The 109,927-nt window shown below is 44.1% G+C and overlaps 5 protein-coding genes across 5 annotated transcripts; 3 read left to right on the top strand and 2 right to left on the bottom strand.

Moving 5' to 3' along the window:
* Nucleotides 1–1,774: 1,774 nt before the first annotated feature.
* On the bottom strand, nucleotides 1,775–14,077 carry LOC118828085 (cytochrome P450 1A2-like). Its single transcript, XM_036734492.1, has 6 exons — nucleotides 13,981–14,077; nucleotides 7,507–7,630; nucleotides 6,074–6,163; nucleotides 4,986–5,109; nucleotides 2,632–2,718; nucleotides 1,775–2,206 (listed from the first exon to the last, which is right to left on the bottom strand). The coding sequence occupies exons 1-6, from the start codon at nucleotides 14,020–14,022 to the stop codon at nucleotides 1,909–1,911; spliced, it is 765 nt and encodes a 254-aa protein (XP_036590387.1). The 5' UTR covers nucleotides 14,023–14,077; the 3' UTR covers nucleotides 1,775–1,908.
* Nucleotides 14,078–20,767: 6,690 nt separating this feature from the next.
* LOC118828075 (cytochrome P450 1A1-like) lies at nucleotides 20,768–29,716 on the top strand. Its single transcript, XM_036734479.1, has 7 exons — nucleotides 20,768–20,883; nucleotides 23,517–24,378; nucleotides 26,382–26,508; nucleotides 27,684–27,773; nucleotides 27,904–28,027; nucleotides 28,385–28,471; nucleotides 28,782–29,716. Exons 2-7 carry the CDS (start codon nucleotides 23,545–23,547, stop codon nucleotides 29,065–29,067), a joined length of 1,548 nt encoding a protein of 515 aa, XP_036590374.1. The 5' UTR covers nucleotides 20,768–20,883; nucleotides 23,517–23,544; the 3' UTR covers nucleotides 29,068–29,716.
* Nucleotides 29,717–55,479: 25,763 nt separating this feature from the next.
* Nucleotides 55,480–64,072, bottom strand: LOC118828084 (cytochrome P450 1A2-like). The gene is made up of 7 exons (XM_036734491.1): nucleotides 63,980–64,072; nucleotides 62,155–62,991; nucleotides 61,492–61,615; nucleotides 60,059–60,148; nucleotides 58,886–59,009; nucleotides 56,565–56,651; nucleotides 55,480–56,139 (listed from the first exon to the last, which is right to left on the bottom strand). The coding sequence occupies exons 2-7, from the start codon at nucleotides 62,980–62,982 to the stop codon at nucleotides 55,842–55,844; spliced, it is 1,551 nt and encodes a 516-aa protein (XP_036590386.1). The 5' UTR covers nucleotides 62,983–62,991; nucleotides 63,980–64,072; the 3' UTR covers nucleotides 55,480–55,841.
* Nucleotides 64,073–68,066: 3,994 nt separating this feature from the next.
* LOC118828093 (40S ribosomal protein S13-like) lies at nucleotides 68,067–68,372 on the top strand. Its single transcript, XM_036734500.1, has one exon. It carries the CDS (start codon nucleotides 68,067–68,069, stop codon nucleotides 68,370–68,372), a length of 306 nt encoding a protein of 101 aa, XP_036590395.1.
* Nucleotides 68,373–86,579: 18,207 nt separating this feature from the next.
* On the top strand, nucleotides 86,580–95,391 carry LOC118828076 (cytochrome P450 1A1-like). Its single transcript, XM_036734480.1, has 7 exons — nucleotides 86,580–86,687; nucleotides 89,399–90,260; nucleotides 92,003–92,129; nucleotides 93,368–93,457; nucleotides 93,588–93,711; nucleotides 94,068–94,154; nucleotides 94,465–95,391. Exons 2-7 carry the CDS (start codon nucleotides 89,427–89,429, stop codon nucleotides 94,748–94,750), a joined length of 1,548 nt encoding a protein of 515 aa, XP_036590375.1. The 5' UTR covers nucleotides 86,580–86,687; nucleotides 89,399–89,426; the 3' UTR covers nucleotides 94,751–95,391.
* Nucleotides 95,392–109,927: the final 14,536 nt, after the last annotated feature.

The following is a 109,927-nucleotide window of genomic DNA, read 5'->3' as shown; positions in this document are numbered from 1 at the left end:
AAATGAGAAAGCATTTCTTAAGCGCCTACTACATGAAAAGCATTGGTGATACAGAAAGAAAATCAGGACAGCCCCTTCTCTCAAGGAGCTGACATTCTGTAGCAGGAGATAGGATATATAGGATGTTTCAGCACAAGGCAGATGGAAAGCTCCTATGATCATTTTCACTAACAGAATCGAATCTGCTTCTGGTGTTGTACCATTTGACCATGCCAGGGACTTTGTTGCTGCTGGGTCTCCAGTAGTTGTGGTTGCTGAGAAGAGAGAGGCTGTAGCGTTGGTTCTCTAGATGACAGATTCAGGGGTTGCGGCAGTGGGGGGAGTGTCTGTGAGGAGGGGGGGCGGTGCTGCTGTTGCCCTGGTTTACATGACAGTTGGTGGCAGCTGGTCTGCAATACATGTTAGTAGTGGTGAGACTGGGGAGGATGGTAGGCCCCTTCTCCATGGGTATCCTTCCATGGTATCATGGGGACCAGGCTAGACTCAGAGCCAGTGATCTAGAAAAACACTATTATTCCCAAGGATCTTCAGTTCAGTGTCCTTGGCTGTCTCCATTGGGGTCTGAGAGGAGGTGGGGTGGGGTTTGACGTGATTAGCATATATACATACATATATATATATAAATATGTATTCTTCTGTCTCTCCCTTGAGGTTCCTCACTCTGTTCACCACCCCTCATTCAATACATTATCTATTTTATTTTTATTTATAGCTAATTCTCCATTATTTATACCAATGAAAAGGAACAAGGCCCTAAATAATATAAAACAGTGAATAATAAAAAAATTTGACTTGGCTCCAAAAGCCAAATCTATATGATGACTTTAAAAAACAGCAGCCTGACTTTTTGATAGGGTTTCTAACCTGAAATATCAAAGGAATTTCTGTAGGTAATTTTTGCCTAGATTTTTTAGTAAATAATTTGATAAAGTTTTCATACTATTTTTTAAAGATGGAGAAATGTAGGATTCATGCAGGGCTGTGCTGGAGCCAAATGTACTGGCAAGAGCTTACGTAAAACTTTCAGTGGGAGAATTTACAATGTGGAAATTATCATATACCACAAACCAGGGCTTGATTTGTTGTTTTGCTGATTGTTAGACTTAACTAAGTGATAGAGAGAATGGTGATAATGCAGATTAGACCTAGAAGTGTATCATGCATACATTCCCCCTCCCCCCCACCCAAGAATTGGTTGTTAAACACTTACCAGCTCAACCCTGGCTAGATGGTAGTATAATTGGGTGGATTGGGCTGGGCCCAAAGAACAGTCATTAATGGTTCCATGGCATCTTGGAAGGAGGTCTCCAGCAGAGTGTACCATGGATCTATGCATGGCCTTGTGTTATTTAACATTTTATCTCAGTGCCTTGGATGAAGGCTTATCAAATCTTCAGGTGCACAAAGTTGGGAAGGAGCAGCTAACACAACTGATGATGGACAAGAACATGAGGCCAAACTGAACAAGATGAAATTTAATAGAGATGAATGCTAAGTCTTACCCTTGGATTCAAAACCAGATTCACAAGTACAAGGCTGGGGAGGCATGGCAAGAAAGTAGCTTGTGTGCAAACAATCTGGGTGGTCTCAGTGAATTACCAACTTAGAATAAGTTAACATTTGATCCCATAGCCAAACTGGAGATCTTCTTGCAAAGATTTGGTGACTATTTGTCAGGTATGTTATGGAGGTTTGGGGGCAAAGTCTGTACCCCATGCCCTTCCCTTTCCTTTCAAGAAGTAGGATTGAATGATAGAAGAAATGAAAATGAGCTAAAGAAGATATATATATATATATATATATATATATATGTATACCTGCCAGGGACATGACTCCTTGGCCTAGCCCCAAGAAGTATGTTGAAGGGGAGGAGGAAGGAGCCTGTACCCAGCCCTGGCCAATGGCTGCTTAGCCACTCCTGGGGAAGCGCAGCTGGGCCTGGAACTGCTCACAGCGGGGATGCTTCATGGTCAATCCATAGATTGGGGTCAAGTCCACCTTCACTCCAAAGGGGACACTGAACTCCATCTGCTGCAGCAGGATGGCCAGGAAGAGGAAGACTTCCCACCAGCCAATCATCTCTCCAACGCATCGCCTCTTCCCAAGGCCAAATAAAATCACCTTCTCACTCAGGGCCTTATCGATAGTGCCATCTGCACTGAGGAATCGCTCTGGCCAGAACACTGATGGGTCCCTCCATATTTTCCTGTCACAGGAAGAGAAACAGGATTTGAGGAGATAGGGCAGGGCCTCCAAATACCTGTCAAAGTCCCAGATCCAGACTGAGGGTTGGGGAGTGGGGAGCAAGGGCAATGGGATATGTGTTTATGAGTGGGCTCTCTGCTCTGGAGACCCTTTCGATTTCCCCAGGAGGTCAGCCCAACAGGGCCTTCAGCTCCAAGGTCCATCCTACTGAGGTCAGACCAGTTGGCTCTAGACAGATGTATCTTCCACGTGACCAAAGCAGGCCCCAAATTTCCCACATGGTGGACAGAAACCAGAAAGGGCTTCTTCAAGCAGGTCTCATGCTTAGATGGTCCCTCAGCTACACTCATTCTAGACTTGGCTGATGGACATAGACAAACCAAAGCCTCCATGCCTAGACCCCACCCAGTCCCAGGGAAGACTCACTGGTCATGGTTAACCTGCCACTGGTTCACCAAAACGCAGATCCCCTTGGGGATGTAGAAATCATTTAGGGTTGTTGCTCTCGTTGTGCTAAAAGGGACAAGAAACCTCCATCAGACAAGAAGACAGTGGGGCAGGGTTGGACTGGGGCATGCCCCTTTCCTCTACCCTTCCCTTAGCCCTTTGTTTGCCACTGTTCCTCAGCCTCTGTCGTGAAAAGAGAGGGTGCTGATGTTAGCTTTCTCTCCACCTCCTTTTCCAGTCATATCCTGGACTTCAACAAATACCTTTCCTGCAGGCCTAGCTCTTGGCCACAAAACACTATCATCTCTGCCCCCAGGGAACTCTCTATCTGGTGGGGAAGAAAAGACACTTGCTCTCTCTCTCTCCCCCCATCTCTCTCCTCCCTCTCTCCCCCCCATCTCTCTCCTCCCTTTCTCTCCTCCCTGCCTCCCCCTCTCTCTTCTTTCTCTCTCTCTCCTCTCTCTCTTCACCTCTCTCTCTCTTCCTCCTCGGCCTCTCTCTGTGTCTCTTTTCTCTGTCTGTCTCTCTCTCCTTCTCTCTGTCTCTGTTTCCTCTCTCTTCCCCTCCCTCCCTCTTTCTCCTCTCTCTGTCTCTGTCTCTCTTCCTCTCCCTTCCTCCTCTCTCTCCCTTCTCCCCTTTCTTCATCCTTCTTCCCTCCCTCTTTCCCTCCTTCCTCCACTCTCCCATCACACATACACAAAGACAACACATGCACACAGGCCAGCAAGAGAATGATCAGTGGCAGTATACAGACAGTGGCTAGATTACCTGGTTTAGACAGTGAGGCAAAGCTGGAGAGGCAGGCCAGGAAGAAAAAGAGAGAGAGAGAGAGAGAGAGAGAGAGAGAGAGAGAGAGAGAGAGAGAGAGAGAGAGAGATCAGCACAGCCTGGAGGAGTCAGGGAAAGATTCTTTGGGGAGGAGAGGCTTGGGCTGGATCAAGTGGATCATGTGTGAGTCATTGAAGCAGAAGATGGCAAGTATATTCTAAGCAGAAGGAGCCATCAGACGAAGGACTGGAGCTGTATGTGGGGGAGGCTGTGAAGAGACCTCCATGGCAACAGCTAAAGGCTGGTGTAAGGAGTGGTGGGAGGTGAGGGGACAAAGCCGGGGAGGTCACTGGGGGCAAGAGTGTAGATTGTTGGGCTGAACAGGCTGAACTTTGTCCTGTAAAACCTATAAGGGCAATAAATATTTATCAGTATCCTGAGCTGGATGTAGATCACTGGCCTAGACTAGAGCAGGTATAGAGTTTAGATAAGCCATGGTCCCTCCCCTCACAAGGCACACAGTCTAACAGTACAGGCACTTGTTAGCTGCGTGACCCTGGGCAAATCACTTCACCCTGTTTGCCTCAGTTTCTTCATCTGTAAAGTAAGCTAAAGAAGGAAATGGCAAACCACTTCAGTATCTCTGCCAAGAAAACCCCAAATGGGGTCAAGAAGAGTTGGACTGAAACGATCCAGCAATGGGCTATTGTAATTCTTAGCATTACGAAGTGTGTCAGTTACAAAACGAAGATGCCAGCACCTCCCCCTTTCAGATTCCCTGCCATCGATCTACTCTGCATCTACTCAGCTTATATTTATCTAGTTATTTCCATGTCATTTTCACCAATACAATGTAAGCTTCTTGAGGGCAGAGATTATTTTTTTCTTTTGTATCCCCAATGCTTAAGGTACGGGGTCTGGTACGTAGTAAGCGCTTTAAAGAAAATGCTTGTTGACTGACTAAGTGTGATCTTAGTGGGAAGGTCATTGCCAACTGTGGACGTTGATAGATAGATAGATAGATAGTCAAGTCAACATGCATTTATTAAGAGTTCGTTCTCTGCCAGGCACTGTGCTAAGCACTAGGGATGCCACATATCCTCTGACCTCAAGGAGCTTATATCCTAATGGGGGAGGGAAGAAAACCTAATGGGGATGGGGAGGTTTGCATACCCAGGCAGGGTTGGAGATATCTGGGAAGTTGAGGTGGAGGCCTGGAATCCAGCCAAACAAGGCCAAAATTGGCCTCTCAAAGCTGAGTGGTCACCGGGGACAGAACCTCATTCTCAGGCAAGGAGGTAGTGGAGATGATGGCCCACGTGGTGTGTAGACTGCACGGCCATGGTATGAAGGTGGGAAGCAGAGAGTGAAGGTGGGAAGATCTATCCTAGTCTAGGGAAGTGGCAGTGAGGGCAGAGATGAGAACTTAAGAAGATCTTGGTCAGGACCTTAATCAGAGAAGGTGGAAGAGACACAGCCAGAGGGGATGAGGTTGGTGGCAGTGGAGGCAGGGAGGAGGAGATGGATGACCTAGGGATTTTGAAAGAAGACTTCATGGGCCTTACCTGTGGGGGATGGTAAAAGGGAGAAAGGAGGTATGCCTGAAGATCTCCAAGATAAAGGCCTCCAAGTAAGGCAGCTGAGGTCTGTCTGAGAGCAGGGGCCTTCGTTCTCTGCCAATCACAGTGTCTATAGAAAGGAGGAGAGTCAGAGGGAGCAGGAAGCTGCCCTGCTCTTCCCCCTGTAGGGTTTGTCCTCCCCTCCCCCTTTAGTGAGTCATGAAGAGAGAGAGGTGGTGGGGTTTGGGAAAATACATCTTGGATGTGCATTCTAGACAGACCTAGGTTCAACTTATACCTTTGACATTTATTGTGTGACTACATAGCCTCATTTCCTCATACTTAGACAGTAGCCTGCTGGTTGGTCTCTCTGCCTCTCTGTTCCAGTCCATCCTCCCCTCAGCGGTTAAATGGATCTGCCTAACTCGAAATTCTGACCATGTCATCCCCCTATTTAGTTAGCTCCACTGGCTTCCTGTTGCCTCCTGGATCAAATGAAACATTTTCTGCCTTGTAAAGTCTTTCATAACCTGGCCCCTTCTTATCTTTCCAATCTTCTCACACCTTTCACATCTTTCAGGTCCCAGCTAAAATCTTACCTTCGGCAAGAAGCCCTTCCTAAGCCCCCTTGGTGCTAGTGCATTTTTAATTTATCATTCTCTCCCTCTCCCTCCCTCCCTCCCTCCCTCCTTCTCTCTCTCTCTCTCTCTCTCTCTCTCTCTCTCTCTCTCTCTCTCTCTCTGTGTCTTTCTCTCTCTCTCTCTTCTATCTATCTATCTATCCTTTGTTTCTATGCATTTATTTACATGTTATCTTCCCCATTAGAAGGGAAGGTACTTGAAGGCAGGGACTGTTCTGCCTTCTTTGTGGATATGCTGTGGATCTCCCAATGCATAGTGCACAGTGCCTGCCACATAAAAGCCACTTAGGTGTTGTTCACTTGACCTCTCCAAAACTTCCTATCTATAAAAGAGAGACAATAACCACAGTACTCCCCTCACAGGTTCATTGGGACAACCATATAAGAGGACAAATGTAAAACACTTTGCAAACTTTGAGGTGCTACGTATACTGTCCAGTATGTATTCACTTTCCCAGCTCCTCCTGGATCTTCTTCTGGATCTCAGGCTTAGTCACAAGGTACATGAGGCTCCAGGAAACGGCTGTGGTGACTGTGTCAAAGCCTGGACAGAGTGGATCAGCAGGGAGAGAATGATTAGAGGATGAAGATCTGTGCATATAGCACATGGCCTTAGGACTTCTTCTGTCCTCCTGTGGGATCTATAGGGAGAAAACATCCCATTTTCTGATTCTGTCCCTTCAGTGGGGCTCAGATCTTGGTGAACATCATCTGCCCATATGATTCTCTTTTTTTTCTTTTCTTTTCTTTTTTTTTTTTGGTGGGGGGAAGGCAGGGCAATAGGGGTTAAGTGACTTGCCCAAGGTCACACAGCTAGTAAGTGTGTCAAGTGTCTGAGGCCGGATTTGAACTCAGGTCCTCCTGACTCCAGGGCTGGTGCTCTACTCACTGCACCACCTAGCTGCCCCTGTCCTTATAATTCTCATATGTTATGGGAGTCCAATAATAATGAGAGAAATGCAGATTAAAGGAGCTTTAAGAGGTTATCTTTTACCCATTAGACTGGCAAAGAAGGCAAAAACAGAAAATGAGAAATTTGGAGGGGCTATGAAAAAACAGGTACACTAGGGCATAAGAGAGCTGTGAAATGGTTCGGCCTTTCTGGAAAGCAGTTGGAGTTATTCCTCCAAAGTTATGAAATGGTATATCCCCTTTGACCAAACTCTACCACTGGTAAGCCTACGCCGTAAGGAGGTCAAAGAAAGAAGAAAAAGAGCTTTAAGTACAAAACTATTCAGAGCATCTCTTTCTGTAGTATTCCAAAAATTGAAAACTAAAGGTCTGTCTTCCTATTGGAGAATGGCTAAACAAATTATAGTATATGAGATATTATTGTGTCATGAAAAATGATGAAATGGTCAGTTTCAGAAAAAATTGATACAGATTGAAGTGGGCAGGAATAGGAGGACAATTTATAAAATGACAACAACTTTGGAGAGAAAAACAACTTTGAAAAACTTTAGAATTCTCATCAATACCATGAAAACTCTAAGTCCCAAAGGTTCACCTTCTAACAGAGACATGATAAACTTATAATTGCAGAGAGAGAAATGTATGTCCAGGCATGACCAATGTAGGAAATTGTTTTCCTGGAATATGCATTTTTATGAGGAGGGTTTTGTCTTTCAGGTTTTTGTTGTTGTTGTTCAATGGGGGATATTAAGAGGGATAGATTATAAATCCATATAAAAAATTTTTTTAAGTAAACACTTCAGTAGTAGCTTATAAGCTATGATTTTTGAGTGGATGTGAGACACACAGAGTACCATGAATCTGGGGCAATCTTGTCTGGGAGACCCACATTGCAGGTTGAGGTACCACACTATGAAAATGCTATGATCCTAGACAGGGATATCAGGTAATAGGGAAGGGAAAGCTGACTCTTACCAGCTCCAAAGATGTCATTGACAAGATTGGTGATCAGCTTCTCTGGTACATTGGTGTGGGTGCTCCCCCGAGCCTTGTCCTGGCTGTGTTTGAACAAAGCACCAGTGATATCTTGAATATTATTCTGAAAGAAAGGACAGGTAATGAGACCATATTATAATCACTTTCTCATCCAGCAAGCCCATGGATGGTGGTTGCCATTTGTCTTTCCCGGGGATTCTGGAGCCAGAGCCAGTTTTGGGAACCCTGAGTCCTACTAGTAATGCATCCTATAGGAGACAATCCCCAAGGACAGGCCCATTCATGGTCACAGGGCAGCTCACACTAAGTCAGGTGAAGGAACTATATGTGTGGTCTGGAAATCCATTGGCATTTCTTTCTGGAATATACCTTAGTGTACTCATCATTCAACAGGGATTCTGTTTCAACTCCAAGAAAAGGTTGTTGGGAACATAGATGAAAACTAACACTGACACTAACATTTCCTCCTCTGCTTTCCAAAGAAGACAATTAGCCTTTTGGATATAGAGTTTCAGTGGGTAAACAATGACCACTCACAATCACCCCTGATAGGAACAAAGCAGTACATACTTCAAAGCACTTTCACCTTCCTCATCTCATTTAATTCTCAAAAGTCTCCTATAAGGTAGACAGGGCAGGAGTTAGTAACTTCATTTCATAGCTAATAAAACTGAGGCCAGAGATGAGAAGTGAGTTACTCTAGGTCACAGAGCTAGTCAGTGGGAGACATAGCAGGGTGCTGTGAAAAGAGTGCTGGAAGGCACATATGAAAGAGTAATCATAAGGGACTCAATAAAGATAAACTGTTTACATTGCTATATGGGAAGATGATACATGTAACACCTAAGAACTTTATCATTGTTAGGGCAGGGAAAAGGATTTTACATAGACAGAGGGCATGGATGTGAGTTGATTATATTGGAATGATCTCCCCCCAAAAAATGAAAGGGGGAGAAAGAGGGATGTACTAGGAAGAGCGGGAAGGGGGAGAAGAATGGGGAAAATTTTCTCAAATAAAAGAGTATTTCATGAATGAACTTTTACAATGTAGGGGAAAATGGGAAGGGGGTGGCATGCAATAATTGAATCTCACTCTCATGGGAATTCATTCAAAGAGGGAAGAATATACATACACACTCAGGTGTGTACAGAAATATAACTTACCCAATAGGGAAATAGGAGGGGAAGGTAATAAGAGAAGGGCAGGATGATAAAAAGGAGGGTGGTTTAAGGGAAATAATGGTTAGAAGCAAAATAGATTTTGAGGCGGGAAGGAGGAAGGGAGGGAGGGAGAGACAGAGAGACAGAGACAGAGAGAGACAGACAGAAATGTGGGGGAGGGGGAGAGAGAGAGACAGAGAGAGAAACTGAGAGAGAGGGAGGGAGGGAGAAACAGAAGGAAATGGGGTGGGGGGAAATGTATAGCAATCATAGCTGTGAATGTGAATGGGATGAGCTCACCCATAAAACAGAAGCAAATAGCAGAATAGATTAAAAACCAGAATCCATCAATATATTGTTTACAAGAGACACATTGAAACAGAAAGACACACACAGCATTAAAATAAAAGACTGTGGCAGAATCTAATATGCTTCAGCTGAACTGAAAAGGAGGTACCAATCATTGTCTCAGACCAAGCAAAAGCAAAGATAGACCTAATTAAAACTGATAATCAGGGAAGCTACATTTTGCTAAAAGAGACCATAGGCAATGAAGCAATATCGAAATATTTTACAGCAATTTCTCTGATAAAGACCTCATTTCTCAAATCTATGTGAGCATAGAACTTAGATTCATAAAAATAAGAGCCATTCCCCAATTGATAAATAGTCAAAGGATATAAACAGGCAGCTTTCAGAAGAAGAAATCAAAACTCTCTATGGTCATATAAAAATGCTCCAAATCATTATTGATTAGAGAAATTCAAATTTCTGTGAGGTATCACATCAAACCTCTCAGAGGTAATAAATGCTGGAGGGGAGGAGGGAAAACTAAGTACGCTAACAAATTATTGGTGGAGTTGTGAACTGCTCCAAATATTCTGGAAAACAATTTGGAACTAGATCCAAAGGGCTATAAAACTGTGCATAGCCTTTATCCTAGCAATACAACAGCTAGGTCTATATCCTGAAAAGATCAAAGAAAAAGCAAAAGGACATATACGTACAAAAATATTGACAGCAGCAATTATCAGTTGGGGAGTGGCTGAACAAGTTGTGGCATATGATTGTGATGGCATAATGTTGTGCTTTAAGAAATGACAAGGGGGGTGGTTTCAGAAAAACATAGCAAGGCATATATGAATTGCTGCAAAGTCAAGGGAGAAGAACCAGGAGATTATTGTGTACAGTAACAGGAGTGTAGTAATGATGATCAGTTGTGAAAAAGGTAGCTACTCTGATCAGTAATGTGAGAAACGTGGTTTTGGGGATCACTGGACTTCCCCAAATTGTGAGAAAACATGACTTTGGGGATCACTGGACTTCCTAAGTCCTGAGGAAGAACCCTGTGATAATCCCTAAGGAAGGCTGTGCAGACCACAGGACTCCCAGAGGAAGGCTAAGTGGTAGCCCCCTTAATCAGTGGGGATCACAGGGCTCCTAGGGGTCAGACCCCAAGGAGGACCCAAGTGATGGCCCCTTAGAATGGTTGTGGGGAATCACAGGACCTCCTAGGGTTGGACCCTGGGAAAGAGCCCCGTGATGACCCTTAGGGTAGGCTATGCAGACCACAGGACTCCCAGAGGAAGACAAAGTGGTAGCCCCCCCTTAATCTGTGGGAATTAAAGGGCCTCCTAGGGGTCAGACCCTAAGGAGGACCCAAGTGATGGCCCCTTAGAACGGCGGTAAGATCACAAGGCTCCCGAGACAGGGCCGGAAGTCCCAAGTAATGTCCCCTTAAGAAGGCTGTGCAGACCACAGGGTTCCCTAAGGGAATCCCAGGTGGTAGCCCTCTTAACACTGCAGTGGGGAATCACAGCACACCCCAAGGCAAGGTCCAGAAGTAAGCCTGAGACCAGCTTCTGCTGCTCATTGATTCCCTTCCCCTAACCTTAGGAAGATCCATGATTTGCCCATTCTCACCCAAAGAACTCAGGACCAGAGTGGGCAAAGGAAGGCTTTTATTATGCTCCTCGAGAGAGCAGGTGTAGTGCTTACTGGAACACACACTGATACAGCTCCAGGAGCAGGGGTAACCGTTCCTTCCACTCCTGCCAGAGTTTTATTTTTTACAAAGTTTTCCTAGGTTACACAGTTTATATAGGTGGGATAATAAGGATACAGAAGCAAAAGTGAAGTTAATTAGATTTTCGTTGTCTTAGTTTAGGATTAAACTATATTCTTTTACTTCCCTTACTTTCCCTCTTTAACATATGCAAATTATGCAAATCAGTAGGCCTGGATTCTTGACCAAGACCAGACCCTAGATGCTATTAATGAAAAGACATGCTAGAGATGGTGGCTTAGCCACACCAGATATTAAACTGTACTACACAGCAGCAGTCATCAAAACTGCCTGGTACTGGTTAAGAAACAGGGGTGTGGATCCGTGGAATAGGATAGGTACACAAGTAGGTGAAATCAACAAGTTTAGCAATCTACTCTTTGATAAACCCAAAGAGGCCAGTTTCTGGGCTAATAATTCACTATTTCACAAAAACTGTTGGGGAAATTGGAAAATGGTAGGGCAAAAACTGGGCATAGACCAATATCTTACACCATATACCAAAATAAAGTCAAAATGGGTTCATGATTTAGGAGTAAAAGTTGATACTCTAAGTAATTTGGGAAAGCAAGGAATAGTTTACTTATCAGATTTGTGGAAAAGTAAAGAATTCATGACCCAACAAGAGATAGAGAGCATTACAAAATGCAAAATGGATAATTTTGATTATGTCAAATTGAAATGTTTTTGTACAAAAAAAGCCAATGCAACAAGAATTAGGAGGGAAGCAGAAAATTGGGAGAAAATCTTTGCAACTAGTATCTCTGATAAAGGCCTCATCTCTAAAATATACAGGGAGCTGAGCCAAATATATAGGAATACAAGCCATTCCCCAATTGAGAAATGGTCAAAGGATATGAACAGGCAGTTTTCAGAGGAAGAAATTAAAGCTATCTACAGGCATATGGAAAAATGCTCTGGATCACTACTGATTAGAGAAATGCAAATCAAAACAACTCTTAGATACCACATCTCTCCTGTCAGATTGGCTAAAATAACAAATCAGGAGAATGATAAATGCTGGAAAGGATGTGGGGAAATTGGAACATTGTTGCATTGCTGGTGGAGTTGTGAGCTGATCCAGCCATTTTGGAGAGCAGTTTGAAACTATGCCCAAAGGGCTATAGAAATGTTCATACCCTTTGACCCAGCAATACCACTTCTAGGGTTGTATCCCAAAGAAATCACGCAAGCGGGAAAAGGACCCATATGTACAAGAATATTTATAGCAGCTCTCTTTGTGGTAGCCAAGAATTGGAAATCAGAGGGATGCCCATCAATTGGGGAATGGCTGAACAAGCTGTGGTATATGAAGGTGATGGAATACTATTGTGCCATAAGAAATGGGGATGATGCAGACTTCATAACAACCTGGAAAAACCTACACGACATAATGCTGAGTGAGCGGAGCAGAGCCAGGAGAACGTTGTGCACAGCCACAGATATATGGATTCCGTGAGGACCAACCCTGACATACTGTGCTTTTCTCAGCAACCTAAGGGGCAAGGACAACTCCAGGGGACTCACGATGGAGAATGCTATCTTCATCGAGACAGAGAACTGCGAAGTTTGAATATAGACTGAGGCACACTACATGCTCGCCTTTTCTGCTTCTCTTTTGTTTTTGTTTTTGGGTTTTTTTTTTTTGGTTCTGTTTCTTCTTTCTCATGATTCATTCCATTGGTCAAAATTCTTCTCCACGACTTGACTAGTGCATAAATTAATTCAATGCGAAGTTATACATGACAGTTATATGAGACTTCATGCCGTCTTGGGGAGGGAGGGGGGAGGGAGGGGAGAAAAACTGGAACTCAAAACTATGTAGAACCGTGTGTGGTAAACTAAAAATAAATAAAGAAATTTATAAAAAAAAAACATATGCAAATTATGCAAATCAGTAGGCCTGGATTCTTGACCAAGACCAGACCCTAGATGAGCTTGAACTGGTTCAATGAATTTGGCCTCTCTAATTCCCCTGACTGCCTGCTCAAAAAGCATGCGCATGCATACAAGCCTCTGACCTGTCACCTGACCAACCTTGAGGCCTGGTTTCTGCTAAAGCTGGGGGGGAGGGGGGGAAGTACACCTTTAGTTCTGTGGAAATGAAACTCCTCCTCCCATTTCTTACAGTAAAATGATTCATGATGAAAAATGCTGTCCACCTCCGCCGAGTACTGATGAACTTGTGTGCAAATTGAAGTAGAATTTTCTTACCTTATTTTTCTTGCTTTTTTTTGGAAATATGGTTAATATAGAAATATGTTTTACATGATTTCACGTGTACAATTGATATCACATTGCTTGCCTTCCCAGTGGGTGGGGGAGGGGTAAGAGGGAGGGAGAAAATTTGGAACTCAACATTTAAAAAGAAAAGAATGTTAAAAAATATAATTTTTTTAAAAAGGGCACTGGACCAGGGACCAGGACACTAACAAGCTGTGTGACCTTTGGTAAGTCCATTTCCTTTCTCTAAGCCTCAGTTTCCCCTTCTGTAAAAGTGAGGACTTTAGACTACATGATTTCAAAATACCCTTCTATCCCAGAGGACTTATGATGAAACATGTTATCCACCTCTGACAGAGAGCTGATGGACTTGGAGAGCAGATTGACACATTCTTTTTTTTTAGACATAGCCTGTACAGGAATTTGTTTTACTCAGAGCTTTGCTTCTGTCCCCATGCTAATAAAGTTTTCTGGGATGTAAGAGGAAAATCCTTCTATTTGGAGTCAGAGGACCTCGGTTGGAATCTGAGCTCTGCTTCTTATTATTTGTGCGACCAGGGCAAGTCACCTGGATTCTTTTAACTCAACTTTCTCTCTTGTAAAAAAGAGATAATTATATCTCCATCACAGGGTTGTGAAGGTCAATTAGGAAAATCCATAATGGTCAGTTATTCTTTACTTGGACAAAAGAAATCGCCAGTGAAGACTCATAATAATAATAATAATGAGTAATTAGTATTTGTATAGCCCTTTTAGGTTTGCAAAGAGCTTTATAGATGTTATCTCAAGTGATCCTCACAATAGCACTGGGAGGTAGGTGCTGTTTTTATTCCCATTTTCCCAGTTGCACAGGTAGGTACTCTCCAAGGTCAGATTTGAACTCAGGTCTTCCTGACTCCACGCCCAGTGTTCATACCCACTGGGCCACCTAGGCTAGAGGTGAGAAGGCCAATACCGAAAGCCTCCAGGGAGGGTGAGGGACCCTACCTCACAGCTGCATTTACCTGATCAAAGTCTCTGTAGTGTTCCTGGACAGTTTTCTGCATGAATTTCAAGAACCTCTGGTTGAAAGCCTTGAACTTCTACAATTTGGAGTTTGGGAAGTAGCGGAAGATGGGGATGAAGTCAACTGGGTTGGCTGAGGAGGCACTCAGAAAACTCATGGGAGTTGTTAATGATTCTCAACATTTCTTGGTTCTCATGGGCCTGGCATTGGCCAAAACAAATGGCCCCTATGATGTTGGCCACAGATACCACCACATGACTGTAGGGGTCAAAGCATCCTACCCCATCCATCAGCTCCTGGAACTTCTGGATCAAGCATTCAGCCTCCTTCTTCACATGCTCTTCCAGGTAGCAGGAGGAAGAGGTTGGGGAGGCAGACATGGAGAAGGTATTGAGAGCATTCTGGGCCAGCTTCCTTCTAGCTGCCCATACTTCCCCTGAGTCAGGGCTGAAGGTTATGCTATAGCCATCTGTGACAAGGGAGGAGCTGTAGAGGTCAGGTCAGCCCTTGAAGACATTCCCCTGCTTCACCAGTGCCTGTCTGACTGTTTCCAGGCCACTTAACACAAGCACTGGGGTGGAGCCGATCTGAATCTGCATCACATCCCCATACTTCTCCCTCAGCTGGTCCAGGGCCAAATGGGGATTCTTCCCCAAAGTCAATATGTTGCCAATCAGAGGCCAAGCCCAGGGTCCCGGTGGACACCAAAGACAACAGAGAAGGTTAGTGGGAAAAGCTTCAGGGGACAGAGTTCCAGGTTTGGCCATGGCCCCAGGGGCAGCGGGGGAGTTACAGCTACAGAACAACAGCTGCAGTTGCTTCTGGCCCTAGGCCCACCTGGTGGGAGGAATTAAGTGGTGGATCAGAGCAGGAGTGCAGCGCCTGCTTAAGATTTGTGTCAGGTCTGGGTTGGTGGTTCTTGAGGAAGGAGGAGTGCTGGTGTCACAGAGCTGGCTGTATAGAAAGACCTCTGAAATCAACAGCGCATCCCCTCAAGCTTGGAACAAGGTACTCTTTGCTCTACAAGCAGTCATACCCCGATGAAAAACTCAAGGGTCAAGTAAGTTGGTTGGGAACATGGCCAGCCAGTGAAAACACACTCAGATTCAGTCTCAGACTTTGGAACCTTTCTTTGGTGACAAAGAAGACCAAAACATACAGCCAGAAGAAGTCAACAAAGTCAAAGAGCCTACATCAAAAGCCTCCAAGAAAAACATAAACTGGTCTCAGGCCATGGAAGAGCTCAAAAAGGAGTTGGAAAAGCAAGTTAGAGAAGTAGAGGAAAAACTGAGAAGAGCAGTGAGAGTGATGTGAGAGAACCATGAAAAAAAAGTCAATGATTTGCTAAAGGAGACCCAAAAAAATACTGAAAAAAAATACTGAAGAGAACAACACTTTAAAAAATACACTAACTCAAATGGCAAAAGAGCTCCAAAAAGCCAATGAGGAGAAGAATGTCTTGAAAGGCAAAATTACCCAAATGGAAAAGGAGGTCCAAAAGACCACTGAAGAAATACTACCTTAAAAATTAGATTGGAGCAAGTGGAAGCTAGTGACTTTATGAGAAATCAAGATATTATAAAACAGAACCAAAGGAATGAAAAAGTGAAAGACAATGTGAAATATCTCATTGGAAAAACCACTGACCTGGAAAATAGATCCAGGAGAGATAAATTTAAAATTATTGGACTACCTGAAAGCCATGATCAAAAAAAGAGCCTAGATATCATCTTTCAAGAAATTATCAAGGAGAACTGCCCTGATATTCTAGAGCCCGAGGGTAAAATAGAAACTGAAAGAATCCACAGATGGCCTCTTCAAAAAGATCCCAAAAAGAAAACTCCTAGGAACATTGTTGCCAAATTCCAAAGCTCCCAGGTCAAGGAGAAAATACTGCAAGCAGCCAGAAAGAAACAATTTGAGGATTGTGGAAAAATAATCAGGATAACACAGGATCTAGCAGCTTCCACATTAAGGAACCGAAGGGCTTGGAGTATGATATTCCAGAGGTCAATGGAGCTAGGATTAAAACCCAGAATCACCTACCCACCAAAACTGAGTATCATGCTCCAAGGCAAAATATGGATTTTAAATAAAATAGAGGACTTTCAAGCTTTCTCAGTGAAAAGACCGGAGCTGAATAGAAAATTTGACTTTCAAATACAAGAATCAAGAGAAGCACGAAAAGGTAAACAAGAAAGAGAAATCATCACCATTTTTATTTATAGGTTAGCTGTATCAAACTTTAAAAAAATTAATATCTAAGCTTAACAAATTATTCTCAATAATTGAGAAAGTACTTTATTATACTCTTTTTTGAGACAAATATTATTTTAATATTTAAACCAGGTGGGATAAAATAGAGAAAGGGGACTATAGATTAAAGTAAAAGAATATTACTGCGCTATAAGAAACATTGAGTATGATGAATACAGAGAAACATGGGAGATTTCCATGAATTGGTGCAAACTGAAGTAGTCAGGAAAATTGTGTACATGATAACCATAAATGGGAAGAACTCTAAACAGAAAGTACAATATTGACAACAAAATAATTGAGAGAATTCTGTGACATTATAATGAATAAGCTTGGCTCCAAAGAAGAAGCATAAGGAGGCACCTCCCTACCTTCTTCACAGAAGCATGAGACTGTGACTGGAACGCGGCAGATGATGTCAGGTTTGAGCTTTTTACAACATTATTTAGTGTTTCTGAATTGTGTTTCTCTTTTTTATTCTTTGTTATAAGAGATGACTTTTTGGGAGGGAAAGGAGAGAAAGATCCATCGGAAAATGTACGTTATGTAAAAAACAAAAAAATCAATAAAAATGTACTTGAAAAATACAGATTCCTATGTTTGACATTTAAAACCCTTCCTGACCTGGCTCCAGCCTCCTTTTCCAAGCTTATTACAAATTATCCATGCACATGCTCTAAGGTCCAGCCAAACTGGCCTTGTTCTTCCTCCCACACTAGTCTACTTAGCACATGCATGCCTAGATTGCACTCACCTCCACCTCTTACAAACCTTCAAAGCACAGTTTGTGCACCATCTCCTACATGAGACCTTGCTGGATAGAGAAATAAAGCATTTATTAAGCCTTTACCATATGCCAGATACTGTGCTAAGATCTTCGGATGCAAAGGCTGATCCCCCAACTGCTAATCCCTTCCCACCAATAAACATCCTTACATTTATTTTGCATATGGCCTAAAAGTCAGGAGAGATGTGGGTTCATATATTGATTGTATGACTCTGGGTAAGTTATAACCTCTCAGTGATTTTAACGTGCACATGCTAAGACTTTAAGATGCTGACCTGCATCGACAGAGGAAGTTCCTTACTTACCGGGAGCTCCCAATGCCAATGAAATCTTGAAGATGTAGATAAGTATATATTACATATGTGTGTATTGTATGTTTATATGTATATACACACATATAGTCAACAAGTATTTATTAAGCACTTACTATGTGCCAGGCACTGTTTCAGTAAGTGTACATAGTCTCATTCCAAGTTGGATTCTTGAGGGGAAGGAAGGACAGTGTCATTTCTTTGTATCCCCTGGGCCTAGCACATAGTAGGAATAGGGACTGGACCTCTGATTTCACTGAGGTAGGGAATTGCTAAAGAGCTGCTGAGAGCAGAGAGACATTGAGTGATTTGCCCAGGCCCTGGGCCTCAGAATCACACAGCCTCTGTGGGGGACTGTGGGTGGAGATGTGAAGGCAGGTGTTCCTGGCTCCTTCTGAGGCCAGCTCAAAGACCCACTAGCTATTAGATCTTCCCATTATGCCCCTGGTACTTAAGTCAAGATGTGGTCTTAATAAATTCAACCAATTGGTCAATAGACATATTGAATTCAGTCCTATGTTGGGCACTTCTGGGGAAGGAGGATTGGCATGACCAATTATTGAAGTTTCTGTCCTTCAGAACTGAGTGACAGGACCCATCTGGGCTAGTAAGTGCTTTGAGTACATCCCAATTTGGATTTCGACTGCTGGCCAAGGAAGTTTGGGAGACCTAGTTTCTGAATTCTCTCAATTCTGTCCTTTTCCATCTGGCTTGGTGTGTCCCAGGGAGGAGAGATTCGTGAGAGCCCCCAGTCCAATATGCTAAATGAATAAAACCACCCGCAGCTGGGGAACTTGGTTTGGGCCTCTCTGGTCTCCCAGGTGGCCATCTGCCTTTCCTAATCAGAGGTACCACTGGCACGCCAGCTCCTTGGGCTGGTACCGATCCAGGGCCCCTATCCCCGGTTAGTTCTCTTTAGGGATGGCGGGAGTACGGTGCTGAGGAGCCAGCGCTTTTGCCCCAAGACTTCAAGAAGCTGGATTTGCTGCCCCCAGGGACCACAAGGTCCCAGGTTCCTCCACGCAAGGCTGCCAGCTGTGTTAGCTGCCGAGCAGGGAGTGGGGGGAAGCGAGGACGCTTTCGGGAAATGCGTGCCAAGGTATCCGAGGCTCATGCCAAGAGTGCTGGCGCTTTCTGGCCACGGCTGGGCTAGGCACGCACCCCGGGCCTCTGCGCTGCAGCTACAGCGGCTACACCCTCCTCCCCAGGCAGCCCCCAGTCTTTACCGCTTCGGGAGGCCAGTCCCATAATTCCTGGAATTCCTTTGCGTGGTTGCTGACTTGGCCCTTTGAGAGCCGCCTTCCCGCCTCTTCTCCTCCTCCTTATTCTCCTCCACCCCTTTTCCCTTCTCCTCCCCCCTCCCGTTGCGTGACTAGGTGACCTGCACGAGGCGGTCAGACTGCTGGGGAACTCTGCGCCCGCCCTCACGATCCCTTCTCACGCAGCTCTGCCTCGCGCTTGCCAGAGGTCGTACCCGGTGACCCGGCGCGGGGAGGGGAGCAGGGTCGGTTGCGCCAAGGTGATCAGATCAGATCAGCAGCAGACTCGCCGCCGAAGCCGCTCGCGCGAGTGCAGACGAGAAAGGCATCAACCCTGGAGCTCTGACCTTAGCGCTTGGAGATTGGTGCCGGGAGATCTCGCTGAACCCAGCTCCCTCCGCCCGCAGCCTGTGATGCTGGAGACCGGGTCGCACCCGTTTAAAAAATATCTTTTTAAAAATTATACACATACATACGCACACAAATGTGTTTCCAACCCTCCCTCCTACAGCCCTCCTCAATTGAACGGAAAAAAAAAAAACCTGCCCATAAATAACGTGCATAGTTGAGCGTCTCTAATTCCCCTTGTAGCCGGGCTCGAAAGTCTAAGTCTCATTCTGCATTTTAAGTACATAGCCTCTGCGGCACGGAGTAGGTGACAGGTTGCACCCATTTTGTTCAAAGGTCGGGCTGACTGAGGCCGGGGGTCTGTATGGCCTGGAAGGACGACGAGGTGTTACAGGTGGGCTCTAAGGAATAGGTAGGGAGGACAAGGGAGTAGGGGAATGGGAGGACACGGAAGACGAGAGGGGTCTTTGGTCCTTCCTGGGATTCCCTCTACTCCCACCCGCGCCAGCCCTTCCGGCCTTGAGCTAATTCACCACTCTGTGAGCAAGCTTACTTAGTGTTTTCTCCGCACTCCGTTCTTAAAGTTCTGTTTGTCGCGCAAACACATATAAATCAAAGCATTTTTAAAAAACGTGTTTTGAACAATTCTATTTGGAAAATGAGAGACCCGCCTTGTCTATAACCAAAAGGTGTTGAAAAACGCTTCGGGGTCGCACCATTCTAAAAGGATGGGTATGCGACGCCCTGGTAGAGTTTGATAGACTGGCGGTGAGTGCCCACCTTAAAAGTGAGGACTCTTGGGTGAAGAGCCACCTGGGAACTCCGCCTGCGAGGGCAGCCTGCAGTTGGGTCCGAAGGAGCGGGCACCTTTGCCCTCTTTCTCGCCTCCCTTCTGTGTCCCCCCTCCCCCTCCTCCCTACGCTCCTCCGGCCCCGCCAGTTGCCCTCCCTCCTGGCTGGCCACTATCCCCTTCCCGGTGATATCTGACCCTGGGTCGAGGGCCAGGGGTCGAGATAAATCTCTCACGCGAACCTGGACACTGTGTAACCTTAGCCAAGCCACCTACCGCTCCTGGGGGGCGGGGACCCAGATGGATCAGCAACCCCCCCCACCCCCACCCCGGCCACCTCTACCCCCAGCTGCCCTTACACTGAAGGCTAAGTGGAAGGGAATAAACACGTTATTAAGCGCCTACTATGTGCCGGGCACTGAGCTAAGCGCTTTTAGAAATATTTCACTGCATTGATAGCCCGCGGTGAGCTTTTGTGTGTATGCGAGGGGGATCGGGGTGGTAGTGGACAGGGACAGAGATGTTTAGCATGGATCGCTGGAGAAAGCATCCCCAGAAATCAGCACCGCCTCCGACTTTGCAGTCAGTAATTGCCCTAAAACTCTCGAGAAGTGTGAAGGTGATGGTCCTTCTACCCAACCTCAGGTTGGACTGACCACCTGCGCCGTCCGAAAATTCAGGATCACCTTAGATTTGGAAGTCTGCCTACACTTGAGGGTTCGCTCCTTAGTAAGGCTGTCCAAGAGAGAAGAGTCTGAAGAGCGCCAGACCCCTGCCCCCTCCAATAATATACCCTGGGTCCAGGGAGCCCCCTAGTAAGTTAGAATTCCATCCCGCCTGATCTCCTGCACCCCTGCCAATAATTAGACACCCACATTCCCCTTCTCCGACTCGGGGTACAACCTCCTCTAAGTCCCAGTTGACCTTTACCAACTCGTCCCGCCCCACTAGAGGGCGTATCTGAGACATTGCCAATCACCTCAACCAATAAGGATGAGGCAGGTTGTATATAAAGGTTTGCAGAAAGCTCCCTTCTCCACATCTTCTAAAGAGGTGATTACTTCTTGGCATCTTTCAGCTAATATTGAGCAAGCCCTAGGTTTTACACTTCTCCGATTCTCAGTCCAAGCTGACCCCCTGTCAGACACAGGTAAGTGCTGGGTTCTTCTCCACTTTCCCTTCAACAATTAAGGAAAACAGCTCTCTGACTCCTGATCTTTCCAGGACATCCAAGACTGGGAATCATCAGATTGTAGAGCAGGAAGGGCCCTGAGAGATCAGGAAAGAAAGGCAAGCCTTCACACAGGTCAAGTGACTTATCCAAGGTCATTCAGTTAGTCCAAGTGGACTAGGGTTGAAGATCAGCTGTCCTCCTGACTCCCAACCACATTCTCCTTCTGTAACCCTACGAGATCAGGATTCTGCAGTCAACTCTACAGCTAATGTAGTGGAAAGAAAAATAGATTTAAATCTATGGCACTGGGAATTGAATCCTGGTTCTGCCTCTCACCAGCTAGTGTGATCCTGGGCAAGGGCATCACTTAATTTCTCATAGCCTCAGTTTTCTTACCTGTAAAATAGGGTGATAATTCTTGCACTACTTATCTCACAGGGTTCTTGTGAGAAATACATTTCCATGAAACTTTGTGTATCTACAGGATAGATTGTTGCTGTTCGGTCATTTCAGTCACGTCCAATTCTTTGTGACCCCCTTTGGGGTTTTCTTGGCAGATACTGGAGTATTTGCCATTTCCTTCTCCAGCTCAATTTACAGATGAGGAAACTAAGGCAAGTAGAGTTAAGTGACTTGCCCAGGATCACACAGCTAGTAAGTTTCTGAGGGCAGATTTGAACTCAGAAAGATGAGTCCTCCTGATTCCAGGCCTGGCACTCTATCCACCTGACCATCTAGCAGCCCCCCAGGATAGATAAAGTAGGATATTTTGTGTTCCCACCACCTGGATCCCTAAGTTCCCACTGTCTCAATATCCTAGCAGGACCAGTTTTTGGGTCCTTGTTTGCAGGCTGGGGTGGAGAGTAGGAAGGGACTTGGCCTCTTGTCTTTCCTAAGACAGTGTAAGGATAAGGCAAAGTGCTTCCTTCTTAACCCCTAGGCTATTTCCAAGAGGGCAGACCACTGGGGCAAATATCCAGGCTCTGATGTGAGACCCTGGACATGACCTCACACCTAGGAAAAGTTTGAAGGGAAGAATCTCTTGCATGTTACCCTCCTTCTCCCCAGTTCCTATTATCCTCCTAGACTATAGCATCTATCTTGATATCATCTCTCAACTGCATTTGAGTGACCAATGCTGGTTGATTTCAGTTCTGGGTCCCTGAATTGCAAAATCCTCAGGGCCTTGAGTCCCGTAAACTTGGTAAAACCCTTCTATCGGCGCAGCTCTGTGCCAACTGTGCTACCAAAAAGACAGGAGGGGAAGGGGGAGGGCAAGGAGGGGGAGAAGGAGGAAGGGGAAGAAGTAGAAGAAGGGCAGAGGGAGGAGGAAGAAGAAGTAGAGGGGGAGGAGGAGGAGAAAGGGAGAAAGAGAAATGTAAGGAAGAAGAGAAAGAGGAAGAGCAGGGCAGAAGAGGAGGAGGAGGGGGAGAAAAGAACACAGTCTCTGGATCTGAAGGATTCAGGGTCTGGTTAGAGAGAGAAAGACCCACACATGGAAAAATGAGGGGGGAAAAGGTATGAGACAGTCCCAGCTCAGTGGTCGGTTGCTTCAGGAGCCCTGGGTTCCAAGCTTGTTTCTGCTCTTAATTTCTATGGGACTTGACACCAGTCAGGCCCTTCTAGGACTTAGGTTCCTCCTCCATAGGGAGATTGGACCAATGATTCCCAAGGTCCTTCCATTTCTGCCATTCAGTGGCTCTAAGTGCTGAAATAAATGATGCTCTAGTCAATCAGGAAGGGACTAGATCTCCCTAGGTAGGCATAATCAGGGACACTGAGGGATTTAAATTGGGTTGAATTTGGATTAGGCAGAAAGGAGTGAGAATATTTGGAGAAAGGAAGAGCATGAGCAAAGGAAGGCAGTGTGGGCCAGTAGGCAGAGCACAGCCTTCTATTCAGAAGACCTGGGTTCAAGTCCCAGCTTTGCCACTAACTCAGTGTATAACCTTTAACCTTTCTGGCTTCAGTTTCTTTATCTGTACACGAAAGGATTGGGCCAGATGAACTCTACCTTGCCTTCCAGCTGTAAAATTCTGCATTCCAAGATTCCTGTGTGGTGGAGGGAGAGGGTAGAAGGAGCATAGTTTACGTAGAGGAACCCTTAATTACAAGGTATCTAAGAGGTTGAGCCCCTGGGCCTCCTTGGAATACAGAGGCCACTGGGGCAAGTTTTTATCATCTAAGGGAACACCCTCGCTGGTCACAGGCTGCTTTGGCATTCTGAGGACCTCTTACTGTTTCTGGTCTAATCTCTGCTTCCATTTTTCGGTGGGGGACGCTCAGCAGTAGAAAAGCGTTAGGAAGAAGGATGCACCAAGGATTGAGGGGGCTACAGAGATCAAAAGACTTGCCAAGTTCACCATTGCTTCCCTTTGGTACCATCAAGGGATAGCCCTCAACCTCCCTTCCTCCTTGTTCCATGTTAGCAGACATTTTTTGTCTGAAGGGATGGCAAGTCAGTATTACCCCCTCCCTCCTACTTAGCCCCATCTTCCCATCACTGCTCCTTGTTGAGCTCATAGGACCATTAGATACCTCTGGAGCCCTTCTCCAGTTTCCCATTCCCATGGTCTTATTGGTGTTTCCTCTTGCCTTTGTGTCAACAGCTACAATTTTTGCTAACTACCAAAAATCATGACAAGTGTGTTTTCCATGTTGGCATTCCTCGAAACCTTCACTGTCACCGAGCTCCTTGTGGCCTTTGTGGTCTTCTGCCTGGTCTTCTGGGTCATTAAATCTTACCCTCAAAGGGTCCCCAAGGGACTCAAAAACCCACCCGGACCCTGGGCTTGGCCTCTGATTGGCAACATATTGACTCTGGGGAAGAATCCCCATCTGGCCCTGGCCCAGCTGAGGGAGAAGTATGGGGATGTGATGCAGATTCAGATCGGCTCCACCCCAGTGCTCGTGTTGAGTGGCCTGGAAACCATCAGACAAGCTCTGGTGAAGCAGGGGGATGACTTCAAGGGCCGACCTGACTTCTACAGCTTCTCCTTAATCTCAGATGGTGACTCCTTTACTTTTAGTCCTGATTCAGGGGAAGCATGGGCAGCTCGAAGGAAGCTGGCCCAGAATGCTCTGAAGACCTTCTCCCTATCTGCCTCCCCATCCTCTTCCTCCTGCTACCTGGAGGAGCATGTGAAGAAGGAGGCTGAATGCTTGATCCAGAAGTTCCTGGAGCAGAAGGGGCACTTTGACCCCTTCAGGTACCTGGTGATGTCCGTGGCCAATGTCATCTGTGCCATTTGCTTTGGAAAGCGCTATGACCATGAACATCAAGAACTACTTAGTATCGTCACTTTGAATGCTAAATTTGGTGATGTTATTGCCTCTGGGAATCCAGCTGATTTCATTCCTGTGCTGCGATACCTGCCCAGTAGCAAGATGGCAGCCTTCAGGGACCTGAACGAGAAAGCCGCCAACTTTACTCAAAAGTTGGTGAAAGAACATTACAAGAGGTTTGAAAAGGTAATGAAGGGGAGCTGTGTTTACTTCAAGCCTAGCTGGGAGGAACGAGGAATAAGGGGTCTTACTAAGTGTGTATAGGAAGAAAGAGGAGGTGGAGGAGGAGAGGGTGGCAGTAAGGAAGCAGTAGAGCACCTGAGAGGCAAACTGGGCTAGGAGAATTAACATGTATACAATAGGTACAGGCCAGAAAGAAGTCAGGGGGCAGGTCAATGAGGCAGCATAGGTCTGAGCAAGAAGGCTCCAGAGTCTATAGCAGCTAGAATTTAGATAGGGCTTTAGGGTTGGTTACATATATTATCTCCCTTGGTCCTCTCAACATCCCTGGGAGATAGACATTACTATTAACCCCATTTTACAGATGAGAAAACTTTAGCTGAGAGAAGTTATATAATTTGCTTGGGGGGTCACAGAGCTAAGAAGGGTCTGAAGAGAATTTGAATTCAAGTCTTTCTGAATCTAAGTCAGACACTCTATCCATTACAGCACCTAGCTGTTTGAAGAATTCTAGAAAGTCAGAGTTAGCATCTATGTGGCAGAAATCTAGAAAGTGAGAGCTGATCCAAAGGCAGAGCTTGAATTGCTTTCTGTCCGTTTTTATCTTTAATGCTGTACTGCTGTAGTAGGAGGGCCAGCAGGAGAGTCAGGTCAGGGTTTCCAGAGCTGAGCTTCTGCCCAAGGCCAGATGCATGACCTCCACCAAGGATTCATTCTCCTCGGAAGTGTTTCTATGGGTGTTGAAGTATTCATATGTGCATGAATGTGCGTGCGCGCGCGTGTGTGTGTGTGTGTGTGTGTGTGATGTAGGAATCTTGTTTGCTAGCCCTCTAGCAGCATCTAAAGGTGTGGCCCTAGAATAGGTATGGTTCCTGCCCTCCAGAGGTTTACAATCCATCCACCAAGGTGCTGTACTTTCACATGGTCTGCTAATCTCACCAAGCTTTCCTGACTTTCCAAGGATATAGTAGTATATCAAAGAAATTTCAGCATGCACAGTGTCTCCACGGAAGCTGTAGAGTATAAACACATTTCAACAGTGATGCTTCTGCCCACTAAAGTTTTCTGTGACCTATTCATACAATGTCTGGGCTAGAAGATAGCTCAGAGATCAACTGGTCCAATGTTCCCCCTTCCCAGAGAAACAGACTGAAGCCCAGAGAGGGAAGTTGACTTACTCAAAGCCACACAGAAAATCCAAGGCAGATCTGGGGCTTAGTCCCAGGGCTTTTGACTTTTCAGGACTTCAGGGAAAAGGCATCTTTTCACTCTATCAAGGCACCTCTCTTACTTACCTTATATCTCTACTTCCAGTCCTCTGATTCAACCCAAGAAGTGTTGATCTTCTCCCCTATGGGAGAGAACAGTACTAGGGAAGTAGCCTTCCCTATTTCAAGTCCTGAGCACCTGACTAGCATTACCAAGGAGCAGTAATTAGGCTGCCTCTCTTATTGGCCTTTCTTCTTTCATTGGGAGCCTGAGGGTTGGGTCAGCCAGCTGAGCCAAGCAGACAATAAATGTCTATTGAGTATGTTCGATATTCAGGCACCTTGGGGGAATTTGGGAGGTGGGAGCCTCAGTCCTTGCTATGTAAGAGCTTACAGTCTGGTTGCAGAGAAGAAGGACCTAAGCTCAAAGGTGGCCTCAGACACTTAATAAGCTGTGTGACCCTGGGCAAGTCTCTCAATCCGGATTGCCTCTTTTTAAAAAATCAGATATTTTTATATAGGAAGAGCCATATGAGTGGGTCCTAGAAGAGTTTAGAAAAGGGCAAGACTACTGAATGCTCAGAGAGATCAGAGAAAGTTTCCTAGAAGAAGTAGGCATATCCTTGGATCTGGCAGGATGGGTAGGATTTAGCTAGGAAAGGCCCAGCCATTCCAGGGAAGGAGGATAGCTTGAGAAAAGGTGCAGAGATGGGAAGAAATGGGGTTTGAAGAGGATGAGGAGAGCTGCAGTTTGGTGCTTGGCATCCTTTTTGCCCTAACCCTCTAGCCTTGCCCCTCCAGGGCTGCATCCGGGACATCACAGACAGCCTAATTGAACATTGCCAGGAAAACCAGTTGGATGAGAATGCTAATGTCCTGCTGTCAGAAAAGAAGACTGTGAACACTGTCCTGGATATCTTTGGAGCAGGTAAGAGCTGCCTTCCATCCCACCCTCCAAGGAGGCTGACCAGGATTTCCTTTGGTCCCTCTTCTCCCCTAAGGTTCCTTCCAGCATTCTAGAGCCAGGCACTGCCCTCCACAGCTACCCATGATTCCTTTCTCCCATACCTCTTTCTACCCTCATCTCTACCAAAACATACGTGTATTTTGCATCTTTCCTAGAAAATATCGGGTAGACTTAGGCACCCAAAGATGCTCATGTCTGATAAATGCTTGACTTGTTACCCCCTCCCAGAAGTATGTACTTGCATTTAACCCGGAGGAGTAAAGCCCTAATGGTGGAATGCCAGGCACTATGGTAGGCCAGGGATGGAGATATTTCAGGGATAAAGCAGGTCTTTCTGGTATCCTTCAAAGCTCATTACATTGGCAGCCCACTCTGTCTATGGATAAGGCTGGTCTTTCCCAGGGCCCCTAGGACCTTCCTGCCTATTTTCAAGCCTGCCCCATCTGAATTCAGGGGAAAACCAGCCATCTTCATCTCAGATTCAGGAAATTCCTATACCCATCAAGACACCCTTATTTAGGGACAGTTCTTCCCTAGTAAAATCCCTGGGGTAGTTTTGTCCCTCAGAGATCATGGAGTAAAATTTTCCCCAAAAAGTCTTGTTGAGATCTTACCCGTTGGCACTGTTCAAAGATCTGTTCAACCCAAAAGAAATGGCTAGGATCTAAAGATGGCTGGCTTCTCCTGGCACATGTCACAGAGGCCCTTTTACACATTAAAAAAAGCATAGACTGCCTGGGCTCTAGGCCCAGCTCTACCAGTGACATACTGGAGCGACCCAAGGCAAGTCCCTTAGCCTCTGTGGGACTCGATTTTCTCATCTATAAAATGGAAATAGTAATCACTACTCTCCTATGTCACAGGAGCATAGTAACGACCTAAGGGCCTAACACTGGTGAGAACATTTGGAAGATTCATAGAACTGGGTGTCTGGAGCACCGGACTTGGGGTCAGGAGACATCTGAGTTCAAACCTTTTCTTAGGCGCTTAATCATCTAATCTCTAATCTGTGAAATGGGGATAATAGTAGCACCTCCCTCATAAGGTTGTCTAAGGCACAATGAGATAATACGTGTAAAACCTGAAAGCTCTACAGATGGTGGCTCTAATTATTGCTGCTGTTCTGTCCTGTCCAGGCTTTGACACCATCACCACGGCCATTTCCTGGAGTCTCATGTACCTTGTGGCAAAGCCTGAGATCCAGAAGAAGATCCAGGAGGAGCTGGGTAAGTGGAGTGAGTTGTGAGACCTTCCTTGACTCTTTGCAGGGCTGGGGTGGGCAGTGGGGAGCCCCTTAGGACCCAAAGGCAGGGCTGGCTTTGAGCCTGCTCCCTTTGACTCGCCTTTGTCCTGCAGACACGGTGATTGGCAGAGAGCGGTGGCCCCAGCTCTCAGACAAACCTCAGCTCCCCTACATGGAGGCCTTCATCCTGGAAACCTTCAGGCACTCTTCCTTCCTCCCCTTTACCATCCCCCACAGGTGAGACCTTGTAAGCAAGAGGATGGGGTATCCACACCTAAGCTTCACGATCTACTTAGTACCCAGAAGTCACCAGGAACAAGACAGAATGAGGCCATTGTGGGAAGAGGGAGATTATGGAGAGGAGAATCATTCCCCATCCACAAGTCCAAATATCTCTGGGACAGAATGAGGGAGGTCAGGGAAGTGTTTGTCAGTCTCTCATGATCTCTGTTCCCCCAGTCATTGCTGAAGGAAGAGAACAGAGGTAGTGGCAGCCAGGGGTGTCTGCAAAGAGAGAAAGCAGGGAACCATGGGGGATACACCCATCCCCCCCAATTCCTTCTGAGCCTGACAGAGGTTTCTTGTCCCACTCAGCACAACCAGAGCCACGACCTTGAACAATTTCTACATTCCCAAGGGACGATGTGTCTTTGTGAACCAATGGCAAATTAACCATGACCAGTAAGTCAACCCTGGGGACCCAACAGGGGTCTTGGGGGAGAGCTTTGGGTGTGTCTAATGATGATTGTCAGCCAGGTGGAAAGCTAGGGACCTCCTAAGTGCAAAGCCTTCTGGGCCATCCTTAGCTGGCTAGGCCTTGGGCTTGAGGTCTAGACTGGGCCAGTCCCCTGGGGAAAGGGCTTACAGGGCAGGGTACCCACTCACATGCTACTTACATTGCCCTAGCCCCAGCTCTCAGTCGAGATCTAGGGCTCTGACCCCTGCCTTCTCTCCCAAACTTTCATCTCCTCTGTTGTTCCTCCTGTGACAGGAATATATGGGGGGACCCTTCGGTGTTCCGGCCAGAGCGATTCCTCAGGGCAGATGGAACCATCAACAAGGCCCTGAGTGAACAGGTGATTATGTTTGGCCTGGGGAAAAGGAAGTGTATTGGGGAGACTATTGGCCGGTGGGAAGTCTTCCTCTTCCTGGCCATCCTGCTGCATCAGGTGGAGTTCAGTGTCCCCTCTGGAGTGAAGGTGGACTTGACCCCAATCTATGGATTGACCATGAAACATGCCAGCTGTGAGCACTTCCAGGTTAAGCTACGCTCTTAGGAGGACTAAAAGCTCCAGGATGGGATGCTGTTGTTTTCCCTGGCCTGCTGCAAAGGACTGGAGGGAGGCTTCAGGCTGAAGTTGATGAACATGTGCTCAGTTCTGGTGCTCTGACTTCCTGCTGTTATCCACTAGAGAGGGGCTGCTTCACTCTCCAATCCCTGCCATTCTTCCTGGCTCCCAGGAGACTACTCCCTCTTGACGCAAGTACTTGGCTCCCCACTAATTGAATGCTTTTATGCTGTTCTATGGTTTAAGAGGCCTGGCTGGGGACAAGGGAGTCCCTGGGCCTCTGAAAACTTCAGGCAAAGTCTTTGAGAGAAGAGAGAAGACATGGGACCAGCCATGAGAATTGGACCATTCTATCAGGGTATGAGCAGATTTGTTCCACTTTGCAAAAAAGAAGGAAATTGTGAGTCCTTTTCCAGGCCAATCAAGGTGGGTTCAGGGAAGAGACTTGCCAGGTGGGAACTCAGTAGACAGACCACACCTACATAGTCAACACTGGGCCAATCCCAGCTTCAGAAAAATGCTCCGTATCAACACAAGAGTGAGCAAGTCTTGGAGCAGCACCTTTCTTATAGTAGCATGGGTCCAAAACGGGAAAAAAAAAAACCCACAATAAAGAATGAAGTTAGTGAAAGAATAATCTTTGATCTGCCTTCAGTTTTTTATCTGGACGTGGATAGCAGTTTCCTTCCTGAGTCATTGTAATTGTCTTGGATCATTGTGTTGCTGAAAAGAACTGAGTCATTCATAGTTGATCATCACACAATGTTGCTGATGCTGTGTACAATGTTTTTCTGGTTCTTCTCATTTCAATTTGCATCAGTTCATGCAAGTCTTTTGCAGGTTTTTCTGAAATCAGCCTGCTCATCATTTCTTATTACACAATAATATCCCATTACATTCATACACTGCAGCTTGTTTGGCCATTTCCCAATTGATGGACATCCCCTCAGTTTCCAGTATTTTACTACCACAAAAATGGCTGCTATAAGTATTTTTGTATATGTGGGTCCTTTTCCCTTTTTTATGATCTCTTCAGGATGCAGATCTAGTAGTGGTATTTCTGTATGAAAGGGTATGCAGAGTTTGGCTGACCTTTGCGCACAATTCCAAATTGCTCTCCAGAAGGGTTGGGTCAATTTGCAACTCTGCCAACAATGCGTTAGTATCTTACTTTTCCCACCTCTTCTCCAGCATGTATCATTTTCCTTTTTTGTCATATTAGCCTGTCTAATAGATATGAGGTGGTACCTCAGAGTTGCTTCAATTTCCATTTCTTTAAAAAAAACTTTTTTCTTGCTATTTTTAAAAAACATAACTTTTCCTATGATAATTTTACAATATTTTTAAAAGGTATCCAAATATATAAAGGGTAAATTGATAACATATCTCTAATACATATGCATATGTGCATATATAGATAGATATAAGTATTTGATATTTTCCTGTATATGAACAAATAGAAGGAAAAAAATCTTAAAGTAGAAAAATCAGTGAAATGCTACCTAGAATTAATATTTTTTTAAAAATTAACCAAAATGGGCATGTTATTGAATCACATCATTTTTGGGGAGTAATTATTTTGAAGTACCTTAGCAATGCCTTGGTTGGACTTTCCTGATATATCATTTTTGGCAGGTCAGCAGGGAAGCATAAATTTGTAGCAACTGTTCCCTGAGGGTAACTGGCTATTACTTGCATTTCTTTAATCAAAAGTAATTTAGAGCACTTCTTCATATGCCTATAGATGGATTTGATTTCTTTATCTGAAAACTGCCAGTTCATATCCTTTGACCATTTATCAATTGGGAAATGGCTTGTATTCTTGTAAATTTGACTCAGTTATGAGCATTTGTCTTCTGATGCCTCTTTTTAGACATTTCTGGATGTCTGGTGACTGAGTGGTACCTAATAGGAGGTTGGAGGAGTGGAAAAAGAGGGTCCAGGGCCCTGTGGTCACATGACAGAAAATGGAGTAAATCACATGAAATGTTGCCCTCCTTTCTTTGACCTATCCCCTAAGCCTTCTTGTTCTTCTGCTTGGATCAAGCCCTCAGTATATTAGTGTTTAGTGTATTCCATATTGTTTGGAAAAGGACAACTGGTGCAATGAGAGGATTTGACTTTTTCTGCTTGGCCCCAGAATGGAAGTTACAGGGAGGTGAATTTCAATTTAGTATAAGGAAGAGCTTCCTAACGATCAAGAATAGCCCAAAGTGGAAATATTCTGCCTTAGGCAATAGAGAGCACCCCATCACTGATGGTCTTCAGTTGTTAGAAATGTTGAAGTGGGGATTCCTGCTCAAGTATGAATTGGACTGGATGACCTCTGAGCTCTCTTCCAGCCCTGGGAGTCTATGGTGGAGAGAAGAGTAATTCAAGGATCTGAAACATTTATGTAAACTATCCATGAAATAATAAAGATGTATCCCAGAAACCCTGAAGCAGATGTTTGTGAACCTCAACCTTGAACACATTGTTCTTTGTGCCAATCATTGTGATTCAGTTACTATACTGGCAGAGTTTGAAATAAGAAGTGAATTCTCAGGCCCTATCCTCAGGGAACTTGCATTCTTTACAGTGGACACAAGATATAAGCACGTGAAACCGTTAAGGCAAGAGTCCTATATTTGGCTGCATGGTACACAAAGTCTGATAGAGAGAACAATGCAAGAGAATATGATATGTTGCCACCTCATAAACAATGATGCTAAAGATCCAAACTATAGCAACAACAACCAACATTTCATGGTTTGCAAAGCACTCTCCCCACAATTCTTTAAAGTAGGTCATGTGATGAAGAACCCCAAGCTCTGTCTTGCCTGTGATCCTGCAGCTAAGGAGTTTCTAAGGCAGGATTCAAACCCAGCTCTTCTGATGCCTAGTCCAGTGCTTTATCTCACTCTACAACACTGCCTCGTGGAAGACATTTTTTCCATAGAAACAATCTGAAATATGGTAGTTAGGTACCCGGCCTTCACCAAAATGATTTAGCCTATAACCTGATGTATAATTGTAATCTGACCTAGTGAGGACTTTGAGTCCAACTCTGTCATTTTACAGATGACAAAACAGGCCTGGGGTGGGGGGCGGGGGTAGGGAGAACCACTTGTTCACAGTCACACAAAGTTAGTAGCAGAAGCTAACTCTCCCATGTGTAACCAAGTATTCCCACTTGTTCGGGGGAAACACATAAAATTAATCAATAATTAAATTGATATGAGTAATAATTTAATTAATTAAGTAATAATTAAATTGATAGTATCCTTAAATTCATTAATTTAATTAAGTAATAATTCAGTTCATAATAATAGTTACATTAATAAGCCCATGCTTATTTGTTATAAAGAAGGGCTCTATTGGGGGAGGGGAGTTATTAAAGATCATAGTAACATTACAAAAAAAAAGGAAAGTATCAATAACATATTTTTATAAAAGGAAACTCATGCAGAATTCCAACATGGGCTCCCAGCACCCTTCCTATTTTTACAGCAGTAGAACTGGGGAGCTCTCAACTCTGTCTCTAGTGGTGGCCCTGTGGTGCAGGAAAGTGGAGGACCAAGGAGAGGGTAAAGGGAGAGAGGGAAGGAATGAAGAGGAAGGGAGAAGGGACTTGGGGGAGGGGGACAGAGAGAAACAACCTTAAACATTTCAATCTGTTCTTCATTCTCTTTGCCCCTGCTACTTCCCCAGTCTTGGCACTGGTCTCATTGGCACTATCCCCAATCCCATCCCATTCTGTCTCCTCTTTGTTCTACCCTCCTCCCACAACTGCAGCTCCTAGAACGGAAAGCTCAAACTACTAGCCTGAGTGTATTTTCCCTCTTGAATGTTGGCAAATCATATTTCCGTTCTTTGTCTACTCCGTGAGTCAGCATTAACCCTATTTATAACTTCCCCTTCTCCTTTCCCTTTCCCTTTCCTTTGAGTGTTGAAGTGAAAGGGATGAAGACATAAGAGAAAACCTTTTAACTTTTTCATTCCTTTCATTTTATAGATTCAGGTATCATAGATTTAGAAATAGAAAGGACACCTAGTCCAATCCCTTCATTTCACAGATGAAGAAACCGATGCTTACATAGGTGAAGTGACTTGCCTAACATTGCCCAGGTCTTCTAAAACCAAATCTAGTACTTTTCTACCAATAATGAAATTTCTTTTCCTTCCGTCCTTTTCTTATTACTATTAGATCCCACCCTGGGGTAATGTGAAAAACTGATTGGGTTGGAGGCTGAGAAAGAGTTAAATGAAGCAGAAGATGAGGATGAAAGTCCCTACAGTCAGTGACCTGGTCAACTGGATTGGATGGCCATTCTAGGAAGAGATTCTTTGTAAGAGATGTTTGTAAGCTGGAGACTGTCCCATTGCCTTCTTTGATTGGGTTTCTATAGTTAAGGGCTAGCTTATATGGTTGGAAGCCTAAATACTCTTAGAACCCCAGGTTCAGAGATTTAGAACCAGAAGTGTCTTACAAGGTCATCAAGTACAATCTCTTTGTTTGTAGATGAGGCCCAGAGAAGTTAAATTTTTTCCCCAAGATAACCCAGTAGTAAATAGGTCTTCCTGAATTTAGTTCTATGGGATTACATGCACCCCTTATATCCCACCTTCATCCTACTGACCTTCCTCTGGAGATTCAGCTACCTGGGGATGAGTAATACTATGTGGCTTGCCAGCATCGCCTTGGATTTTTAGAGCTGAAAGGGATCATACATGTAATCTAGTACAACTTCTCACCAGCACCATTGTATAGATGAGTTAACCAGAGAGGCCCAACTTAACTCAAACCCGGGTCTTCTCACACCCAGCCTCTGCCATCACACTGGTAGAGCGGAATAGCAAGTCACCAAGCACTTACAGATTATGCATACTCCCCATAAAGAGAGAGACTCCCGGCATTAACTGGCTGAATTGGGAGGGGGGATAATTTGGAGGCCCGACCCCTGCCTTTGGCAGCTAGGTGGCACAACAGCTAGAGCATGAGGCATGGAGTCAGGAAGACCTGAGTCCAAATTCAAATTCAGACACTTAGTAGGTATGTGACCCTGGGCAAGTCGCTTAACCCCTGTTTACGTCAATCCCTCATCTGTAAAATGAGGACACATTGGAGAGAGAAATAGCAAGCCACTCCATTGTCTTTGAAAACCCCATGGAAAAAAGTCCAATGGGTCACAAAGAATCAGACACAACTGAAATAAATGAACAAAAAAGACGTTTGACCGTGGCAAGTCATATAACTTCTCTGTTTCATCATCTGTAAAATGAGGTTGAATTTGATGACTTGTAAGGCACCTTCCAATTCTAGCTCCAGGGTCCTTTTCTCCAGCCCTATATTTATAAGATTAAGACTTGTATCTCTGTGATGGTCTGCATGTAGTCCGATGTGGAGGCAGGAAGTTGAATGAGACGACTTCTCCGGGTCCCTTCCAGCCTCTTTAGCTCTGGCTTTAGGGTATGTCCCAGTCCCAACCCATTGGAAAGATCAAAGTGACCCATTGTCATTGTAGCTATGGCCTCCTCTGTCTGAACTTGGAAAAGTCCTGGCATCCAATCAACTCAGTCTTTCCAACATTTAGGAAGCTTCAAGGTGGTGAACAGTTGCTAAAATTGTAGAGCAGGAACCATAAAACATGATTTTGATGTTGGCCCTGCCCCAGGAACCAATGTGGAGCAAGCCACCCTTCCCATCAACATCTGGATTGCCTCATGGGTGGGGACAATGACCTGCCTACACAGCCAGAGGCTCAGCTGGCTAAGGGCACTGGAGCATCATGCATAGGAGCCAAGTTGGCCAAAGTGGGTTTTACTTCAGCCATTGTCAGACATTAGCCAAGATCATAGAGGTACAAGTCCCCCCACATGCCCTACCTGTTTCCCATTATTATGGTTTGGACATCTTAATAGTATTTCTAATCACATGGCTAAGAAAGCAAGAAAGGACGATCTAGGATCTCAAATTTATATGGGAAGTTTTACAAAATGGATTCCACCTAACAAGTCCATGAAATAGGCAGTTCAAGTATCATCATTGTTTCACTAAAAGGGAAATAAGCTCAGAGTGACTCACAGACATAACCACAGATAGCTATTGGAGGCAGGAATCAAAACAAAATGTTTTGACTCTAAGCCTAGTGTTTTCTTTTTTTGTTTTGTTTTTTTGTAAATGCATATCAATGTAAATTTAAAAATTTTTTTTGAAATTTATCTTTATTTTTAGTTTTCAACACTCACTTTTTTAAGATTTTTGCATTCTAATTTTTTGCCCATCTTCCCCTCCCCAAAATGGTGTGCAATCTGATATAGAACCTAGTGTTTTCTGCCATCACCAACATTAAACACTGGTCAACTATGCCCGATGGGCACATAAGCCCAACAGTCCCAGGAATACCAGTGCCTGCCAGACCACTGGTCTTACTTCCAGCCCAACCCTCAAAGTCTGGCAGGAGTTTCTATGGAGATACAAGGTGGTAGTTGCAGCCCTCACTTCTGCAGCAATCACAGCTACTGAAAGACCCAAAAAACAAAGCTCTCACTGTGATACCTGAGCAGAAGCTGGTGTCCCAGTGGTGACAATTCTGGGAGGCAGAAAGTTCAAGTCCATCTACCTCGCCCTTCCCCCACAACTTCAGAAGTTACTGAGCCTAGAGCAGTTTGCAGCTGCTGGGGACAGAGTGGGTGGAATGCATAGGACCTGGATGACATTTCCAACCTTTGCCAAAAGAATGGGCTACAAAGGCACCCAGGGAAACAAGACTGTCAGGATACTGTCAGTCTGCAAATTTCTGTCCTCCCCCTTTTGCCCGGTGGGGAAGGGTGATTTAAGTTTTCCCTACAGTTCTCCTGCATTCTCTTCTAATCTGATCTGGGAGGAGAGGAGTTTTTTTTAACTGCTTTAACTTTTACTGCAGCCCTGGCTTGGTCAGAGACAGGACAACAATGGTGAAAGATCTCAATGATTGTGATTCAAGCAAACTTCACCTTTTGCTTACTCCTTAAAAAACCCTTTGCACTTAAATCTTAAGGAAAAGATTCCCTCCTAACTTGGGGAGGGAGTGGATAAGTGATCAGGGACAAAAACAAACTGGAGAGTCCCACTGAAAACTTTAACCAGATTCCGTATTCATGGATAAACAGAGGTTTTTAGCCAGAAGGCATTCATTGGGAGGAGGTGTTTCAGCAAGAGTGAGCTCCTGGAGTGATTTTACAGTTTCAGGAGTTCTCTCTCCCAAAATCCAACTAACCAATTTCCAAACTTTTTAATGATGAAAACCCAGAATATGCTAAAAGTGTTAGCCCTGTTTCCATTGTAATTCCATGTTGACCAGACAAGGAACCACAAGGAAAAGAGTATTTGTTTCCCTAATTGCAGCCTAAAATCTCTGGCTGCCTGCATTTCAGATTTTTAACAAAACATAGACATTCTACATTTTTTAGACACAGACACACGGACACAGACAAATTTAAAACATACAGAACATAGAACAGAACCAAACAGTGTGCACAATTTTGACATAGACACATGGACACAGACAAATTCAAGACGTGCAGAACATAGAACAGAAGCAAACAGTGTGGGTCGAATTGAAAGCTAAACTGAGCCCCCTCAGAGGAAAGAAAAAATAAACCAGATTCCCTCTTTAGGGATAAAGGCCTCCAATCTTCCTCACACCCCAATGGTGAGAAGACAGCGTCCCATACTTCCCCCCCTTATCTGAACACGCATGTCCCTGTGTCGAGGTAGCATGTTAACAGAAACCAAATGGCCAGCCCAGAACAGAAACCTTACCTCTAGAGGTCTGAAACCAAAATTTCTCCATAGGCTGAAAAGGGACAAGTCAGCAAAGAGCCCATTCTCGGAGACCGTCACCCAACATCAGAGTCCTAGGAAAGGAAGTCCCAGGTGCCGGCCCTCTGAAGTGAGAGAAGGTGAATCGGGACAGAGACTCCCTGCTGAGGTCCAAAATCCTGTGTGTGTCTCCAGGGCAGTAACACGAAATACTGCCTCATCTTGCTGGGGCCTCCATTATGTTATACCAAGAGCGAGTGAGACACTCCACAGAGTATAAGTTTTAAATGGAGAATTTGTTAGCCGGCATCCACTCAGGGTTCAACCCAAATCAGAATGGCCAGGAGTAGAGCTGAAAAAGTTGTATTTATAGAAAATACAGGGTGCAGTGGTTAATTATCTCTTGAAACTTACATATGTTATTTTAGCAGGCTCAGCAAGCCTTTGTTATTTCACTTTAATGATCATGATACATGAAGAGGAACCTCCTGAATAGATTGTAAGTACAGCATATCAGACAGCTGACAAAGTGTCAACTGAATTACAACCCAGGATCTCTGCATCCAATTTGCCATTTAAATCCCACAACATAAGATAAGAATAAGAAACAGTCACTTAATTCAAGAGAATGTCTAGCGCTGAGGCCTTCATCCTTCAAGGCCATAGGCAGACCAAGGGATGCTCCAGCTGGATTTGGTGACACAAGATAGAGACATCTCTCAGCCTGCTCAGGAAACATAAAGAGATTGCTAGAGCATCAAGCCCCTCCCCTGGCCAACCAGTCCATACTCCCCAGAACAGTCAAGGGGCCCAAGAACACCCGCTGAATGCCAAATGGCAGGAACTAAGTCTGTCTTTCTTATGCAAACTGGGGATTTTTTAGTTAGGGGCTGGGGGCGGAGTTTTTTAGCAATAGCTGGCTGCACAGGTATCACATCACCACCAAAAGTCCTTGACATGCTATCAGGAAAAGATGTGATTTTTATCAATGGAATTGATGTTAAGGAAGATACATTACCATCGACTTTGCTACAACACCCTAAGGATTTTGAGACTTTTCCTTCTCACTTGCAGCTGAGATCTGTCGGTATTTTCTCCCCCATCAGAGGTAAGCTCTTTGAGAATAGAGACCATCCTGTAGCCTAAAGAAAAAATGAAAAAGGGAAAAGGACCCACATGTACAAAAATATTTATAGCAGCTCTTTTTATGGTGACAAAGAATTGGAAATTGAGGGGATGCCCATCATTTGGGGAATGGCTGAACAAGTTGTGGTATATGAATGTAATGGAATACTATTCTATAAGAAATGATGAGCAGGCAGATTTCAGAAAAACCTGGAAAGACTTATGTGAACTGATGCTGAGTGAAGTGAGCAGAACCAGGAAAACATTGCACATAGTAACAGCAACATTGCTCGAGGATCAACTTTGATAGATTTAGCTCTTCTCAGCAATACAATGATCTGAGACAATTCCAAAAGACTCATGATCAAAGGTTCCCAAACTTATTTGGCCTACCACTCCCCTAAAAAAAAAAAAATTACCAAGCCCACCCTCTCCTGGAAATCTACTTTCTTTAACCCTTTAACAGTTTTTTTTTTTTTGAAATTTACATCATTTCAAAAAATATATTTTTAAATGATGCATCTTAAATTTAATAATTTATTGTAAATTTATGGGTTTTTTCCTGCACTGAAATTTTGATGACTCAATATTACATCATGTAACCATATAGTATCACAATGTAACCAAGTCATTAGGAGCACATAGTCCTACAGATGCATTCTGGACTTCTTGACAATGCCAGTGCTTGCTTGTTAAGATCTGTCTGATGGACTTGACCACTGATCACTTTAATTTGCATTTTGTGTGTTTATTTGGAAAATAATGTGATCACTACGACTTTAACTCTATCACACAACAGATGAAACATGTATGAACAGTTTTTCCAAAATTCTCTTCTCTTCTTTCCTTATGTTTCCACTGCCCCCTTATTTTTATTCAATGCTCTCAGATTGCACCGGAGGCTACTGCTACCCCCTCCCCCACCCTGGATTGTTTCAGTGCCCCCCAGGGGGCGGTATCGCTTACTTTGGGAACCTCTGCTCATGATGGAAAATGCTATCCACATCCAGAGAAAGAATTATGGAGCGTGAATACAGATCAAAGCAGACTATTTTCTCTCTCTTTTTTTCTCTTTCTCGTGGTTTTTCCCTTTTGTTCTGAGTCTTCTTTCACAACATGACTAATGTGGAAATATGTTTAATATGATTGTACATGTATAGCCTGTATCACATTGCTTGCTGTCTTGGGAACGGGGGAGGGGGAAAAATTCGGAATTAAACATCTTATGTAAGTAAATGTTGAAAACTAAAAATAAATTTTTAAAAAAAGAGAAAGAAAAAAAAAGAGAATAGAGACCATCTTGCATTTCTTTTCTTATATCCCCAGCATTTAGCCAGTGCTTTTCACATATTGAGTACTTAATAGAAGATTTTCCTTTCTTCTGTTCACTACATTATCTCATCACTGCTCCCAAAGAGCAGTTGGCCCCTCCCATGCAATCTAGGAAAAAGCTCCCTCATGCAGAGCAAGAAGCCCGGGAATGTGAAATGAACATACACTGTCTGTAGGGCCCTGGGAGGAGAGGGAAGGTTGTGTGCCAGAACACTGGGACTGCTAGCCTGAAATTTAGCCTTTAGGAATCATGCTCCTATGAGTCCTAGAACCCAGGTGGAAGTGCTAGGTGTGAGCTCCCCCACCCCTCCCCACTCACTCTCTGCCCCCAGGCCAAGAACAGATAATAGCTAATGTTTATATGGGTATAGAGAGCTTTACACATACTATGTCATTCATTGCTTATGACAACACTATGAGGTAGGGGTTGCAGGATTATTATCTGCATTTTACAGATTAAGAAACTGAAACTCAGAGGAGTTAAATAAGACTTGGCCACAATCACTTGGCTTATTAGTATGTCCTCTGGGGCCTCAATTTACCCACCTCTAAAGTGAGGGGGTATGATTAAATTACCTCTAAGGTCCCTTTGAATGATAATACAATTATCCCTTCCACATCAAAGGGGTTAAGGATACAGTGCCCCTGCAATCTGGAAATCCACGTAAAAATTTTTGGCCCTCCCTTCATACCAGAGAAAAAATCTGAATTATTATGGTATTAAAAGATAAAATATGTTGTTATTATACAATACTATATATATTATGCATTTCTGAGTTTTTAAACTTTTTCTATGTCATCTGCTGACCTTCGTGTGTCATCTGCAGCTTCCACAAAAGTCCCCAAAAATTCCCATTTAATTTCTTATGCTGACCCATGATATATTAAAACCATGATGAGGAAAGTCATGATGTGGAAGGGATAACTGTATTCTATATTCCTATTAATTCAAACCAAACCTTTCTGATGCCATGCCCACTGGACTATGTTGTCTTGGAAAAAATTCTGGATTTGAAGTCAGAAAACCTTGGTTCAAACCCCCTTCTACTATTTGCTTTCTGGGTGCAAATTTTGCATTTGATGAATATGAGTTGGGTAACCTTGGTAAGTCATTTCACTTAGCTTCAATTTCATCACCTGTAAAATGAAGGGCTTGTGTTCCATAACCTCTGAGGTCCCTCCCAACTCTAAATCTATGATCCTCTAAATCATCTTCCTCACTTGTAAAAGGAAGGACTTGAATTAGATTTGCTAAGGTTTCTTGTTCTGAACAGGGCCTTGGTGTTGGTTTATCAATCAGTCAACAGCATTTATTAAGTATTTACTATGTGCCAGGTACTGGGGATATATATTGATAATCATTTAATATCAATTTGGTAACTTCAGTAAGGGTCAGAGCCTGACAGATTAACCAGAGGAAGAGCCTGAACTGATTAACCAGAAGAAGAGTCTGAACCTGAGCTTTTTTGTTTTCTGAGTAAACTCAGAGAATACCTCTTCCTATGTTAACAAGGACAGATTGGGCTGACTTAAGAGCATTCTTTCCTCTGTCTATTAGCCATTAAGGATGAGATGCTTAACCCAAAAAACTATCTTGCTTAATATTTTATGGGCATATACTATGTTGTGGAATGTTAATGGTAAATTAAACATAGAAACACTAGGTTGTAATTTCAATTGACATTTTGTCAACTCTCTTATCTTATTGTATTTACAACCTATTCAATTAAGAAAAGTCCTCTTCTTGTATCATGGCTAAACATACATGGGGATCATAAAATTAAAGTAATGCAGGCATGCTGAGTTGGGACTAAAAATGAATTTGAGTCTTCTCATTCCTTTGTTCAGGCAGTCAGAACTTAAGCTCTGGCTCCTTGTATGTACTAATAAGCTAGCTCTGCTAGCTTTAAGGGAACAAACATCATGAATTTACATATCACCTAGCCTGTTGCCTCCTTTAACCAAACTTTCAGGTCAACAATATATATATTTATAAAAAGACAAAAAACATGGTCTTCATCCCCAAGAAGCATTATTGGGGGAGGCAGCATTCAAATGACTATGTACCCACACAACATACATATGTACATATATGTATATATGTACACATACACATGTACATATATATTGTAAATGGGGAGGGGTAGTCTCGGGGGAAGGCACTACAAGTGGAGGGTGTGTGGTAGACAAAGTCTCCTATAGAATTGGGGACTTAAACTAAGTCTTTAGGGAAGCCAGGGAATCTAGGAGACAGTGGTGAAGAGAGTGAGCATTAGAGGCTTAGGGGACAACCAGCACAAGACGATGGAGTTGGAAGAAGTGTTCTGTGTAAGAAACTGCAAGCTGGGTCATAGAGTTCATGAGGTGGGTAAAGTATAATAAGATTGGGAAGGCAGAAAGAGACCAAGATGTGATGTGCTAAGCAGAGAATTTATCTTTGATCTTGGATGTTACTACTATTGCGAGCCTTTGGGGTTTACTGAATATCAGGGTGACTTTAGGAAATTTACTTTGGCAGCTGTGTGGAGTTTGGACTGGATTGGAGAGAAATTTGAGTCAGGGAAACCAATTAGAAGGCTATTGTCATGGTTCAGTTGAGAGATGATGATGGTCTGTCTGTCTTAGTGTGGCAGCATGTGGGTGAAGAGAATGGGACATATAGGAGAGATGTTGTGAAGGTAAAAATGAAAAGAGTTGACAAGAGATTGGATATGTAGATTAAGTACCAGTCAGGAATCAAGATTTATTCTGTGGTTGTGAGTCTGGATGATTAAAAGGATGATGGTGCCCTTGACAGTGATAGGAAATTTGGGAAGAGGAAAAAGGATAATATGTTCTGTTTTGGACATGTTGAGATACTTACAAGACATCTAAATCCAAAAGACAGTTGCTGATGGAGGACTCAAGCTCTTGAGAGAGATTAGGACTTGATATATTAATCTAGAATCCATCTATATAATAGATGATGATTGAACCCAGGGAAATTGATGAAATCTCCAAGCAAGATGACACAAAGAGAAACGAGAAGAGGGCCTAGGACAGAGTTTTAGGGGATATTCACTGTTAGTGAGCATGATCTGGATGAAAAAGCAGCGAAGGAGACTGAGAAGGAGCAGTTAGAAAGAAATAATGAGAACCAAGAGAGAGAGAGAGAGAGAGAGAGAGAGGGAGCACAACGTTATATGTTGCAGGAGCTAGCTTTCCCAAGGGGAATGGCCATCTCTTCATGTGAGTCACAGGTAAAGGAGGAAATAGTGGGGGAAGATGTCTGAGTGATGTGAGAACAGAAGGGGAGCTCTTGGCAATTGGCCCCAATTTTTTCAGTGAAATATGAACTGAGGTCCTAAAGTGAGAGGGTAGGGGGAAAGGGTGCTATGGAAGGGTAGAAGAGGAATGAAAAAGCTTGGAATAATCCCTATAGTTCAGGCCCTAGCCTAGGTCACCACATGATGAGAATCTCTTATTTTTCTCTTTCTACATTTCCATAAAAACCAGACAGACCCAGAGTTGAAGGGGGAAACAGACTAGTATTGACTACGGGAAGGGAAAGGAAAAAGAAATGAGGAAGAAGCATGGAGAAAGTAAAGGAGGGAAGGAAGAAAGTCTTCCTCCTCATTTTTTTCTTCTCATTCGGTGGCTTCTAAGTGTGTCCTGCTTGGCAAGCTTACTGACCTCCCTGGCCTTCATACTCTTCATCCTATTGCATGCCCTAAGTATAGAAGGAATGCAGAACCATATAAGCTTTTAGGGCACCAATGGGTCAACAAGTAGTGCCTGGGCGAACATCCAGTGAGACCCAGCAGTATGTGCTTCAACAGCAGGACAGGCTTGGGCAGTGGGTCAGGCAGGTCAGCCCTAACCAAGGGACCCAACTGGCCTATATTCAATAATGGCACCAGAAGTCCAAAGGTTTTGGGGGTGGGTGTTTGGATACTGAAGTTATAGGACAGAGAAGGGGAGCGTAAGTAACAGGAGGGTATGGTTGCAGAGCATTGGATTTGGAGTTCAGAGACTAGGTTTTGTCTTCCTGCTCCTTCACTTCTACTTTGTGACCTGGGGCAAGCTTCATGGGCCTCAATTTCCTCATCTATAAAATGAATGTTTTGGAGTAAATCACTTCTAAAGGACAGAACCAGCTTTTAAGTCTTCGATTCCTCCCTGCCCCCTGCTTTTCTGGGCCATGGCTTTTTAAGCTGAAATAAGTCCATGGTGACCTTGGTTCACCTCTCAAAAGGATGCTGGGAGGGAAAGGAAATAAGTTGCTTAGAAGCTTGGGGAAAAGATATAAATAGGCTCAAAGTGGCTATTATAGTCAATTTACAATGAACTATGTGTGGATTATTAATGCAACAGTTTTTCCAGTTTTTTCATCAAATAATGTTGAAAGGATGATAACATTTACCTAACCCAACCTCCTTGTGTTACAAATGGGGATGATGAGGCCCAGAAAGTCAGTGGTTTGCTCAAGATCCCATAGCTAGCAAGTGCTTGAACCAGGACTTGAATCCAGGTCTTCTGACTCCAACCAAACCCACCTCTCTTCTAAGGATGAAATGAGAAATGAAATGTCTATGTGTCTTTAATCATTGGTCAACATTTATTTAGATCATACCATATAAAATACATCACATCAAGCTCTGTCTCCCTGGAATGTCCTCTGTCCCAAGAGTCTCTGGAACCACAAGTGTCTCTCTCTCTCTCTCATTGGTATAAATTGGTATATATTGGTATACATTGTTGGCTCCTTTAGCCAGTCAGTCCAGCCAGGAGTCTACTATGAAAACACATGTAAAATACCCCTTCCCCCCTCGCTTTTTTGGAAGCTTGGTTACAGAGGTATGGAATATAGTCTAGAAATTCAAGGATAAGCAGACAGGATCAGGTAAGTAAGAATATGGGGGCGACAGGGATTAAAGATACCTAGTATATTAAGTGTGAGAAGCACCTTAGGAATCAGTTAGTCTAATAATCCCTCTGCTTAATGAATTAGGAGACAGAGGCCCCCAAATGATGGATGTCTAAAGACCATACACTAATTCACATTATTTTAAGTTATAATTATGTAAAATGTGGTGCTTGATTCCAGCCTGATGGAGAACAGGCAGTGTGAATTCAAATAATGTGACCATTTATAAGAGTCATTATTTGCACTAATCCTGACTTGGCTGGGCTTCCAGTTGGTGGCAGAGCCAGGACTAGACCTAGTGCTGTTCAGTTATTTTAGTCATGTCCAACTCTTTATGACACCAATTGGGGTTTTCTTGGCAAAGATACTGGAGTGGTTTGCCATTTCCTTTTCCAGCTCATTTGACAGGTGAGGAAACTGAAGCAAATAGAGTTAAATGACTTGCCCAGGGTCACAAAGCTAGTAAGTGTCTGAGACTAGATTTGAACTCATGAAGATGAGGCTTCCTGATTTCAAGCCCAGTGCTTTGTGCACCATGGCACCACCTAACTGCCCAGGGACTAGTAAAGTTAGAGATTTCTCACAGGGGAGTAAGGTAGAACTCAGGCACTCACAAATCGGCTTTTCTCAATGGTCTTTATTATGGTTTTTGTGAGGGTCTGGTCCATTAAATAATCAGGAGGTTAGGAAGAAAGATAGAGTGTAAATTCTTTTGAAAACTAAATAGGCTGTGTGTGTATGTGTGCGTGTGCGTGTGCATGTGCGTGTGCGTGTGTGTGTGTGTGTGTGTGTGTGTGTGTGTGTGTGTTTTAAAGTTAGGATGAAGATGGGGAGTGCTTTGTTGGAAACTGCACTTTTTCCACTTAGGGAAGAAGATACAGGAAGGGCAGATAAGTGGCAAAGTGAATGTTGGTGGCAAAGAGTGCTTGGATTTGAGTCAGGAAGACCTGAGTACAAATTCAACCTCAGACACTTACTAGCTGTGTGACCTGGGGCAAGTCATTTAACCCTGTTTGCTTCAGTTTCCTCATCTTCCTTCGTTTCTTCCTTCCTTCCTTCCTTCCTTCCTTCCTTCCTTCCTTCCTTCCTTCCTTCCTTCCTTTCTTCCTTCCTTCCTTCCTTCCTTCCTTCCTTCCTTCCTTCCTTCTTTCCTTCCTTTTTTTGCCAACTCTATGTCTCCTGTCACACTCATCTCCAAATTTAAAAAAAAAATGCCATGTAACAAATATTCATAGTCAGCAAAAAAGAAAAAAATCTTACATTGACCATGCCCTAAAATGCCTGCCTTATTTTTCATCTTGAGCCTATTCCCTCTCTGACAGGAGATGGGCAGCATGTTTAATCACCAGTCTTCTGACATTGTGGTTGCTTATTGCATTGCTTTTAACTCCTTTAAAGAAAATCCCTTCCACAGTTATGTTTCTTAGGACTTTGTCTTCTCAGCTGTCTCTCAACTTCCTTCTCAGAGCATGTGTCTTGCTTTTTAAAGACCACCATGGGCATGACTGATCATTTAAATCAACTATATCCATAACCTATAACTCCATGAAGAAGTTGATCAACAGATGTCTTCATTCCTCCTAAGGAAGGAAAGGACATAACTGCGTGTGACATTTTGTCAAAGGCTGCCTGCTCCTGTATCTATCGGAAACCAGAAAGAAGTAATAAGAGAATTCCAATCAAAAATTCCCAAACTAAAAAATTTCATAAAATATGTGGGAGTTAACCTATGTAATATATAGTGGGTTAAACTATATAACATATAAAATTTATATTAAAATACAACTGCAAAGCATTCTTTGCAGAAATAAACATATAATAGAGGCTCTATCAGAAGCTCCGTGGTCACTTGAGTTCCCCTATCTTATTTAATGCAATTACAGGATGTAGAGGGAAGGTGATAGAAACAGTGGTAGACTCTGTCTACTTTACATAAACGGGGCTGATTTCCATTTAAGGGGTCAGGGAGGCCATCCTGGGGGTTTGGTTGGCCCACTGTCCTAGGGAATGATTTATTCATTTGTTTTTCTTGCCCTCTGAGGCATAAAATGCCCAGTCTGTGGGGGTCCTGCAGGGGTCTTGGCAGAATCCCAATTGTCCTTCAGGGACAGCTTGCTGATTGCTGTGGTGAACAAAGAGTTGTAGAAGAGCAGTTTTTATTTGAGTTAATTAGGGATGGTATTTATTTTGAATTGTGTCACGAAGAAAATTGGTTTTATTGCATTTTATTGTCCATGAGTGCGTTACATTCTAATCCTGAGCCTGAATCATGGAACTGACTTGCCATTAGATCTGGTCCAGAATAGACATCATAAATTATTAAAGTTCTTCCCTTTCAGATGTCTGTAGATAGGCAGGTTGAAAGTGTGATGGAAGTGGCCCAATCATACCTAGTTAGAAGGCAATGTGAAGGTTTTATACTTCTTTCCCCCTTAAGGAGAAATGCGGGGGCCATCTCCAGTCATTCTGATTTATATCTCGCCACTGGACCCAGATGGGCTCTGGAGGAGAAAGTGAGGCTGGTGACTTAGTATAGCCTTCCCTCACTTAAATCCAACTCACTTGCAAGTCATGGCATCACCTTCCTGATGTCGTGGTCCTCTTCGAGAACAAAGGACAAACAACAACAACAGGAAAAATGAAGACATCTTTTGGTCAGCTTCTTGATGGAGTTATAGAGTGGCTTACTGAAGGATCAGCCATGCCCATAGTGGCCGTCAAAAAGCAAGACACACTCTCTACAGAGGTAGTCAAGAGGAAAGTTATCTCTCACAGCTGAGAAGAGAGCCAGCCATGGAGAAAGACCCTAGATCCCAAGAGTGAAGCACTCCTTGCAAATTCCCTCATGCCTTTTGTATTGGGTGGTAGAGTAAGGGAGCAGGAGATTCCTCTCTTTCCTCTCCCCACCCTTCCACTGGTAATGGCACGCTCAGCAGAGTGTAGGCTCTGAATGCCCAGTGGAACTCCACATCCAGCAGAGACACCTCACCCAGGTAGAGCAGTGTGGGGATGGCACAAGAAAGACATTGGGGCCATGCAGTGCCGCAGTTTATATCCTACGTGTGTGCCTCTCTGCTGGTGCTGTCTGTGTGTATGCCCACTCCTCCACTGACACTATTTGTGTTTGTAAGACCATGCCCCAAGTTTATGGGAAGAATGTTTTGTTACTCTACACTATGTGATTTCAGTAAATGCCTTTTCTTTGAGCTTATTCTGTCAACCGAGGACTCTCTGTTCATATCCATTTTATTGATACCTTTAACTTTTACATCATTTTCACTTCCCAATATATCCTTTCCCCTTCCCCCTCCTACACAACAACCCCTTAGAGGTAGCTGGTGGCACCACTAGTGGTAGAGTACTGGGCCTAGAGTCAGGAGAACCTGATTTCCAATCCCGTCTCCTATACTTACTAGCTGTGAGACCCTGGGCAAGTCAGTTCACCTTTATTTGCCTTCTTTTTCATAGCTGTTGAATGAGAATAACAGCAGCACCTATGTCGAAGGATTGTGGCGAAGATCAAGATAATATTTTTAAAGCATTTGGTACAGTGCCTGGCACACAAATACTCAGTGCGTTCTTGTCCTCAAAGAATAAGAAAGGGGGAGAAAAAAGTTCCGAGAAACTACCCAACATCTAAAGAGTCTGCAAGGAGTTGAGGGAGGTTGCTTCTTTTACCTCCTCTGAGGGGCCACCCTTAGGATAAATCTGTAGCACTTGGTTTTGGTCTTTGTCCTCATTTATATTATTGTATTATTTTATCTATGTGTACGTATATATATATATATATATATATATATATGTGTGTGTGTGTGTATATTATATATATATATACACCTAGATATATATATACACCTATATATATATATATGTATACTGTTCTATTGGTTCTGTTTACTTTATAACAGTTTACATAAGGCTTCCCATGCTTCTCAGGGGCAGCTAGGTAATACAGGGGATAGACTGCAGGGCCTGGAGTCAGGAAGACCCAAGTTCAAATCTGACCTGGGATACTTAACTAGCTCTCCGACCCTGGGCAAGTTACTTAACCTCTGTTTGCCTCAGTTTTCTAATCTGTAAAACGGTGACAATAATAACAGATGAGAACAATTTGTCCTGATGAACATGAAAGCAGCTGAAGCAGGCTCCATGGGGCACTTCGAGCTTGGTCAGACATAGAAGACGCCAGGGTCATCCGCTGCTTCCCTGGCCATCACCAGTCATCTTAACTTTTGTCCTACCCTGGTCTTCGATGACTCAGGAAGAGAGAGGGAGGCCTTTTGGAGGCTTTATGCAATGCTGCCTCACTTAGATCCAATTCACACACAAGTGAAGACATCACCTGTGATGTCACTGGTCATCTTCAAAATGAAAGACAGACAACAACAACCATGATCTCTGACACATGCTGTCTGCCTGATCCCGGGGAGTCACTTATATTTCCATTGGTTTGGGCTACTCTCAAAGACCGTAACTTGCTGCCTAGTCACTGACATGCATCAGTAGGAAGAATTTCTTCCCTAGGAGACGTTTAAAAGACATTGAAAAGAATTCATTTTCTCACCAACCTCCAGTCCTGATTCCTCCATCATGCCCCAGAAAACTTTGTCCTAGAAGATCATGCTAGCTGGGAATTTACACTTCAGAAGTGCTCTCTTCCAAGCCCCCTCTGCCCCTGGGCCCTTTCCTCTCACTGGATGGCTCCGCCAGAACCATCGATGAAGGATGGTACCCTGGCCAGCCATCTCCTCATTTCTTATCAGACTCCTCCACCATCCCCCGCTTTGAGGGCTACTTTCCCCCCACTCATTATTTTTATGATGTACTGTCTTTTCCCATTAGAATGTAATCACCTTGAAGGCAGGTACAATCTTTCTTTCTGCTTCTATTTGTACTCCCAGCTCTTAGCGCAGTGCCTGACACACAGGAAGTGATTAATAAATCCTTGTTAACTGAGTGACCTAGAGTCAGAATCCAAGATCTTAACAGGTCAGAACAATGTGCCTAATGAAATGAAATTTAATTGAATAGGGATGAATGGAAAGCCAGATGCTGAAATCAAATGAAAAAAATCACCTGTGTAAACACAGGGCACCCATTTGTGCTCAGGCCTCATCATGAGCTCTGTGCTCAGTTCTGAGGGCCATCTTTTGGGAAGAACAGGGACAAGCTGTAGCATGTTGGAAGTACATGCTGGGATGGGGAGGGGTGGAAAACTGAGCCATCCACGGATCAGCTGAAGGAACTAGGGACGTTTAGCCAGGCAAAGAGAAGCTTCAAGAGCCGAGCCCATAGCTGACTTCAAATGTTAGAAGGGCTGGCACTCAGAAGATGATTTGAATTTGATTTGTTCAGCCCCAGAGGGCAGAGCCAGGAGCACTGAGCAGAAGTTTGGATGATTGTAGATTTGGAGATAGAAGGGACTTAAGAGGTCATGGAGTCCAATTCCCTAACTTGGGGAAACTGAGGCATGGAGAGGCTGAGAACCTGGCTAGTTAAAATATTAAAGCATGGGGCATTTGGTGGAACTATTGAGTAGGTGTTTCACCTTTGTTTGTGCTCTGCATTGTCTGAACAACTCCCTCAAGTCTTCTGGGCAGCTAGGTCAGTGCTTGGGCTCATCCTCCTGCCCAGGGCCATCTCATCCAAGAACTACCATAGTAACTGCATGGGGGAACTCAGCTCTGCCTGTTCCCATCCTCAGTCCCACTGTGCAGCTTATGCTGACTGGAGTACCCAGGAGCTCCGGACATCTAGAACTCATAAGGTTACCTCTCAGCTGGGAAATGTCAATCTCGGTATTAGTCTCCCATGCTTAGGGAAACAGACATGAAGCTGAAGGGGCAGCCAACTAAGACCCCCTAGCCTGGCATCTGCTTTACCCACCATACCAACTAAGACCCACCTAGCCTGGCATCTGCTCTACCCACCATACCAACTAAGGCCCACCTAGCCTGGCATCTGCTCTAACCACCATAGTCAAGGAGCCAGCAGAGGTCCAGGGTAGGTGGGGAGACACCCCTCCCCTTCTCATCGAAGTTCCCAGGGAGAGTTCCATGCAATACATTCCAGAGAGAAGACAAGAGTGAAAGTCTGCTAAACAGATTAAAACTTTTTTGAGTGATGTGGCCAATGCAAGAATTTACTTTGTTTGACTAATTATGTTTGTGAGAGGGTTTCTCCACCCTCCCCCCAACATACACACACCTTGAGTGGAGGGGGTAGGAGAGAGAGGAGGTAGATTTTCATTTATTTAAAAAATAAAACGAGCCTTTTGTATGCAGGGCACAATGAGGACATCAGTCAGGTAGGGGTATGGGGAAGGAATGAGAAATGCAGCTGGAGGTATAGGTTAGGGCCAATTGTGGAGGGCCTTGAATGCCATGCTCAGGAATTTGGCCTTTATCCTGTAAGTAATGGGGAGCCACTGAAGAAAGCTCTTGAGCAGGTGAGGAGAAAGAGAAAAGTCCTTTATGAGAAAAATATGTCTCAAAGAAGGAGAAACTGATTAGGGTCAGTCACAGAGCTCTGTTGTGATCATGGGAAAAAGAAGGACCCTAATTTATGACTATCCACACTACCCATTCCATTCAGTGAATAACCTCGCCACGCTGGAAGGGTTTTCCTATTGGGGATTCGAGGAAAGAGTGGCTAGGTGGCCTCCCTGTGTTGACCCATTCAGAGTGTCACTCCCTGGGCAATATGCAGCAGCTTGGTGGAGTCAAGAAAACCTGAGTTCAAGTCCAGCCTCAGACACTTAGTAGCTGTGTGACCCTGAGCAAATCACTTAACCTCTGCTTGCCTCAGTTTCCTCGGTAATAAAAAGGGGATGATAGTAACACCTACCTTGAAGGGTCATTGTGAGGGTCAAATGAGATAATATTTGTAAAGTATTACGGCAGGCACTTAATAAATGTGCACTCCCTTCTTCTCTTCTACACTAGGCCTCAGAAACCATTACCTTTCTGTTCATGTGTTCCCGATCCACCCCCAGCCATCCTCAGACACATCCTACCCTGCCTGACCTTTCACCTCCACAGTCTTTAATCAGGGAATTAGTATTAACTATCACTAAATAATCCCTGGGGGATAGAGTGGGAGGGGAGAGTCAAGGAACTGAGAAAGGGAAAGGGGTTAAGGAACAGATTGAATGACATTATCCCTGAGAAACCAGAAAAACTTGTCTTGGACAGAGAGAGCCCCAGAGATGGGCTGTTGGAAGAAAAGTGACCATCTGCTTAGTGTGATATGTGTAGGAGGGAGGAGTAGGGGGACCCCGATGCCCACAACCATATTTCCCATTCTGTGGTCTGCCATGGTGCCCCAAATTCTCCCATGAAGCTCCAGCCCCTTGGGTTATGGCACTGATTACTAAGGACACTGATCAGCGAAGATTCCTTTTTAAAATGCAGGTGTCAATGGCCCTTTAGTCTAGAGAGCACAGGATGGGGCGGGGGGAGATGGGTTTACTGTAATTGGGGTAGGAGGGTATCTGGGACACAGCATATTGCCCAGGGAGTACCTGGGGAAAGATTAGGGCAGCTAGTTGGTGCAGTGGATAGAATGCCAGGCCTGGAGTCAGGAAGACCTGAATTTGAATCTGGCCTCAGACACTTAACAGCTATATGACCCTGGCCCAGTCACTTCACCCTGTTTGTCTCAGTTTCCTCATCTGTAAAATGATCTGGAGAAGGAAATGGCAAACCACCCCAGAGTCATTAATGACTGAAATGACTGAACAACAGCAAAATTATGTGTTATTTGACCCTCAGAATAACCCTGGGAGGTAGGTGCTGTTATCCTCATTTTGCAGTTGAGGAAGCTGAGGCAAACAGAGGTTAAGTGACTTGCCCAAGGTCATGCAGCTACTAAGTATCTGAGGCCAGGTTTGAACTTAGGTCTTCCTGACTGCAGACCAAGAGCTCTGACCACTACACCACTGGGAAAGCTTAGCTTTGTATATGTGTTTGTCGAGAAATTTGGTTGTGGAGAATCCACAGCCCAGGGGACTGAAATGGGCTAGGGAGGAGAAGATGCGCTGAGAAAGAGACCAGCTGGGTTATATTGCACAGTTTCCCTTGTGCCCCCTGACTTCCCACCTCCAAGGCTTCCTTCTGTCCCACCACTTCTTAGGACCCAGGGAGGAGACCAAAGTCCCAAGGACAGCGCCACAGCCACCCCTACCCCTCCTCTGGCTCTTGGCCTCAGGAGGAGGAGCCTTGTTAGTCTGGGTTAAAGATTGGCCAGGTATTCGTGAGAAGCTGGCTGGCTAGAAACCTGGTGTCTTCTGTACAAATAGATATGACGAGACAAAATACACACAACAGGCCAGGAGATAGCTGGGGAGGGAGGTGTCCTTGGAGCGGCTGAGTGATCCCTGGGCTGCTTTCGCCAAGGAGGAGTCAGGGAGCTCCTGAGGGCACAGTGCCCTGGCAATAGCCAGCCCTGTGTTTCACTTCTGCCAGTGGAACGTGCTTTGTTCGGGTTTCTTCTGATCCTGATTTCTCTAGAACAGGGCTATGTCTCTTCCAGCATCAGAGTGCAGTTACCTGTGGGTGGGAGCCTGTGTCTTCCTTCTCCCCCTAGCCCAAAACACCCAGGATTCCCTAAGGGTGTATCTATTTGTGCCTCTCCAGGTAAAACTTTCTAGGAGAGCCATGCCTTTCCCTCCCTGCTCCCCCAGCTGTGTTTCTCTCTCAGGGCAGAGCAGAAGCCCCTTGAGAAGGCAGCCTGCCTTGTCTCCTCCATCAGCATGGATGCTCCTGGGGCTGAGCTCTCCTTCCCATGTACACATAGGGCGCTTCACCTACAGGATTCACAAACAGATCCTGCCTTTTCTGGATTCCCCCATTTTCCCCTTATTCAGCTTGATTACTCATTCGATGGACCCTTTCCCAGGCCTCAGCCAGCTCCCAGCTCTCCATTTATCCTGGAAGTACCCACAGACCTGAGCACTTCTCAGGGCCTGTGAATTAGATTATTCCATCCAGCTCACCTCAGTCATTTTTCATCAGAGGCAGTTGGTGATAAAATGGATAGAACACTGTGCCTGGAGTTAGGAAGACCTGCATTCAAATCTAGCCTCAGACACTTACTAGCTGTATAACCCTGAACAAGTGACTTAGTTGCTGCCTGCCTCAGTTTCCTTGATTATAAAATGGGGATAATTATATCACTTCCCAGTCTTGTCGTGAAGATCAAATAAGATAATGTTTGTAAAGTACTTAATGAAGTGCCTGGTATATAGTAGGTGCATAATAAATGCTTGTTCCCTTCCCTCTTCTTCCCTTCCTTTCCTTCCCTTCCCTCCCCTCCTCTCCCCGTCCCTCTCCTCCCTTTTTCCCTTCCTCTCCTCTTCCCTCCCCTCCCTTTCCTTCCCTCCCCTCCCCTCACTTCCCTCTCCTCTACCCTTCCCTCACCTCCCTTCCCTTCCCTCTCCTCCTTTCCCCTTCCCTCTCCTCCCCTCCCCTTCCATCCTCTTCTGTCCCCTCTTGTCCTCTCTCATCCTCTCCTTTGTTTTTCTTTTAATAGAGGGTGCAGATGGGAGGAAGAGAAAATAAATGCTTATTAATTGAAAAACTATAGAATGTAGAATGTTAGTGTTGGGAGGACCTTACGGACCATTTAGTCTGACCTATTCACTTTTACAAAAGCAGAAACTGAGGCCCAGAGGAAAAGTGGCTTGTATAAGGTCATGCAGTGAATTCATACCAGAGCTGAGGATAGAACAGCTCATTAGATTTTTATTACCCTCAGTCTGTTCAACCAATGAATGGATGGATGGGTAGATGAAAGAACAAATGAATGAATAAATGAGAAAGCATTTCTTAAGCGCCTACTACATGAAAAGCATTGGTGATACAGAAAGAAAATCAGGACAGCCCCTTCTCTCAAGGAGCTGACATTCTGTAGCAGGAGATAGGATATATAGGATGTTTCAGCACAAGGCAGATGGAAAGCTCCTACGATCATTTTCACTAACAGAATCGAATCTGCTTCTGGTGTTGAATCATTTGACCATGCCAGGGACTTTGTTGCTGCTGGGTCTCCAGTAGTTGTGGTTGCTGAGAAGAGAGAGGCTGTAGCGTTGGTTCTCTAGATGACGGATTCAGGGGTTGCGGCAGTGGGGCGTGTGTCTGTGAGGAGGGGGGGGAGGTGCTACTGTTGCCCTGGTTTACATGACAGTTGGTGGCAGCTGGTCTGCAATACATGTTAGTAGTGGTGAGACTGGGGAGGATGGTAGGCCCCTTCTCCATGGGGGTTACTCCCCTGCATGGTATCATGAGGCTAGACTCAGAGCCAGTGATCTAGAAAAACACTATTATTCCCAAGGATCTTCAGTTCAGGGTCCTTGGCTGTCTCCATTGGGGTCTGAGAGGAGGTGGAATGGGGTTTGACGTGAGTAGCATATATACATATATGTTCTGTCTCTCCCTTGAGGTGCCTCACTCTGTTCACCACCCCTCATTCAATACATTATCCATTTTATTTTTTATTTATAGCTAATTCTCCATTATCTATACCAATGAAAAGGAACAAGGCCCTAAATAATACAAAACAGTGAATAATAAAAAAATTTGACTTGGCTCCAAAAGCCAATGTTGACTATATGATGACTTTAAAAAATAGTAGCCTGACTTTTTGACAGGGTTTCTAACCCGGAATATCAAGGGAATTTCTGTAGGTAATTTTTGCCTAGATTATTTAGCGAATAATTTGATAAAGTTTTCATGCTATTTTTTAAAGATGGAGAAATGTAGGATTCATGCAGGGCTGTGCTGGAGCCAAATGTACTGGCAAGAGCTTATGTAAAACTTTCAGTGGGAGAATTTACAACTCAGAAATTTTCATATACCACAAACCAGGGCTTGATTTGTTGTTTTGCTGATTGTTAGACTTAACTAAGTGATAGAGAGAATGGTGATAATGCAGATTAAACCTAGAAGTGTATCATGCATACATTCCCCCTCCCCCCCACCCAAGAGTTGGTTGTTAAACACTTACCAGCTCAACCCTGGCTAGATGGTAGTATAATTGGGTGGATTGGGCTGGGCCCAAAGAACAGTCATTAATGGTTCCATGGCATCTTGGAAGGAGGTCTCCAGCAGAGTGTACCATGGATCTATGCATGGCCTTGTGTTATTTAACATTTTATCTCAGTGCCTTGGATGAAGGCTTATCAAATCTTCAGGTGCACAAAGTTGGGAAGGAGCAGCTAACACAACTGATGATGGACAAGAACATGAGGCCAAACTGAACAAGATGAAATTTAATAGAGATGAATGCTAAGTCTTACCCTTGGATTCAAAACCAGATTCACAAGTACAAGACTGGGGAGGCATGGCAAGAAAGTAGCTTGTGTGCAGACAATCTGGGTGGTCTCAGTGAATTACCAGCTTAGAATAAGTCAACATTTGGTCCCGTAGCCAAACTGGAGATCTTCTGGCAAAGATTTGGTGACTATTAGTCAGGTATGTTATAGAGGTTTTGGGGCAAAGTCTGTACCCCACACCCTCCCCTTTCCTTTCAAGAATTAGTAGGATTGAATGATAGAAGAAATGAAAATGAGCTAAAGAAGATATATGGGCTGGTACCCCAGTCCTGGCCAATGGCTGCTCAGCCACTCTTGGGGAAGCGCAGCCGGGCCCGGAAGTGCTCACAGCGGGGATGCTTCATGGTCAATCCATAGATTGGGGTCAAGTCCACCTTCACTCCAGAGGGGACGCTGAACTCCATCTGCTGCAGCAGGATGGCCAGGAAGAGGAAGACTTCCCACCGGCCAATCGTCTCTCCAATGCATCGCCTCTTCCCAAGGCCAAATAAAATCATCTTCTCACTCAGGGCCTTATCGATAGTGCCATCTGCACTGAGGAATCGCTCTGGCCGGAACACTGATGGGTCCCCCCATATTTTCCTGTCACAGGAAGAGAAACAGGATTTGAGGAGATAGGGCAGGGCCTCCAAATAGCTGTCAAAGCCCCAGATCCAGACTGAGGGCTGGGGAGTGGGGAGCAAGGGCAATGAGGTATGTGTTTATGAGTGGGCTCTCTGCTCTGGAGACCCTTTCGATTTCCCCCGGAGGTCAGCCCAACAGGGCCTTCAGCTCCAAGTTCCATCCTACTGAGGTCAGACCAATTGGCTCTAGACAGATGTATCTTCCACGTGACCAAAGCAGGTCCCAAATTTCCCACATGGTGGACAGAAACCAGAAAGGGCTTCTTCAAGCAGGTCTCATGCTTAGATGGTCCCTCAGCTACACTCATTCTAGACTTGGCTGATGGACATAGACAAACCAAAGCCTCCATGCCTAGACCCCACCCAGTCCCAGGGAAGACTCACTGGTCATGGTTAACCTGCCACTGGTTCACCAAAATGCAGATCCCCTTGGGGATGTAGAAATCATTTAGGGTTGTCGCTCTCGTTGTGCTAAAAGGGACAAGAGACCCCCATCAGACAAGAAGACAGTGGGGCAGGGGTAGACTGGGGCATGCCCCCTTTCATCTACCCTTCCCTTAGTCCTTTGTTTGCCACTGTTGCCCAGCCTCTGTCCTGAAAAGAGAGGGTACTGATGTTAGCTTTCTCTCCACCTCCTTTTCCAGTCATATCCTGGACTTCAACAAGTACCTTTCCTGCAGGCCTAGCTCTTGGCCACAAAACACTATCATCTCTGCCCCCAGGGAACTCTCTATCTGGTGGGGAAGAAAAGACACTTGTGCTTTCTCTCCTGCTCTCTCTCTCTCTCTCTCTCTCTCTCTCTCTCTCTCTCTCACCCCCCCACTCCCCATCTCTCTCCTCCCTCTCTCCTCTCCCTCCCTCCCCCTCTCTCTTCTTTCTCTCTCTTTCTCCTTCTCTCTCTCTCTCCTCTCTCTTCCTCCTCTGCCTCTCTCTGTGTCTCTTCTCTCTGTCTGTCTCTCTCTTTCTCTCTGTCTCTATGTTTCCTCTCTCTTCCCCTCCCTCCCTCTTTCTCCTCCCTCTGTCTCTGTCTCTCTTCCTCTCCCTCCCTCCTCTTTCTCACTTCTCCCCTTTCTTCATCCTTCTTCCCTCCCTCTTTCCCTCCTTCCTCCACTCTCCCATCACACATACACAAACACACACATGCACACAGGCCAGCAAGAGAATGATCAGTGGCAGTATGCAGACAGTGGCTAGATTGCCTGGTTTATACAGTGAGGCAAAGCTGGAGAGGCAGGCAGGGAAGAGGAGAGAGAGAGAGAGAAAGAGATCAGTACAGCCTGGAGGAGTCAGGGAAAGATTCTTTGTGGGGGAGAGGCTTGCGCTGGATCCAGTGGATCATGTGTGAGTCATTGAAGCAAGTATATTCTAAGCAGAAGGAGCCATCAGATGAAGGACTGGAGCAGTATGTGGAGACCTCCATGGCAACAGCTAAAGGCTGGTGTAAGGAGTGGTGGGAGGTGAGGGGACAAAGCCGGGGAGGTCACTGGGGGCAAGACTGTAGATTGTTGGGCTGAACAGGCTGAACTTTGTCCTGTAAAACCTATAAGGGCAATAAATATTTATCAGTATCCTGAGCTGGATAGAGATCACTGGCCTAGACCAGAGCAGGTATAGAGTTTAGATAAGCCATGGTCCCTCCCCTCACAAGGCATACAGTCTAACAGTACAGGCACTCATTAGCTGCGTGACCCTGGGCAAATCACTTCACCCTGTTTGCCTCAGTTTCTTCATCTGTAAAGTAAGCTAAAGAAGGAAATGGCAAACCACTTCAGTATCTCTGCCAAGAAAACCCCAAATGGGGTCAAGAAGAGTTGGACTGAAACGATCCAGCAATGGGCTATTGTAATTCTTAGCATTAGGAAGTGTGTCAGAGTTACAAAACAAAGATGCCAGCACCTCCCCCTTTCAGATTCCCTTCCATCTATCTACTCTGCATCTACTCAGCTTATATTTATCTAGTTATTTCTATGTCATTTTCACCAATACAATGTAAGCTTCTTGAGGGCAGAGATTATTTTTTTCTTTTGTATCCCCAATGCTTAAGGTACGGGGTCTGGTACGTAGTAAGCGCTTTAAAGAAAATGCTTGTTGACTGACTAAGTGTGATCTTAGTGGGAAGGTCATTGCCAACTGTGGACGTAGATAGATAGATAGATAGATAGATAGTCAAGTCAACATGCATTTATTAAAAGTTCGCTCTCTGCCAGGCACTGTGCTGAGCAATAGGGATGCCACATATCCTCTGACCTCAAGGAGCTTATATCCTAATGGGGGAGGGAAGAAAACATAATGGGGATGGGGAGGTTTGCATACCCAGGCAGGGTTGGAGATGTCTGGGAAGTTCAGGTGGAGGCCTGGAATCCAGCCAGATAAGGCTAAAATTGGCCTCTCAAAGCTGAGTGGTCACCGGGGACAGAACCTCATTCTCAGGCAAGGAGGTAGTGGAGATGATGGCCCACGTGGTGTGTAGACTGCACGGCCATGGTATGAAGGTGGGAAGCAGAGAGTGAAGGTGGGAAGATCTATCCTAGTCTAGGGAAGTGGCAGTGAGGGCAGAGATGAGAACTTAAGAAGATCTTGGTCAGGACCTTAATCAGAGAAGGTGGAAGAGACACAGCCAGAGGGGATGAGGTTGGTGGCAGTGGAGGCACGGAGGAGGAGATGGATGACCTAGGGATTTTGAAAGAAGACTTCATGGGCCTTACCTGTGCGGGATGGTAAAAGGGAGAAAGGAGGTATGCCTGAAGATCTCCAGGATAAAGCCCTCCAAGTAAGGCAGCTGAGGTCTGTCTGAGAGCAGGGGCCTTCGTTCTCTGCCAATCACAGTGTCTATAGAAAGGAGGAGAGTCAGAGGGAGCAGGAAGCTGCCCTGCTCTTCCCCCTGTAGGGTTTGTCCTCCCCTCCCCCTTTAGTGAGTCATGAAGAGAGAGAGGTGGTGGGGTTTGGGAAAATACATCTTGGATGTGCATTCTAGACAGACCTAGGTTCAACTTATACCTTTGACATTTATTGTGTGACTACACAGCCTCATTTCATCATACTTAGACAGTAGCCTGCTGGTTGGTCTCCCTGCCTCTCTGTTCTAGTCCGCCCTCCCCTCAGCGGTCAAGCGGATCTACCTAGCTCGAAATTCTGACCATGTCATCCCCCCATTCGGTAAACTCCACTGGCTTCCTGTTGCCTCCTGGATCAAATGAAACATTTTCTGCCTTGTAAAGCCTTTCATAACCTGGCCCCTTCTTATCTTTCCAATCTTCTCACACCTTACTCCCCTCCACATACCCTGTGATCCAGTGACACTGACCTCCTTTCTCCCTAGCTTCCTCCCAACTAGGTCTAGAATTTCTAGAATTCTCTTGTACCTCATATCCATCTCCTGTTTCCCTGGCTTCCTTCAGGTCCCAGCTAAAATCTTACCTTCAGCAAGAAGCCCTTCCTAAGCCCCCTTGGTGCTAGTGCATTTTTAATTTATCATTCTCTCTCTCTCTGTCTGTCTGTCTTTCTCTCTCTCTCTCTCCTATCTATCTATCTATCTATCTATCTATCTATCTATCTATCTATCTATCCTTTGTTTCTATGCATTTATTTACATGTTATCTTCCCCGTTAGAAGGGAAGCTACTTGATGGCAGGGACCGTTTTGCCTTCTTTGTGGCTATGCTGTGGATCTCCCAATGCATAGTGCACAGTGCCTGCCACATAATAGCCACTTAGGTGTTGTTCACTTGACCTCTCTAAAACTTCCTGTCTATAAAGGAGAGACAATAACCATAGTACTCCCCTCACAGGCTCGTTAGGACAACAATATGAGAGGACAAATGTAAAATACTTTGCAAACTTTAAGGTGCTATGTATACTGTCCAGTATTTATTCACTTACCCAGCTCCTCCTGGATCTTCTTCTGGATCTCAGGCTTAGTCACAAGGTACATGAGGCTCCAGGAAACTGCTGTGGTGATTGTTTCAAAGCCTGGACAGAGTGGATCAGCAAGGAGAGAATGATTAGAGGATGAAGATCTGTGCATATAGCACATGGCCTTAGGACTTCTTCTGTCCTCCTGTGGGATCTATAGGGAGAAAACGTTCCATTTTCTGATTCTGTCCCTTCAATGGGGCTCAGATCTTGGTGAGCATCATCACCCCCTATACTCTTTTTTTCTTTTCTTTTCTTTTTGGTGGGGGGAAGGCAGGGCAATAGGGGTTAAGTGACTTGCCCAAGGTCACACAGCTAGTAAGTGTGTCAAGTGTCTGAGACTGGATTTGAACTCAGGTCCTCCTGACTCCAGGGCTGGTGCTCTACTCAGTGCACCACCTAGCTGCCTCTGTTCTTATCATTCTCATGTGTTATGGGAGTCCAATAATAATGAGAGAAATGCAGATTAAAGGAGCTTTAAGACGTTATCTTTTACCCATTAGACTGGCAAAGAAGGCAAAAACAGAAAATGAGAAATTTGGAGGGGCTATGAAAAAACAGGTACACTAGGGCATAGGAGAGCTGTGAAATGGTTCAGCCACTCTGGAAAGCAGTTGGAGTTATGCCTCCAAATTTGTGAAATGGTACATCCCCTTTGACCCAGCTCTACCACTGGTAAGCCTATGCCGTAAGGAGATCAAAGAAAGAAGAAAAAGAGCTTTAAGTACAAAACTATTCAGAGCATCTCTTTTTGTAGTATTCCAAAAATTGAAAACTAAAGGTCTGTCTTCCTATTGGAGAATGGCTAAACAAATTATAGCGTAGGGGATATTATTGTGTCATGAAAAATGATGAAGTGGGGGGTTTCAGAAAAAATTGAGAAGACTTCTATGAACTGATACAGATTGAAGTGGGCAGGAATAGGAGGACAATTTACAGAATTACAACATTAGAGAGAAAAACAACTTTGAAAAACTTTAGAATTCTCATCAATACCATGAAAACTCTAAGTCCCAAAGGCTCACCTTCTAACAGAGATATGATGAACCTATAATGCAGAGAGAGAAATGTATGTCCAGGCATGACCAATGTAGGAAATTTTGCTGGAATATGCATTTTTATGAGGAGGGTTTTGTCTTTCAGGTTTTTGTTGTTGGTGTTCAATAGGGGATATTAAGAGGGATAGATTATAAATCCATATAAAAGATTTTTTAAAGTAAACACTTCGGTGGTAGCTTATAAGCTATGACTTTTGAGTGGATGTGAGACACACAGAGTACCATGAATTTGGGGCAATCTTGTCTGGGAGACCCACATGCAGGCTGGGGTACCATGCTATGAAAATGCTATGACCTTAGACAGGGATATCAGGTAATAGGGAAGGGAAAGCTGACTCTTACCAGCTCCAAAGATGTCATTGATAAGATTGGTGATCAACTTCTCCGGTACATTGGTGTGCGTGTTCCCCTGAGCCTTGTCCTGGCTGTGTTTGAACAGAGCACCAGTGATATCTTGAATATTATTCTGAAAGAAAGCACAGGTAAAGAGACCATGTTATAATCACTTTCTTATCCAGAAAACCCAAGGATGGTGGCCACCATTTGTCTTTCCTGGGGATTCTGGAGCCAGAGCCAGTTTTGGGAACCCAGAGTCCTATTAGTAATGCATCCTACAGGAGACAATCCCCAAGGACAGGCCCATTCATGGTCACAGGGCAGCTCACACTAAGTCAGGTGAAAGGACCATATGTGTGGTCTGGAAATCCACTTGCATTTCTTTCTGGAATATACCTTAGTGTACTCATCATTCAACAGGGATTCTGTTTCAACGCCAAGAAAAGGTTGTTGGGAACATAGATGAAAACTAACACTGATTTCCTCCTCTGCTTTCCAAAGAAGACAATTAGCCTTTTGGATATAGAGTTTCAGTGGGTAAACAAAGACCACTCACAATCACCTCTGATAGGAACAAAGGAGTGCATACTTCTTCAGGCTAAGGGTGAGAAGGCCAATACCGAGAGCCTCCAAGGAGGGTGAGGGACCCTACCTCACAGTTGCATTTACCTGATCAAAGTCTCTGTAGTGTTCCTGGACAGTTTTCTGCATGAATTTCAAGAACCTCTGGTTGAAAGCCTTGAACTTCTGCAATTTGGAGTTTGGGAAGTAGCGGAGGATAGGGATGAAGTCAACTGGGTTGGCTGAGGAGGCAGTCTCAGTAAACTCGTGGTAGTTGTTAATGAGTCTCAACATTTCTTGGTTCTCATTGGCCTGGCATTGGCCAAAACAAATGGCCCCTATGATGTTGGCCACAGATACCACCACATGACTGTAGGGGTCAAAGCATCCTACTCCATCCATCAGCTCCTGGAACTTCTGGATCAAGCATTCAGCTTCCTTCTTCACATGCTCTTCCAGGTAGCAGGAGGAAGAGGTTGGGGAGGCAGACATGGAGAAGGTATTGAGAGCATTCTGGGCCAGCTTCCTTCGAGCTGCCCATACTTCCCCTGAGTCAGGGCTGAAGGTTATGCTATAGCCATCTGTGACAAGGGAGGAGCTATAGAGGTCAGGTCGGCCCTTGAAGACATCCCCTTGCTTCACCAGGGCCTGTCTGATGGTTTCCAGGCCACTTAACACAAGCACCGGGGTGGAGCCGATCTGAATCTGCATCACATCCCCATACTTCTCCCTCAGCTGGGCCAGGGCCAAATGGGGATTCTTCCCCAGAGTCAATATGTTGCCAATCAGAGGCCAAGCCCAGGGTCCGGGTGGTTCTTTGAGTCCCTTGGGGACCCTTTGAGGGTAAGATTTAATGACCCAGAAGACCAGCCAGAAGAAGACAAAGGCCAAGAGAAGCTCTGAAATAGAGATGGAAGCCAACAGGCCCACCGCCATCTTCACTGTCTGAATGGAAATAAAAGGAAGTTGTCAGAGTGAGTTTTAGGGGGGTCAAGATTGGGGATAGGCTCCTCCAGGAGAACACTCACAGGACAGTCTATGGAAAGAGCCGTACCCTGGATCTCCCAAGACAGAGTGGTCCCACACATTCTAGTGAATCCTTTCCAGTACTGAGAGAATGAGGATCTGGCAGTGTGGGAGAATTGAGTCCTGAGTACAACCAAGGACAGGGTGGACAGGATGAATTTTCTCCAGGATCTGTATCATCCTCAGCTCAGAACACCTGCCTCCCAAGGTAAGGGCTGAGGCCTGGGCTGAGATCAGGTAGGAGGGCCCTGGCTCAAATGCGGAAAAGCTTTTAATCCTGCACTGAGTCCAGGGTTTCCCAGTTTCACGAGTGGGTAGAGAGGTCTTCAAACGCCACCCCTACCTTCCATTTCATGGATACAGACAAATCATGGCATATTAAATGCAGAAGGGGACTCAAAAATCAGGTAGTCCAGAAGTTCTTAGCCTTTTGGGGTTTCTAGATCCCTTTGGCAGTCTAGTGATACCTTTGGGCTTCTTCTCCAATGGTTTTAAATAATTGAAGGAAATGCTAAATTTCTGTCCAAAGTTGGTGAAAATAAAGAAGTATTTTTTTTTTGCCATTCATGTTCACAATGACCTTAACTGTATCCACAGGTGCATGTCTTCCCAGATTAAGAACCCCTGATCTAGTCCAATTCTCTTATTTTCTAGTAGAGGAAACTGAGACCCAGACACGTTCAGCAATTTGCTCAGCTACCACAATGGATTAGTGGCACAGTCACAAGTTAAACCCAGGTCTCAGTACTCACAGTATTCACACACACACACACACACACACACACACACACACACACACACACACATACATGGTCCTTATCTAACTACTAGAACCCAGTGTCCCTTGGGATAGGGGTCTCAGAAATGATAAGTCGCCAGAGCTTGAGGAAGTGCTGAAGGAAATTACCTGTGTAGCCTGAGTGCTTAGAGATGCCTGGGGTTGGAACGAGCTGCTTTGGAGTCTCCTCAGCCCAGCAAGTGAACCTGGACCATCTTTTACATAACTCTGTCTTCCTAACTGGCCCTGAAAAGCTAATCAGGTGATCAGAAAACATTTGCAGCCAAATTGGAAGGATCTGAACTTGGATGGGAGCCCTTGGCTCCTCCCTGAAAACAGAGCTCTAGCACAGGTACTGGGACAGGGTCCAAGGGCAAAGAGGGACATTGTGTTTGAGGGGGAAGGGTATCCGTTTACCTCTTTGGGTCTGGATTGGAGTAAACTCCAGAGGCACTGAGCCAAAGGCGAGTGTGGCTGTCTTGGAGAAGGAAGTGGAATAACAAACCAAACACCATTTATTAAGCTCCTGCTCTATGGAATCACTCTACTGGGTTCTGGGATAAATATAAAGGTGAGTAAGAGAGACCCTCCCCTCCAGGGACTTACAATTGAAGGTTCTTAACACTTTTTCCTGTGTCATGGCTCCCTCTGGCAGTGAGGTGAAGCTAATGGATCTCTTCTCTGAATAATGTTTTTAAAAAATTTTTTATGTTTTTTTTTCCAATTTCATGTAAAACAACTTCTAGCATTCATTTTCTTTTAAAAAAAAATTTGAGTTCTAAATTCTCTCCCTCATTCCCTTCCCTCCCTGCTCCTAGAGAAGGCAAGCATATTAATATAGGTTATACATGCACAGTCATGGAGAACATATTTCCATGTTAGCCATGTTGGGAAAGAAAACGCAGACCAAAAACAAACAAACAAGAAAAATAAAGTTCAAAAGAAAGTATGCTGCAATCTTCATTCAGACTCTATCAGTTTTTTTTCTCTGGAGGTGAATAGCATTTTTCATCATAAGTCCTTCAAATTGTCTTGGATCATTGCACACTTCATTTTACATCACTTTACTAGTCTTTCCAGGGTTTTCTGAGATCATCCTGCTTGTCATTTCTTATAGCACAATAGTATTCCATCACAATCATATACCACAATTCCATCCGCAGTGCATTAATGTCCCAATTTTTGCATATCTCTCCAACATGTCATTTCCCTTTTCTGTCATATTAGCCAAACTGTTAGGTATGAGGTGGTACCCTAAAGTTGTTTTCTTTGCATTTCTCTAATCCATAGTGATTTAGAGCATTTTTTCATATGATTCTAGATAGCTTTGATTTCTTCTTCTGAAAACCACCTGTTCATATCCTTTGACCATTTATTAATTGGAAAATCACTCACATCCTTACAGATTTGACCCAGTTCTTTATGTATTTGAGAAGTAAGGCATTTATCAGAGAAGCTTGCTATAAAAATATTTTCCCAGTTTTCTGCTTTCCTTATAATCTTGGCTGCATTGGATTTGTTTGTACTAAACCCTTTAAAATTAATGTAATCGAAATTCTCCATTTGACTTCCTGTAATGTTCTCCCTGTCTTGTTTTGTCTTCAATTCTTCCCTTAACCATAGATCTTATAAGCAAGATATTCCAGGATCCCCTAATTGGTTTATGATATCTCCTTTTCTGTCTAAAGCATACCCATTTAAACCTTATCTTGATATACAGTATGAGATGTTCATTTATATTAGTTTCTGCCAAACTACAGTTTTCCCAGCATTTTTTTTTTTTTGCCAAATAGTGAGTTCTTGTCCCAAAAGCTTGGATCTTTGCATTTCTCAAACATTGGATCACCATGGTCGTTTCCTACTATGTACTGTGTACCTAATCTATTCTACTGGTCCACCACTCTATTTCTTATCCAGTACAAAATTGTTTTGATGATTACTGCTTTATAATACAGTTTGAGACTTGGTGCTGCTAGGCCACTTTCCTTCACATTTTTTTCCCACTCATTCCCTTAGTAATCTTGACCTTTTGTTCTTCCTAACTACCTCTAAATTCCCTTCAGGCACTGACATTCTTGATTTTTTTCAAAGGAAATCCCCTCACTCCCCAACTTTGGCAAACCAAAGGTTGGTGATGGTCAGGCCTAGGGAGGGCCAATCCCAGACAATTTCCCCTTGACCTCTACCCTGACCTGCTTACCAGAACCCTACTTTCAATGAAAGAGAGGAGTGGACAGGCTGGAGGAATCGCAAAGATGGGAAATCGCAAAGTAAAAACCAAAATTATGGCTTTTGATTCAGAAGACCTAAATTCTGATCCCAACTCGGTCATCTCAGGAAAATTAATCTCCTCTCAACCTTAGCTTCTTCGTCTGGAAGATTAAGAGTTCTGGCTAGGGGATCAAGGATGTCATGTCCAAAGAAATCAAGCTCTCCCTTCCAGCTCCTTTCTTGGAAACTAGAAGGGACTTACGAGTAATGAAGGCCAGTCCTTTCATTTTATGGATGAGAAAACCAAAGCTTGCTGCCTTGACCGGGATCTCACAGCTATTAAGTTTTAAGTGGGATTTGAATCCAGGTCTTTTGAATTCCAAGGTTAGCATTTTATGTACTACACTGTAGTTGCTTCCTAGTAGAAAACTTTTTTTTTGAACTTGTACTTTATTTTCTTAAATAATAAGCATTTTGTTTCTCTCTTTCTCATCTTCCCTCCTCCAAAAAAAACCAAAAGAAAAAACAGAAATCCCTTGTAAGAAATATGCAGGTAGGCAAAGCAAATCTCCACATTAGCCATGTCCCAAACTTTATAGCAGAGGATCTCAAGCCTTGATCCAACTCTCAGTCCTATGGTCCTTGCCTTGTTCTGCCACCTGGTTTCTTGAGTCATCATTAGCTTCTCTTTTCTGTCTGGGCAGGAAAAGCCTTACGTACACATAGAACAGGGAACATCTAATTGGAAGGCATGTGGCTGCCTCAAGGAGACTCCCCAAGCCTCACTGGCTGGACTCTGTGCTGAAGAAGGACATTAACAAACTGAAGCAAAGCCAGTGAAGGGTGACCAGGATGACAAGGGCCTCAAGACCATGCCACATAAAGACTGGCTTAAGGAAGGAAAGACAAGGGGGATATCAGAGTTGACTTTCAATACTAGAAGGCCCATTACATGAAAGAAGATTTGCTCTGCATGACCTTAGAGGGCACAGCTTAGAGCAAAATAATGGAAGTTATAGGGAAATAGCCTTCTTTCTAACAACTAGAATTGTCTGAAAAGAAAACAAGAATTTCTAGTGCCCACCCCTCCCCTGTCATCTGGGAACCTTGCTTGATAGTTCATGGGGAAAAGTAAGGCCATTTGCCAACACTCAGGTGCCTTCTCCCACTCTCTGCTCCCTCATCCCTCTCTCACTCAATGAGGTGGCCCTTCTCCTTACACAAGGGAAATCCCTGTACATGCACAAGTGATTCCATTCTATCCTGAATTCTCCAGAAGATTGCTCCCTCTGTCATGACCTTTCTCTTGCTAATCTTTGACCCATCTACTGGCTGCTATCCTGCTTCCTCTAAATATGCTTGTGTCTCCCCGTTCCTTTAAAATAAAAAACAACTGGCTAAGATGGCAGCTGGAAAGCAGGGACTTGCGTGAGCTCCCCTCCACATCCCTCCAAAAACCCATAAAAAATGGCTCTGAACAAATTCTAGAACTGCAGAACCCACAAAATAGCAGAGGGAAGCAGGGCTGCAGCCCAGGACAGGCTGGATGGTTGCTGGGGGAGGTCTGTCACACACGGAGCGGGGAGCAGAGGGGAGGGGAGCCCAGCATGGGTGGTGGCAGGACCAATCAGACCAGTAGCTGGGTGGAACAGGCCCTAGTGCCCTGAATCAGTGAGCTGTGGCAGTTACCAGACTTCTTAACCCACAAACACCAAAGACAACAGAGAAGGTTAGTGGGAAAAGCTGTGGAGAGTGAAAGGAGTTCCTGGTTTGGCCACCACCCCAGGGGCAGCGGAGGCAGTGCAGCTACAGAACTACAGCTGTAGTTGCTTCTGGCCCCAGGCTCACCTGGTGGGAGGAAATAAGTGGCGGATCAGAGAAGGAGTGCAGAGCCTGCTTAAGATCTGAGTCAGGGCTCTTTCGCTGCCAGATTGTCACCATCATGGGTCCCGTGCACGCTCCCGGGAAGGGCCTGTCACAGTAGCCTCTGCTGTACTGCCACAGAATGTTCACGTGGCTGAAGCTCACCTCGGACGTGAAGGAGCAGATCTACAAGGTGGCCAAGAAGGGCCTGATGCCCTCTCAGATCAGTGTGATCCTGAGGGATTCTCATGGTGTGTCACAAGTACATTTTGTAACTGGCAACAAAATTTTGACAATTCTAAAGTCCAAGGGACTTGCCCCTGATCTTCCTGAAGATCTTTATCACTTGATCAAGAAAGCTGTTGTTGTTCGAAAGCATCTTGAGAGAAACAGAAATGATAAGGATTCTAAATTCCATCTAATTCTGAACGAGAGCCAAATTCGTTGACTGGCTCGGTACTACAAGACCAAGAGAGTGCTCCCACCCAACTGGAAATATGAATCATCGACAGCCTCTGCTCTCATTGTATAAATTTTGGTTTGTGTACTAAATTAATAAAGTCACGTCTAACTGAAAAAAAAGATCTGAGTCAAGTCTGGGTTGGCGGTTCTTGGGGAAGGAGGAGTGCTGGTGTGGCAGAGTTAGCTGTATAAAAATAGCTCTGAAAACAATAGTGCATCCCCTCAAACTTGGAACAAAGTACTCTTCACCCTACAAGCAGTCATACCCCAACAAAAAACTCAAGGGTCAAGTAACTTGTCTGGGAACATGGCCAGGCAGCAAAAACAGACTCAGATTCAGTCTCAGACTTCGGAATCTTTGTTTGGCAACAAAGAAGACCAAACCATACAGCCAGAAGAAGTCAACAAAGTCAAAGAGCCTACATCAAAAGCCTCCAAGAAAAACATGAACTGGTCTCAGGCCATGGAAGAGCTCAAAAAGGATATGGAAAAGCAAGTTAGAGAAGTAGAGGAAAAATTGGGAAGAGAAATGAGAATGATGCAAGGAAACCATGAAAAACAAGTCAATGACTTGCTAAAGGAGACCCAAAAAAACCAACACCTTAAAAAATAGACCAAGTCAAATGGCAAAAGAGCTCCAAAAAGCCAATGAGGAGAAGAATGCCTTGAAAGGCAGAATTAGCCAAATGGAAAAGGAGGTCCAAAACACCACTGAAGAAAATATGACCTTAAAAATTAAATTGGAGCAAGTGGAGGCTATTGACTTTGTGAGAAATCAAGATATTATAAAACAGAACCAAAGGAATGAAAAAATGGAAGACAATGTGAAATATCTCATTGGAAAAACCACTGACCTGGAAAATAGATCTAGGAGAGAGAATTTAAAAATTATTGGACTACCTGAAAGCCATGATCAAAAAAAGAGCCTAGATATCATCTTTCAAGAAATTATCAAGGAGAACTGCCCTGATATTCTAGAGCCAGAGGGTAAAATAGAAATTGAAAGAATCCACCAATTATCTCTTGAAAAAGATCCCAAAAAGAAAACTCCTAGGAATATTGTCACCAAATTCCAGAGCTCCCAGATCAAGGAGAAAATACTGCAAGCAGCCAGAAAGAAACAATTTGAGTATCGTGGAAACGTAATCAGGATAACACAAGATGTAGCAGCTTCTACATTAAGGGATCAAAGGGCTTGGAATACGATATTCCGGAGGTCAATGGAGCTAGGATAAAAACCCAGAATCACCTACCCAGCAAAACTGAGTATCATGCTCCAAAGCAAAATATAGATTTTCAATAAAATAGAGGACTTTCAAGCTTTCTCAGTGAAAAGACCAGAGCTGAATAGAAAATCTGACTTTCAAATACAAGAATCAAGAGAAGCATGAAAAGGTAAATAAGAAAGAGAAATCATAAGGGACTTACTAAAGTTGAACTGTTTTGTTTACATTCCTACATGGAAAGATGATGTGTATGATTCATGAGATCTCAGTATTAGGGTAGCTGAAGGGAATATACATATATATGTATGTGTGTATGTATGTATAGATATGTGTGTATGTATGTATATATGTATGTGTATATATATATGTGTATATATATACATATTATATATAGACAGAGGGCACAGGGTGAGTTGAATATGAAGGGATGATATCTAAAAAAATAAAATCAAATTAAGGGATGAGAAAGGAATATATTGAGAGAGGGAGAAAGGGAGAGATAGAATGGGGTAAATTATCTCACATAATAGTGGCAAGAAAAAGCAGTTCTGTAGGAACAGAAGAGGCGGCAGGTGAGGAGGAATGAGTGAATGTTGCTCTCCTCAGATTTGACCTGAGGAGGGAATACCATACACACTCAATTGGGTATCTTACCCCACAGGAAAGAAGGAGGAAGAAGATAAAAAAGGGGGGATGATAGAAGGGAGAGCAGATAGGGGGAGAAAGCAATCCAAAACAAACACTTTTGAAAAGGGACAGGGTCAAGGGAGAAAATTCAATAAAGCAGGATAGGTTAGGAAGGAGCAAAATATAGTTAGTCTTTCACAACGTGAGTATTGTAAAAGGGTTTTACATAATGATACATATGTGGCCTATGTTGAATTGCTTGCCTTCTTGGGGAGGGTGGGTGGGGAAGGAAGAGGGGTGAGAATTTGGAACTCAAAGTTTTAAAAACAGATGTTCAAAAACAACAACAAAAGAAGTTTTTTGCATACAACTAGGAAAGAAGATTCACAGGCAATGGGGCATAGAAATGTATCTTGCCCTACAAGAAAGGAAGGGAAAGGGGGATGGGAGCAGAGTGGGGTGACAGAAGGGAGGGCTGACTGGGGAATGGGGCAACCAGAATATATACCATCTTGGAGTGGGTGGCAGGGTAGAAATGGGGAGAAAATTCGTAATTCAAATTCTTGTGAAAATCAGTGCTGAAAACTAAATGTATTAAATAAATTAAATAAATAAATAAATTTTAAAAAATAAAATAAAAACAACCTTCAATAGATCCAGCTATTTCCATTGTATCTCTCCTCCCTTTTGTGAGAAAGTTATCCATATTTGGTGCCTACATTTTGTCTTTTCTCACTCTCTTTTAAACCCTCTGTAGGCTGGTTTCTGACTTCATCATGCCAATGGAAGTTCCCAAAGTTCTCAATGATCTCTTAATCGCCAACTCTACTGGCCTTTTCCAAATCCTCATCACTCGTTACTGCTCTGTAGCCTTTGGCACTCTTGATTGCCTTCTCCACCTTGATACTCTCTCCCATCTAAGTTTAAGTAACACTGCTCTCTCCTGGATCATAGAGTAGGTGGAGGGAGTAAAGTCTAAAACTGGGAAGGTAGAAAGGCCAAGTTATGAAGAGATTTGAAAGCTAAAGAGAGGATTTTCTATTTGATTCCACAGGGAAAAGGAAGCCACTGGAGAGGATCCAAACCTATCTGACTGCTCCTTCTCAGTCTCCTTCACTGGATCTTCATGCAGGTGACACTGACTCATCATGGGTGTCCCTTAAGGGTATCCTTGAAGTCTTCTTTTCTGCCTTAATATTAACTTCCTTGGCGATCTCATCAGCTCCCACAGATTCAATGATCATGTCTATGCAGATGATTCTGAAATCCAGTTATTCTGCACTTACCTCCAGTCTTTAAACATTAATGGCATCTGAAATGTATCAAACTGAATGTCCCATGGAAATCCAAAACTCAACGTGTCCAAAAGAGAACTTGTTATCTTTCCTCCACAACCTTCCCTCTTCCAAACTTCCCTTTTTTGTTTCTACCCTCACAATATTTTCCACTTACATCTCCTGTCCATTCACACAGCCAGTACCCTGGGACAGTCCCTCATTACCCCACACCTGGACTATTGTAATAACTTGGGAGCTGTTCTCCCATTCTCAAGTGTCTCCTCATGCCACCTGTTCCAAAGCTGCCAGACTGATTTTCCTATAGCATTGGTTAGACCATGTCACCGTCTCTGCTCAATAAACTCCACTGACTCCCCATTACCTTTTAGATTCAAATCTAAAATCCTCTGTTTAATTTTTAAAGGTCTTTATGACTCGGCCCCTTCCTACCTTTCCCACTCACTCGATGATCCAGCCACTATAGCCCATTTTGGCTTCCTCACACATGACACTCCATCTCGGAACTCTCTTGTGTTTTCACTGGCTGCTCCTCCCTGCCTAGGATGCTCTCCTTTGTCACCTCTCCCTCCTGGCTTCTTTTAAGATTCAGCTCCTGCCAGAGGCCCTTCTTGGTCTCCCCTGTGTCCCCTCTAATAGTATCTTCCCTGTGAGGTTACCGTCCCTGTATATTTCTAATAAAATATGTATGCCCATAGTTGTTTGCAGGTTGTCTCCCCTGTTAGAGTGTGGGCTCCTTGAGGTCAGTCACATGTCTTTGCCTGTTACCTAATATGTAAGCCTTTGATCATTGCTTCCCCCCCCCCATTCCTGAGGCCAGCCTAATCCCATCGTCCCTAAGAATGACCTTCCTATTCCTCCTTCCCACAGAACAATTCCTTGTCTCCCACTGCATCCTGGGCCATCTCCAGTTGTCCCAATCTATATCTGGCCACTGGACCCAGATGACTCTGGATGGGAAAGTGAGGCTGGTGACTCTACACAGCTCTTCCTCACTTGTAAGTCATGGCATCATCTTCCTGATGCCATGGTCGTCTTCAAGAATGAAAGACAAGCTGAAATACATCCTTACTAGCATGCGGGGTAATTAATTTCCTTAAATGTTTTCTCCTTGGTGATATCTTCCTCCTTATAAGATTGATCTACCCTTCATTTCCTCTCCTAGCCCAAAATAACTAAAAGGAAGAAACCCCCCATCACTGTCCTCCCTTAAATACATATAAACACACTCCTCTCATTCAGTAATATTGAGGTTTTCCTTGCCAGTTTGGTGTGACTCAAAGAGCCCTGGACTTATAGTCAGGAGAGACCTGGGTTCAGATCCTGACACAGACAAATCAATTTACCTCTTGAATCAGGGGTGGGGAACCTGTGGCCTCCAGGTCACATGTGGTCCTCTGGGTCCTCAAGTGTGGCTCTTTGACTGAATCCAAACTTCATAGAGCAAATCTCCTTAATAAAAGTATTTGTTCTGTAAAACTTGGATTCAGTCAAAAGGCCACGTCTGAGGACCTAGAAAGCCACATGTGGCCTAGAGAATACAGGTTCCCCACCCCTGTAAATGAAGCCTCTGTTTTCTCAACTATAAAATGGGTGTAATAATACGTGTAATACCTACCTGGCAAGGTTGTTTTGGTGGGAAAATGGGATTTGGTGCATGAGCATCAAATGAGGTAATGTCTATAAAGTGCTCTGCAATCCTTAAAATGTTTTATACATGTCAGTTATGCTCGTTTCTACTATTAATGTTAATTAGATTATATTAGGCCTTTATCCCTCCCTGTTGTGGTGTAGTGCTTATGTTATTTAATGAAACTATGGGCTAGGCCTTGTAGGGTTACCCAAGACAGACAGGTCATAGTGGAGAGTTCAGACAAAAGGCGATCCAATAGAGAAGGAAATGGCAAACCACTCCAGTATCTTTGCCAAGGAAACCCCTTAAACAGTCGGTCAGTGGCATTATGAAGAGTCAGACAGAACTGAATGACTAAACCACAAAGACCTTGATAGGGTTTAGTCATTTCAGATGTCAATAACTCAGTAAATAAAGGACTCAGCCAATAGACTTTTAATCTCTTTAATCTTCTAATGATTAAACCTTGCTTGTGAGAGGACATCAGTGTTTGTAAAAACATTTTATTATGCAATATGGGCAAATTGAGTGCCAGCAACCATTTCTCCCCCTCATTGTGAACTTTATTTTCTTTGGTTTAAACTTGTGATTTCTTCAGTATAGGAGACTCCCAGTATAGAGTCTCCCTCCACTAAGTGAAATCAATTTCTGGATGCTCATTAGCCATTCATTAAATAATATGCTCTAGAATGTTTGCAAGGAACCAAAGTTATATTCACCAGTCTAGATTTAAGACTACTCTCTTCTTTTTTAAGTTAGGAAAATATTTGTCCATCTCTAATCCTATGGCATCTCTCTCCATTATTTTTAAGAGCTCACCAAGCTCAGCAATTACACCTGCCCCTTCTTTTAGTAGTTCACCTGGACCTTGTGACTTGAACTCATTGAGGGCAGCTTGTTAATCTCTTTCTATCTCCTCACATATCTTGAATTCTAGCTGCCTGTTGACTATTTGTTCTGTGCTTTCCAATCTGAAGATCATTCTCCTTGATACAGAAAAAGGAGCCAAAATGATAGTTGGCCAGTTCTGCCTTCCCGTATTTATCCCATCCGTAGGTAAAGGATCAGAGTCCTTGGATCCTCCATCCTCAGCATACCTACGTTGTCCATAGCAGTCATCCCCAGTCTTAGGTGTGTACGACTGTACTTACAGGACTGTGCTATGGTTTTTTTTTTCCAGGCTCCATTACCCACCCTTGTTTCCTTCCTCCATACATTTATTTCCACCTTCTTTGATTGTTTCCAATAAACTTATTTTTACATCATTTTTGCATTAGCATCATTTTCCAATATTCCCTCCCAGCCACCGCCCATTAAATATTCCCTTGAAACAAAGAAAAATTTGAGTAACCCGAAAGACAAAGCCACTATATATCAGTATATGCAACAGCCTGTACACATAATCCCCCACTTCTCCACTGAAAGGAAAGAGGTAGTTTACTTCTCTTTTTTTCTGGGACTAAGATTGATTGTTGCACTAATCTGAACTATGAATACTTTAGTATTGTATTCATTTATGTTATTGTAGTCATGGCTTGATTCTAGTCTCTTTATTCTGTATCAGTTTATATAAATCTTCCAATTTTCCTCTGAATTCCTCATCTTCGGTGTCTTACAGCACAATAATTCACTTTACATTCAGATACCACAATGTGTTTAGCCATTCTCCAATCCATGGGCATTCACTTTGATTCTAGTTTTCTGCTACCTTTCTTTTTGCCTCCTAGGGTTCTATATGGGATGGCTGGGTCAATGGATATGAACAGTTTAGTGAGTCTGCATAATTTCAAAATGTTCTCCTTAATGGATTAACTCTTTTGTCCATTATTTTTTATTGATCATCTTTGCCAATTTGATGGATAGGAGATAAAAACTTCACAGTTTTAATTTGAATTATGAGTAACTTGTAATATTGTCTCAGGTTGTTGATAGGTTGTGTTTCTCCTTTGGAGAATTGTTTGTTCATATTTTTGACTACTTACTGGAGAATAGTTTTGTTCTTATACATTGGTGATATTTATCTTAGATATCAGAATTTTCAGTAATATTTGATATGAAAATGCTTTCCCAGTCAACACTATCTCTTCATATTCTAGTTAAATCATTTTTGTTTGACAAAAAACTTTTCAGTTGAATGAATCAAAATGTTCTTTTATCTCTTATAATCACATCTGTTCTCTCTTGGTTATTACTATGAAATCCTCTCTAGCCATAGCTGTAAAAGGCATCTTCTCTCATTCTCCTCTAATCAGATTTTAATGATGTAACTTTGTATATTTCGATCAGGTATCCACCTGATTATTGTGATACATGGTGTAAGATGGTGATACCAATCCTTTTTTTTTTTTGCTAAGCTGCTTTTCAGTTTGTCCAGAAATTCTTGTACAATGTGGCATCTTTCCCCAGTTAGTTTGTGTTCTTGGACTGGGCTATTATGCTTCTAGGTCTTGCTTATCTACTCTGTTCCAGTGATCCACTTTCTGTTGCAGCCAGTAAAGACTTGGGAGGTCTTCAAATATCCCAGAGCAAAGCTCCATTTCTTGCTCAGGTTTCTAAGGGTACCATTAGGGGTTCAGGGTTGTCTTTCTCTAATGCCATCAGTTCAAGTCTTCATTCCAGTGTATTCTCAATATCAATCAACAGTTATTACTGCCTCTCTTTCATTTAACCAGTTAACATAAATTAGTTTTTCTAAAGGGACATAGAGCCAGTCACTTAACCCTTGTAGGCCTCAGTTTACCCCTCTGTATAATAAGAGACCTAAATCTGTGACATTATACATATTATACACACCCTGAGTATGTCTTGATGGCTTAGCTCTCAGATATTTTCCATACTTTGTAGTTATTTCACATGGAATTTCTAGAAGGAATTTTAGGAATTTATTGCCTTTATACAAGTCTTTTTAAACATCTAAGTTAAAAAATTGCTTGTAGGACAACATCAGCCTCTTTGGACCACTCCTAATTATCCTCTTCATGGGTGTTGTTTGTGCATGTGTCATTCGAATTTCATTCTTGACCACTTCCTGTTCTTCTTCAAACAACTTCCCCTCAGAGAATTTGGAGTCTACTTAATCTTTCTGTTAATAGAAGACCATGGGAACTGTTGTGGAATAAAGACCACTCTCTAGGCTTGGCAGGTCAGATTGCTCAAAGTTTTTATTAGACAACTGGCTGGTTTGGGGACTGTATCATTGAAGGACTGTTCCATGGGTGGGGTCAGAGAATTTGATTTTTATATAGCAGTTAAAAAAGGGGAAAGGGAACATTAGGATGTCTGAGAGTCAGACCTCCTCACTACAGAAACTGGGTCATCTTGCTGTTCCTGAAGCAAGGGAAAAAGAACTAACAGTTGCTAAAGTAGATACAGTGCAGGCATACGTGATCCCTCACTTTGGGGTCAATGGGAAGAAACTCCTTAATGTGGAGTCATTTATTCTAACTAAACCAACTTCCACAGATCTTCTTTTTTTCATACAACCTGAAAAAGAAATACATTGGACTCAATAGGTCCCTTCAACCTCTAAATTTGTGATTTCATATTTAATGAATGAATGAATTCTGAAGATAATGAAGATCCACTGAAATGGGATGAGAAAGAAATGCTCCTACTATTTTGTTTGCCAAGTATAAGTTGTTTTTGAGTAGGAGACTACCTTGATCATAGTGGTACATTTGGAAAATTAACCTGGCAATATGGTGCATAAGAACTACATCTGGCAAGTCTGTTTCAGGGTGATGTCAGCTTTCATAGGTTCAATTATGATCTCTCTCCAGATAACTCCCATAGCTATACATCCAACTCTACTCTTTTCCTCCCCTAAGTTCTAGTTCTCTTCTGGGGAACCCATTGCCTCTCTGAATCAGAAGTACTGAAGACCAAGATCAAGGGTGGTGGATATGAGGCAGGAAAATATTTGTGAAGAATGTATGCTCAGTCATTGCCCGGGGTCCAGGTATGAAATTCTTTATTCAATTTGAAAATCCTTGCTGTCCACCAATGACTACTTTGTCCTGGCATTGATGCATACTAAAGCATGAAATTTCTTTGTGATAGTTCTTTGAAAAAGTGTAAATTCACCTTGTCCTGGATATCACTAAGTTAATGCCATCTTGATATAAGTGCAAATACCTACACTGATACCTCATTGCAAATGAAGCAAACACCTGAGCTATACCCTGGGACCTGGCCTAAATATAGAGAGTGGACATTTAGATTCCTGAAGCAGAGGAAGCCAAAGAATCCATGCAGAGTCTTCTTCTCCCCACAACTTAATCTCAGGAATGTCTCAATCCTAAAATGGTGGCAGTGGGATGGTAGTGATGGCAGAGCATCTAAGAAGTTTCTTAGCCAACCAACGTAAGTTGTTGCGTATATGTTTTTAAGATACATACAAAAGATCAAAGCAAGGACAGGTAACAGAAGATGAATACAAAATCATGGCTCAATCCTTCAGAGCAATTTCAGGAGTGCTAAAGTGCAGAATAAACTGAGGCTAACAAACAAAACTAGTGACAATTGAAAGAGAGTTTGGGGGATTTTTAAAGTTATATTGGGAACAAAAAGATATCAAAGATGGGAGAGGACCATTGCTTAGGATAGATGGAATGTTGATAAACAACAGCAATGCCAAGGTCGAGGCACCTATTTCTTATTTTCCTTTTGTTTTCTTGGCTAAGAAGAATGATCTCAGTACAGGAAAGGACAAGATGGTAAGAGAGCTTTTGATGAGTTCAAGTTTCCCTCTTTTTCCTTCTAGGCATCTCAGAACACCTTGATTTTATCCCTTATTCTCTCCTTCTTTACTCCAGTCCCTGATGAAGAGATGACCCTTCTTTTCAAGACCAACAACTCTTGTGTAGCCGGGATCCCATCTTCTTTCATCTTCTCTGGAAGATTGTCACAATCATTCTCCTCTCTTACTAAGCTTCAGTTTCTCCCTATCAACTGACTTCTTTCCTGCTGTCTTGAAACACATCCGAGGCTCCTCTATCATGAGAAAAACCTCACTAGACCCTAACAGTGGACAACTAGGTGGCACAGTGGATAGAGCACGCACTGGGTCTGTATGCGGCCTCAGACACTAGCTGTGTAACCTTTGGCAAGTCATTTATCATTATGTTTGCCTTAGTTTACTCATCTGTAAAATAAGCCAGAGAAGAAAATGGCAAAACACTGCAATATTTTTGCTGAGAAAAAGAGCTGGACATGATTGGAAATGACTGAATAACAAAAAGAGACTCTAACATCCCCTAAAGCTCCCATTCTACATCTCTCTTCCTTTTCATGGCCAAAATCCTAGAAAAAGCTGTTTACATCTATTGTCTTCACTTCTCTCATCCTTTGCAATCTGGCTTCTGAACTCACCACTCAAATGAAATTGCTATCTCTGACAAGCTCTTGATTGCCAAATCTGATGGCCTTTCTCCACTGCTCTCTAGTATTTGAGACTGACTGCCCTCTCCCTGTGAATATTGCCTGCGTTTTTGTGACACTACTCATTCCTGGTTTTCCTTCTACATGTTGATGGCAGTTTCCTAGGCTCTTTTTGCTTGTTATCATTATACCATGTGATCTCTTTACAAGATATGAATATTTTTAGTTTAAGAAAAAGCATTGTGATTGTTTGAGAGGGTTGGCCTGTAACCAGAGTGACCTTTGTTTTCTTTGAGTGACTCAGCTTACCTCATTGAGCCTCACTGGACACTGGGGGCTTCTCTTCCAAGGCAGGAAGCCTAGAAACCATGCCAGGAAGAAGAGAACTTCTTGAGTGATGAGTCATGGGGCTGGCTGAGGGGAGGTGTTGACTCCAGAGCCACGCCCTGTTGGGTGTTAACCTAGTCTATGCTAGGGGGAGAGGCCAACTCAAGAACCAATTGGCCCTGGTCATTCAGGCGGCGCTTGATGATGTCAAAAACTCTATAAGAGGGGAGAGGACAGCTTGAAAAGTTCTCTTTCCTTTTCCGGTTGGTGCAGCAGCGGTGGGGAGCGTGACTCTGGGCCAGCCCTTGCTCTCAGGCCGAGCCCAGATGTTGGTAACTATGAATTGTATTGGGTCTGTCTGTTGATGTTTGTAATTTGTTTGTATTTTGGTTTTGAGGTTTGGGATGCTGGTTCTTTTCCCCTGAACTAAATGAAAGTTCTGAACCTCAGGGTGCTGGTTTTTTCCCCTGAAGGATGTCTCTTGATGCTTGTGTGTATGCTCCCCTGAACTAACTGAATACTAACTGAATGCTGGCGTTTTCCCCTGAACTAAATGAATGTTGTCTGTAGGCTAACTGAATGCTGGATTAAAGTAAGCTGGTAAACCCCTTCACCGTGCTTTCCTTGTTTAAGCAGATAAAAAGAACCTGTGCTTTCCCAGCGTCCCGGCAGCCTCCTGGGTGCCGGCAGCCTCCTGAGTGCTGGCTGTGGGGGGGATCTTACGCCCCCACAGAAGCTGCTAGCTGGGTTGTTAAAACATGGCCACACCTATTGAATTTATGTATAAAGTAGCAATCAGTGCTACTTTGATGAGCTTAATTCAGAGGGGTCCATCTCAGGGATATAAATTTTCATTTCTTGAGTTAAAGATTCCAAGTCAAGCTAAGCCCCTGAAAGGGAGCTGCTCTCGGGAAGAGGGAAGAGTTTCTTCTTCCTCCCATTAGATAGAAGGGACTAATAGGAAATAATACATCCAACCTAGAACAGAGAGAGAGAGAGAGAAAGAGACAGAGAGAGACCCACTGAGGACAAACATGGATAAACACAGATGCAGAGGCATATAGGGTAAACATCCCAGAGAGAAGTCAGATTTAAGGAGTGTAATTTACCACCATCCCCATAGTGGAGAGGATTCTGGCTATGGATTTTATTTTATTTTATTTTTTGAGGCGGGGAGGCAGGGCAATTGGGGTTAAGTGAGGTCACACAGCTAGTAAGTGTGTCAAGTGTCTGAGGACAGATTTGAACTCAGGTCCTCCTGACTCCAGGGCTGGTGCTCAACACACTGGGCCCCTAGCTGCCTCTGGTTATAGATTTTAAAAATGGACCAGTCCTCAGAATTCAGCAGAGAGCTACGCCTTAGGGGACCTTCATGAGGATTGGACAAAGAGAGAAAAATCCTGAGTGCCAAGACTTGTGAAGTGCCCCCTTTCCATGTGCATTCCCTAATTCATTGTGCAGAAAGTGGGGGGATAGTGTGTCCCTTATTAGGGAGAGGGAAAGATTCTTATTAAACTGCCTTAGTAACTATCTTTTTCTAAAAGCTGATTAAATTGTAAAGATAAACGACTTTGAAAGACTTAAGAAATCTGATCGCCAAATGACCAATCACAATTCTAGAGGGTACATGGTAAAATATGCTGCCCATCTCAAACTAAAGAGGGATGGATGCAGAATATAGATTGAGGCATGTTTTTTTTTCAACATAACTAATGTTGGAATTTGTTTTGCTTGACTATGTATGTTTGTAACAGGTTTTTTTGTGCTCTTTCAGTGGAGAGGGTTAGGGAAGAAAGAGAGAAGTTGGAGCTGAAAATAAAATTCAATTAAAAAAGCCAAATACTTGGGGGAAAAAACTAATTGAGGCTTCTGGTTAATAACCAATGGGAATCACACTGATGGTGGTTCATGACTGACAGTACTAGAGATGCCAAATCTTCATGATTGTCCTCCTAGAGCCCTGAAGGGAGTACCTTCCAACCCCCTCCTGCTAATTTCAAATAGGAGTTGGGGGACTGAGCCTGGCGGGGGAGGGTTTATACAAAGATGAAAGATTAAACTCTTGGAACTAAGTAGCAAATATAGGGCTTTTCCTAAAAAGAATGGTTGTTGTTCATTCTTCCAGAGTCATTGAAGTACAATGGCAGGATTAAAAAGTCAAGAAAACTGGTGATGTCCCGGAATGCAGTGAATGACCTGTCTGAGACCACTGAAAGAATTGGTAGAGATGATTGCTGAATCATTCTCCACGATCTTGGAAAGATTGTGAAGAACCGAACAGTAATTGCGCAAATGAAGGACAATGCTATCTCAATCTTTTAAAAGGAAGATAATGAAATCTATAAACTATCAGCTTGACTTCAATTCCTGGCAAAATTCTAGAAATTTCCATCAAGGTGATGGTTAGTGAGTATCTGGAAAGGGAAGCAGTGGCAAGTATCGTGGCTTCATCAAAAGCAGCACATACCAGACTTATCTTACTCCTTTTTCCACAGGGTCACTACTGAACTGCTACATCACAGAAATTCTAGGGATATAGTTTCCACAGATTTTAGCAAAGCACTTGATAAGATCTTATCCTATTTTTAATAAAAAAGGGACTATCTTCTCTTATCTCCACATGGTAAGGGCTAAGTATGCCAATGTCAATTTCTTCATTGATTATTGAAAATATGGAGGAGTTGGGGATATAGTGGGTAGAGGCCAATTGGTCAAATGTGGCATGGATTCAGTCCTCCCTCCACTTCAGCTCAGACTCAAGGCTCCCTGCCACTTCTCTTCCCCCCATTGCCCCTCCACACCCAATGACTCCCTGATCCCCTCCCCCAAGCAGATTCTCTTCATTGATCTGAGCTCCTACTGGGGAATCCTAGCCAAAGAGCTTCTCACGCAAACCTGGAAAACCTTTGACCCAGGATTGAACATTCTGCTCCAAGCCAAAGGCTCTTTAATCTCCTGTCCTGGCCACAGGTGCCTAAACTCCCTTCCTCCCCTTCTTTTCTCTATCCACACACCGCCCCACACTATTCTCTGGCTTTCAATTTTTTCTTTACAATAACCAGGCAATAGGAAAGTGATCCTCCTAGAGTATAGGCCTCAATCATGCTCCATAAATTCTGGTGACTCCCTATTTCCCTAAGATCAAATACAGACTGCTCTAGGTATGAACTGGTCCAACTTTCTGGGAAGCAATTTGGAGCTATGTAAACAAAGGGACTAAAATGTCCATATTCTTTGATTCAGAGATTTCCCTGCCAGGCATAGAGCCTCAGGAGGTCAACTATTTAAAAAAAATAAGTCCCCACATATATCAAAATATTTGAAGTAGCACCTTTTAATAGCAAAGAACTGGATACCAAATGATGTCCATTGATTCAGGGAATAGCTAAACCAAGTTATAGAAAAATGTAATAGAATATTACTGTGCTATAAGAAACATTGAGTATGATGAATACAGAGAAACATGGGAGATTATCATGAATTGGTGCAAACTGAAGTAGTCAGGAAAACTGTGTACATGATAACCATAAATGGGAAGAACTCTAAACAGAAAGTACAATATTGACAACAAAATAATTGAGAGAATTCTGTGAAATTATAATGAATAAGCTTGGCCCCAAAGAAGAAGCATAAGGAGGCGCCTCCCTACCTTCTTCACAGAAGTATGAGAGTGTGACTGGAACGTGGCAGATGATGTCAGGTTTGAGCTTTTTACAACACTGTTTCGTTTTTCTGAATTGTGTTTCTCTTTTTTATTCTTTGTTATAAGAGATGACTCTTTGGGAGGGAAAGGAGAGAAAGATCCATTGGAAAATGTAGGTTATGTTAAAAACAAAAAAAAAATCAATAAAATTTTACTTGAAAAATACAGATTCCTATGTTTGACATTTAAAACCCTTCCTGACCTGGCTCCAGTCTCCTTTTCAAAGCTTATTACAAATTATCCATGCACATGCTCTAAGGTCCAGCCAAACTGGCCTTGTTCTTCCTCCCACACTAGTCTACTTAGCACATGTATGCCTAGATTGCACTCACCTCCACCTCTTACAAGCCTTCAACTGCTAATCCCTTCCCATCAATAAACATCCTTACATTTATTTTGCATATGGCCTAAAAGTCAGGAGAGATGTGTGTTCCTATATTGATTGTGTGACCCTGGGTAAGTTACAACCTCTCAGTGATTTTAATGTGCAGATGCTAAGACTTTAAGATGCTGGCCTGCATCGACAGAGGAAGTTCCTTACTCACCGGGAGCTCCCAATGCCAATGAAATCTTGGAGATGTAGATAGACAGGTATATATTACATATGTGTGTATTGTATGTTTATATATGTATACACACATATAGTTAACAAGTATTTATTAAGCACTTACTATGTGCCAGGCACTGTTTCAGTAAGTGTACATAGTCTCATTCCAAGTTGGATCCTTGAGGGGAAGGAAGGACAGTGTCATTTCTTTGTATCCCCTGGGCTTAGCACATAGTAGGAATAGGGACTGGACCTCTGATTTCACTGAGGAAGGGAATTGCTAAAGAGCTGCTGAGAGCAGAGAGAGATTGAGTGATTTACCCAGGCCCTGGGCCTCAGAATCACACGGCCTCTATGGGGGAATGGGGGTGGAGATGTGAAGGCAGGTGTTCCTGGCTCCTTCTGAGGCCAGCTCAAAGACCCACTAGCTATTAGGTCTCTCCATTATGCCCCTGGTACTTAAGTCAAGATGTGGTCTTAATAAATTCAACCAATTGGTCAATAGACATAATGAATTCAGTCCTATGTTGGGCACTTCTGGGGGAAGGAGGATTGGCATGACCAATTACTGAAGTTTCTGCCCTTCAAGACTAAGTGACAGGAGCCATCTGGGCTAGAAAGTGCTATGAGTACGTCCCAATTTGGATTTCGACTGCTGGCCAAGGAAGTTTGGGAGACCTAGTTTCTGAATTCTCTCAATTCTGTCCTTTTGCATCTGGCTTGGTGTGTCCTAGGGAGGAGAGATTCGTGAGAGTCCCCAGTCCAATATGCTAAATGAATAAAACCACCCGCGGCTGGGGAACTTGGTTTGGGCCGCTCTGGTCTCCCAGGTGGCCATCTACCTTTCCTAATCAGAGATACCACTGGCATGCCAGCCCCTTGGGCTGGTGCCGATCCAGGGCCCCTATACCCGGTTAGTTCTCTTCCGGGACGGCGGAAGCAGGGTGCTGAGGGGCCAGCGCTTTTGCCCTAAGGCTTTAAGAAGCTGGATTTGCTGCCCCCAGGGGCCACAGGGTCCCAGGTTCCTCCACCCAAGCCTGCCAGCTGTGTTAGCTGCCGAGCAGGGAGTGGGGGGAAGCGAGCATGCTTTCGGGAAATGCGTGCCAAGGTGTCCGAGGCGCATGCCAACAGTGCTGGCGCTTTCTGGCCAGGCCTGGGCTAGGCACGCACCCCGGGCCTCTCCGCTGCAGCTACAGCGGCTACACCCTCCTCCCCAGGCAGCCCCCAGTCCTTGCCGCTTCCGGAGGCCAGTCCCGTAATTCCTGGAATTCCTTTGCCTGGTTGCTGACTTGGCCCTTTGAGAGCCGCCTTCCCGCCTCTTTTCCTCCTCCTTATTCTCCTCCACCCCTTTTCCCTTCTCCTCCCCACTCCCGTTGCGTGACTAGGTGACCTGCACGAGGCGGCCAGCCTGCTGGGGGACTCTGCGCCCGCCCTCACGATCCCTTCTCACGTAGCTCTGCCTCGCGCTTGCCAGAGGTCGTACCCGGTGACCTGGCGCGGGGCGGGGAGCAGGGTCGATTGCGCCAAGGTGATCAGATCAGATCAGCAGCAGACTCGCCGCCGAAGCCGCTCGCGCGAGTGCAGACGAGAAAGGCATCAACCCTGGAGCGCTGACCTTAGCGCTTGGAGATTGGTGCCAGGAGATCTCGCTGAACCCAGCTCCCTCCGCCCGCAGCCTGTGATGCTGGAGAGGGGGTCGCACCCATTTAAAAAATGTCCTTTTTAAAAATTATACACATACATACACACACAGATGTGTTTCCAACCTTCCCTCCTACAGCCCTCCTCAATTGAACGAAAAAAAAAAACCTGCCCATAAATAACGTGCATAGTTGAGCGTCTCTAATTCCCCTTGTAGCCAGGCTGGAAAGTCTAAGTCTCATTCTGCATTTTAAGTACATAGCCTCTGCGGCACGGAGTAGGTGACAGGTTGCACCCATTTTGTTCAAAGGTCGGGCTGACTGAGGCCTGGGGTCTGTATGGCCTGGAAGGACGACGAGGTGTTACAGGTGGGCTCTAAGGAATAGGTAGGGAGGACAAGGGAGTAGGGGAATGGGAGGACACGGAAGACGAGAGGGGTCTTTGGTCCTTCCTGGGATTCCCTCTACTCCCACCCGCGCCAGCCCTTCCGGCCTTGAGCCAATTCACGACTCTGTGAGCAAGCTTACTTAGTGTTTTCTCCGCACTCCGTTCTTAAAGTTCTGTTTGTCGCGCAAACACATATAAATCAAAGCATTTTTAAAAAACGTGTTTTGAACAATTCTATTTGGAGAATGACAGACCCGCCTTGTCTATAACCAAAAGGTGTTGAAAAACGCTTCGGGGTCGCACCATTCTAGAAGGATGTGTACGCGACGCCCTGGCACAGTTTGATAGACTGGCGGTGAGTGCCCATCTTAAAAGTGAGAACTCTTGGGTGGCGGAGCTGGAGAGCCACCAGGGAACTCCGCCTGCGAGGGCAGCCTGCATTTGGGTCCGAAGGAGCGGGCTCCTTTGCCCTCTTTCTCCCCTCCCTTCTCTTTCCCCGCTCCCCCCTCCCCTCTCCCCTCCTCCGGCCCCGCCAGTTGCCCTCCCTCCTGGCTGGCCCCCATCCCCTTCCCGGTGATATCTGACCCTGGGCCGAGGGCCAGGGGTCGAGATAAATCTCTCACGCGAACCTGGACACTGTGTAACCTTAGCCAAGCCACCTACCGCTCCTGGGGGGCGGGGACCCAGATGGATCAGCAACCCCCCCACCCCCACCCCGGCCACCTCTACCCCCAGCTGCCCTTACACTGAAGGCTAAGTGGAAGGGAATAAACACGTTATTAAGCGCCTACTATGTGCCGGGCACTGAGCTAAGCGCTTTTAGAAATATTTCACTGCATTGATAGCCCGCGGTGAGCTTTTGTGTGTATGCGAGGGGGATCGGGGTGGTAGTGGACAGGGACAGAGATGTTTAGCATGGATCGCTGGAGAAAGCATCCCCAGAAATCAGCACCGCCTCCGACTTTGCAGTCAGTAATTGCCCTAAAACTCTTGAGAAGTGTGAAGGTGATGGTCCTTCCACCCAACCTCAGGTTGGAATGATCACCTGCGCCCTCTGAAAATTCAGGATCACCTTAGATTTGGAAGTCTGCCTAAACTTGAGGGTTCGCTCCTTAGTAAGGCTGTCCAAGAGAGAAGAGTCTGAAGAGCGCCAGACCCCTGCCCCCTCCAATAATATACCCTGGGTCCAGGGAGCCCCCTAGTAAGTTAGAATTCCATCCCGCCTGATCTCCTGCACCCCTGCCAATAATTAGACACCCACATTCCCCTTCTCCGACTCGGGGTACAACCTCCTCTAAGTCCCAGTTGACCTTTACCAACTCGTCCCGCCCCACTAGAGGGCGTATCTGAGACATTGCCAATCACCTTAACCAATAAGGATGAAGCAGGTTGTATATAAAGGTTTGCAGAAAGCTCCCTTCTCCACACCTTCTAAAGAGGTGATTACTTCTTGGCATCTTTCAGCTAAGATTGAGCAAGCCCTAGGTTTTAGACTTCTCCGATTCTCAGTCCAACCTGAACCCCTGTCGGGCACAGGTAAGTGTTGGGTTCTTCTCCACTTTCTCTTCAACAATTAAGGAAAGCACCTCTCTGACTCCTGATCTTTCCAGGACATCCAAGACTGGGAGTCATCAGATTGTAGAGCAGGAAGGGCCCTGAGAGATCAGGAAAGAAAGGCAAGCCTTCACACAGGTCAAGTGACTTATCCAAGGTCATTCAGTAGTCCAATTGGGCCAGGGTTGAAGATCAGCTGTCCTCCTGACTCCCAACCACATTCTCCTTCTGTAACCCTAAGAGATCAGGATTCTGCAGTCAACTCAACAGCTAATGTAGTGGAAAGAAAAATAGATTTAAATCTATGGCACTGGGAATTGAATCCTGGCTCTGCCTCTCACCAGCTAGTGTGAACCTGGGCAAGGGCGTCAGTTAGTTTGTCTTAGCCTCAGTTTCCTTACCTGTAAAATAGGGTGATAATTCTTGCACTACTTATCGCACAGGGTTCTAGTGAGAAATACATTTCCATGAAACTTTGTGTATCTACAGGATAGATTGTTGCTGTTCGGTCATTTCAGTAACGTCCAATTCTTTGTGACCCCCTTTGGGGTTTTCTTGGCAGATACTGGAGTATTTGCCATTTCCTTCTCCAGCTCAATTTACAGATGAGGAAACTAAGGCAAGTGGAGTTAAGTGACTTGTCCAGGATCACACAGCTAGTAAGTTTCTGAGGGCAGATTTGAACTCAGAAAGATGAGTCTTCCTGATTCCAGGCCTGGCACTCTATCCACCTCACCATCTAGCAGCCCCCCAGGATAGATAAAGTAGGATATTTTGTGTTCCCACCACCTGGATCCCTAAGTTCCCACTGTCTCAATATCCCAGGAGGACCAGTTGTTGGGTCCTTGTTTGCAGGCTGGGGTGGAGAGTGGGAAGGGACTTGGCCTCTTGTCTTTCCTAAGACAGTGTAAGGATAAGGCAAAGTACTTCCTTCTTAACCCCCTAGGCTATTTCCAAGAGGGCAGACCACTGGGGCAAATATCCAGGGTCTGATGTGAGACCCTGGACATGACCTCACACCTAGGAAAAGTTTGAAGGGAAGAATCTCTTGCATGTCACCCTCCCTTTCCCCAGTTCCTATTACCCTCCTAGACTATAGCATCTATCCTGACACCATCTCTCAACTGCATTTGAGTGACCAATGCTGGTTGATTTCAGTTCTGGGTCCCTGAATTGCAAAATCCTCAGGGCCTTGAGTCCCGTAAACTTGGTAAAGCCCTTCTATGGGCCCAGCTCTGTGCTAACTGTGCTACCAAAAAGACAGGAGGAGAAGGGGGAGGGGGAGGCGGGGGAGAAGGAGGGAGGGCAGGGATAGGAGGAAGAAGGGGAGAGGGGAAGAGGGGAAGGAGGAGGAAGGGGAAGAAGTAGAAGAAGGGCAGAGGGAGGAGGAGAAGTGGGAGAGGGGGAAGAGGGGGAGAGATGGGAAGGAGGCAGAAGAGGAGGAGGAAGAAGAAGAGGAAGGGGAGGAGGAGGAAGAGGAATATAAGGAAGAAGAGAAAGAGGAAGAGCAGGGCAGAAGAGGAGGAGAAGGGGGAGAAAAGAACACAGTCTCTGGACCTGAAGGATTCAGGGTCTGGTTAGAGAGAGAAAGACCCACACATGGGAAAATGAGGGGGGAAAAGGTGTGAGACAGTCCCAGCTCAGTGGTCGGTTGCTTCAGGGCCCTGGGTTCCAAGCTTGTTTCTGCTCTTAATTTCTATGGGACTTGACACCAGTCAGGCCCTTCTAGGACTTAGGTTCCTCCTCTATAGGGAGGTTGGACCAATGATTCCCAAGGTCCTTCCATTTCTGCCATTCAGTGGCTCTAAGTGCTGAAATAAATGATGCTCTAGTCAATCAGGAAGGCACTAGATCTCCCTAGGTAGGTATAATCAGGGAGACTGAGGGATTTAAATTGGGTTGAATTTGGATTAGGCAAAAAGGAGTGAGAATATTTGGGGAAAGGAAGAGCATGAGCAAAGGAAGGCAGTGTGGGCCAGTAGACAGAGCACAGCCTTCTATTCAGAAGACCTGGGTTCAAGTCCCAGCTTTGCCACTAACTCAGTGTATAAACTTTAACCTTTCTGGCTTCAGTTTCATCATCTGTACACGATAGGATTGGGCCAGATGAACTCTACCTTGCCTTCCAGCTGTAAAATTCTGCATTCCAAGATTCCTGTGTGGTGGAGGGAGAGGGTGGAAGGAGCATAGTTTAAGCAGAGGAAGTCTTGATTACAAGTTATCTAAGAGGTTAAGCCCCTGGGCCTCCTTGGAATACAGAGGCCACTGGGGCAAGTTTCCATCTTCTAAGGGAACACCCTCACTGGTCACAGGCTGCTTTGGCATTTCTGGTCTAATCTCTGCTTCCATTTTTCGGTGGGGGACGCTCAGCAGTAGAAAAGCCTTAGGAAGAAGGATGCACCAAGGATGGAGGGGGCTACAGAGATCAAAAGACTTGCCAAGTTCACCATTGCTTCCCTTTGGTACCATCAAGGGATAGCCCTCAACCTCCCTTCCTCCTTGCTCCATGTTGGCAGACATTTTTTGTCTGAAGGGATGGCAAGTCAGTATTATCCCCTCCCTCCTACTTAGCCCCATCTTCCCATCACTGCTCCTTGTTGAGCTCATAGGACCATTAGATACCTCCGGAGCCCTTCTCCAGTTTCCCACTCCCATGGTCTTACAGGTTTTTTCTCTTGCGTTTGTCTCAACAGCTACAGTTTTTGCTAACTACCAAAAATCATGACAAGTGTGTTTTCCATGTTGGCATTCCTCGAAACCTTCACTGTCACCGAGCTCCTTGTGGCCTTTGTGGTCTTCTGCCTGGTCTTCTGGGTCATTAAATCTTACCCTCAAAGGGTCCCCAAGGGACTCAAAAACCCACCCGGACCCTGGGCTTGGCCTCTGATTGGCAACATATTGACTCTGGGGAAGAATCCCCATCTGGCCCTGGCCCAACTGAGGGAGAAGTATGGGGATGTGATGCAGATTCAGATCGGCTCCACCCCAGTGCTTGTGTTGAGTGGCCTGGAAACCATCAGACAAGCTCTGGTGAAGCAGGGGGATGACTTCAAGGGCCGACCTGACTTCTACAGCTTCTCCTTAATCTCAGATGGTGACTCCTTTACTTTTAGTCCTGATTCAGGGGAAGCATGGGCAGCTCGAAGGAAGCTGGCCCAGAATGCTCTGAAGACCTTCTCCCTATCTGCCTCCCCATCCTCTTCCTCCTGCTACCTGGAGGAGCATGTGAAGAAGGAGGCTGAATGCTTGATCCAGAAGTTCCTGGAGCAGAAGGGGCACTTTGACCCCTTCAGGTACCTGGTGATGTCCGTGGCCAATGTCATCTGTGCCATTTGCTTTGGAAAGCGCTATGACCATGAACATCAAGAACTACTTAGTATCGTCACTTTGAATGCTAAATTTGGTGATGTTATTGCCTCTGGGAATCCAGCTGATTTCATTCCTGTGCTGCGATACCTGCCCAGTAGCAAGATGGCAGCCTTCAGGGACCTGAACGAGAAAGCCGCCAACTTTACTCAAAAGTTGGTGAAAGAACATTACAAGAGGTTTGAAAAGGTAGCGAAGGGGAGCTGTGTTTACCTCAAGCCTAGCTGGGAGGAATGAGGAATAAGGGGTCTTACTAAGTGTGTATAGGAAGAGAGAGGAGGTGGAGGAGGAGAGGGTGGCAGTAAGGAAGCAGTAGAGCACCTGAGAGGCAAACTGGGCTAGGAGAATTAACATGTATACAATAGGTACAGGCCAGAAAGAAGTCAGGGGGCAGGTCAATGAGGCAGCATAGGTCTGAGCAAGAAGGCTCCAGAGTCTATAGCAGCTAGAATGTAGAGAGGGCTTTAGGGTTGGTTACATATATTATCTCCCTTGGTCCTCTCAACATCCCTGGGAGATAGACATTACTATTAACCCCATTTTACAGATGAGAAAACTTTAGCTGAGAGAAGTTATATAATTTGCTTGGGGGGTCACAGAGCTAAGAAGGGTCTGAAGAGAATTTGAATTCAAGTCTTTCTGAATCTAAGTCAGACACTCTATCCATTACAGTACCAAGCTGTTTGAAGAATTCTAGAAAGTCAGAGTTAGCATCTATGTGGCAGAAATCAGGAAAGTGAGAGCTGATCCAAAGGCAGAGCTTGATTTGCTTTCTGTCTGTTTTTATCTTTAATGCTGTACTGCTGTAGTAGGAGGGCCAGCAGGAGAGTCAGGTCAGGGTTTCCAGAGCTGAGCTTCTGACCAAGGCCAGATGCATGACCTCCACCAAGGATTCATTCTCCTCGGAAGTGTTTCTATGGGTGTTGAAGTATTCATGTGTGCATGAACGTGTGTGCGAGTGCGTGTGCGGGCATGTGTATATGTGTGTGTGTGTGTATGTGTGTGATGTAGGAATCTTGTTTGCTAGCCCTCTAGCAGCATCTAAAGGTGTGGTCCTAGAATAGGTATGGTTCCTGCCCTCCAGAGGTTTACAATCCATCCACCAAGGTGCTGTACTTTCACATGGTCTGCTAATCTCACCAAGCTTTCCTGACTTTCCAAGGATATAGTAGTATCAAAGAAATTTCAGCATTCACAGTGTCTCCACGGAAGCTGTAGAGTATAAACACATTTCAACAGTGATGCTTCTGCCCACTAAAGTTTTCTGTGACCTATTCATACAATGTCTGGGCTAGAAGATAGCTCGGAGATCAACTGGTCCAATGTTCCCCCTTCCCAGAGAAACAGACTGAAGCCCAGAGAAGTAAGTTGACTTACTCAAAGCCACACAGAAAATCCAAGGCAGATCTGGGGCTTAGTCCTAGGGCTTTTGACTTTTCAGGACTTCAGGGAAAAGGCATCTTTTCACTCTATCAAGGCACCTCTCTAACTTACCTTATATCTCTACTTCCAGTCCTCTGATTCAACCCAAGAAGTGTTGATCTTCTCCCCTATGGGAGAGAACAGTACTAGGGAAGTAGCCTTCCCTATTTCAAGTCCTGAGCAGCTGACTAGCATTACCAAGGAGCAGTAATTAGGCTGCCTTTCTTATTGGCCTTTCTTCTTTCATTGGGAGCCTGAGTTTAGAAAAGGGCAAGACTACTGAATGCTCAGAGAGATCAGAGAAAGTTTCCTAGAAGAAGTAGGCATATCCTTGGATCTGGCAGGATGGGAAGGATTTAGCCAGGAAAGGCCCAGCCATTCCAGGGAAGGAGGATAGCTTGAGAAAAGGTGCAGAGATGGGAAGAAACGGGGTTTGAAGAAGGTGAGGAGAGCTGCAGTTTGGTGCTTGGCATCCTTCTTGCCCTAACCCTCTAGCCTTGCCCCACCAGGGCTGCATCCGGGACATCACAGACAGCCTAATTGAACATTGCCAGGAAAACCAGTTGGATGAGAATGCTAATGTCCTGCTGTCAGAAAAGAAGACTGTGAACACCGTCCTGGATATCTTTGGAGCAGGTAAGAGCTGCCTTCCATCCCACCCTCCAAGTGCCCAGTCCTACTCTAGCCTTGGGCACAGCTGGGAGGTTGACCAGGATTTCCTTTGGTCCCTCTTCTCCCCTAAAGTTCCTCCCAGCATTCCAGAGCCAGGCACTGCCTTCCACAGCTACCCATGATTCCTTTCTCCCATACCTCTTTCTGCCCTCATCTCTATCAGAACTTACTTGTATTTTGCATCTGTCCTAGAAAATATTGGGTAGACTTAGGCACCCAAAGATGCTCATGTCTGATAAATGCTTCACTTTTTACCCCCTCCCAGAAGTACGTACTTGCATTTAACCCGGAGGAGCAAAGCCCTACTGGTGGAATGCCAGGCACTATGGTAGGCCAGGGATGGAGATATTTCAGGGATAAAGCAGGTCTTTCTGGTATCCTTCAAAGCTCATTACATTGGCAGCCCACTCTGTCTATGGATAAGGCTGGTCTTTCCCAGGGCCCCTAGGACCTTCCTGCCTATTTTCAAGCCTGCCCCATCTGAATTCAGGGGAAAACCAGCCATCTTCATCTCAGATTCAGCTGTGGCTTTCAGGAAATTCCTATAGCCATCAAGACACCCTTATTTAGGGACGAGTTCTTCCCTAGTAAAGTCCCTGGGGTAGGTTTGTCCCTCATGAAGCAAAATTTTCCCCACAAAATCTTCTAGAGTTCTTAACTGTGAGCACCTGTTCAAAGGTCTATTCAACCCAAAAGAAATGGCTAGGATCTAAAGATGGCTGGCTTCTCTTGGCACATGTCATAGAGGCCCTTTTACAAATTAAAAAAAAGCATAGACTGCCTGGGCTCTAGTCCCAGCTCTACCAGTGACATACTGGAGTGACCCAAGGCAAGTCCCTTAGCCTCTGTGGGACTTGATTTTCTCATCTATGAAATGGAAATAGTAATCACTACTCTTCTATGTCACAGGAGCATAGTAACGACCTAAGGGCCTAACACTGGTGAGAGCACTTGGAAAGACTAAATCCTGTCACCCAGATTCACAGAGCTGGGTGTCTGGAGCACCGGACTTGGGGTCAGGAGACATCTGAGTTCAAACCTTTTCTTAGGCGCTTAATCATCTAATCTCTAATCTATGAAATGGGGATAATAGTAGCACCTCCCTCATAAGGTTGTCTAAGGCACAATGAGATAATACATGTAAAACCTGAAAGCTCTATGGATGGTGGCTCTAATTATTGCTGCTGTTCTGTCCTGTCCAGGCTTTGACACCATCACCACGGCCATTTCTTGGAGTCTCATGTACCTTGTGGCAAAGCCTGAGATCCAGAAGAAGATCCAGGAGGAGCTGGGTAGGTGGAGTGAATTGTGAGACCTTCCTTGACTCTTTGCAGGGCTAGGGTGGGGAGTGAGGAGCCCCTTAGGACCCAAAGGCAGGGCTGGCTTTAAGCCTGCTCCCTTTGACTCGCCTTTGTCCTGCAGACATGGTGATTGGCAGAGAGCGGTGGCCCCAGCTCTCAGACAAACCTCAGCTCCCCTACATGGAGGCCTTCATCCTGGAAACCTTCAGGCACTCTTCCTTCCTCCCCTTTACCATCCCCCACAGGTGAGACCTTGTAAGCAAGAGGATGGGGTATCCACACCTAAGCTTCACGTTCTACTTAGTACCGAGAAGTCACCAGGAACAAGACAGAATGAGGCCATTGTGGGAAGAGGGAGATTATGGAGAGGAGAATCATTCCCCATCCACAAGTCCAAATATCTCTGGGACAGAATGAGGGAGGTCAGGGAAGTGTTTGTCAGTCTCTCATGATCTCTGTTCCCCCAGTCATTGCTGAAGGAAGAGAACAGAGGTAGTGGCAGCCAGGGGTGTCTGCAAAGAGAGAAAGCAGGGAACCATGGGGGATACACCCATCCCCCCAATTCCTTCTGAGCCTGACAGAGGTTTCTTGCCCCACTCAGCACAACCAGAGCCACGACCTTGAACAATTTCTACATTCCCAAGGGACGATGTGTCTTTGTGAACCAATGGCAAATTAACCATGACCAGTAAGTCAGCCCTGGGGACCCAACAGGGGTCTTGGTGGGGAGCTTTGGGTGTGTCTAATGATGATTGTCAGCCAGGTGGAAAACTAGGGACCTTCTCAGTGCAAAGCCTTCTGGGCCATCCTTAGCTGTCTAGGCCTTGGGCTTGAGGTCTAAACTGGGCCAGTCCCCTGGGGAAAGGGCTTATAGGGCAGGGTACCCACTCACATGCTACTTACATTGCCCTAGCCCCAGCTCTCAGTCGAGATCTAGGGCTCTGACCCCTGCCCTCTCTCCCAAACTTCCATCTCCTCTGTTGTTCCTCCTGTGACAGGAAAATATGGGGGGACCCTTCGGTGTTCCGGCCAGAGCGATTCCTCAGGGCAGATGGAACCATCAACAAGGCCCTGAGTGAGCAGGTGACTATGTTTGGCCTAGGGAAAAGGAAGTGTATTGGGGAGACTATTGGCCGGTGGGAAGTCTTCCTCTTCCTGGCCATCCTGCTGCATCAGGTGGAGTTCAGTGTCCCCTCTGGAGTGAAGGTGGACTTCACCCCAATCTATGGATTGACCATGAAGCATCCCCGCTGTGAGCACTTCCAGGTTAAGCTGCGCTCTTAGGAGGACTAAAAGCTCCAGGATAGGATGCTGTTGTTTTCCCTGGCCTGCTGCAAAGGACTGGAGGGAGGCTTCAGGCTGAAGTTGATGAACATGTGCTCAGTTCTGGTGCTCTGACTTCCTGCTGTTATCCGCTAGAGAGGGGCTGCTTCACTCTCCAATCCCTGCCATTCCTCCTGGCTCCCAGGAGACTACTCCCTCTTGACACAAGAACTTGGCTCCCCACTAATTGAATGCTTTTATGCTGTTCTATGGTTTAAGAGGCCTGGCTGGGGACAAGGGAGTCCCTGGGCCTCTGAAAACTTCAGGCAAAGTCTTTGAGAGAAGAGAGAAGACATGGGACCAGCCATGAGAATTGGACCATTCTATCAGGGTATCAGCAGATTTGTTCCACTTTGCAAAAAAGAAGGAAATTTTTCCAGTCCAATCAAGGTGGGTTCAGGGAAGAGACTTGCCAGGTGGGAACTCAGTAGACAGACCACACCTACATAGTCAACACTGGGCCAATCCCAGCTTCACAAAAATGTTCCATATCAACACAAGAGTGAGCAAGTCATGGAGCAGCACCTTTCTTATAGTAGCATGAGTCCAAAATGGGAAAAAAAAAAACCCCACAATAAAGAATGAAGTTAGTGAAAGAATAATCTTTGATCTGATTTGAACTGAGTCATTCATAGTTGATCATCACACAATGTTGCTGATGCTGTATACAATGTTTTTCTGGTTCTTCTCATTTCAAGTTGCATCAGTTCATATAAGTCTTTCCAGGTTTTTCTGAAATCAGCCTGCTCATCATTTCTTATTAGACAATAATATCCCATTACATTCATTACATTCACTGCAGCTTGTTTGGCCATTCCCCAATTAATGGGCATCCCCTCAGTGTCCAGTATTTTACTACCACAAAAATGGCTGCTATAAGTATTTTTGTATATGTAGGTCCTTTTCCCTTTCTTATGATCTTTTCAGGATACAGACCTAGTAGTGGTATTTCTGTATGAAAGGGTATGCAGAGTTTGGTTGACCTTTGCGCATAATTCCAAATTGCTCTCCAGAAGGGTTGGGTCAATTCACAACTCTGCTGACAATGCATTAGTACCCCACTTTTCCCACCTCTTCTCCAGCATTTATCATTTTCCTTTTTTGTCATATTAGCCTATCTGATAGATATGCGGTGGTACCTCAGAGTCGTTTTAATTTGCATTTCTTAAAAAAAAATTTTTTACAATATTTTTAAAGGGCATCCAAATATATAGAAGGTAAATTTATAACATATCTCTAGTACATATGCATATGTGCATATATAAATAGATATAAATATTTGATATTTTCCTGTATATGAACAAATAGAAGGAAAAAATCTTAAAGTAGAAAAATCAGTAAAATGCTACCTAGAATTAATATTTTTTAAAAATTAACGAAAATGGGCATGTTATTGAATCACATCATTTCTGGGGAGTAACTATTTTGAAGTACCTTAGCAATGCCTTGGTTGGACTTTCCTGATATATCATTTTTGGCAGGTCAGCAGGGAAGCATAAATTTGTAGCAACTGTTCCCTGAGGATAACTGGCTGTGTTACTTGATTTCTCTAATCAAAGGTAATTTAGAGCACTTCTTCATATGCCTATAGATGGATTTGATTTCTTTATCTGAAAACTGCTAGTTCATATCCTTTGACCATTTATCAATTGGGAAATGGCTTGTATTCTTGTAAATTTGACTCAGTTATGAGCATTTGTCTTCTGATGCCTCTTTTTAGACATTTCTGTATGTCTGGTGACTGAGTGGAACCTAATAGGAGGTTGGAGGAGTGGAAAAAGAGGGTCCAGGGCCCTGTGGTCACATGACAGAAAATGGAGTAAATCACATGAAATGTTGCCCTCCTTTCTTTGACCTATCCCCTAAGCTTTCTTGCTCATCTGCTTGGATCAAGCCCTCAGTATATTAGTGTTTAGTGTATTCCATATTGTTTGGAAAAGGACCATTGGTGCAATGAAAGCATTTGACTTTTTCTGCTTGGCCCCAGAATGGAAGTTACAGGGAGGTGAATTTCAATTTAGTATAAGGAAGAGCTTCCTAACGATCAAGAATAGCCCAAAGTGGAAATATTCTGCCTTAGGCAATAGAGAGCACCCCATCACTGATGGTCTTCAGTTGTTAGAAATGTTGAAGTGGGGATTCCTGCTCAAGTATGAATTGGACTGGATGACCTCTGAGCTCTCTTCCAGCCCTGGGAGTCTATGGTGGAGAGAAGAGTAATTCAAGCATCTGAAACATTTATGTAAACTATCCATGAAATAATAAAGATGTATCCCAGAAACGCTGATGCAGATGTTTGTGAACCTCAACCTTGAACACATCGTTCTTTGTGTCAATCGTTCTGATTCAGTTACTATACTGGCAGAGTTTGAAATAAGAAGTGAATTCTCAGGCCTTGTCCTCCGGGAACTTGCATTCTTTACAGTGGACACAAGATATAAGCACGTGAAACAGTTAAGACAAGAGTCCTATATTTGGCTGCATGGTACACAAAGTCTGATAGAGAGAACAATGCAAGAGAATATGATATATTGCCATCTCATAAACAATGATGCTAAAGATCCAAACTATAGCAACAACAACCAACATTTCATGGCTTGCAAAGCACTCACCCCACAATTCTTTAAAGTAGGTCATGTGATGAAGAACCCCAAGCTCTCTCTTGCCTGTGATCCTGCAGCTAAGGAGTTTCTAAGGCAGGATTCAAACCCAGCTCTTCTGATGCCTAGTCCAATGCTTTATCTCACCCTACAACACTGCCTCGTGGAAGACATTTTTCCATAGAAACAATCTGAAATATGGTAGTTAGGTACCCGGCCTTCACCAAAATGATTTAGCCTATAACCTGATGTATAATTGTAATCTGACCTAGTGAGGACTTTGAGTTCAACTCTGTCATTTTACAGATGACAAAACAGGCCTGGGGTGGGGGGCGGGGGTAGGGAGAACCACTTGTTCACAGTCACACAAAGTTAGTAGCAGAAGCTAACTCTCCCATGTGTAACCAAGTATTCCCACTTGCTCAGGGGAAACACATAAAATTAATCAATAATTAAATTGATAATAGTAATAATTTAATTAAGTAAAATTTAAATTGATAGTATCAATAATTGAATTAATTTAAGTAATAATTAAGTTTCATAATATTAATAATTAAATGAATTAATAAGCCCATGCTTATTTGTTATAAAGAAGGGCTCTATTGGGGGAGGGGAGTTATTAAAAGTCATAGTAACATTACAAAAAAAAAAGGAAAGTATCAATAACATATTTTTATAAAAGGAAACTCATGCAGAATTCCAACATGGGCTCCCAGCACCCTTCCTATTTTTACAGCAGTAGAACTGGGGAGCTCTCAACTCTGCCTCTAGTGGTGGCCCTGTGGTGCAGGAAAGTGGAGGACTGAGGAGGGGCTAAAGGGAGAGAGGGAAGGAATGAAGAGGAAGGGAGAAGGGACTTGGGGGAGGGGGACAGAGAGAAACAACCTTAAACATTTCAATCTGTTCTTCATTCTCTTTGCCCCTGCTACTTCCCCAGTCTTGGCACTGGTTTCATTGGCACTATCCCCAATCCCATCCCATTCTGTCTCCTCTTTGTTCTACCCTCCTCCCACGACTGCAGCTCCTAGAACGGAAAGCTCAAACTACTAGCCTGAGTGTATTTTCCCTCTTGAATGTTGGCAAATCATATTTCCGTTCTTTGTCTACTCCGTGAGTCAGCATTAACCCTATTATAACTTCCCCTTCTCCTTTCCCTTTCCTTTGAGTGTTGAAGTGAAAGGGATGAAGGCATAAGAGAAAACCTTTTAACTTTCTGTCCTGTTCCTTCCATTGCTACTATGGCTGAAAACAGTTAGGGAACCTCCAGTGGGCTGCATGAGCTCTTCAAGGATAGAAGTGGGTGTGGGGTTTGAGGGGGAGGACACTTCAATTCAACAAAGAAGCAGTAAAATAATTATCATCAAAACTATTCGGATTTGGTTAAAAAACCACACAAGTGGACAACTTAGTTTCCTTTTTGCTGCTACCACTGGTGGTTTTCAAGCACTGCTCTCTGTGCTACCACAAAAGAGAATAAAATGCAATGTTTACGAATATCTGAAGCAAAATTTTTTTATATTTAAAAAGAAAATTAGACTTGGGACGTCTTCAGCATTTCATCTTGGAAGTGGATGGTGGGGCTCTGGGGTTAAGAGAAGAATCAGCAGTGGGATGGGATTGGGGTTGCTGTTAATGAAACCAGTGTTGGGTTGGAGAACCAAGGCCATTGGAGTTGGGGGATGGCAGGGGTGGAGACAGAATGAGGAACTCCATATTCATGAGGTTTAAAGATAGAAGGAATCTTGGGAATCATTTATTTCAGGGGGGGTTGAACCTAGTTTGGGTCATGGACGTCTTTAGAAGTCTGATGAAGCAACTGGACTCCTCAGAATAATGTTTGTCAGGGTATAACATAAAATATATAGGCTTATGAAGGAAGTTAACTACATTGAAAAATAGTTCTCAGCATATTTTAAAAATAAATACAAATTCCTACATTCACTGAAATCTATTCATAGACCCCATAGGGGTCCATGGACCCCAGGTTAAGAATCCCTGATCTAGTCATTCCTTCATTTTATAGATTCAGATATCATAGATTTAGAAATAGAAAGGACACCTAGTCCAATCCCTTCATTTTACAGATGAAGAAACCGATGCTCACATAGGTGAAGTGACTTGTCTAACATTGCCCAGGTCTTCTGAAACCAAATCTAGTACTTTTCTACCAATAATGAAATTTCCTTTCCTTCCATCCTTTTCTTATTACTACTAGATCCCATCCTGGGATAATGTGAGAAACTGGTTGGGTTGGAGGCTGAGAATGGAGATGAGATGCAGGAGATGAGGATGGAAGTCCCTACAGTCAACAACTGGTCAACTGGATTGGATGGCCATTCTAGGAAGACATTCTTTGTAAGAGATGTTTGTAAGCTGGAGACTGTCCCATTGCCTTCTTTGATTGGGTTTCTATAGTTAAGGGCTAGCTTATATGGTTGGAAGCCTAAATACTCTTAGAACCCCAGGTTCAGAGATTTAGAACCAGAAGTGTCTTACAAGGTCATCAAGTACAATCTCTTTGTTTGTAGATGAGGCCCAGAGAAGTTAAATTTTTTCCCCAAGATAACCCAGTAGTAAATAGGTCTTCCTGAATTTAGTTCTATGGGATTACATGTACCCCTTACATCCCACCTTCATCCTACTGACCTTCCTCTGGAGATTCAGCTACCTAGGGATGAGTAATACTATATGGCTTGTCAGCATCACCTTGGATTTTTAGAGCTGAAAGGATCATACATGTTATCTAGTACAACTTCTCACCAGCACCATTGTATAGATGAGGAAACCAGAGAGGCCCAACTTAACTCAAACCCAGGTCTTCTCACACCCAGCCTCTGCCATCACACTGGTAGAGTGGAATAGCAAGTCACCAAGCACTTATAAATTATGCATACTCCCCATAAAGAGAGAGACCCCCGGCATCAACTGGTTGAATTGGGAGGGGGAATAATTTGGAGGCCCAACCCCTGCCTTTGGCAGCTAGGTGGCACAACAGCTAGAGCATCAGGCATGGAGTCAGGAAGACCTGAGTCCAAATTCAAATTCAGACACTTAGTAGGTATGTGACCCTGGGCAAGTCACTTAACCCCTCTTTACGTCAATACCTCATCTGTGAAATGAGGACACGTTGGAGAGAGAAATAGCAAGCCACTCCATTGTCTTTGCCAAGAAAACCCCATGGAAAAAAAGTCCAAGGGGTCACAAAGAATCAGACACAACTGAAATAAATGAACAACAAAGCTGTTTGACTCTGGCAAGTCATATAACTTCTCTGTTTCATCATCTGTAAAATGAGGTTGGATTTGATGACTTGTAAGGCACCTTCCAATTCTAGCTCTAGAATCCTTTTCTGGAGCCCTATATTTAGAAGATTAAGACTTGTATCTCCGTGATGGTCTGCATGCAGTCAGATGTGGAGGCAGGAAGTTGAATGAGACGACTTCTCCAGGTCCCTTCCAGACTCTTTAGCTCTGGCTTTAGGGTATGTCCCAGTCCCAACCCATTGGAAAGACCAAAGTGACCCATTGTCATTGTAGCTATGGCCTCCTCTGTCTGAACTTGGAAAAGTCCTGGCATCCAATCAACTCAGTCTTTCCAACTTAGGAAGCTTCGAGATAGTGAACAGTTGCTGAAATTGTAGAGCAGGAACCAAAAACGTGATTTTGATGTTGGCCCTGCCCCAGGAACCAATGTGGAGCAAGCCACCCTTCCCATCAACATCTGGATTGCCTCATGGGTGGGGAAAATGACCTGCCTACACAGCCAGAGGCTCAGCTGGCTAAGGGCACTGGAGCATCATGCATAGGAGCCAAGTTGGCCAAAGTGGGTTTTACTTCAGCCATTGTCAGACATTAACCATGATCATAGAGGTACGAGTGCCCCCACATGCCGTACCTGTTTCCCATTATTATGGTTTGAGCATCTTAATAATATTTCTAATCACATGGCTAAGAAAGCAAGAAAGGATGATCTAGGAGGTCAAATTTATATGGGAATTTTTACAAAATGGATTCCACCTAACAACTCCATGAAATAGGCAGTGCAAGTATCATCCTTGTTTCACAAAAAGGGAAATAAGCTCAGAGTGACTCACAGACATAACCATAGATAGCTATTGGAGGCAGGAATCAAAATGAAATGTTTTGACTCTAAGCCTAGTGTTTTCTTTTTTTGTTTTGTTTTGTTTTGTATTTTTAAATGCATATTAATGTAAATTTAAATTTTTTTAAATTTATGTTTATTTTTAGTTTTCAGCACTCACTTTTATAAGATTTTTGAGTTCTAAATTTTTGCCCATCCTCCCCTCTCCAAAATGGTGTGCAATGTGATATAGAACCTAGTGTTTTCTGCCACCACCAACATTAACCACTGATCAACTATGCCTGGTGGCTACATAAGCCCAAAGTCCCAGCAATACGAGTGCCTCCCAGACCACTGGTCTTACTTCCAGCCCAACCCTCAAAGCCTGGCGGGGGTTTCTATGGAGATACAAGGTGGTAGTTGCAGCCCTCACTTCTGCAGTAATCACAGCTACTGAAAGACCCAAAAAACAAAGCTCTCACCACCAAAAGTCCTTGACATGCTATCAGGAAATGATGTGATTTTTATCAATGGAAATGATATGAAGGAAGATGCATTACCATTGACTTTGCTACAACACCCTAAGGATTTTGAGACTTTTCCTTCTGACTTGCCGCTGAGATCTATTGGTATTTTCTCCCCCATCAGAGGTAAGCTCTTTGAGAATAGAGACCATCCTGTAGCCCAAAGAGAAAATGAAAAAGGGAAAAGGACCCACATGTACAAAAATATTTATAGCAGCTCTTTTTATGGTGGCAAAGAATTGGAAATTGAGGGGATGCCCATCATTTGGGGAATGGCTGAACAAGTTGTGGTATATGAATGTAATGGAATACTGTTCTATAAGAAATGATGAGCAGGCAGATTTCAGAAAAACCTGGAAAGGCTTATGTGAACTGATGCTGAGTGAAGTGAGCAGAACCAGGAAAACATTGTACATAGTAACAGCAACATTGTTCGAGGATCAACTTTGATAGATTCAGCTCTTTTCAGCAATACAATGATCTAAGACAATTCCAAAAGACTCATGATCAAAGGTTCCCAAACTTATTTGGACTACCACTCCCCTTAAAAGAAAATTACCCAGCCCACCCTCTCCTGGAAATCTACTTTCTTTAACCATTTACGTTTTGTTTTTAAATTTACATCATTTCAAAAAATATAAAAAATATATTTAAGTGATGCATCTTAAATTTAATAATGTATTGTAAATTTATGGTTTTTTTCCTGTACTGAAATTTTGATGACTCAATATTACATCATGTAACCATACAGTATCATAATGTAACCAAGTCATTAGGAGCACATAGTCCTGCAGATGCACTCTGGACTTCTTGACAATGCCAATGCTTGCTTGTTAAGACCTGTCTGGTGGACTTGACCACTGATCACTTTAATTTGCATTTTCCATGTTTATTTGGAAAATAATGTGATCACTACGACTTTAACTGTCACACAACAGATGAAATATGTATGAACAGTTTTTCCACAATTCTCTTCTCTTCTCTTCTTTCCTTATGTTTCCACTGCCCCCTTATTTTTATTCAATGCTCTGGGATTGCACCTGAGGCTACTACTACCCTCTCCCCCACCCTGGATTGTTCCAGTGCCCCCCAGGGGGCGGTATCGCTCACTTTGGGAACCTCTGCTTATGATGGAAAATGCTATCCACATCCAGAGAAAGAATTATGGAGCCTGAATGCAGATCAAAGCAGACTATTTTCTCTCTCTTTTTTTCTCTTTCTCGTGGTTTTCCCTTTTGTTCTGAGTCTTCTTTCACAACATGACTAATGTGGAAATATGTTTAATATGATTGTACATGTATAGCCTGTATCACATTGCTTGCTGTCTTGGGAACGGGGAAGGGGGAAAAATTCGGAACTAAACATCTTATAAAAGTAAATGTTGAAAACTCAAAATACATTTTTTAAAAAAAGAGAGAATAGAGACCATCTTGCATTTCTTTTTTTATATCCCCGGCATTTAGCCAGTGCTTTTCACATATTGAGTGCTTAATAGAGGATTTTCCTTTCTTCTGTTCACTACATTACCTCATCACTGCTCCCAAAGAGCAGTTGGCCCCTCCCATGCAACCTAGGAAAAAGCTCACTCATACAGAGCAAGCGGCCCAGGAATGTGAAATGAACATACACTGTCTGTAGGGCCCTGGGAGGAGAGGGAAGGTTGTGTGTCAGAACACTGGGACTGCTAGCCTGAAATTAACCTTTAGGAATCATGCTCCTATGAGTCCTAGAACCCAGGTGGAAGTGCTAGGTGTGAGCTCCCCCACCCCTCCCCACTCACTCTCTGCCCCCAGGCCAAGAACAGATAATAGCTAATGTTTATATGGGTATAGAGAGCTTTATACATACTATGTCATTCATTGCTTATGACAACACTATGAGGTAGGGGTTGCTGGATCATTATCTGCATTTTACAGATTAAGAAACTGAAACTCAGAGGAATTAAGTAAGATTTGGCCACAATGACTTGGCTTATTAGTATCTCCTCTGGGGCCTCAATTTACCCACCTCTAAAGTAAGGGGGTATGATTAAATTACCTCTAAGGTCCCTTTGAATGATAATACAGTTATCCCTTCCACATCAAAGGGGTTAAGGATACAGTGCTCCTGCAATCTGGAAATCCATGTAAAAATTTTTGGCCCTCCCTTCACACCAGAGAAAAAATCTGAATTATTATGGTATTAAAAGATAAAATATGTTGATATTATACAATACCATATATATATATTATGCATTTCTGAGTCTTTAAACTTTTTCTATGTCATCTGCTGGCCTTTGTGTGTCATCTGCAGCTTCCACAAAAGTCCCTAAAAATTCCCATTTAATTTCTTATGCCAACCCATGATATATTAAAACCATGATGGGGAAAGTCACGATGTGGAAGGGATAACTGTATTCTATGTTCCTGTTAATTCAAACCAAACCTTTCTGATGCCATGCCCTCTGGACTATGTTGTCTTGGAAAAAATTCTGGATTTGAAGTCAGAAAACCTTGGCTCAAACCCCCTTCTACTATTTACTTTCTGGGTGCAAATTTTGCATTTGATGAATATGAGTTGTGTGACCTTGGTAAGTCATTTCACTTAGCTTCAATTTTGTCACCTGTAAAATGAAGGGCTTGTGTTCCATAACCTCTGAGGTCCCTCCCAACTCTAAATCTATGATCCTCTAAATCAGCTTCCTCACTTGTAAAAGGAAGGACTTGAATTAGATTTGCTAAGATTTCTTGGTCTGAACAGGGCCTTGGTGTTGGTTTATCAATCAGTCAACAGCATTTATTAAGTATTTACTATGTGCCAGGTACTGGGGATATATATTAATAATCATTTAATATCAGTCTGGTAACTTCAATAAGGGTCAGAGCCTGACAGATTAACCAGAGGAAGAGCCTGAACTGATTAACCAGAAGAAGAGTCTGAACCTGAGCTTCTTTGTTTTCTGAGTAAACTCAGAGAATACCTCTTCCTATGTCAACAAGGACAGATTGGGCTGACTTAAGAGCATTCTTTCCTCTGTCTATTAGCCATTAAGGATGAGATGCTTAACCCAAGAAACTATCTTGCTTAATATTTTATGGGCATATACTATGTTGTGGAATGTTAATGGTAAATTAAACATAGAAACGCTAGGTTGTAATTTCAATTGACATTTTGTCAACTCTCTTATCTTATTGTATTTACAACCTATTCAATTAAGAAAAGTCCTTTTCTTGTATCATGGCTAAACATACATGGGGATCATAAAATTAAAGTAATGCAGGCATGCTGAGTTGGGACTAAAAATGAATTTAAACCTTCTCATTCCTTTGTTCAGGCAGTCAGAACTTAAGCTCTGGCTCCTTGTGTGTACTAATAAGCTGGCTCTGCTAGCTTTAAGGGAATAAACATCATGAATTTACATATCACCTAGCCTGTTGCCTCCTTTAACCAAACTTTCTGGTCAACAATATATATATTTATAAAAAGACAAAAACATAGTCTTCACCCCCAAGGAGCACTATTGGGGGAGGCAGCATTCAAATGACTATGTACCCACACAACATACATATATTCATATATGTATATATGTACATATACACATGTACATATATGTATTGTAAATGGGGAGGGGTAGTCTCAGAGGTTAGGCACTACAAGTGGAGGGTGCGTGGTAGGCAAAGTCTCCTATAGAATTGGGGACTTAAACTAAGTCTTTAAAGAAGCCAGGGAATCTAGGAGATAGTGCTGAAGACAGTGAGCATTAGAGGCTTAGGGGACAACCAGCACAAGAGGATGGAGTTGAAAGAAGTGTTCTGTATAAGAATCTGCAAGCTGGGTCATAGAGTTCATGAGGTGGGTAAAGTATAATAAGATTGGGAAGGCAGAAAGAGACCAAGATGTGATGTGCTAAGCAGAGAATTTATCTTTGATCTTGGATGTTACTGCTATTGGGAGCCTTTGGGGTTTACTGAATATCAGGGTGACTTTGGGAAATTTACTTTGGCAGCTGTGTGGAGTTTGGACTGGAATGGAGAGAAATTTGAGGAAGGGAAACCAATTGGAAGGCTATTGTCATGGTTCAGTTGAGAGATGATGACGGTCTGTCTGTCTGTCTTAGGGTGGCAGCATGTGGGTGAAGAGAAAGGGACATATAGGAGAGATGTTGTGAAGGTAAAAATGAAAAGAGTTGACAAGAAATTGGATATGTGGATTAAGTACCAGTCAGGAATCAAGAATGACTCTGTGGTTGTGAGTCTGGATGATTGAAAGGATGATGGTGCCCTTGACAGTGATAGGAAATTTGGGAAGAGGAAAAAGGATAATATGTTCTGTTTTGGACAAGTTGAGATACTTATAGAACATCTAACCTGAGATATCCAAAAGACAGTTGCTGATGGAGGACTCAAGTTTTTGAGAGAGATTAGGACTTGATATATTAATCTAGAATCCATCTATATAATAGATGATGATTGAACCCAGGGAAATTGATGAAATCTCCAAACAAGATGATACAAAGACAAAAGAGAAGAGGGCCTAGGACAGAGTTTTAGGGGATATTCACTGTTAGTGGACATGATCTGGATGAAAAAGCAGCAAAGGAGACTGAGAAGGAGCAGTTGGAAAGAAATAATGAGAATCGAGAGAGAGAGGGAGAGAGAGAGAGAGAGAGGGGGGGGGGGAGGGAGGGAGGGAGGAAGAGCAATGTTACATGTTGCAGGAGCTAGCTTTCCCAAGGGGAATGGCCATCTCTTCATGTGAGTCACAGGTAAAGGAGGAGATAGTGGGGGAAGATGTCTGAGTGATGTGAGAACAGAAGGGGAGCTCTTGGCAATTGGCCCCAATTTTTCCGTGAAATATGAACCGAGGTCCTAAAGTGAGAGGGTAGGGGGAAGGGCGCTATGGGAGGGTAGAGGAGGAATGAAAAAGCTTGGAATAATCCCTATAGTTCAGGCCCTAGCCTAGGTCACCACATGATGAGAATCTCTTATTTTTCTCTTTCTACATTTCCATAAAAACCAGACAGACCCAGAGTTGAAGGGGGAAACAGATTAGTATTGACTACTGGAAGGGAAAGGAAAAAGAAATGAGGAAGAAGCATGGAGAAAGTAAAGGAGGGAAGGAAGAAAGACTTCCTCCTCATTTTTTTGTTCTCATTCTGTGGCTTCTCAGTGCGTCCTGCTTGGCAAGCTTACTGACCTCCCTGGCCTTCATACTCTTCATCCTATTGCATGCCCTAAGTATGGGAGGAATGCAGAACCATATAAGCTTTTAGGGCACCAACGGGTCAACAAGTAGTGCCTGGGCGAACATCCAGTGAGACCCAGCAGTATGTGCTTCAGCAGCAGGACAGGCTTGGGCAGTGGGTCAGGCAGGTCCGCCCTAACCAAGGGACCCAACTGGCCTATATTCAATAATGGCACCAGAAGTCCAAAGGTTTTGGGGGTGGGTGTTTGGATACTGAAGTTATAGGACAGAGAAGGGGAGCGTAAGTAACAGGAGGGTATGGTTGCAGAGCATTGGATTTGGAGTTCAGAGACTAGGTTTTGTCTTCCTGCTTCTTCACTTCTACTTTGTGACCTGGGGCAAGCTTCATGGACCTCAATTTCTTCATCTATAAAATGAATATTTTGGACAAATAACTTCTAAAGGACCGAACCAGCTTTTAAGTCCTCGATTCCTCCCTTCCCCCTGCCTTTCTGAGCCATGGCTTTTTAAGCTGAAATAAGTCCATGGTGACCTGGGTTCACCTCTCAAAATTATGCTGGGAGGGAAAGCAAATAAGTTGCTTAGAAGCTTGGGGAAAAGATATAAATAGGTTCAAAGTGGCTATCATAGTCAATTTACAATGAGCTATGTGTAGATTATTAATGCAACAGTTTTTCCAGTTTTTTCCTCATCAATGATAGACGATAGAAAGACAAAGATGATACAGTCCCTGCCCTTGAGAAAATTACTTTCTCTTAGAGGAAATAATGTCTGTTTGCATGCATACGCAGGGTGTGTGTTTGTTGTTGTTCAGTCATTTTAGTTGTGTCCAGCTCTTTGTGACCCCATGCAGGGTTTTCTTGGCAAAGATACTGGAGTGTTTTGTCATTTTTTTCTCCACCTCATTTTACAGATGAGAAAACTGAGGCAAACAAGGTTAAGTGACTTGCACAGAGTCACATAGCTAGTAAGTGTCTGTGGCTAGGTTTGAACTTAGGACAATGAGTCTGCCTGACTCCAGGTCTGGCACCCTACCCACTGTGCCATCCAGCTGCTCTCCTCTCTCTCTTTCTTTATATGTATGTATGTATGTATATACACACACACACACACAATTAACCTAAGGGTTTATGGGGAAAGGGAACACAAAATACTACATATAGAGCATGGTGACTGGGCTGATCTTTGATGGAACTTGGAGACTGTAAAAGGCAGAGGGACTAGGCATGAGTATATTTGTGGGGAAAGGCTTAGAGACAGGAGATAGGGTATCCTGTGGGAGGAATAGCAAGAAGCCTTTTTTGTTGGATTCTAGAGTTTGTAAGGAGGAAACACGAGTGACAAAGTTGGAAAAGTGGGCTGGAGCCAGGTTGTAGCCAGAAAGAGATGTGGCCAAAAGGGAGTCATGGGGAAGACAAGAATTGTTCACATGGACATATCACTTTAAGGCTTGTAAAGTGATTTATATTATCTCCTCTGTTTATAGGTGAAAGGTGAAGGAGCCTTGGGTTGTGGGTGAGTGTTATAAGATCTCAGGGAATACTTTGCTTTGTAATTCTCCAATGCATTTATCATGTAATATGATGAATTGTGTTTGTATCTTATCACTGTACTAAACTTTAAGTTCTATAAAAGTAGGGACCAGATGTTATCTAAACTTTGTATCCCTCTTAGTTCCTGACCAAGATGCTTTGCCCACTTGATAACGATAGAATGAATGAATGTTGTGTTCAGGGTATGATGGGAGAAAGAGGGAGGATGTAGAGACTGAAGTCAAAGGGCTGCTCTTGAGGACCTAGGGGGTCATATGTGGCCTTGAGGCCACAGGTTCCCCACCCCTGGTGTAGAGTGTTGTGGCTCCATGAAAAAACACATAGGAGGAATCTCGAAGTTCTGGGTAATTCTCGTCTCCCTTTTCCTCTACTTTTCTTTGAAAAAGTTTTATTGATTCTCTTCTCCTTTTTAAAAATGTTATTGCCTCTTCCCAGTGACTCCACGTGCATCCAACCAATGACACATAAGTACAACCAAGCAAGGGTAGCTAGGTGGCTCAGTGGATATAGCACTGGGTCTGGAATCAGGAAGATCCGAGTTCAAATTCAGCCTCAAACACTTACTAGCTGTGTGTTCCTGGGCAAGTCACTTAACCTCTATTTGCCTTAGTCCACTGGAGAAGGAAATCGGAAACCACTTCAGTATCTTTGCCAAGAAAGCCCCCTGCACAGCATTGGTAGTGCTTTGGTCTACAGGATCACAAAGAATCAGACATGCCAGAACAATAAGAACAACTAAGCAAAATGAATCAACACATTGACCACAACTGAAAATGTATGCCTCACTCTGCACCTGTTGTTCACTACCTCCTTCTGGAGAGGAGGGAGATAGGCTTCACCAGTCAAGATTTATCACTACAATTTCATCAGTTCCAAAGTCTTTCGATATTGTTTTCCTTCACGTTTATCTGATCCCAAAGTAAATTGTTCTAATTCTGTTGACTTTGCTCTGCATGCACTGCCCCTTCCTACTCCCCTCCCCTCCCTTTTCTCACCTTTTGAATTTGCTGGCCTCTTTGCAGACAACTTTTTCCAACAACAAAGGCACTACCATTGATGACTGCCTAATTTCAGGCTCAGTGCTTAGCAGATTTCTACCTCCTTATACTCATCCCATCCCAGGGATTCTGCACCTCCTCCTGGCCAAATGGACAAATCCAGTTCCCCCTTCCCTACTTGCTGCTCCTTTATGCCCAT

The sequence above is a fragment of the Trichosurus vulpecula genome, chromosome 8 (genome assembly GCF_011100635.1).
Source record: "Trichosurus vulpecula isolate mTriVul1 chromosome 8, mTriVul1.pri, whole genome shotgun sequence".
NCBI lineage: Eukaryota > Metazoa > Chordata > Mammalia > Diprotodontia > Phalangeridae > Trichosurus > Trichosurus vulpecula.
Note: the sequence above shows the minus strand (reverse complement) of the source record. Positions and strands in the feature narration are given on the sequence as shown.

Coding starts and splice junctions, on each gene's coding strand:
- LOC118828093 (XM_036734500.1), top strand. CDS start 68,067: ATGTTCACGTGGCTGAAGCTCACCTCGGACGTGAAGGAGCAGATCTAC.
- LOC118828075 (XM_036734479.1), top strand. CDS start 23,545: ATGACAAGTGTGTTTTCCATGTTGGCATTCCTCGAAACCTTCACTGTC. Junction 27,774..27,903: donor GAAGATCCAGGAGGAGCTGG/GTAAGTGGAGTG, acceptor TTTGTCCTGCAG/ACACGGTGATTGGCAGAGAG. Junction 28,028..28,384: donor CCCTTTACCATCCCCCACAG/GTGAGACCTTGT, acceptor TGTCCCACTCAG/CACAACCAGAGCCACGACCT.
- LOC118828076 (XM_036734480.1), top strand. CDS start 89,427: ATGACAAGTGTGTTTTCCATGTTGGCATTCCTCGAAACCTTCACTGTC. Junction 92,130..93,367: donor CCTGGATATCTTTGGAGCAG/GTAAGAGCTGCC, acceptor TGTCCTGTCCAG/GCTTTGACACCATCACCACG. Junction 93,712..94,067: donor CCCTTTACCATCCCCCACAG/GTGAGACCTTGT, acceptor TGCCCCACTCAG/CACAACCAGAGCCACGACCT.
- LOC118828084 (XM_036734491.1), bottom strand. CDS start 62,982: ATGGCGGTGGGCCTGTTGGCTTCCATCTCTATTTCAGAGCTTCTCTTG. Junction 61,616..62,154: donor ACTACAGAGACTTTGATCAG/GTAAATGCAACT, acceptor GCTTTCTTTCAG/AATAATATTCAAGATATCAC. Junction 59,010..60,058: donor GAAGATCCAGGAGGAGCTGG/GTAAGTGAATAA, acceptor TCCTTTCTATAG/ACACTGTGATTGGCAGAGAA.
- LOC118828085 (XM_036734492.1), bottom strand. CDS start 14,022: ATGCAGAAAACTGTCCAGGAACACTACAGAGACTTTGATCAG. Junction 7,631..13,980: donor ACTACAGAGACTTTGATCAG/GTAAATGCAGCT, acceptor CCTTTCTTTCAG/AATAATATTCAAGATATCAC. Junction 5,110..6,073: donor GAAGATCCAGGAGGAGCTGG/GAAAGTGAATAC, acceptor TCCTTTCTATAG/ACACTGTGATTGGCAGAGAA.